The 144,179-nt window shown below is 39.1% G+C and overlaps 1 protein-coding gene, 1 long non-coding RNA gene and 1 pseudogene across 11 annotated transcripts; 2 read left to right on the forward strand and 1 right to left on the reverse strand.

Annotated features, from left to right (window-relative positions):
- Positions 1 to 54,116: 54,116 nt before the first annotated feature.
- LOC136318484 (interferon-induced very large GTPase 1-like) lies at positions 54,117 to 97,326 on the reverse strand. 10 transcript variants are annotated; one of them, XM_066250841.1, is made up of 5 exons: positions 97,176 to 97,326; positions 96,000 to 96,051; positions 86,998 to 87,147; positions 82,228 to 82,363; positions 54,117 to 63,728 (listed from the first exon to the last, which is right to left on the reverse strand). In XM_066250841.1, exons 4-5 carry the CDS (start codon positions 82,325 to 82,327, stop codon positions 56,425 to 56,427), a joined length of 7,404 nt encoding a protein of 2,467 aa, XP_066106938.1. In that variant the 5' UTR covers positions 82,328 to 82,363; positions 86,998 to 87,147; positions 96,000 to 96,051; positions 97,176 to 97,326; the 3' UTR covers positions 54,117 to 56,424. The 10 variants fall into 10 exon arrangements, with proteins under 10 accessions (XP_066106938.1, XP_066106942.1, XP_066106939.1 ...); XM_066250845.1 differs by lacking the exon at positions 86,998 to 87,147 and having other exon boundaries at positions 82,241 to 82,363; XM_066250842.1 differs by lacking the exon at positions 86,998 to 87,147.
- Positions 85,577 to 86,520, forward strand: LOC136323980 (transcription factor BTF3 pseudogene; annotated as a pseudogene).
- Positions 97,327 to 98,649: 1,323 nt separating the features above from the next.
- LOC136318488 (uncharacterized) lies at positions 98,650 to 118,652 on the forward strand. The gene is made up of 6 exons (XR_010728078.1): positions 98,650 to 98,775; positions 100,036 to 100,147; positions 100,381 to 100,602; positions 101,537 to 101,906; positions 117,328 to 117,497; positions 118,447 to 118,652. It is a non-coding gene; the product is annotated as an uncharacterized lncRNA (long non-coding RNA).
- Positions 118,653 to 144,179: the final 25,527 nt, after the last annotated feature.

Below are 144,179 nucleotides of genomic sequence, written 5' to 3' on the forward strand. Positions count from 1 at the left end.
TCCTCCTCACTTCTTGTTTTCAGCTGTGTCTTGTTGTGCTGATTGGAGCTGCAGAGATGTCTGGAGATCTGTGATCTGGAAGCAATTCAGTCTTCTGTTTTGTGGAAGGATCAGTCCCTCCCCCAGCTATGGCCACCTCCAGCATGGATGAGTCAGCTTTTTAGGTTGTCTCCTGCATTCCTTTCCCCCTCACAGACTGTCCCTCTCTCTCTCCTTTCCACGTGGGAGATAAGCTAGGTACTTTCAACACACCTCACTCCCTGGTCACCAGGCAAGTGGATGAGAGCAGTATTTTCTGCTCTTTTTCTGGAATGAGAGCTTCTCTGGGCTCTCAGCCTCACCCCGCCCCCTTCATTTCTGTAAGCATGGGAGATTCAGGCGCTCTCTACCAGGTTTGTTGTGGCTTCTTCTTTGCTCCTTGGTTTTTGAGAGCTGTTCTTGTAGTCCAGAGTTGGTTTTTCACGCTGATTTTTCCTAAATTGATTTGTATTCCAGTTTGGTGGTGAGAGCTGGGCATCTGTGCATCTGCTTACTCTGCTGCCATCTTTGGTTCCCCGAAGATGAGCATCTTTTCATATATTTGTTGGCCATTTGTATTTCTTCCTGGGAGAAGTACATGTCCTCTTCCCATTTTTTTATTGGATTGTTTGTTTATTGTTGAGTTGTATGAGTTCTTTGTATATTTTGGATATTAGGCCCTTATCTGAGCTGTTTGAAAATATTATTTCCCATTTAGTTGGCTGTCTATTTTGTTGTCAGTTTCTCTTGCTGAGCACAAACTTCTTAGTCTGATGTAGTCTCATTCATTTATTTTTGCCTTCACTTCTGTTGCCTTTGGAGTCAAATTCATAAAATGCTCTTTAAAATCCAGGTCCATGAGTTTAGAACTTATGTCTTCTTCTATGTACTTTATTGTTTCAGGTCTTATATTTAGGTCTTTGATCCATTTTGAATTAATTTTAGTACAAGAGGACAAACTGTAGTCGAGTTTCATTCTTTTGCATGTGGCTTTCTAGTTTTCGCAGCATCATTTGTTGAAGAGGCTTTCTTTTCTTCATTGTGTGTTGTTGGCCCCTTTATCAAAAATTATTTGACCATACATATGTGGTTTTATTTCTGGACTTTCTATTCTGTCCCATTAGTCTGAATGTGTATTTTTCTGCCAATACCATGCTGTTTTGATTGTCGTGGCTCTATAATATAGTTTGAAGTCAGGTATTTAAAGCCCTCAGCTTCATTCTTTATCTTTAGGATTGCGTTGGCTATTCGGGGTTTTTATAGTTCCATATAAATCTGATGATTTTTTGTTTCATTTCTTTAAAAAATGTCATTGGAATTTTGATGGAAATTGCATTAAATTAGTATATTGCTTTGGGTAATATGGCCATCTTGATTATATTTATTTTTTCTATCCAAGAGCAAGGAATATTCTTGCATCTCACTTTATCTTTTTCGATTTCCCTTAACAATGCTTTGTAGTTTTCATTATATAAGTCCTCTACATTTTTTGTTATGTTTATTCCTAGGTATTTTATTTTTTTTGTTGCAATCGTGAAGGGGATTGTTTTTTTGAGTTCGTTCTCAAATGTTTCATTGTTGGCATATAGAAAGGCTATGGACTTTTGTATGTTAATTTTGTATCCTGCGACCTTATTGTATTGGCTTATTGTTTCTAGTACTCTTTTTATAGATTCTTTGGGGTTTTCTATGTATAGGATCATATCATCTGCAAAAAGTGATACCTTTACTTCTTTTCTGATATGGATGCCTTTTATTTCTTTCTCTTGTCTGATTGCTCCGGCCAGAACTGCTAGCACCACGTTAAATAAGAGTGAAGAGAGTGGACAACCCTGTCTTTTTCATGATTTAAGGGGGAAAGCCTTCAGTTTAGTGCCATTTAATATGATGTTAGCTGATGGTTTATCATATACGGCCTTTATCATGTTGAGATATTTTCCTTCTATACTGATTTTGTTGAGAGTCTTTTTTTTTTTAATTCGATAGGACTGCTGCCATTTTTTAAAATTTACTTTTCAATTATAGTTTCCATACAATATCATATCAGTGTACAACACAGTGGTGACCCTTATGAAGTGCTAACCCAAAAAAGTCTAGAACCCACCTCACAACATATATAGTTATTACAATATTATTGACTATATTCTCTATGTTGTACTTTATATCCCCATGACTATTTTTTTTAATAATTTTATTTTTTTAATGGGGTGACATCAATAAATCAGGATACATATATTCAAAGATAACAAGTCCAGGTTATCTTGTCGTTCAATTATGTTGCATACCCACCACCCAAAGTCAGATTGTCCTCTGTCACCTTCTATCTTGTTTTCTTTGTGCCCCTCCCCACCCCCTTTCCCTCTCCCATTCCCCCCTCCCCCCCGTAACCACCACACTCTTATCAATGTCTCTTAGTTTCACTATTATGTCCCACCTACGTATAGAATAATACAGTTCCTGTTTTTTTCTGATTTACTTATTTTGCTTCGTATCATGTTATCAAGATCCCACCATTTTGCTGTAAATGTTCTGATGTCATCATTTCTTATGGCTGCGTAGTATTCCATAGTGTATATGTGCCACATCTTCTTTATCCAGTCATCTATTGATGGGCTTTTTGGTTGTTTCCATGTCCTGGCCACTGTGAACAATGCTGCAATAAACATGGGGCTGCATGTGTCTTTACGTATCAATGTTTCTGAGTTTTGGGGTTATATACCCAATAGAGGGATTGCTGGGTCATAAGGTAGTTCTATTTTCAGTTTTTTGAGGAACCACCATACTTTCTTCCATAATGGTTGTACTACTTTACATTCCCACCAACAGTGTATGAGGGTTCCTTTTTCTCCACAGCCTCTCCAACATTTGCTATTACCTGACTTGCTAATAACAGCTAATTGAACAGGTGTGAGGTGTTATCTCATTGCCGTTTTGATTTACATTTCTGTTGAGAGTCTTAAACATAAAATTGTATTGTATTTTATCGAATGCCTTTTCTGCATCTATTGATAAGAGTATGTGGTTTTTGTTCTTTGTTTTGTTGATATGGTGTATTATGTTAACCGTTTTATGTATGTTGACCCATCCTTGAGATTATGGTATGAATCCCACTTGATCATGATGTATTATTTTTTTAATATGTTGTTGTATTCGATTTGCTAGTATTTTGTTTAGTATTTTAGCATCTGTATTCATTAGAGATATTGGTCTGTAGTTTTCTTTTTTTGTGCTGTTCTTACCCGGTTTCAGTATGAGGGTTATGTTGGCCTCATAAAATGTGTTTGGAAGTATTGCTTCTTCTTCAATTTTTTGGAAGACTTTGAGTAGAATAAGAACCAAGTCTTCTTTGAATGTTTGATAGAATTTGCTAGTATAACCGTCTGGCCCTGGACTTTTATTTTTGGCGAGTTTTTTAATAATTTTTTCTATTTTTTGCCTACTAATTGGTCTGTTTAGGCTTTCTGCTTCTTCTTGACTCAGTCTAGGAAGGTTGTATTGTTCTAGGAATTTACCCATTTCTTCTAGATTGTTGAATTTAGTGGCATAAAGTTTTTGATAGTATTCTTCAATAATTCTTTGTATATCTATGATGTCCATGGTGATTTTTCCTCTTTCATTTTGTATTTTGTTTATATGAGTACTTTCTCTTTTTTCCTTGGTAGGTCTTGCCAAGGTTTTGTCAATATTGTTCATCTTTTCAAAGAACCAGCTTTTTGTTCTATTAATTTTTTCTATAGTTTTTCTGTTCTCTAATTCATTTATTTCTGCTCTGATTTTTATTATCTCCTTTCTTCGGCTGGTTTTGGGTTGTCTTTGTTCTTCTTTTTACAGTTTCTTAAGGTGTGAAGTTAAGTGGTTCACTTGGGCTCTCTCCTGTTTGTTCATCTAGGCCTGAAGTGATATGAACTTCCCTCTTATCACTCCTTTTGCTGCATCCCATAGATTCTGATATGTCATATTGTCATTTTCATTTATCTGTATAAATCTTTTGATCTCTCCTTTTATTTCTTCTTTGACTCATTCATTTTTTAAAAGTTTTTTAGTTTCCACATTTTTGTGGTTTTTTTCCCCTCTTTTTTGCAGTTGAATTCTAGTTTCAAGGCTTTATGATCAGAAAACATGCTTGGTACAACTTCAATTTTTCTGAATTTGCTGATGTTGTTTTTGTGGCCCAACATATGGTCAATTCTTGAGAATGATCCACGTACACTGGAGAAAAATGTATACTCAATCACTTTGGGATGAAATGTCTTGTAGATGTCTATCATATCCAGGTGTTCTAGTGTTTTGTTTAAGGCCAATATATCTTTATTGGTTCTCTGTTTGGATGCCCGATCTAGAGCCATCAGCGGTGTATTGAGGTCTCCAAATATGATTGTATTTTTGTCAGTTTTTATTTTAAGGTCAATAAGTAGTGGTCTTATATATTTTGGGGGGTATGAGTATTGCTACGCCTGCTTTTTTTGGATGTTATTTGCTTGGCGTATTGTTTTCCAGCCTTTCACTTTGAATTTGTTTTTATCCTTGTTGCTTAGATTAGTTTCTTGTAAGCAGCATACAGTTGGATTTTGTTTTTTAATCCATTCTGCTACTCTGTGCCTTTTTATTGGTGAGTTTAATCCATTTACATTTAGTGAAATTATTGACACTTGTGAGTTCCCTATTGCCATTTTATACATTGCTTTCTGTTAGTTTTGTGTCTTGTTTGATTCTTCTTTTTTGTTTTTCTATCTTTTGTTTTTGTTTGGTTGTATTCCATACATCTTTCCTCTGTTGCTATCTTTTTTATTTTATTTAAAAAAATTTTTAATTTATTTTATGGGGTGACTTCAATAAATTAGGGTACATATATTTAAAGGAAACATGTCTAGGTTATCTTGTCATTCAATTATGTTGCATACCCATCGCCGAAATTCAGATTGTCCTCTGTCAGCTTCTATCTAGTTTATTTTGTGCCCCTTTCCCTTTCCTCCCCCTGCTTTTCCCCTCCACCCCACCCCCCCGTAACCACCACACTCTTGTCCATGTCTCTTAGTCTTGTTTTTATGTCCCACCCATGTGTGGAATCCTGCAGTTTTTGTTTTTTTTTTTGATTTACTTATTTCACTCCATATAATGTTGTCAAGATCCCACCATTTTGTTGTAAGTGATCCGATGTCTTCATTTCTTATGCTTGAGTAGTATACCATGGTGTATATATAACACATCTTCTTTATCCAGTCTTCTATTTTTTTACAGTGATTAAAGCCTTTAAACAAACTCTTAGCCAATACAGCAAGAATCCATAAAGGAGTAGTGTTCTTAACTTGTTCACTAAGTCCAAGTTGGCCCCAACACCATGCCAAATCCCTGATAAATGCAACCCAATCCCAGTTCAGTCTGTTAGGAGCTGTCTCAAGGAGCAGGAATCCAGGAAAAGTCCACATCCAGGGAATGCTCGCATGGCACTGAAATTGTCACAATTCTATAATTTGCAGCTCACGTCCAACTCCTAATAACCGCTGCTTCTAGCTGGTAATGATTCAGGTAGATTGGAAAAGCCATCTGCAGCATGTGTGGAGATGGAGCTTCTGTTCTCCTCTGCCTGGAGAGATGAGACCAGGTTGCTTTTCCCTGGAGTTCTGCGACTCTGGCTTGGTAAAGAGAACCTTGGGATACACTAAGTTCCCACCATGCAAGTCTCTCCGAGCTGCCGTTCACTCTGGGGAGCTGGGCAGCCCTCTCCGCGTTTCTCTGCTTTTCCTACCAGTCTCGGTGTGGCTTCTTCAGTGTTCCTTGGTTGAAGAGTCCTCTTAGTTTAGTCCACAGTTCTCTTGCTTCTGTTGGTATCTTTTTTAAATCATGTTTCTGTGGTGGTTTTTTCAATGGTGGTTACCATTAAGTAATGAAACGGGTTTCTACCCAGTTCATTGTAGTGCACTATCTTGTGAGTACTTTTGCACTCCATCGTCCTTTGCTACTGTTAATCTCTGTCCTCCCCCCCCTTTTTTTTGTTGTCACAGTTGATATTTGGTTTTATTGTGTTCTTCTTGGAGCTTTTACTTCTGGTTTTGTTTTGTTCTTTTTATCTTGTTGGAAAACCCCCTTTAGTAATTCCTGGAGTGGGGGTTTTCTGATGATAAATTCCCTCATCTTTTCTGTATCTGTGAATGTTTTTATTTCTCCTTCATATTTGAAGGATAGCTTTGATGGGTATAGTATTTGTGGCTGAAAGTTCCTCTCTTTCAGGGCTTTAAATATTGGGGTCCACTCTCTTCTAGCTTGTAGAGTTTCTGCTGAGAAATCTGATGATAATCTAATGGGCCTTCCTTTATATGTTGTATTCTTCTTTTCCCTGGCTGCCTTGAGAATTTTTTCTTTGTCATTGGTTTGTGCCAGTTTCATTATGATATGCCTTGGAGTAGATTTGTTGGGGTTAAGAAAACTTGGAGTTCTGTTTGCTTCTTGAATTTGAGGCTTTAGTTCTTTCCACAGGCTTGGGAAGTTCTCATCTATTATTTGTTTGAGTATGTTCTCCATTCCATTTTCTCTCTCTTCTCCCTCTGATATACCTATTATTCTTATGTTATTCTTTTTGATGGAGTCAGACAATTCCTGTAGGGTTTTCTCATTTTTTTTAAATTTTTGAGTTTCTTCTTCTCTCTGTTGTGTCTCAAGTTGCTTGTCTTCTATTTCACTAATCCTACCTTCTATCTGACCTGTTCTATTAGCTAAGCTTGTTACCTCGTTTTTCAGCTCATGAATTGAGTTTTTCATCTCTGTTTGATTTGTTTTTATAGTTTCAAATTCCTTGGTAATATATTCTTTGTGTTCATTGAGTTGTTTTCTGAGCTCTCTAAATTGCCTTTCTGTGTTTTCTTGTATATCTCTGAGTATTTTTAGGATTTCTATTTTAAATTCTCTGTCATTTAGCTCCAAGGTTTCCAATATATTAAATATTTCTCCATAGATTTTTCCTCATCTATCTGTGCTACCTCTCTGTCTTTTGTATCCATGATATTTGATTTTCTTTTCCTTAATGGCATCCGAGGGTGGTTTTTTTGATAGTATTAATGAGAATTTATAAAGAATAAGAAGTTAAAAAAATAAAAATAAAAATAAAAAAGAATAAAAAAATTATTATTCCTGCCCCCCTTTTTTTCCCTCTTCTCTCCTCCACCTTCCTTCTTGAGAAAATCTTGTGGTGAACTCTGAATTATATTGTACTAAATAGAACAAAAACTACCTATAATGGAGGGCCTGAGTTGGGGAGAAGTGATAAAGGGGCAAAAAAGTGGGTATGGCCCACAAAATGCAAAAAAGGAAAAAATTTGGGTCAAGGATAAACTGATTTGCTTTTAGGTGATGGTTGACTAAGAGATATGATGAGAGGAATAAGACAGAAACAGGAAAAAGGGGAAAAAATTAAAAAATTACTATTGTATTTAGTGGAGCAAGAACTAGATAAAATGGAGAGCCACGGTTGGGAGCACTGCTAGTGAGTTAAAAAAGCGAAATAAAAAACCCCAAGTGCCACAAAGAAAAATTTGAGTCCCAGATAAAATAATTTGTTCATGATTGAGGATTGAATGAGAGGAAAATTAAAAGGAGAAAAGAAGAAGCTAATATAGAGGAAGAAAAAAAAAAGAAAAAGGAAAACTCAAAAAGAAGAAAAAAGAATAAAAGGAGAGAGAGAGAGAGAGAGGGTTAAGGGTTTTGGAGTGCAACCCTCATAGAGAGAAAGGAAGAAGAAAGAAAAGATAATGGGAGATGTAACACTTATGGGTAGTGTAGTTCAAGGAGAGGAGAGAGTAAGACTGACAGGGAATTAAACGACCAAATTGGAAAAGGAAGAAAAAATCAAGACAAGAAGATAAGAGAAACAAATGAACAAGTATAATAAAATGGAATAGGTTATAAAGTCTGTGGATTATTCTTGATTTTGAGAGGTTATCTTCTTGCTTTTTCTTTTCTCTCCCTCTTCCCGGTCAGTGACTCTGTACCTCGGGTTCTGCCCCTGTGGCATGCTTAGGTAGAGGTTTTCAGTTGATAAGTCTCTATGGTGATGTCATATATTGAGCTTCAGTCTTGTTGACAGTCGAAGCTCATTAGCATTTGCAGGCTCCGCCAATGAGAGAGTCCATGTTCCTGGAGCCTGTCTCCTAGTCTTTCCTTTCTGAATTAGTAGCCTAATGATCCAGCTATGGGGTTGCTGCTGCCTCTGCCTGGAAAGTAAGAGGCTCAAAGAGCTGGCAAATTCCCACTCTATTCCCACTCAGCACAGGGCTCTGGGTAAGGCTCAATCAGTCAGAGCCCCTAGCATAATCAGGCGGGCTTTTGGCCCACACAAAGAACTCTGACTCTGCCCCTCTGTCCGGGAACAGGGGCGCCCACTCCTGGGGGAATGTCTCACCCACTATCTGTGCTTGCTGACCAGGATATCCAGCCAGCTGCCTCTCATTCCCGGTGAGGTGCCCCACCCACACAGAAATGTTTGAGCATAGGGAATTTCGCTCCCACTCACTCCTGTGCGCTTCTTTTTGGGGCACAGGGGCGACCTCAAAACTTTGTTTTCAGCCCACAGAAAGGCCTCTGACTCTGCCCCTTTGTCCAATAACATGGGCGACCACTCCCGGGGGGAACTCTCAGCCACTCTCCTCTCTTGCTGACCAGGATATCAGGCCAGCCACCTCTCTCTATGAGTGAGGTGCCCCGCCCGCATGGAAAAATTGGAGTGTAAGGAATTTCGCTCCCCCTCCCTCCTCATTTTCTGCTTTTTGGGATGCAGGGGTGACCCCAAGACTCCGGTTTTGGCCCACACAAAGGCCTCTGACTCTGCCCCTCTATCCGGAACATGGGTGCCACTCCCGGGGCTCTATGAGGAATCTCTCACCCACTATCTGCGTTCGCCGACCAGGAGATTGGGGCGGATGGCTGTCCCAAGTGGCTTTCTTTGTCTGGATTTGGCGCGAGCGTTAGCTTGTGTTGACTGGGTTGCCACAAGCACAGTTTTTTCTCAGCTTGAATGTCCGTGCCACAGCCTGGTTCGGACGTTTGTGCCAAAGTTTGGTTCTATTCACACTCTATGCCCGCCTTAGTTCATATACTCTCAGTTCCCAGTGAAAGCAGCCCTTACTTAGGTTAGTGAGGAAAGCGGAGTGTTTCTTCCTCCTTATTTCCTTTGGGGTTGATTATATATTTAGAAAATTTTTCGCTTGATCATACCTTCACGTTTAGTGTGGAACTTCTGGAGGCTCCAAGGATAGATTTTTGTCTCTGGTTGAAGATCTTGTTGAAAATTTGGGGAAATTAATCGGTATCACTCCTTATGGCACCATTTCTCTGAAGTCACTTTTTCTTACTCTTTTTTAATGTTCATCTGCACAACAATGTATTCTAAGTACCTGTGGTAATTTTCATTATGGAACCATGTGAAGATCTCTCTCTGTAGACAGCCCAGAGGGCTTCCCCGCAGGCCAGCCAGCAGGAGACCAGACCAGGATCGGGGGTGGGGATGGGGTGATCCAGGCGATGGCGGCCGAACCTGAGGTGGCGAGACTGAAGAGTATGAGGAGATTGAGGCGACTAAGGCAGCTGTAGCAGTTCCTCGCGCTCCAGCCAAAACACTGTGCGCTGAGTCAGCTTTTCATGTCATCACCTGTATTCCTCTCCCCGTCACCATCCGTCTCTCTCTCTCTCCTTTCTTTTTGGAAAACAAGCAGGCCCTTTCAACACACCTTGTTCCCTGGTTGCCAGGAAAGTGGCTGTGAGCAGTTTTTACTGCTCTTTTCCTTGGAGTGAGAACCCAGCCTCATCGCTCCCCCCCCCCGTTCCTGTAAGCAAGGGAGATTCAGGCACTCCCTATCAGGTTTGTGTGGCTTCTTCTTTGCTCCTTGGTTTTTGAAAGCTGTTCTTGTAGTCCAGATTTGGTTTTTCATGCTCATTGTTCATAAATTAGTTTATAATCCAGTTTGGTGGTCTGAGTTGGGAGTCTGTGCATCTGCCTACTCCGCTGCCATCTTCTGACCAAAAAATTCTTCATCTCTTTTTAAAGTTCCCATATCCTTGGTGAGGTATTCATTTTGTTCATTAATTTGTTTTCTGCGCTCATTAAGTTGCCTATTGGTGTCTGCTTGCAACTTGTTGAGTATTTTCAGAACTTCAATTTTGAATTCTCTGTCATTTAACTCCAAGGCTTCCATGAAGTTGAGATTTTTTTCTGAAGATTTTTAATTTTTTCTAAGCTATGTCTCTGTCTTATATAGCAATGGTATTCAATTTCTTCTTCTTTGACATCATTTGAGAGTGGTATTGTTACTAACCCTGACAAAAAGAACCAACTAAAAATAATAAAAAATTAAAATTCAATATACAATAAAAATATAAAAATTTAAAAATTATGACTAGAAAAGCCACAGAACAAAATATCAAAAGCAAACAAAAAATTAAACATAAAACACTATAAAATAAGAATGAAAAATATAATATAATATAAAATATAATATAATATAAAATTTAAATATGATGAAATTCAGAAGAGAAAAAGAGAAAAAAGGATTCAGAAGGAAAAAGGAGAAAAAAGAAAAAAATAAATTTAGATTTTGAGAGGTTTCTTCCAGTATATGTCTCTCTATTACAACTTTTAGCTCTGTGAAGTTTCTGTGCTGTCCACTGCTGAGATGTTGCTGTCTCATGATGTAGGTATGTTGAGAGAGATTTACAACTTCAGCTTTGTGACTTTATGACACTAGCAATGGTGATCTCAGGCGACCAGGAAGAACTTCTTATGTCTCACCAAACCTGGGCACCAAATATGGAGCACCTTTGTTTTTCAGGGAAAAGAGTGACTCTGGAGAGCTAGCTGTGTGTTTGTCTTTGCCATTCTATATACACAAGATGAGGAAGGCAGCATCTGGGAGGCTGGGGGGCCATACTTTAGCTTTCTTTGTCTCTGCCAAGTGTGGGCTGCAGGCACACCACAGGAACATTGTCCATGACCAAACACTGTGGCTTCTTTGGTTTATCTGCCCCTCTTCCCCACTATCTCACTTTTTCTCCTGGAAGGAGACCTAGTCTTTTTGAGTTTCCCTCTCCATACCCCTCAGACAAAATCCAGAGAGCCCAAACTTCCCTGCTCCCTGTAGTCCAACAGAGAAAAAACAAAAACAACCCAGTCACTCCAGGTTCATTTCCTCTCCTCTCCAAAGTCCACTGCAAATGCCTTTAACTTCCATCTCCCTTTTCATCCCATTCCACCTTTAATCCATTTAGTGCATGGATCTTTCAGGCATGCCTGAAAACCTAACTGGGGTTTCTTCACTGGGTTATAGTTGTTAAATGTGTCAAAATATCAAGGGGAGAAATCAGGAATATCTCTCACACTACCATTACTCTGAAATTATTGTATTAAAGCAAAGGATATAGTAAGAGACAAAGAATGTCACTACATATTGGTAAAGGGAACAAACGAACATGAGTTTATAACTATTGTAAACATTTATGTGCCTAATATAGAATCACCAAAATACATAAAACAGACGTTGTTAGACAGAAAGGGAGAGGTCAACATTAATACAGACATAGTAAGAAATGTTAACACACCATTAACATCAATGGATAGGTCCTCTAGACAGAAAATTAAAAAGGAAATAGAGGTCTTCGATGACAAACCAAATCAGCTGGATTTAATAGATATATATTTTTTTTCTTTTGCATTTTTCAGAAGTTGGAAACGGGGAGGCAGTCTCACAGACTCACGCATGTGCCCGACCAGGATCCACCTGGCATGCCCACCAGGCGGCGATGCTCTGCCCATCTGGGGCATTGCTCTGTTGCGACCAGAGCCATTCTAGTGCCTGAGGCAGAGGCCATGGAGCCATCCTCGGCGCCCGGGCCAACTTTTGCTCCAGTGGCACCTTGGCTGTGGGAGGGGAAGAGAGAGACAGAGATGAAGGAGAGGGGGAGGGGTGGAGAAGCAGATGGGTGCTTCTCCTGTGTGCCCTGGCTGGGAATTGAACCCGGGACTCCTGCACACCAGGCATACACTCTGCCATTGAGCCAACCGGCCAGGGCTTAATTGATATCTTGAGAGCATTTTACCTCAGAGCAGCAGAATATACATTCTTTTCAAGGGCACGTGGTGCATTTTTTTGGATAGACCACATGTTAGGACACAAAACAAGTCTCAATAAATTTAAGAAAACTGAAATCATATCAAGAAATCTTCTCTGACAACAATGATATAAAACTAGAAATCAACTACAATAAAAAAAATAAAATCACTAATACACTTGGAGGTTAAATAGAATATTATTATACAACAAATAAATTAATAATGAGATAAAAAAGAAATCAGATATATCCTTTAAAAATTAAAATGAAAACACAACAACCAAAAATCTATGGGACACAGTAAAAGCAGTTCTGAGAGGCAAGTTTATATAGCATTACAACTACATCAATGAGCAAGGAAAATCTCAAATAGACAATCAAACCCTACACCTCAAAAAAGTAGAAAAAGAACAGTGAAGCCCAGAAGAAGTGGAAGGAAAATATAATAAAGATCACAGCATGAATAAATGACATAGAGACTTAAAAAACAATACATACGTTAAGGAAACCAAAAACTGATTCTTGGAAAAGATAAACAGGAATGAAAATCCTTTAACCAGACTCATCAAGAATAAGACTCAAATAAATAAGATTAGAAATGAAAAAGGATAATTAACAATTGACATCACAGAAATATAAAGAATTTTAAGAAAACACTTAGAATGACTATATGCCAACATATTGGACAACCTGGGTGAAAAGGATATATTTCTAGAAAAATACAGTCTTCCCAAACTACATCTGGAAGAATAAAAAAAACTGTAACATATAGATTACAAGCAATAAAATTGAAGCTGTAGTAAAAAAAATTGACAGCAAACAATGGTTTTGGACGGGATAGCTTCACAAGCAAATTTTACCAAAATTTCAAAGAGGAAATAACACCGATTTTTCTCAATCTGTTCCAAAAAATTCAAGAGAAGGAGAGACTTCCAAGCTCATTTTACAAGACAAGCATTATTCTCCTTTTATCATTAGGTAAGGACTATAAAAAGATAGAGAACTATAGACCAATACCCTTTATGAACATAGATGCTAAAATTCTCAACAAAATATTAGTAAGTTGGATCCAAAATACATTTAAAAGATCATACACCATGATCAAGTGGGATTATTTCAGGGGTGCAGTGCTGGTACATTTTCACAAATAAAAAAACAATATATGAAATAAAAAGGATAAAAATTACATGGTCATATGTGTAAATAGATACAGAAAAAAAGCATGTGATAAAATTCAGCACCCATTTAAGACCAAAACTCTCAGCAAAATGAGAATACAGGGAACACTCCTTAACATAATAAAGGTCATCTATGAGAAACTTACATCCAAGATCATACCAAATGGGCAAAAACTAAAAGCAATCCCCTAAAATCAGGAACAAGATGGGTGTTTGTTTTCATCACTCTTTTTCAACATAGTACTTGAAATCTGAGCCATAGCAGACAAAATGAAGAAATAAAAGGATCCAATTTGGAAATAAAGAAGTAAAACTGTCATTATTTGCTAATGATATGATACTGTACATAGAAAACCCTTAAGCCTCCACCAAAAAACTACTACATCTGATAAAGAAATTTGGCAAATTAGCAGCATATAAAAATTATACTAAACAATTAATGGCATTTCTATACACCAATCATGAATTATTTGAAAGAGAAATCAGGGAAAGAACCTCATTTTATTATTGCAACAACAACAAAATAAAGTATCTAAGCATAAAATTAACCAAAGAGGTAAAAGACTTGTATTTGTAAAGTATAAGATATTGAAAAAAGAAATTGAGGAAGATACAAATAAGTGATAGCATATATCATGTTTATGAATAGGAAAAATTAACATCACTAAAATATCCATACTACCCAAATCAATCTATAGATTCTACACAATTCCTATGAAAATACCAATGATTCACAGATTTATTTATTTATTTATTTATTTATTTATTTATTTATTTATTTATTGTGGAAGAGACAGAGTCAGAGAGAGGGACAGATAGGGACAGACAGACAGAAAGGGAGAGAGATGAGAAACATCAATTCTTCGTTGTGGTTTCTTAGTTGTACATTGATTTCTCATATATGCCTTGACTGGGGGGGGCTAGAGTAGACTGAGTGACCCCTTGTTTGAGCCAGCATCTTGGGCTCAAGCAGGTGAGCCTTGTCAAACCTGATGAGCTCATGCTCAAGCTGGTGACTTCGGGGTCTCAAACCTGAGTCCTTTACATCCCAGTTCGATGCTATTTACTGTGCCACCACCTGGTCAGGCTTACTTCACAGGTTTAGACCAAATATTCCAAAAATTTATATGAAACCTAAATTGAACCCAAATAGCCTCAGCAATGTTGAAAATCCTGAAAATAAAAAACAAGGTGGGAGGTATCACACTTTCTGATATCAAGTTATACTACAAGGCTATTGTAATCAAAACAGCCTGGTATTGACCTACAAACTGTTATACAGATTAATGGAACATAATAGAGAACCCAGAAATAAACCCAGGTCTTTATAGTCAATTAATATTTGACAAAGTAGGCAAGAGTATATAGTAGGCAAGAGTATATAGTAGGCAAGAGTAAAGACAGTCTCTTTAAAAAATATTGTTGAAAAAATTGGACAGGTATATACAAAAAAATGAAACTATCATCAACTGACACCATATACAAAAATAAACTCAAAATAAATAAAATAAGCAAATAAGTTTTGAAACCATACAAATTCTTTAAGAAAACATAAGCAGTAGAATTTCAGACACCTCTTATAGCAATATTTTTTTTCAATATATCTCTTTGGACAAGTGAAATAAAGGAAAAGATAAACAAATAGGACTACATTTAAACTGAAAAGTTTTCCACAGCAAAATAAATCATCAATAAAATGAAAAGACAACCTACTGTGTGGAAGAACATATTTAGTGATACATCACATAAGAGGTTAATAACAAATATTTATAAAGAACTTATAAAACTTAACACCAGGAAGACAATCTAATTAAAAAATGGGCAAAGGACCTAAAACGGACACTTCTCCAAGAAGGATATACAGATGACCAGTAAGCATATAAAAATGTCACTAATCATCAGAGAGATGCAAATTAAAACCACAATCAGATATGACCTCATACCTGCAAAAATGGGTACCATCAACAAATAAACAAGTGCTGGTGAGGATATGGAAAAAGAGAACCCTCATGTACTTTTGATGGAAATGCAGACTCATGCAGCCACTGTAAAAAACAGTATAGGGTTTTCTCAAAAAATTAAAAATGAATCTGTCTTTTGACCCAGCTATTTCACTTCTAGGAATCTATTTTAAGAATCCCAAAACACTAATTCTAAAGAAGATATGCACCCTGAAACTCATTGCAGCATTATTTACAACACCCAAGATCTGGAAACAACCCAGATGTTCATCCGTGAATGAGTGAATAAAACCTGATGTAAATTTACACAATGGAATACTACATGGTCATACAAAAGGAGGGAATTTTACATTATGCAACAGCATGGATGGACCTGGAGGTTATTATGCTAAGTGAAATAAGCCAGTCAGAGAAAGACACATACCACATGATTTCACTTATATGAGATGTCTGAAATTCTACTGCTTCTGTTTTCTTAAAGAATTTGTATGGTTTCACAACTTGTATTTGCTTATTTTATTTATTTTGAGTTTATTTTTGTGTATGGTGTCAGTTGATGATTGTTTCATTTTTTTTGTATATACCTGTCCAATTTTTTCAACAATATTTTTTAAAGAGACTGTCTTTACTCTTGCCTACTATATACTCTTACCTACTTTGTCAAATATTAATTGACCATAAAGACCTGGGTTTATGTCTGGGTTCTCTATTATGTTCTATTAATCTGTATAACAGTTTGTAGGTCAATACCAGGCTGTTTTGATTACAATGGCCTTGTAGTATAGCTTGATATCAGGAGTGAATTGAGGGACAAAATAGGATCAGAGGCATGGACATACAAACAGATAGACAGCTCTCAGAAGGAAGGAGGAAGAGAAGCCTGAATTAAAGAAGGTGAAGAAATTAGGGGAAAAGTGACAAACACATAACACATAGATACAAACAATAGAGTGGCAATAGCCATAGAGAGAAATGGGGGATAGAGGTAGGTGGAGGAGGGCAAATAGAGGGGGGATTGGAGTGGAAAAACGTTTACTCAAATCAGGGTCATTTGATGTGGGGTATAGATGGTGTTATACTGAGTTTTACACTTGAAAAATGTATCATTTGGCAAATCATGTCACCCATATAAATTAACAAGAAAATTTAAATAATGTAAAATAAATAGGAAGAGCTTGGCTCTGTGATAACATCACTGAGTCACTGTACTTCTTAGCCTAGTACCATATCTACCGAAAGAGATTTTGTTAAGAAACATTGCTTAAGCACATTTTAGTTGTCTATTCTCATGTTTGTGACTGAAAACCTCCTAAGTGATAGATGAGGTAAACTTAATTGTCATTGTTTCCTGTAGTAATTTAAAAATCATGCCACAAAAATAAAGTTTTATATGGGTATATTAAAATTTATGCAACAAGTCAGCACTTTTCCATTAGTCTATCATTTTAGAAGTAAGATTTTATTATAGAAATAATGCTTAAAAATTTTAAAATAGTTTTATTTAGACAATTAATTTTAACAGAGTGACATTGGTCAACTTTACTAGAGCACATAGATTTTGAGGAAACATCTCCAGATCATTTTGACATTCGATTATGTTGTATACCCATCACCCAAAGTCAAATCATCCTCCATCACCCTTCATTTGGTTTTCTTTATGCTCCTCTCATCCCACCACCACTCCCTTTCCTCTTGTCCCCTCCCCCCCATAACCACTGCACTCTTATTTATGTCCATGAGTCTCAATTTTGTGTCCCACCTATGTATGGAATCATTCAGTTCTTAATTTTTTATGATTTACTTATTTCACTCATTATAATGTTATCAAGATCCCACCATTTTGTTGTAAATGATCCGATGTCATCATTTCTTATGGCTGAGTAGTATTCCATAGTGTACATGTGCCACATCTTCTTTATCCAGTCTTCTATAGAAGGGCTTTTTGGTTGTTTCCATGTCTTGACCACTGTGAACAATGCTGCGATGAACATGGGGCTGCATGTGTCTTTCCGTACCAATGTTTTTGAGTTGGGGTATATACCCAGTAGTGGGATTGCTGAGTCATATGGTAGTTCTATTTTTAATTCTTTGAGGAACCATTATACTTTCTTCCATAATGGTTGTACTAGTTTATATTCTCACCAACAGTGAATGAGGGTTCCTTTTTCTCCGTAGCCTCTCCAACACATGTTGTTACCTGTCTTGTTGATAATAGCTCAACAGGAGTGAGATGGTATCTCATTGTAGTTTTGATTTTCATTTTTATAATAGCTAGTGAAGATGAGCATTTTTTTTTATTTATCTATTGGCCATTTGTATTTTTTCTTGGGAGAAGTGTCTGTTCATGTCCTCTTCCCATTTTTTTTTATTGGATTGTTTGCTTACTTTTTGCTGAGTTTTGTGAGTTTTTTTTATATATTTTAAATATTAGCCCTTTATGTGAGCTGTTGTTCAAAAATATCATCTCCCACTTAGTTGGCTGTCTGTTTGTTTTGTTGTCAGTTTCTTTTGCTGTGCAAAAGCTTCTTAGTCTGATATAGTCCCATGCATTTATCTTTGCCTTTACCTCCCTTGCCCTTGGAATCAAATTTATAAAATGTTCTCTATGGCCAAGGTCCATGAGTTTAGTACCTATGTTTTCTTCTATGTAATTTATTGTTTTAGATTTTATATTTAGGTCTTTGATCCATTTAGAATTAATTTTTTTACAAGGAGACAAACCATACTTGAATTTCATTCAATTGCATGTGGCTTTTCAGTTTTCCTAGAACCATTTATTGAAGAACCATTTTTTCTCCATTGTGCATTTTTGGCTCCTTTATTAAAGATGGTTTGACCATATAAGTGTGGTTTTATTTCTGGGCTCTCTATTCTGTTTCATTGGTCTGAGTGTCTCTTTTTCTGCCAATACCATGTTGTTTTGATTATTGTGGCTTTGTAGTATAATTTGAAGTTAGGTGTTGTAATGCCCCCAGCTTCATTTTTGCCCCTTAGGATTGCTTTGGCTATTTGGGTTTTTTATGGTTCCATATAAACCTGATGATCTTTTGTTCCATTTCTTTAAAAAGTGACATTGGAATTTTGATTGGAATTGCATTAAATTTGTATATTGCTTTGGGTAATATAACCATTTTAACTATATTTATTCTTTCTGTCCAAGAACAAGGAATATTTTTCCATTTCATTGTGTCTTTTTCAATTTCCTTTAACAATGCTTCATTATATAGGTCCTTTACATCCTTTGGTATGTTAATTCCTAAATATTTTATTTTCTTGTTGGAACTGTAAAAGGGATTATTATTTTTTGAGTTCATTTTCTGAAGTTTCATTGTTAGCATATAAGAAAGCAGTTGACTTCTGTATGTTAATTTTGTATTCTGCAACCTTACTGTACTGGTTTATTGTTTTTAATAGTCATTCTGTGGAGTCTTTGTGGTTTTTTATATGCAGGATCATATCTGCAAAAAGTGAAAACTTTATTTCTTTTTCCCCCAATATGAATGCCTTTTATTTCTTTCTTTTGTCTGATTGCTCTGTCTAGAACTTCTAGCATGGTGTTGAATAGGAGTGGAGAGAGTGGGCAGCCTTGTCTTGTTCCTGATTTTAGAGGAAAACTTTTCAGGTTTTAGCCATTTAATATGATCTTAGCTGATGGTTTGTCATAAATGGCCTTTATTATGTTGAGATATTTTTCTTCCATACCCATTTTGTTGAGTGTTTTAAACATAGAATAATGTTGTATTTTATCAAAGCCTTTTCTGCATCTATTGATTGGATCATATGGTGTTTGGTTTTTGTTTTGTTGATATGGTGTATTACATTAATTGTTTTATGTATGTTGAACCATCTTTGTGACTCTAGGATAAATCCCACTTGATCATGGTGAATTATTTTTTTTAATTTTTTTAATTTTTTAAAATAAATTTTTATTAATGTTAATGAGGTGACATCAATAAATCAGGGTACATATATTCAGAGAAAACATGTTCAGGTTATCTTGTCATTCAATTATGTTGCATACACATCACCCAAAGTCAGATTGTCCTCCATCACCCTCTATCTAGTTTTCTTTGTGCCTCTCCCCCTCCTTCTTCCCCTTTCTGTTCTTTCCTCCTGCACCCCCCTCCCCCCTCCCCCCGGTAACCACCACACTCTTGTCCATGTCTTTTAGTCCCGTTTTTATGTCCCACCAATATATGAAATCATGTAGTTCTTGATTTTTTCTGATTTACTTATTTCACTCCGTATAATGTTATCAAGATCCCACCATTTTGTTGTAAATGATCCGATGTCATCATTTCTTATGGCTGAGTAGTATTCCATAGTGTACATGTGCCACATCTTCTTTATCCAGTCTTCGATAGAAGGGCTTTTTGGTTGTTTCCATGTCTTGGCCACTGTGAACAATGCTGCAATGAACATGGGGCTACATGTGTCTTTATATATCAATGTTTTTGAGTTTTTGGGGTATATACCCAGTAGAGGGATTGCTGGGTCATAAGGTAGTTCTGTTTTCAGTTTTTTGAGGAACCACTATACTTTCTTCAATAATGGTTGTACTACTTTACTGTCCCACTGACAGTGAATGAGGGTTCCTTTTTCTCCACAGCCTCTCCAGCATTTGCTATTACCTGTCTTGTTGATAATAGCTAATCTAACAAGTGTGAGGTGGTATCTCATTGTAGTTTTGATTTGCATTTCTCTAATAGCTAAAGAAGATGAGCATCTTTTCATATATCTGTTGGCCATTTGTATTTCTTCCTGGGAGTAGTGTCTGTTCATGTCCTCTTCCCATTTATTCATTGGATTGTTTGTTTGTTTGTTGTTGAGTTCTTTGTAAATTTTGGATATTAGGCCCTTATCTGAGCTGTTGTTTGAAAATATCATTTCCCACTTAGTTGGCTGTCTGTTTATTTTGTTGTCAGTTTCTCTTGTTGAGCAAAAACTTCTTAGTCTGATGTAGTCCCATTCATTTATCTTTGCCTTCACTTCTCTTGCCTTTGGGGTTAAATTCATAAAATGCTCTTTAAAATCCAGGTCCATGAGTTTAGTACCTATGTCTTCTTCTATGTACTTTATTGTTTCTGGTCTTATATTTAGGTCTTTGATTTATTTTGAATTAATTTTAGTACAAGGGGACAAGCTGTAGTCGAGTTTCATTCTTTTGCATGTGGCTTTCCAGTTTTCCCAGCACCATTTGTTGAAGAGGCTTTATTTTCTCCATTGTGTGTTGTTGGCCCCTTTATCAAAAATTACTTGATCATATATATGTGGTTTTATTTCTGGACTTTCTATTCTGTTCCATTGGTCTGAGTGTCTATTTTTCTGCCAATACCATGCTGTTTTGATTGTTGTGGCCCTGTGAAGTCAGGTATTGTAATGCCCCCAGCTTCATTCTTTTTCCTTAGGATTGCTTTGGCTATTCAGGGGTTTTTATAGTTCCATATAAATCTGATGATTTTTTGTTCCATTTCTTTAAAGAATGTCATAAGAATTTTGATGGGAATTGCATTAAATTTATAAATTGCTTTGGGTAATATGGCTATTTTGATTATATTTATTCTTCCTATTCACAAACAAGGAATATTTTTCCATCTCATTGTGTCTTTTTCAATTTCACTTAACAATACTTTGTAGTTTTCATTATATAGGTTCTTTATATTCTTTGTTATGTTTATTCCTAGGTATTTTATTTTTTTTGTTGCAATCGTGAAGGGGATTATTTTTTTGAGTTTGTTTTCTAATATTTCATTGTTGGCATATAGAAAGGCTATGGACTTTTGTATGTTAATTTTGTATCCTGCGACCTTATTGTATTGGTTTATTGTTTCTAGTAATCTTTTTGTGGAGTCTTTGGGGTTTTCGATGTATAGGATCATATCATCTGCAAAAAGTGATACCTTTACTTTTTCTTTTCCGATATGGATGCCTTTTATTTCTTTTTTTTTTTCATCTGATTGCTCTGGCCAGAGCTTCTAGCACCACATTAAATAAGAGTGGAGAGAGTGGACAACCCTGTCTTTTTCCTGATTTAAGGTGGAAAGTCCTCAGTTTTATGCCATTTAATATGATGTTAGCTGATGGTTTATCATATATGGCCTTTATCATGTTGAGATGTTTTTCTTCTATACCCATTTTGTTGAGTGTCTTAAACATAAAGTTGTGTTATATTTTATCGAATGCCTTTTCTGCATCTATTGATAAGATCATGTGGTTTTTGTTCTTTGTTTTCTTGATATGGTGTATTCGGTTTGCTAGAATTTGTTTTAGGATTTTGCATCTGTATTCATTAGAGATATTGGTTTGTAGTTTTCTTTTTTTGTGTTGTCCTTCCAGGTTTTGGTATGAGTGTTATGTTGGCCTCATAAAATGTGTTTGGAAGTATTGCTTCTTCTTCCATTTTATGGAATACTTTGAGTATGATAGGAACCATATCTTATTTAAATGTTTGATGGAATTCACTGGCCCTGAACTTTTAGTTTTTCGGAGGTTTTTGATAGTTGTTTTAATTTCCTTTCTGCTTATGGGTCTGCTTAGGCTTTGTACTTTTTCATAATTCAGTCTAGGAAGATTATATTGTTTTAGGAATTTATCCATTTTCTGTAGATCAGCGGTTGGGAAACTTTTGGCTGTGAGAGCCATGAACACCACATATTTTAAAATGTAATTCCATGATAGCCATACAATGACCCGGGTAACTTATGCATTATCCAATAAAAATTTGGTGTTGTCCTGGAGGACAGCTGTGATTGGCTCCAGCTACCTGCAATTATGAACATGAGTAGTAGGAAATGAATGGACTGTAATACATGAGAATGTTTTATATTTTTATCATTATTATTATTTTTTTATTAAAGATTTGTCTGTGAGCCAGATGCAGCCATCAAAAGAGCCCATCTGGCTCGCAAGCCATAGGTTCCTGACCCCTGCTCTAGATTGTTAAATTTGGTGACATATAGTTTTTCATAGCAGTCTACAATAATCCTTTGTGTGTGTGTGTGTGTGTGTGTGTGTGTGTGTGTGTGTGTGTATAAAATCTGTGGTTATTTCTCCTCTTTCATTTTGGATTTTTTTATATGAGTCCTTTCTCTTTTTTCTTTAGTGAATCTTGCCAGGGGTTTGTCAATTTTATTGATCTTTTCAAAGAACCAGCTCCTTGTTATATTGATTCTTTCTATAGTTTTTCTGTTCTTTATTTATTTCTACTCTAACTTTTGTTATTTTCTTTCTTCTGCTGCTTTTGGGTTGCCTTTGTTCTCCCCTTTCTAGTTCCTTAAGATGTGATGTTAATTTGTTTACTTGGTTTCTCTCTTGTTTGTTCCTATAAGCCTGTAGTGATATGAACTTCCCTCTTATTACTGCTTTTGCTGCATCCCAGAGATTCTAATATGTCGTGTTGTCATTTTCATTTGTCTGTATATATCTTTTGATCTCTGCTTTTCTTTTGTCTTTGTCCCAGTGGTTTTTTAGAAGTCTGTTGTTTAATTTCCCCATTTTTGTGGGTTTGTTTACTTCTTTTTTGAAGTTGAATTCTGGTTTCAAAGCATTTTGGTCAGAAAATATGCTTGGTATAATTTTAATCCTTCTGAATTTGTTGATGTTAGTTTTGAAATGTCCTGTAGATATCTATCATATTTAAGTGTTCTAGTGTTTCATTTAAGGCCAATATTTTTTTATTAGTTTTCTGTTTGAATGAATGATCTAGAACTGACAGTGTTGTATTGAGGTCTCTAAATATGATTGTATATTTGTTGGTTTTTATTTTTAGATCATTTAGTAGATGTCTTATAACTTTGGTGCTCCTTAGTTTGGTGCATATATATTAAGAAGTGTTATGTCTTTTTGATTCAATGTCCCTTTTATCATTTTGAAATGACTATCTTTGTCTCTGATTACCTTTGTTGTCTTGTAGTCAACATTGTTAGATATGAGTATGGCTACACCTGCATTTTTTTGGATATCATTTGCTTGGAGAATCATTTCTCAGTCTTTCACTTTGAGTCTGTATTTATCCCTGTAGCTTAGATGTGTTTCTTGAAGGCAGCATACAGTTGGGTTTTCTTTTTTGATCCACTCTGCTACTGTGTGTCTTTTTATTTGTGAGTTCAATCCATTTACGTTTACTTTAACTATTGACACTTGATAGTTTCTTTTTGTCATTTTATATAATGCTTTCTAATAGCTGTATTTCTTGTTTGGTTCTTCTCTTTTGTTTTTCTGTCATTTTTTTTGTTTGGTTGTATTCCATACTTCTTTTCTCTGTTTCTTCTTTTTTTAAGCCAGATGTTTTAGTAGTGGTATTTTCAGAGGTGGTTACCATTAAGTAATTAAAAGAATATATATCATATTTATTGTAGTCCATTATCTCATGAGTACTTCTGCACTCTATCCTCTTTTGTTACTGCTAATTTTTGTCTTCTCTCCTTTTTTGTTTTTGTTGTTACAGATTATTTTTGTTTTTATTGTGCTCTTGTTGGAGCTATTACTTGTGATTTTATTTTGTTTTTTCTTTGTATCTGGTTGGATAACCCCCTTTAGTATGTCCTGAAGTGGGGGTTTTCTGCTGATAAATTTCCACATATTCTCTATATCTGTGAATGTTTTTTTTTTTTTGTATTTTTCTGAAGCTGGAAACGGGGAGAGACAGACAGACTCTCGCATGTGCCCGACGAGGATCCACCCGGCATGCCCACCAGGGGCGATGCTCTGCCCACCAGGGGACGATGCTCTGCCCCTCTGGGGTGTCGCTCTGCCACGACCAGAGCCACTCTAGTGCCTGGGGCAGAGGCCAAGAAGCCATCCCCAGCGCCCGGGCCATCTTTGCTCCAATGGAGCCTCAGCTGCGGGAGGGGAAGAGAGAGACAGAGAGGAAGGAGGGGGGCGTGGAGAAGCAAATGGGCACCTCTCCTATGTGCCCTGGCCAGGAATCGAACCCGGCTCCCCTGCACGCCAGACCGATGCTCTACTGCTGAGCCAACTGGCCAGGGCCTATATCTGTGAATGTTTTTATTTCCCCTTCATTTTTGAAGGAAAGCTTTGATGGATATAGTATTCTTGGCTGGAAGTTCCTCTCTTTTAGTACTTTAATATTGGGGTCCTCTCTCTTTTGGCTTGCAGAGTTTTTGCTGAGAAATCTGATGATAACCTAATGAGCCTTCCTTTATATGTTGTAGTCTTTTTCCCTGGATGCCTTGAGGATTTTTTCTTTGTCATTGATTTGTGATATTTTTATTACACTGTCTTAGAGTAGGTCTCTTTGGGTTAAGGTAACTCAGTGTTCTGTTTGCTTCTTGGATTCAAGGCTCTAATTCTTTCCACAGGATTGGGCAATTCTCAATGATTATTTGTTTGAATATGTTCTCCATTCCATTTTCTCTCTCCTCTTCTTCTGATATACCCATTATTTCTATATTGCTCTTTCTGATGGAGTCAGACAATTCTTGTAGGGTTTTCTCATTTTTTTAAAATTCATGAGTCTGTCTCTTCTTCTATCTGTAGTATCTCTAGTTGCTTGTCTTCTAAGTCCCTAATTATCTGTTCTATGTGACCTGTTCTATTAGCTAAGCTTGTCACCTCATTTTTCAGTTCATGTAATTGAGTTTCTCTTCTCTGTTTGGTTCCTTTTTATACTTTCAATTTCCTTGATGGAATATTCTTTTTCATTAAATTGTTTTTTGAACTCACTAAATTGGCTTTTAGAGATTTCTTGTATTTCACTGAGTACTTTTAGAAGTTCAGTTTTGAATTCCCTGTCATTTAATTCCAAGGTTTCCACGTAACTGAAATTTTTTTAAAGAGATTTTTCATCATCTATCTGAGCTATGTCTCTGTCTTTTGTATCCATGATATTTGATTTCTTTTTCCTTAATGGCATTTAAAAGTAGTATTGTTAATAACACTAATAAGAGATAAAGAAAGTAAAATAAAATTTGAAAAAATACAGTGAGAAAATGAAAATTTTATACTGTTAAGTGAAACAAAAACTACCAGAACAAGGAGCAGGAACTGAGGAAAGATGAGAAAATAGAGAAAAAATGAAGTAAAAACAAGCAAAATGCCACAAAGAAAAATATGAATCCAAAATATAATAATTTGATGATAAATGACTATCAGATGAGAGCAAAAAATAAAAGAAAAAAAAGAAGAAAAAAGAGAAAGGAGAAGAAATGAGAAGGGAGAATAGAGAGAAAGAAAGGAGAAATAACAAAATACAAAACAAAGAGAAAGAAAAAGAAAAAAATAGAAGAAAAGGTTTCTTAAATGAAACCCTCACAAGAAACAAGAATGAAAAATGTAACTATGGATAATGTAGTTCAAAAGGAAGATAGTAAAAAAAAAGAAAGAAGATGAAGGAAAGGAGTAAAAATGACAAAAATCATTAAAAAATGTAATTTTTTTTGGTTTTCAGAGGTCGTTTTATTTGTTGTTTTTTTTTTTGGTTGGTGGCACTGTACTACAAGTTTTGCCTCTGTGGGACTCTTAGGCAGAGTTCTGCTGGTGTGTCACTATGGCAATGATGTATGCTGGGTCTCAGTCCCGTTGGCAGGCAGGGCTTGTTAGGGCTTTGCAATATTATAGCTCTAGCGATGGCAGTCTCAGTTTTCCAGGTACCTCTCTGCACATCCCTTCCATTGGAGCTGGCATCCTGGAGACTTAGCTGTGAGATCCACCTCAGCTACTGTCCTTGCAGCAATGGAATCTATGCACAGCCAAGTCCCCCCTCCAGCACTGCCCAAAGCACAGTTCTGAGGAAGGCAGTGGAACTAGAGCCACCAGTGTGAGCAGGCAGGGCAGGGCACAGACCAAGGGCCAAGTTCCTTTCTGTTATACACAGGCAAAATTCTATTCATCGGCGGGCAATTTGGCATGCCTCAGCACACCGTGGTTTTAATCTCCAAGGGCTTTTCTTGCTTGCACTGCTTGGTAGCCTGTGACAGGCCATGTGTGTGTCCAGCTCCCATGACTCTAGCAATGCATACAGATGGTTGCAGCTGCTGTTCAGGCACCCAGCACGGGCATTCTCAGGCCAAGGGTCTTGGCCCGTGCATGAACCAGGGACTAGAGATCGTGGAGCTGGGAATGCCCAAAGACGCTGGTGCCCACACAGGTGCCCAGCACCTAAATCTCAGGCTAAGCACCCTGGTACCTGCATGCATCCTGTGCTGGGGATCATAGAGCCTGGAGTGCCTGAAGATGCTGGTGCTCACGCAGGTGCCCAACATAGTTAATCTTGGGTTAAGCACCTCATACTGTGCGCCTGCCCGCTCGCTCCGTGCTGGTGATGCTAGGTCCATGATGCTGAACCTTTTTATAAAAACCGCCCACTTTTGCAGTGCTGGTCAACCTGGTCCCTCCTGCCCACTAGTGAGTGTTCCAGCTTTCATGGTGGGCGGTAGCGGAGCAACCAAACAGTGCCACAATTGGCCCACCATAAAAGCTGGAATGTCCACTAGTGGGCGGGAGGGACCAGGTTGACCAGCACTACAAAAGTGGGTGGTGTTTATAAAAAGGTTTGCCATCATAGTTATCTAGGTGGAGCTGCTAGAGCTGTGCTGGTGATTGTGGAGCTGTGAATGCGCAAAGATGCTGGTGCCGGCCCACATGAGTACCCTGTGCTGGTAATTTTAGGTGGATCCCGCTGCCCTTGTGTGTGCACAGTGTCCGAGATCTCAGGCAGAACCCATGTGTTCTTTCCTTTTTTTGGGCACCCACCTAACTCATCTCCATCCCCACTAGATCAGTCTCTCCTCTTCAGCTGGCTCCAAACAAAAGTGCCCCTACCTCAGATCAGTGTGGAAAGCGAAATGCCCATCCTCCATCTTATATATTCAGCCACCTTTTCACCCAATCATACCTTTGTCTGGTGTGTGTAAATTTTAGGTGCTCCTAAGTTTTTTTTTTCTCTGTGTTTAGTTGTTAAGTTTTTTTGAAATTTCAAGGGGAGAGATTGGGAGTGTCTCTCACACCATTTCTCTGACGTTCCTGATGCTTAAAATTTTTAACTTTTTTTAATACCTGTCTTGTATATTTGGAACCTAGACACTTTGATAGTTACTTTTTTAATAAAAGTGAAATGTACATGGACTTGTATGCTTTCCATTATCTACATGAAAATATTCTCAAAATAAATACTGCAATGATATAGAGGTTTAGGAGAGAGTGAAGGTAAACTTGTAACTCTACAATTGACTACACAGTCACAGCCCTATAGGATTATGGCTTAAATATTTTGACTATGTTTAAAAATAAGAATTAGTGCAGTTAATGAAGAAATTATGTGTTTTAATGGACATGTTTGCTGAAATAACAAATCTAAAATGACTAAAAATTGTATTTTTTTCTTAGCTCAGTCATAAAATCTTTTTACTCCCCAGTGTACTGTTTGAGTAAAAGTATGTTGTTGGCCAACAGATTCTTCAATAAAAGAAAAGATTAAAGAAAATTACTATTTTGAGAGAAGGCAGGGAAATGGTATGTTTCATATGTTTTCCCCAAGTCCAAAGGAAGAGCATACCAAAATTTAAGAGGGTCAAGTTTTATTTTCACCTTGTTATTGTCAGTTCAGGCTACAGTAACAAAAAACCATAGACTGGGTGTCTTTTTTTTAAGTGAGAGAGAGAGAGAAAGAGAGAGAGACAGACAGACAGCAACAGACAGACAAGAAGGGAGAGAGATGAGAAGCATCAACTCATAATTGTGGTACTTTAGTTGTTCATTGATTGCTTTCTCATATGTACCTTGATTGGAGATGCTCCAGGTGAGCCAGTGACCCCTTGCTTAAGCCAATGACCATGGTCATGTCTATGATCCCATGCTCAAGCTGGTGATGAGCTCATGCTCAAGCCGATGACCTCAGGGTTTCGAATCTGGGTCTTCAGAATTTCAGGTCAATGCTCTATCCACTGCACCACATCATGGACTGGCAAAGGACTTGGTGTCTTAAAAAGCAGAAATTTATTTTTCACAGTTCTGAGGCATCTAAGGACAAATTTCTGGTTGATTTTTTTTTCCTAGTGAGGGCTCTCTATCTGGCCACATTATTGCTGTTTGCCATCTTTTTCCCTTCATTCATACATATGGAAAGAAAGAAATCTCTCTAATGTTTCTTTTATAAGGGTACCGATCTTCTTACAAGGACTCTGTCCTCATGAACTCATCTTACCCTAATTATCTCTCATGCCTCCCCTCTCTAAATAAAACTGGAAGTTAGGGCTTAAACACATGAATTTGTAGGGTGTACAAACATTTAGTTTATAACACACTACATTTCCTAGAATTTTTTATATCTATATTCTCTCTCTTAGAGACCTGCTTCAAAATTTCTCAGTGTATATTGATGTTGTACTAGACTCAATCACCTTCTAAGCTCTATTCCTAAAGACTTTGTGATCCCCCCCCCCTTTCGCATTGTATTTGGGATCTCTTGTTTAACCTAATGTGGAAATCCTCTAAATGTACTCATGTGGTGATTTCCAAATCTTGTGTTTTTATGTTCCCCATTTTCAGTGACCCTTGAGAGGACTGCTAGGTTTAAGTTCAGGGCTCCTTTAAATCAAGAGCCCCTTTAAACCTCAAATTCCCCTCACCCAACCTTCCACTAGGGCAACTTCTTCATTAAGCAACTCCCCCCACCCTGGAAAGGTTCTGAAAAATGTCCTTGGGACAAGGCCATCATGAAGGACCTGAGGTTTGTGAAAGGGATAGAGCAGGGGTCCCCAAACTATGGCCCGCAGGCCACATGCGGCCCCCTGAGGCCATTTATCCGGCCCCCGCTGCACTTCCGGAAGGGGCACCTCTTTCATTGGTGGTCAATGAAAGGAGCACATTGACCATCTCATTAGCCAAAAGCAGGCCCATAGTTCCCATTGAAATACTGGTCAGTTTCTTGATTTAAATTTACTTGTTTTTTATTTTAAATATTGTATTTGTTCCCGTTTTGTTTTTTTACTTTAAAATAAGATATGTGCAGTGTGCATAGGGATTTGTTCATAGTTTTTTTTATAGTCTGGCCCTCCAACGGTCTGAGGGACAGTGAACTGGCCCCCTGTGTAAAAAGTTTGGGGACCCCTGGGATAGAGACTGTAACCAAGGCCACAAACCAGGATATGTTAATCTGGGCATGTCCAGGTGAACCAAACTCTATGCCAAAAAATGCTTGCATGAACACCTATATCAAACACCCCCTTCCTGCAGCTCTGGGTTGATGCCATTAGGGTCTCAGCCCCTCTGTTTTACAGATGCCTAAATAAAATTTTTGTAAAACTCATCAGACCTGTGCATCCCTCCTTTGGCTTGCCTAAGAAGGACCATTTCACAGACCATGTGAATCTTACCTTTACTAACCTTACACCTCTGATGCTTCAAATCCTGTGAATTACACTTGGGCCCAGTGTCTCCTATTCTTGATAATCATGAGATTCTCATCCCTACTGACTCCATTTTGTCTTACTTCACTGGTCCTGAGGGCTCCCCCCTTGGTGATGCCAATTTAATGACATTAAATTACCCATAATCTTGTTCCCATCTTCATTTATTTGTTTTTATTATTATTTATTTATTTATGTATTTTTCTGAAGTTGGAAATGGGGAGGCAGTCAGACAGACTCCCGCATGCACCCAACCGGGATCCACCTGGCATGCCCACCAGGGGAAGATGCTCTGCCCATCTGGGGCATTGCTCTATTGCAACCAGAGCCATTCTAGTGCCTGAGGCAGAGACCATGGAGCTATCCTCAGCACCCAGGCCAACTTTGCTCCAATGGAACCTTGGCTACAGGAGGGGAAGAGAAAGACAGAGAGGAAGGAGAAGGGGAGGGGTGAAGAATCAGATGGGCGCTTCTCCTGTGTGCCCTGGCCAGAAATCGAACCCGGGACTCCTGCATACCAGGCCGATGCTCCACCACTGAGCCAACTGGCCAGGGCCCCTTGTTCCCATCTTTATGGCAGCTTTACTCTCTTTAATACTTTCACCGAAAATCCCATTCCTACATAGTTATTATCTCTCTATCCCAATTAACTTCTTGCCAGTTTTTTTTCTGTATTGAAGATTTAGTTTTTAACAATATATCTTTGAGACATTTTCTTTATTTATTCATTTTTTTTTTAGAGAGGAGAGGGAGAGACAGAGAGAAAGAGAGAGAGGAGAGACAGAGAGAGAGAAGTGGGGGAGGAGCTGGAAGCATCAACTCCCATATGTGCCTTGACCAGGCAAGCCCAGGGTTTCGAACCGGCGACCTCAGCATTTCCAGGTCGATGCTTTATCCACTGCGCCACCACAGATCTGGCTCGAGACATTTTCTATATTTACATGAAGTTTTTTCTTTTTTTAAACAACAGCATAGCTTTTACTGTGGGGAAGTACAATTATTTATTTTTCTAGTCTGAAAATTATGGATAGTTTCTTTTTAATCTTTATTTGCACATGAGTGTTTTTTAAGTAAATTTTTAATTAATTGTGTAAACATAGATTCAAGTGTCCCACTCAATATAACACTCCAACAACATGCCTTCTATTACATCACCTTTGCCCCCTTCTGTTGACACCCTCCCCCTCTTTTCTCTGGGATTTGCTGTCCTATTATCTGTATGTATGTGTTATATATATATAATTTTACTAATCCCTTCACTGTGTCTGATCCTGTCCCCTCATTCCCCTTCCTTCTGACAGCTGTCTCTCTGCTCATACTGACCTCATCTCTGCCTCTATTTCATTTCTCAGTTCACCATGTTCATTAGATTCCACATATAAGTGAGATCATCTGATATTTGTCTCTTTCTGCTTGGTTTATTTCACTTCCATAATAATCTCCAGGCCCATCCATGGCATTGCAAAAGGTAATATTTCCTTCTTTTTAACAGCCACATAGATTTCTATTGTGTATGTGTACCATGGCTTTTTATCCATTCATCCACTGATGGACACTTGGGCTGTTTCCAAATCTTAGCTATTGTAAACATGCTGCAATAAACATGGCGGTGCATATCTTCTTTTGAATCAGTGTTTTAGAATTCTTAGGATATATTCCTAAAAGTGGGATAGATGGGTCAAAAGGCAGTTCTGTTATTAATTTCTTGAGGCTGCACCAGTCTGCATTCCCACCAGCAGTGCAGGAGGGTTCCCTTTTCTCCACACCCTCACCAGCACTTGTTTTGTGTTGATTTGTTAATGAGAGCCATTTCTACAGGTATGAGGTGCTATTTCATTGTGGTTTTAATTTACATTTTTCTGATGATTAGTAGACATTGAACATGTTTTTATATGCCTTTTGGTCATCTGTATGTCCTCTTTGGAGAAGGGTCGATTCAGTTCCTTTGCCCATATTTGAATTGGATTGTTTATCTTCCTGGTGTTGAGTTTTAGAAGTTTTTTTTATAAATTTTGGTTATTAACCCCTTATCAGGTGTATTGGCAAATATGTTTTCCCATTGTGTGAGTTGTCTTTTTATTTATTTATTTATTATTATTATTATTATTTGTATTTTTCTGAAGCTGGAAACGGGGAGAGACAGTCAGACAGACTCCCGCATGCGCCCGACCGGGATCCACCCGGCACGCCCACCAGGGGCAACGCTCTGCCCACCAGGGGGCGATGCTCTGCCCCTCCGGGGCGTTCGTCGCTCTGCCGCTCTGCCGTGACCAGAGCCACTCTAGCGCCTGGGGCAGAGGCCAAGGAGCCATCCCCAGCGCCCGGGCCATCTTTGCTCCAATGGAGCCTTGGCTGTGGGAGGGGAAGAGAGAGACAGAGAGGAAGGAGGGGGGGGGTGGAGAAGCAAATGGGCGCTTCTCCTATGTGCCCTGGCCGGGAATCAAACCCGGGTCCCCCACACGCCAGGCCGACGCTCTACCGCTGAGCCAACAGGCCAGGGCCTGTCTTTTTATTTTATTAATGGTTTCTATTGCTGTGCAAAAGCTGTTTAGTTTGATATAGTCTTATTTGTTTATTTTGTCCTTTATTTTATTTGCCCATGGAGATATATCAGCAAAAATATTGCTAGGAGAGATATCAAAGAGTTTACTGTCTATGTTTTCTTCCAAGATTTTTATGGTTTCATGATTTACATTTAAGTTGTTTATCCATCTTGAGTTTGTTTTTATGAATGGTGTAAGTTGGTGGTCTAGTTTCATTTTTCACACGTACCTGTCTAATTTTCCCAACACAATTTATTAAAGAGACAGTTTGTACTCTATTGTATACTCTTGCCTCCTTTGTCAAATATCAATTGACCATAAAGGTGTGGGTTTATTTCTGGGTTCTCTGTTCTGTGTCATTGGTCTGTCTGCCTGTTCTTATGGCAATAGTAAACTGTTTTGATTACAATGGGCTTGTAGTATAACTTAATATCAGAAAGTATAATATCTCAACTTTGTTCTTCATTTTCAAGAGTGCTTAGGTTAGTCAGGTTCTTTTTTGGTTCCATATAAATTTTTGGAATATCTGGCCTGGATTTGTGAAATATGCCATTAGTATTTTATTAGGAATAGCAATTTTATAAATTGCTTTGAATAGTATAGACATTTTAATGATGATAATTTTTCTTATCCATTAATACAGTATATGCTTCCACTTGTTTGTATCTTTCTTGATTTCTTTTTTCAATGTCATAATCTTCTGAGTACAAGTCTTTTACTTCCTTGGTTAAATTTATTCCTAGAAACTTTATTTTTTTGTTATTGCAGTAGTGAAGGGAATTGCTTTTATGATTTCTCTTTCTGACAGTTTAGTGTTGGTTTATAAAATTGCCACTAATTTCTAAATATTAATTTTATATCCAGCTACCTTGCCAAATTTATTTATCAGGTCTATTATTATTTTGACTGAGACTGTAGGATTTTCTATGTACAGTATCTTGTCATCAGCAAATAATGACAGTTTTACACCTTTTTTTCCAATTTGGATGTCATTTATTTCTTCTTGTCTGATTGCTGTGGCTAGGAATTCCAGAACTATGTTGAATAAGAGTGGTGAAAGGGGGCACTCCTGTCTTGTTCCTGATCTTAAGGGGATTGCTTTTAATTTTTGCCCATTGAGTATGATGTTGGCTGTGGGTTTGTCATAAATGGCCTTTATTATGTTGAAGTATATTCTCTGTATTTTCACTTTGCTAAGAGTTTGATCATAAAAGGGTGCTGGATTTTATCCAATGCTTTTTCTATACCTATTGATATAATCATGTAATTTTTATCTTTCATTTTATTTATGTTATAAATCACATTTATTAATTTGCAAATATTGTACCACCTTTGCCTCCCCAGAATAAATCCCACTTGATCATGATGTATGATTTTTTAAATGTATTGCTGGATCTGGTTTGCTAATATTTTGTTGAGAACTTTAGCATCTATATTCATCAGGGATATTAACTTGTAGTTTTCTTTCTTTGTAGTGTCTTTGCCTGGTTTTCGAATAAGAATAATGCTTGCCTCATAAAATGAGCTTGGAAGTCTTTTCTCCTCTTGAATTTTTTGGTATAGCTTGAAAAGGATAGGTGTTAGTTCTTTAAATGTTTGGTAAAATTCACCTATGAAGCCATCCAGTCCAGGACTTTTGTTTGCTGGATTTTTTTTTTTTGATAACTCTTTCAATTTCATCTGTTGTAATCAGTCTGTTTAGGTTCTCTGACTTTTCCTGGTTGAGTTTTGGAAGATTGTATGTTCCTAAGAATTTATCCATTTCACCTAGGTTGTCCAATTTATTGGCATATGGATCTTCATTGTATTTTCTTACAATCCTTTGTATTTCTGTGGTGTCAGTTTCATTGATCTTTGGTATTGTTTTTGTATTGTTTTGCAAAGCCTCTATGCCACTTATTTCTGCTCTAATCTTTCATTTTTTTTCTTCCTTCTATGTTCTCTGGGCTTTATTCGTTGTTCTTTTACTAGTTCTTTTAGGTGCAGGATTAGGTTGTTTATTTGAGCTTTTTCTTGCTTCCTATGGTATGCCTGTAATGTTATGAACTTCCCCTCTCAGGACTGCTTTCTCTGTGTCCCATTTTATGAGTTGTCGTATGTTCTTTTTTATTTGTTTCAAGAAAAATTTTGGTTTCTTCCTTGAGCTCATTGTTAACCCATTTGTTATTTAATAACATGCTATTTAGCCTACAAGTATTTGAGTATGTTTTAATTCTTTTTATTGTTGATTTCTAGTATAATGCCATTGTGATCAAAGAAGATGCTTGAAATGATTTCAATATCCTTAAATTTATTGAGACTTGTTTTGTGTCCTAACATGTGGTCTATTTTAGGAAATGCATCATGAGCATTGAAAACAATGTATCATGTATATTTTGCTGCTTTGAGATGAAATGTTCTGAAGACATCAATTAAATCTAGTTTATCTACTATGTCAGTTAAGGCTACTGCTTCTTTGTTAATTCTCAGTCTAGATCTACTCATTAATGTTAGTGGGGTATTAAAATTCCCTACTATTATAGTATTGCTGTCAATCTCACTCTTTATGTCCATCAAAATCTGCTTTATATGTTTAGGTGCTTCTATACTAGGTGCATAAATATTTACAATGGTTACATCCTCCTGTTGGATTGCTCCCTTTATCATTATGTAGTGACCTTCTTTATCCCTTACTATAGCCTTTGTTTTAAAGGCTATTTTGTCAGATATAAGTATTGCTTTCTCAGGTTTTTTTTTTCTTTGTTTCCATTTGCATGAAATACTCTTTTCCACCCCTTCACTTTCAGTCTATATGTATGTTTTGTTCTGAAGTGGATCTTTTGTAGACAGTGTATATATGGGTCCTGTTTTCTTATCCATGCAGCTAGCTTGTGATTGTTATTTTTAGATTTTATTTATTCAGTTTTGACAGTAAGAAGAGGGAGAGAAAGAGAGAGAGAGAGAGAGAAGGGGCGGAGCAAGAAGCATGAAATTTCATATGTGCCTTGACTAGGCAAGCCCAGGGATTCAAACAGGCAACCTCAGAACTCCAGGTCAATGCTTTATCCACTGTGGTAGAGAAGGCCAGGCCTCCTCTATGTTTTTTGATTGGGGCATTTAATCCATTTATATTAAGGTTATTATTGATATGTACTTATTTATTGCCATTTTATTCTTTAAAGCTACAATCCTCTTTCTCTTGAAATCTTTTTTCCTTTGCTCTTTTTATAGCAGGCTAATTAACATTTCTTACAGTACTGGTTTGGTTGTAATGAATTCCTTGAGTCTTTTTTTTTTTCTTTGTGGTCTGGAGAACTTTTTGTTTCTCCTTAATTTTAAATGATAGCCTTGCTGGATAAATTAATCTTGGTTGTACATTCTTGTTTTGCATGACTTTGAATATTTCTTGCCAATCTCTTCTTGCCTGAAGTGTTTCGGTTAGGAAGTTAGATGTCCTCCTATGGGGGCTCCTCTGTGGGTAATAAACTACTTTTCTCTTGCAGCTTTTAATATTATTTCTTTGTCTCTTTTATTTGGCATTTTAATTATAATGTTTTTTGATGTAGGCCTCCTTGGGTTTATCTTTAATGGAACTCTCTGTGCTTATTGAACTTGTGTGACTTTTTCCTTCATCAGTTAGGAAAATTTTTAGGTATGATCTTTCAAAAAAACTTCACTATTTCTTGTTCATTTTTTTCTTTTTCAGGAACATCTATGGTGTGGTTGCTTTTTCTCTTCATGTTGCAGAGGTGTCTTAGAGAAGTAGTCCCCAATCTTTTTTGGGCAACGGACCAGTTTAATGTAAGAAAATATTTTCACGGACTGGCCGTTAGGGTGGGTGGATAAATGCACAAAATAAAATTATACATCTGGCATAAAAACTGTAGTATTTTTAAATATAATTGTTGAACTTACAAGACAAGCATCAAGGGTGAGTCTTAGACGGATGTAACAGAGGGAATCTGGTCATTTTTTAAAAATAAAACATCATTCAGACTTATTTATAAATAAAATGAAAATAATGTAAGTTATTTATTCTTTCTCTGCAGACCGGTACCAAATGGACCATGGACCGCTCCCGGTCTGTGGTCTGGGGTTTGGGGACCACTGTCTTAGAGTTTCTTCAGTCTTTTTGAGCCTCTTTTCCTTTTGCTGCTCTGCTTCTTTGCTTACATTTACCTGACCCTTTAAATTGTTGACGCGATCCTCTGCTTCATCTAGCCTGCTGTTGAGTCCTGCTAATGTCATCTTCATTTCTGATATTGTACTTATTATTTGTGACTAGTTTATTTTTATGATTTCAATGTTCTTTTTTTTAATAATTTTATTTTTTTAATGGGGTGACATCAATAAATCAGGATACATATATTCAAAGATAACAAGTCCAGGTTATCTTGTCTTTCAATTATGTTGCATACCCATCACCCAAAGTCAGATTGTCCTCTGTCATCTTCTATCTAGTTTTCTTTGTGCCCCCCCTCCCCCTTTCCATCTCCCTTTTCCCCCTCCCCCCGTAACCACCACACTCTTATCAATGTCTCTTAGTTTCACTTTTATGTCCCACCTATGTATGGAATAATGCAGTTCCTGTTTTTTCTGATTTACTTATTTCACTTTGTATAATGTTATTAAGATCCCACCATTTTGCTGTAAATGATCTGATGTCATCTTTTCTTATGGCTGAGTAGTATTCCATAGTGTATATGTGCCACATCTTTATCCAGTCATCTATTGACGGGCTTTTTGGTTCTTTCCATATCCTGGCCACTGTGAACAATGCTGCAATGAACATGGGGCTGCATGTGTCTTTACGTATCAATGTTTCTGAGTTTTTGGGGTATATACCCAGTAGAGGGATTGCTGGGTCATAAGGTAGTTCTATTTTCAGTTTTTTGAGGAACCACCATACTTTCTTCCATAATGGTTGTACTACTTTACATTCCCACCAACAGTGGATGAGGGTTCCTTTTTCTCCACAGCCTCTCTAACATTTGCTATTACCTGTCTTGTTAATAATAGCTAATCTAACAGGTGTGAGGTGGTATCTCATTGCAGTTTTGATTTGCATTTCTCTAATAGCTAAAGAAGATGAGCATCTTTTCATATATCTGTTGGCCATTTGTACTTCTTCCTGGGAGAAGTGTCTGTTCATTTCCTCTTCCCATTTTTTTATTGGATTGTTTGTTTGTTTGTTGTTGAGTTTTATGAGTTCTTTGAATATTTTGAATATTAGGCCCTTATCTGAGCTGTTGTTTGAAAATATCATTTCCCATTTAGTTGGCTTTCTGTTTATTTTGTTATCAGTTTCTCTTGCTGAGCAAAAACTTTTTAGTCTGATGTAGTTCCATTCATTTATCTTTGTCTTCACTTCTCTTGCCTTTGGAGTCAAATTCATAAAATGCTTTTTAAAACCCAGGTCCATGAGTTTAGTACCTATGTCTTCTTCTATGTACTTTATTGTTTCCGGTCTTATATTTAGGTCTTTGATCCATTTTGAGTTAATTTTAGTACAGAGGGACAAACTGTAGTCCAGTTTCATTGTTTTGCATGTGGCTTTCCAGTTTTCCCAGCACCATTTATTGAAGAGGCTTTCTTTTCTCCATCGTGTGTGGTTGGCGCCTTTATCAAAAATTATTTGACTATATATATGTGGTTTTATTTCTGGACTTTTTATTCTGTTCCATTGGTCTGAGTGTCTACTTTTCTGCCAATACCATGCTGTTTTGATTGTCGTGGCCCTATAATAGAGTTTGAAGTCAGGTATTGTAATGCCCCCAGCTTCATTCTTTTTCTTTACGATTGCTTTGGCTATTCAGGGTTTTTTATAGATCCATATAAATCTGATGATTTTTTGCTCTATTTCTTTAAAAAATGTCATTGGAATTTTGATGGGAATTGCATTAAATTTGTTTATTGCTTTGGGTAATATGGCCATCTTGATTATATTTATTCTTCCTAACCAAGAACAAGGAATATTCTTCCATCTCATTATATCTTTTTCGATTTTTCTTAACAATGGTTTATAGTTTTCATTATATAAGTCCTTTACATTCTTTGTTATGTTTATTCCTAAGTATTTTATTTTTTTTGTTGCAATCGTGAAGGGGATTATTCTTTTGAGTTCCTTCTCAGTTGTTTCATTGTTGGCATATAGAAAGGCTATTGACTTCTGTATGTTAATTTTGTTTCCTTCGACCTTACTGTATTGGCTTATTGTTTCTAATAGTCTTTTTGTGGATTCTTTGGGGTTTTCTATGTATAGGATCATATCATCTGCAAAAAGTGATACCTTTACCTCTTCTTTTCCGATATGGATGCCTTTTATTTCTTTGTCTTGTCTGATTGCTCTGGCTAGAACCTCTAGTACCACATCAAATAAGAGTGGAGAGAGTGGACAACCCTGTCTTGTTCCTGATTTAAGGGGGAAAGCCTTCAGTTTAGTGCCATTTAATATGATGTTAGCTGATGGTTTATCATATATGGCCTTTATCATGTTGAGATATTTTCCTTCTATACACATTTTGTTGAGAGTCTTAAACATAAAATTGTGTTGTATTTTATCAAAAGCCTTTTCTGCGTCTATTGATGAGATCATGTGGTTTTTGTTCTTTGTTTTGTTGATATGGTGTATTACGTTAACCGTTTTACGTATGTTGAACCATCGTTGAGATTCTGGGATGAATCCCACTTGATCATGATGTATTATTTTTTTAATATGTTGTATTCGATTTGCTAGTATTTTGTTTAGTATTTTAGCATCTGTATTCATTAGAGATATTGGTCTGTAGTTTTCTTTTTTTGTGCCATCCTTGCCTGGTTTTGGCATGAGGGTTATGTTGGCCTCATAAAATGTGTTTGGAAGTATTGCTTCTTCTTCAATTTTTTGGAAGACTTTGAGTAGAATAGGAACCAAGTCTTCTTTGAATGTTTGATAAAATTTGCTGGTATAGCCGTCAGGGCCTGGACTTTTATTTTTGGGGAGGTTTTTAATGGTTTTTTCTATTTCTTCTCTACTGATAGGTCTGTTTAGGCTTTCTGCTTCTTCTTGACTCAGTCTAGGAAGGTTGTATTGTTCTAGGAATTTATCCATTTCTTCTAGATTGTTGAATTTAGTGGCATAAAGTTTTTCATAGTATTCTACAATAATTCTTTGTATAACTACGGTGTCTGTGGTGATTTCTCCTTCATTTTGGATTTTGTTTATATGAGTTCTTTCTCTTTTTTCCTTGGTAAGTTTTGCCAAGGGTTTGTCAATTTTGTTGATCTTTTCAAAGAACCAGCTTTTTGTTCTATTAATTTTTTCTATAGTTTTTCTGTTCTCTATTTCATTTATTTCTGCTCTGATTTTTATTATCTCCTTTCTTCGGCTGGTTTTGGGTTTTCTTTGTTCTTCTTTTTGTAGTTCCTTAAGGTGGGAAGTTAAGTGGTTCACTTGGGCTCCCTCTTGTTTGTTCATATATGCCTGAAGTGATATCAACTTCCCTCTTATCACTGCTTTTGCTGCATCCCATAGATTCTGATATGTTGTATTGTCATTTTCATTAGTCTGTATATATCTTTTGATCTCTGCACTTATTTCTTCTTTGACCCATTCATTTTTTAAAAGTATGTTGTTTAGTTTCCACATTTTTGTGGGATTTTTTTCCTCTTTTTTTGCAGTTGAATTCTAATTTCAAGGGTTTATGATCAGAAAATATGCTTGGTACAACTTCGATTTTTCTGAATGTGCTGATGTTGTTTTTGTGGCCCAACATATGGACAATTCTTGAGAATGATCTATGTACACTGGAGAAAAATGTATACTCAGTCACTTTGGGATGAAATGTCCTGTAGATGTCTATCATATCAAGGTGCTCTAGTGTTTTGTTTAAGGACACTATATCTTTGTTGATTCTCTGTTTGGATGACCGATCTAGAGCCGTCAGCAGTGTATTGAGGTCTCCAAGTATGATTGTATTTTTGTCAGTTTTTGTTTTAAGGTCAATAAGTAGCTGTCTTATATATTTTGGTGCTCCTTGGTTTGGTGCATGTATATTAAGAATTTTTATGTCTTCTTGATTCAGTGTCCGCTTAGCCATTATGAAATGGCCATTTTTGTCTCTGAGTACTTTTGTTGTCTTGTAGTCAGCATTATCAGATATGAGTATTGCTACGCCTGCTTTTTTTTTGGATGTTATTTGCTTGGAGTATTGTTTTCCAGCCTTTCACTTTGAATTTGTTTTTATCCTTGTTACTTAGATGAGTTTCCTGTAGGCAGAATACAGTTGGATTTTCTTTTTTAATCCATTCTGCTACTCTGTGCCTTTTTATTAGTGAGTTTAATCCATTTACATTTAGTGTAATTATTGACACTTGTGAGTTCCCTATTGCCATTTTATATCTTGCTTTCTGTTAGTTTTGTGTCTTGTTTGATCCTTCTCTTTTGTTTTTCCATCTTTTGTTTTTATTTGGTTGTATTCCATACATCTTTCCTCTGTTGCTATCTTTTTTATCTCATGTGCTTCTGTGGTGGTTTTTTCAATGGTGGTTACCTTTGAGTAATGAAAAGGGTCCCTACCCTGTTCATTGTAGCGAACTATTTTGTGAGTACTTTTGCACTCCATTGTCCTTTGCTACTGTTAATCTCCATCCTCTCCCCCCATTTCTTTTTGTTGTTGTCACAGTTTAAATTTGGTTTTATTGTGTTCTTCTTGGAGCTTTTACTTGTGGCTTTATTTTTTTTTGTTCTTTGTATCTGATTGGAGAACCCCCTTTAGTAATTCCTGGAGTGGGGGTTTTCTGATGATAAATTCCCTCATCTTTTCTGTATCTGTGAATGTTTTTATTTCTCCTTCATATTTGAAGGATAGCTTTGATGGATATAGTATTCATGGCTGAAAGTTCCTCTCTTCCAGGACTTTAAATATTGGGATCCACTCTCTTCTAGCTTGTAGAGTTTCTGCTGAGAAATCTGATGATAGTCTAATGGGCCTTCCTTTATATGTTGTATTCTTCTTTTTTCTGGCTGCCTTGAGAATTTTTTCTTTGCCGTTGGTTTGTGCCAATTTCATTATGATGTGCCTTGGAGTAGGTTTGTTGGGGTTAAGAAAACTCGGAGTTCTGTTTGCTTTTTGAATTTGAAGCTTTAGTTCTTTCCACAGGCTTGGGAAGTTCTCATCTATTATTTGTTTGAGTATGTTCTCCATTCCATTTTCTCTCTCTTCTCCCTCTGATATACCTATTATTCTTATGTTATTCTTTCTGATGGAGTCAGATAATTCTTGTAGGGCTATCTCATTTTTTAAAATATTTTGAGTCTCTTCTTCTCTCTGTTGTGCCTCAAGTTGCTTGTCTTCTATTTCACTAATCCTCTCTTCTATCTGACCTGTTCTATTAGCCAAGCTTGTTACCTCGTTTTTCAGCTCGTGAATTGAGTTTTTCATCTCTGTTTGATTTGTTTTTATAGTTTCAATTTCCTTGGACATATATTCTTTGTGTTCATTGAGTTGTTTTCTGAGCTCCCTAAATTGCCTTTCTGTGTTTTCTTGTATATCTCTGAGTATTTTTAGGATTTCTATCTTGAATTCTCTGTCATTTAACTCCAAGGTTTCCAATATATTAAATTTTTTCTCCATAGATTTTTCCTCATCTATCTGTGTTACCTCTCTTTCTTTTGTATCCATGATATTCGATTTTCATTTCCTTAATGGCATCTGAGGGTGGTTTTGTTGATAGTATTAATGAGATTTAATGAAGGATAAAAAGTTAAAAAAAATAAAAAATCGAAAAAAATTTTGTTTTTTAACAAAATTAATAATGAAATAAAGAAAAATAAAATAAAATAAAAATTAAAAAAAAGGAAATTATTCTCTCCCTCCTTTTTTCCTCTCCTCTCCTCTCCACTCTTTCTTGAGAAAATCTTGTGGTGAACTGTGAATTATATTGTATTAAATAGAACAAACAATGCCTGTAATGGAGGACCTGAATTGGGGAAAAGTAATAAAGCGGCAAAATAAATAAATAAATAAATAAATATAAAGGGGGGGATGGACCCACAGAAAGCAAATAAGGAAAAAATTTGGATTAAGAATAAAATGATTTGCATTTAGGTGTTGGTTGACTAAGAGTTATGATGAGAGGAATAAGAGGGAAACAGGAAAATGGGGGGACAAATTAAAAAATTACTATTGTATTTAGTGGAACAAGAGCTTGATAAAATGGAGAGCCAGGGATGGGAGCACTGCTAGTGAGTTAAAAAGGTGAAGTAAAAACCCCCCAAAATGCCACAAACATAAGTTTGAGTACCAGATAAGATAATTTGTTCATTATTGAGGTTTGAATGAGAGGAGACGTAAAGGAGAAAGGAAGAAACTAATATAGAGGGAGAAAGGAAAGAGAGAGAGAGAGAGAAAAAAAGATGGAACCATTAAAAGCAGAAAAAAGAAAAAAGAGGAGAGAGAGAGAGAGAGAGAGCGAGAGAGTTAAGGGGTTTGGAGTACAACCCTCATAGAGAGAAAGGAAGAGGAAAGAAAAGATAATGGGGAGTGACGTCACGGAAATGGCGCCGTGAGCAGCGCGTCCGACAGCTCTCCCCTAAATTACAACAAATTTATCAACTAGAAACAGAAAAATTTATCCTCGGAGCATTCCGGAGTTCCACACAAACTGATAGCGAAAGGACTGTTATCACTTGAATCTGAGAGACGAGGGTGTGGAGGAATCTACCACAGGGACGTTCTTTCAAACCGCAAGGAAGTGCGCCTGTGGTGAGTCAGCCCATATACTTGGGAACCGCGAGCCGCTGCCGCGAGCCACCACCGCGAGCCGCCACCGAGAGCCCCCGCGAGCCGCCGCCACGAGCGGCCTCGAGCCGCCACCACGAGCCCCCGCGAGCCGCCGCAGCGAGCCGCCGCGAGCAGCCGTGCGCGCGCCCGGTCCGGTTGAGCACCGCTGACGTTCCCAGCGGCCCGCACACTGCGAGTGGGGGTCGCTGGCCACCGGTGCCCGGAGCGCCCCATTCGCGCGCGTGCCTTGGGCATTCCACGTGCCCAGGGCGCCCTGCTGGCCCGCACACTCAGGGGGCTCCATTATCCTGCGCCTGGTGCGGTCCAGCCGCCAGCGGCGGGGCGAGCGAGAGAGGCTTGGGAGATTCTCTCCATGGGCGGGGCACCTCACCCAGCAATTCAAGCTAACAATCAAGCATTGGGGGAGGGGCGCGCGCAGGCAGCCTAAAATACCTTTGGAAGCACAGCTGCGACCCAATCACTGAAATTAGCTTAACCCATGAAATCTGCGCACCCTCGGTTCTAATTGATAAGATCTCTCTCAGTTCAGCGATCCAAGACAAGAGGCGTGATATTTTTTAGTGCCTCTCGCTAAAGGGGCGGGGGCAACTTCTGATTGATAGAGCCTCCATATTCAGGGATAAACGCTAACAAGAAGGACTTGGCAGATAATAAGGTCTATACTACACTAGTCGTAAGCAGAGACTAGTGCCTCTTCTTCCCTGCAAAAACAGGCTACAAAGTGTGGAAAGCCTGGGTTGAGAGGTCCAACTAAGTGATAGGCGCTGAACAGTCACCTTGACAACCATTGACTCCCACCCCCGCCTGATTACACTGGAGACCCTGACTGTCAGAGCCTTTCCCAAAGCCTTGCACTGAGTGGGGATAGAGTGGGGATTTCCCAGCTCTTTGAGCCTCTTACTCCCCAGGCAGAAGCAGTTGCAGCCTTATAGCTGGATCACCAGGCTGCTAATTCAGAAAGGGGGGACTAGGAGAGAGAATCCAGGAAAGCAAACTCTCTCATCGTTGGACCCTGCAAACGCCAACAAGCCTTTACTTCCAGCAAGACTAAAGCCAATTATATGACATTGCCATAGAATCCCATCAACTGCAAATCCCTACCTAAGAGTGACACAGGGGCAGAGCCTGGGGTACAGAGTCACCGACCAGGAAGAGGGAGAGAAAAGAAAAAGGAAGAAGTTAACCTCTCAAAATCAAGAAAAACCCACAGACTTTACAACTTGATCCACTAATTTTTTTTTGTTGTTGTTGTTGTTTGTTTCTTCTATCTTTTTGCCTTTATTTCCTCCACCTCGGTCCTTCTATTCTCTGCCCATCTTATGCTTCCCCTTTCTTGAACTACACTACCCATGAGTGAAATAGAAGACAAACAACTTGAGGCACAACAGAGAGAAGAAGAAAGAGACTCAAAAATAATAAAAACCGAGAAAGCCCTACAGGAATTGTCTGACTCCATCAGAAAGAATAACATAAGAATAATAGGTATATCAGAGGGAGAGGAGAAAGAAAATGGAATGGAGAATATACTCAAACAAATAATAAACGAGAACTTCCCAAGCCTGTGGAAGGAACTAAAGCCTCAAATTCAAGAAGCAAACAGAACACCGAGTTTTCTTAACCCCAACAAACCCACTCCAAGGCACATCATAATAAAGATGACACAAACCAATGACAAAGAAAAAATTCTCAAGGCAGCCAGGGAAAAGAAGAGTACAACATATAAAGGAAGGCCTATTAGATTATCATCAGATTTCTCAGCAGAAACTCTACAAGCTAGAAGAGAGTGGACCCCAATATTTAAAGCCCTGAAAGAGAGGAACTTTCAGCCAAGAATACTATACCCATCAAAGCTATCCTTCAAGTATGAAGGAGATATAAAAACATTCACAAATACAGAAAAGATGAGAGAATTTATCAACAGAAAGCCCCCACTCCAGGAAATACTAAAGGGGGTTTTCCAACCAGATTCAAAGAACAAAAGAAAACAACACCACAAGTAACAGCTCCACCAAGAACACAATAAAACCAAACTTAAACTGTGACAACAAAGGAAAAAAAGGTGGGAGAGGATGGAGATTAACAGTAGCAAAGGATGATGAAGTGCAGAAATACTTATAAGATAGGGTACTACAATGAATATGGTAGGTACCCTTTTCATTACTTAATGGTAACCACCCTTAAAAAAACCACCACAAAAACACTTGACTTGAAAAAGGTAGCAACAGAGGAAAGAAGTATGGAACACAAACAAACAAAAACAAATGATAGAAAAACAAAAGAGAAGAATCAAACTAGATACAAAACTAACAGAAAGCAATTTATAAAATGGCAGTAGGGAACCCACAAGTGTCAATAATTACACTAAATGTAAATGGATTAAACTTACCAATAAAAAGACACAGAGTAGCAGAATGGATTAAAAAAGAAAATCCAAATATATGCTGCCTACAAGAAACACATCTAAGCAACAAGGATAAAAACAAATTCAAAGTGAAAGGCTGGAAAACAATACTCCTAGCAAACAACACCCAAAAAAAAGCAGGTGTAGCAATACTCATATCTAATAATGCTGACTACAATACAGAAAAAGTACTCAGAGACAAAAATGGTCATTTCATAATGATTAAGGGGAAGTTGAATCAAGAAGACATAACAATCCTTAATATATATGCACCAAACCAAGGAGCACCAAAATATATAAGACAGCTACTTATTGACCTTAAAACAAAAACTAACAAAAATACAATCATACTTGGAGACCTCAATACACCGCTGACGGCTCTAGATCGGTCATCCAAACAGAGAATCAATAAAGATATAGTGGCCTTAAACGAAATACTAGAACACCTGGATATGATAGACATCTACAGGACACTTCATCCCAAAGCAACAGAGTATACATTTTTCTCTAGTGTACATGGAACATTCTCAAGAATTGACCATATGTTGGGCCACAAAGACAATATCAGCAAATTTAGAAAAATTGAAATTGTACCAAGCATATTTTCTGATCATAAAGCCTTGAAACTAGAATTCAACTGCAAAAAAGAGGAGGAAAACCCCACAAAAATGTGGAAACTAAACAACATACTTCTAAAAAATGAATGGGTCAAAGAAGAAATAAGCGCAGAAATCAAAAGATATATACAGACAAATGAAAATGAAAATACGACATATCAGAATCTCTGGGATGCAGCAAAAGCAGTAATAAGAGGAAAGTTCATATCACTTCAGGCCTATATGAACAAACAAGAGAGAGCCGAAGTAAACCACTTAACTTCACACCTTAAGGAACTAGAAAAAGAAGAACAAAGACAACCCAAAACCAGCCGAAGAAAGGAGATAATAAAAATCAGAGCAGAAATAAATGAAATAGAGAACAGAAAAACTATAGAAAAAATCAATAAAACAAGGAGCTGGTTCTTTGAAAAGATCAACAAAATTGACAAACCCTTGGCAAGACTCACCAAGGAAAAAAGACACAGGACTCAAATAAATAAAATCCAAAATGAAAGAGGAGAGATCACCACAGACATCATAGAAATACAAAGAATTATTGTAGAATACTATGAAAAATTATATGCCACCAAATACAACAATCTAGAAGAAATGGATAAATTCCTAGGACAATACAACCTTCCTAGACTGAGTCATGAAGAAGCAGAAAGCCTAAACAGACCAATCAGCAGGGAGGAAATAGAAAAAACTATTAAAAATCTCCCCAAAAATAAAAGTCCAGGCCCAGACGGTTATACTAGTGAATTCTATCAAACATTCAAAGAAGACTTGGTTCCTATTCTACTCAAAGTCTTCCAAAAAATTGAAGAAGAAGCAATACTTCCAAACACATTTTATGAGGCCAACATAACCCTCATACCAAAACCTGGCAGGGATGGCACAAAGAAAGAAAACTACAGACCAATATCTCTAATGAATACAGATGCTAAAATACTAAACAAAATACTGGCAAACCGAATACAACAACATATTAAAAAAATAATACATCATGATCAAGTGGGATTCATCCCAGAATCTCAAGGATGGTTCAACATACGCAAAACGGTTAACGTAATACACCATATCAACAAAACAAAGAACAAAAACCACATGATCTTATCAATAGACGCAGAAAAGGCTTTTGATAAAATACAACACAATTTTATGTTTAAGACTCTCAACAAAATGGGTATAGAAGGAAAATATCTCAACATGATAAAGGCCATATATGATAAACCATCAGCCAACATCCTATTAAACGGCCTAAAACTGAGGACTTTCTACCTTAAATCAAGAACAAGACAGGGTTGTCCACTCTCTCCACTCTTATTCAACGTGGTGCTAGAAGTTCTGGCCAGAGCAATCAGACAAGACAAAGAAATAAAAAGCATCCATATTGGAAAAGAAGAAGTAAAGCTATCACTTTTTGCTGATGATATGATCCTATACATCGAAAACCTGAAGGACTCCACAAAAAGATTATTAGAAACAATAAACCAATACAGTAAGGTCGCAGGATACAAAATTAACATACAAAAGTCCATAGCCTTTCTATATGCCAACAATGAAATATTAGAAAACAAACTCAAAAAAATAATCCCCTTCACGATTGCAACAAAAAAAATAAAATACCTAGGAATAAACATAACAAAGAACGTAAAGGACCTATATAATGAAAATTACTAAGCATTGTTAAGGGAAATTGAAAAAGATACAATGAGATGGAAAAATATTCCTTGTTCTTGGATAGGAAGAATAAATATAATCAAAATGGCCATATTACCCAAAGCAATATACAAATTTAATGCAATTCCCATCAAAATCCCTATGAGATTTTTTAAAGAAATGGAACAAAAAATCATCAGAATTATATGGAACTATAAAAACCCCTGAATAGCCAAAACAATCCTAAGGAAAAAGAATGAAGCTGGGGGCATTACAATACCTGACTTTAAACTATATTATAGGGCCACGATAATCAAAACAGCATGGTATTGGCAGAAAAATAGACACTCAGACCAATGGAACAGAATAGAAAGCCCAGAAATAAAACCACATATATATGGTCAAATAATCTTTGATAAAGGGGCCAACAACACACAATGGAGAAAAGAAAGCCTCTTCAACAAATGGTGTTGGGAAAACTGGAAAGCCACATGCAAAAGAATGAAACTCGACTACAGCCTGTGCCCGTGTACTAAAATTAATTCAAAATGGATCAAAGACCTAAATATAAGACCTGAAACAATAAAGTACATAGAAGAAGACATAGGTACTAAAATCATGGACCTGGGTTTTAAAGAACATTTTATGAACTTGACTCCAATGGCAAGAGAAGTGAAGGCAAAGATAAATGAATGGGACTACATCAGAATTAAAAGTTTTTGCTCAGCAAGAGAAACTGATATCAAAATAAACAGACAGCCAACTATATGGGAACTGATATTTTCAAACAACAGCTCAGATAAGGGCCTAATATCCAAAATTTACAAAGAACTCATAAAACTCAACAACAAACAAACAAACAATCCAATAAAAAAATGGGAAGAGGACATGAACAGACACTTCTCCCAGGAAGAGATACAAATGGCCAACAGATATATGAAAAGATGCTCAGCTTCATTAGTTATTAGAGAAATGCAAATCAAAACTACAATGAGATACCACCTCACTCCTGTTAGATTAGCTATTATCAACAAGACGGGTAATAGCAAATGTTGGAGAGGCTGTGGAGAAAAAGGAACCCTCATTCACTGTTGGTGGGACTGTAAAGTAGTACAACCATTATGGAGGAAAGTATGGTGGTTCCTCAAAAAACTGCAAATAGAACTACCTTATGACCCAGCAATCCCTCTACTGGGTATATACCCCCAAACCTCAGAAACATTGATACGTGAAGACACATGTAGCCCCATGTTCATTGCAGCACTGTTCACAGTGGCCAAGACATGGAAACAACCAAAAAGCCCTTCAATAGAAGACTGGATAAAGAAGATGTGGCACATATACACTATGGAATACTACTCAGCCATAAGAAATGATGACATCAGATCATTTACAGCAAAATGGTGGGATCTTGATAACATTATAAGGAGTGAAATAAGTAAATCAGAAAAAAACAAGAACTACATGATTCCATACATTGGTGGAACATAAAAATGAGACTAAGAGACATGGACAAGAGTGTGGTGGTTACCAAGGGTGGGGGGGGAGGGAGGACATGGGAGGGAGGGAGGGAGAGAGTTAGGGGGAGGGGGAGGGGCACAGAGAACTAGATAGAGGGTGACGGAGGACAATCTGACTTTGGGTGAGGGGTTTGCAACATAATTTGATGACAAAATAACCTAGACATGTTTTCTTTGAATATATGTACCCTGATTTATTAATGTCATCCCATTACCATTAATAAAAATTTATTAAAAAAAAAAAAAGTAAAAAAAAAGAAAAGAAAAGATAATGGGAGATGTAACACTTAATGAGTAGTGTAGTTCAAGGAGAGGAGAGAGTAAGACTGGTGAGAGTTAAACAACCAAATTGGAGGAGGAAAAAAAAATTCAAGGATGAAGATAAGAGAAACAAATGAACAAATATAATAAAATGGGATAGGTTATAAAGTCTGCAGATTATTCTTGCTTTTGAGAGGTTATCTTCTTGCTTTTTTTTTCTCTCCCTCTTCCAGGTCGGTGACTCTGTACCCCGGGTTCTGCCCCTTTGGCACGCTCAGGTAGAGGTTTGCAGTTGATAAGTCTCTATGGCGATGTCATGTATTGTGCTTTAGTCACGTTGGCAGTCGAGGCTCATTAGCATTTATAGGCTCCGACAGTGAGAGAGTCCGTGTTCCTGGAGCCTCTCTCCTAGTCTTTCCTTCCTCAATTAGTAGCCTGATAATCCAGCTATGGGGTTGCTGCTGCCTCTGCCTGGATAGTAAGAGGCTTAAAGAGCTGGCCACTCCCCACTCAATTCCCACTCAGCACAGGGCTCTGGGTAAGGCTCAGTCAGTCAGAGCTGTTAGCATAATCAGCCGGGGCTTCCGCACACTCAAAGACCTCTGGCTCTGCCACTCTGTCCGGTAACACGGGCGGGCACCCACTCCCAGGGCGCTTGGAGGAAACTCTCGCTCACTATCTGCGTGCGCAGACTAGGATGTCAGGCCACAAGACTCGCCCTCTGAGTGAAAGCCTCCGCCCGCACTGAAAAGTTCCAGCGTTGGAATTGGCTCTCACTCCGTCCCCGTGTGCAGCTTTTTCAAGGCGCTGGGGTGGCCTGAGATTCCCCTTTCGGCCCACTCAAAGGCCCCTGACTCTGCCCCTTTGTGGGATAACATGGGCTCCCAATCCTGAGGTGCTGGGAGGAGTCTCTTGCCCACTCTCTGTGCGCACCGACTAAGATATCAGGTCAGCCGCCTCACCCTCTGAGTGAAACCCCTCCCGCATGGACAAGTTCCAGCATTGGAATTAGTTCTCGCTCCCTTCCCGTGCGCAGCTCCCTCAGGGTGCTGGGGCAACCCGAGATTGCGCTTTTGGCCCACACAAAGGCCCCTGACTCTGCCTTTCTGTGGGATAACATGGGCGGGCACTGCCGAGGCACTCGGAGGAATCTCTCGCTCACTATCTGCATGTGCAGACCAGGATATCAGACCAGTGGCCTCACCCTCTGAGTGAAACCCCTCCTGCACAGAAAAGTTCCAGCGTTGGAATTAGTTCTCTCTCCCTCCCTGTACGTGGCTCCCCCAGGGCGCTGGGGCGGCCTGGAGATTCCACTTTCAGCTCACACAAATGCCTCTGACTCTGCCTCTCTGTGGGACAACACGGGCGCCCACTCCTGGGGCTTTGGAAGGAATCTCTCGCCCACTATCTGCGTGTGCCGACCAGGAGATCGGGTAAAATGGCTGCACCGCTTGTCTTTCTTTGTCTGTGTTTGGCGCGAGTGTTAGCTGTATTGCCTGGGTTGTCACAGGAACAGTTTTTCCTCGGCTTGGATCTCCGTGCCACAGCCTGGTTTGGCTGTTTGTGCCGTGGCCTGGATCTATTCACCCCCTTTGCCCGCCTTAGTTTCTATATTCTCAGTTTCCAGTGAAAGCCGCCCTGTTTAGGTTAGTGAGGAAGGTGGAGCATTTCTTACTCCCTATTTCCTTCAGGGTTTGGTTGTATATTTAGCCAATTTTTCGCTCGATCATACCTTCGGGTGTATTGCGAAACATCTGGAGGCTCCAAGGATAGGTTTTTCTGTTTCTGGTTGAAGATCTTGTTGAGTTTTGGGGGAGATTTATCGGTATCACATCCTACCCCGCCATTACTCTGATGTCATCTCCCCTCAATGTTCTTTTTGATGCTTACTAGCTCTTTCAGTTTTCATTGTGATCATCCATTGTTGCTCTAAGATATATGAGAATCCTAATAACCATTATTTTAAACTCTGCATTGGGTAGTTTGGTTACTTCCATTTCATTTAGTTTTTTTTTCTGGGGATTTCTTTTGTTGATTCATTTGGGTCTTGTTCCTTTGTTTGCCCATTTTGTCTTTGTATTGGATAGCTCTGCTCTTACTTTGAAATTTCTTGTGGTGTTCTTTATGAGGAAGATAGGCTCAGTGGTATTGACCTCCAGCTACCTGAATTCCTTGGTCTAGGAATGCTTCTTGAGGGTAGTATTTACCCTCTTGTTGTATCTGAGTATTGAATGCAGTTAGTCTTTTCATGGGTACATTTATTTCTTCAGGCTGGCTGGCTCTAAGAGTCAACCTTTGATCACATGTATTAAACACTGCGTGGTGTCTGTCCCGTTGGGTGTATTTATTTTCTGCAGTATCTTGTGCCTGTTGGAATTCTCCTTTGGGCATGCTGCTTATGCAGCTAGGTGAGTCTAGCTTTGATACTTTCTGCCACCCACTACTGGTTGTGCTGGTTCTGGGTCTCCTTGGGTTGGTGTCAGTCATTGTTTGTAATATGCTATGGATTATCTGTCTGGAGCTACTGCTCTCTTTGCTGTTTGTGTCTGCATTTTCTGTGCCAGAGGTGTGTGGGATGTGCCAACCTTTATATAAGAATCAGCTTCCTTTTGCTTAGAAATGACAATAGCTTTGTAAAAGCCCAAGCTCTGTAAGATTTGCCCCCACTTTTCAGCTGCTTCACCTCTTCTCATAGCTGCATGGTCTTCATCGAGCATCTTTTGTAGAAAGACTATAGTGTGGCCTGAAATTGGCCTGACCCCACGAAGTCCTCTACAGGTTGCAAGCTTGGTGGGTTAGGGAAGCTGAGGTTGAGAATACAATGATAGTGGGACCTCCTAGTTCATGGATCTCTTGGTCAGGAGCTCAGTTTGGGGAAAGTGGCCCCTACTCCACAGCCTAATCCCTCAGACATTGCTGGATACTCAAATTCTATTTCTCCCTAGCAAGGTGAGAAACTGGTTAAGATTGGGAGGGGCTGTCAGTTCATTCTGCAGAAGTTCTTCCAGCTGCTGAGACCCTAGTCTCAGGGAGAAAGACTGAAGACACTTCCTCTGGGGTTGAGTGTGCCTCCCTCAAAAAGTGGCTAAGCCCCTCAACCAGACCCAACAATAGGCTCACGGAAACCATACTTTGAATTTCCATGCTCCAGGCCTTTCTCCTTCTCCTGTGGAACCTAGCCTAGTGGGGCAAGACATCCAAAACCTGGACCAGCTTATTGTGGAGCTCTACCTTGTTCAGTGCATGTGAACTGCTGTGTTGCTGGTGATCACAGAAAACAGAACTTGCCTCAGCTGGGCCAAATGTCTGATAATCCCTCCCTTAGGACATACCACTAGCGTGGGTCGTTAGGTCCTGAACCAATGCTCTCTGCAGCTGGCCTCTGGATGTGTCATCCCTGGGCCTGCCTGGAGGGAATATGGTACAGACCAGTGGGGGACACTACCCGTGACTGGCCCTGAGCAATCTTCTTGGAGCTACAAGCAATCCAGTTTGTGGCTGCCTCTGCTGGACCTCGGTACACATGGAAATACCAAGCCAGGCACTGAGGCTGGCTTTTACTCACACTGGACCTGGGAAAAGGTCAGCAAAATGCCAAGGTTCCCTGAGACTGACCATCTGCAGCCTTTTTCTGCTGGCTGCTTGTTGGGCTGGGCCTCTGAAAAATCCTCTGGCAGAGTCTAACTCTGGGGAGATTCAGGGATTAGGAAGGAGGGTGGGTGTGTCTTCTGCCCTTGGCTCAGTGTGTCTGTCCAGTTTTTTTTCCACAGAGCTCAGTATGGTATGGCCCCCTGTAGTCTGGTGGGTGTGGCCTGAGACCCAGAGGTGTGGTCTGCCCACAGTCCAGACAGTTTCTACTGAATCTTCTGTGATGCAGAAGCACTCATCATAGACTCAAAAGAGTACAGGATAAATCTCTGAACTCAATACCAGAAAACTGAGTCACTGATGTGCCACTCTGCTACCTGGCTTAATTCTCAGAATGACAAAGTCTCCAAAGGGTGGGACAGGAGAAATTCCTAATGGTGAGGCAGTTGCTCGCTAGGCTGATGCCTCATGAAGGGGACTGCTCCGCCCAAGAAAGATGGTGACTGTGGTATTGGAGAATGACTTAGCACAGGGGTTTTGGTGGCTGTTGGCCATGGTCTTTCCCCCTGGGCTGCCAACTTCACACTCTTCCCATGTAACTCTTGTCCTCTCAGTCTTCCCCCAGCAGAACCTCAGGTAAGTGGCTGTGAACAAGATTTTCAGTGTGGATCCATACAGATGGAGCCTGTGACTCTGAGAGCTCTCATCTCTTTCTCACAGACAGAAACCTCGACTTTTTTCACTGTCAAATGCTGTGTGGGTGCCTCTTCTAGACTCTAGGGCTCTAGGCTGGGGTGCCAAGCTTGGGACTTAGGACCCTACCCTCTCAGGATGAACCTCCCTGTGGTGAGAGCCCCTCAAGGACCCTCCACCACAGCTTGCTCCTGGCAGCGGGGCAGACCTTTTTATGTCTCCATCCTTCCTACCAGTCTTGAAGTGGCTTCTTCTGTGATCCTTGGCTATAGACTCTTCATTTAGTCCTAAATTGGTTGGTTTTTCAAGATGATTGTTTTTAAACTTGTAATCTAATTTGGTCCTGGGAGGCAGTAGTTAGAATGTCTGCCTACTCCACAGCCATCTTAAAAAACTTGCGAGTTTCTTTTTTTTTACTACTTGAGCACAGCCTTTGAATTTAATAACCACACTGCTTAGATGACTGAGAAATTTATCAAAGGTTTTTTTATTTATGCACAACAATTTGGGATTGAAAATCAAAGTTATAATACAGAAATTATTCAGCAAACATTAACTGACCATTGCAGTTTTCAAATATGTAGTAATGTGAGCATCAGGCACCATGCTATGCAGGTGTTCTTTTTTTTTCTCACCATTTCAACATGCTGATATTTAAAGGTCTTTCCCACTCTCAATTTTCCAGAGAACAAAAGGGAAACTATAATGTTTTAGAACACCTGCTGGCTTTATAAGTTTTTCCCCCCAGGAATTCTTCTGGACACAAGGCTCATTTGACCTCGAACTGATAACATGCTTTAAGGCTAAAAAGATAGCAGAGTCAGCACTTTTATCTCACAACTCTGATATTCCATGGTTTAAACTGCTGTTCCCTGGATTGTGTACTCACTGACTGGAGTGGTAGTGAGTGTGCCTGTAAATGAAAGTCAGTGGATGCTTACATCCAACATGAAGAAATTTTCTTTGTAGCAAAACTCCTATAACTCATCACCTTTAAGAATCTAGCGTAAATTTTAGTTTCATAAGGTGTAGATTTGCAGAATCGTGATTTCTTCCCTATCTTCACTCTTCATTAGCTTCAGTGGGTTTTTCATTTTATTCTGATCAAAAGCCTATGGCTAAATAGCATGAAAAGTCTCAATGTTGCCTACTTTAAAGATAAGCATTTCCTTACAGTTTAATACATAAGTTTCTTATTAAACTATCAGAACCAAAAAACTACATATTCTTTAATATTTTATTTTGAAAAGAATAGTTTTAAAAATCACCAGTGGTGTAATCAAATCTGATCTTGTTTACAGCCTGGATTAAAATGTCCCTTTTTACCTCCTCATGTATCTTGTTCCAAAAACCAATCCTTCTTAGACTTGTAGAAATACCAGGTTTTGAACACCTAAGCATTTGTGTGTGTGTGTGTGTATGTGTGTGACAGACAGAGTCAGAGAGTGGGACAGATAGGGATAGGCAGACAGAAATGGAAGGGAGAGAGATGAGAAGCATCAATTTTTCATTGTGGAACCTTAGTTGTTCATTGATTCATTTCTCATATGTGCCTTGACCATGGGCCTTCAGCAGACCGAGTGACCCCTTGCTCGAGCCAGTGACCTTGGGCTCAAGCTGGTGAGCCTTGCTCAAACCAGATGAGCCTGCGCTCAAACTGGCGACCTCAGGGTCTCCAACCTGGGTTCTCTGCACCCCAGTCCGATGCTCTATCCACTGCGCCACCGCCTGGTCAGGCTGAACACCTAAGCTTTTTTTTTTATTATTTTAATTATTCATTTTAAAGAGGAGAGAGAGAGAGAGAGAGAGAGAGAGAGAGAGAAAGAAAGAGAGAAGGGGGGGTAGGAGCAGGAAGCATCAACTCCCATATGTGCTTTGACCAGACAAGTGCAGGGTTTCAAACTGGTGAGCTCAGCGTTCCAGGTTGATGCTTTATCCACTGTGCCACTACAGGTCAGGCAGAGCACCTAAGCTTTTATGAACCCCCTTTTTTAAAAAGCATGCACAGGGAACTGTGAAGATTCCAAGGTTGATAAAGGCAATGGTTCAGTGAGAAAAGATTATTTAATTTTTATTTTCTTTATTTGCTTGATAATGTTTTCTGAGTTGATTCAGTCTATAACCTGTCAAGTCTGTGTTAGTCTTACTTAGAACAGAATATGTTTAAATATTGCTATGTTTGGGAATCATTTTGCTATGAATATTTCTCCATCTCAGTGTTAGTAACATTTTTGTTACAATTTCAGAGGTGAGAAAATACACTTAAAAAAAAAGCAATTTGTAGCTGTCAATCAAGAACCATACAATGGTTTGAAATATCCATACAGCTAATTTATAAAAATTTGTAGCAGTCTGGAATGATTTTGACTTCCCTATATGAAAATGACTTTCTCTCTGATTTAATATAACATTATATAGTTTAAAATAAAAAGCTTTCTGAATAACTTAAAATATAAAGTAGATAAATGGATATTATTGATTTTTATAATGTTCATATGTTTTAGTAATTTGTTTTTTTTTACAATTTTATATAGAAAATAAAATTGAACAGGGTGACATTGATCAGTAATTTGTTTTTCAAAAAGAAAAACATGAGACAAAGAAAATAAAGATCTTTTACAATAAATCTTCAACTCTTGAAATGTTAATTGATTAATTCCTAAATATTTTATTTGAATAAATGTAAATAATGGAAGTTGTCATTGTGAGGAGGAAGTATTCTAGGATGTTCAGGTATTGTGAGTTTTGTTCAGATTCTAGTGCTCTTGTGATCATTGAGTATTACTGGTTTTTCAAGTCATCAAGCACATCTTGCTTTGTGATTTTGGTCCAAGCATGTGGGATTTCAGCTCTATTTCTAAAGTATTTATGATATTTTTCTTCTAGGTTTGATCTGAAGTGACAGATAAACCATTTCCAGTATGGCTGGGAGGATGAGTCTGGGGTGATGCTCCATGTGGCATATTTTCCTCCTGCCAGTCGATATTTCTTATATGGGAATTTGAGGTCATCATCCAAAATAAAATAATCCTTACTTGCTACAGAAGTAGTACAGCAGTCAATGGAAAACTCTTTTGTTTTATGCCAATACCGTCCATTGACAGCTTTAGAACGATGGAAAGGAACACTATGGTCTCCATCATGTGTAGGGATTGTGTTTGTACAAATTGCTCCACAGAAAGGACACTGTTCCCAGCAGCCACAGAGGTGTTGAGAGAGCATTTTCTGGATTTCAGAAACCATTTTTTCTGCAGGGATTTTAGCACACTCCTCTTCTACTGTGTCCATTGAGCGATTCAAAGCTTCACTCATGGCTTCTTTGAGAAAATCAATATCTTTTATTTCCTGGTGTTCAATGTTTATCAGGTTTTTCCGTGGAAAGATAAACTTACTGCCCAGTTGATCACAGAACAAATCCAACCATGCAGACACAGTGTTGCTTTCATCTTTAGCTATTGCTGTGGATTCATGAATAGCTGAGAGGATGGTGTTCTTGATGTCATCTAAGTTTATTTTTAAAAATTTCTTTATTTTTTTACTTCCTTGTTTATAAAAATATATTATAATACGGTCTTGAATGTAATTCTTAAAAAATGATTCTGGATTGTGAAAGTATTCCCAGTAATCATCAAAATTTTCTTTTTCTGCCAGAGAGATAAGAATGTGTTTCTCCAGGTTAGTCCTGTTTCCACTGAATTCAGGGCAGGTAGCTCGTATCTCCCCAGCAATTTTAAGGACCATTTCTTCCCATGTGGTGGTACAGACAGCAGGAGTGAGTTTGTTCCACAGAAAATCAACAAATGTAGTGATTGAGGTTGCTCCTTGACAAGAGATCTTAAAACTCATGAAGAAATCACCTTTTTTGTTTTCCAGATAGTTTACAGGATCATTTGCTTTTTTGAATGCCTCATGCATTTCTTTAAACCTTTTTGATGCTTTTTGGAATAAATACAAAGATAAGTCAATTTTATATTTACTTGTTAATCTGTATCTATCTTTAGTGAGTGCAGATTTCATTTCATCTTCTATTATTTTCAGGATTTCGTAGAAATAATTTCGATTGTAATCATATTGTTTTGTTTCAATGTTTTCAATATATTCAGAAAATTTTGAAACAATGTTGGAAGTGGTCCCCCTTATGGATTCTTCATCAGATATTTCTCTATGCCTTGAAAGTATGTGATATTTTTTGATCATTTTGACATGTTCATCAAAATTGATTTCAAACTCTTCCCCATAATTTTTATTTAGCATGTTCACCACATCATTCTCACTTTTAAAATATTCCAAAAGAGTTCCTTCAGAATCCACATCAATTTTAGGCTCTGTGACTGAAGAGAGAGTTGAGGACATGTTATCAACCCATGTTTTCCAAACTTCATTGAATTTCTGACATAGCTCTGTCTCACTCAATTCCTTGCCCTTTACAGTTAAAGCCAAGTCATGGCTTTTTTTCAATAATTCATTTTCATAAACTGACTTTTTGTTATCCAGTATTTCTTGATTCTTTTTATAACTAATATGTCCCTCAGCTTTATTTTTGCTCTCAAAAATAAGTGCCTCTTTAAGGTATATTAGCTTATTTTCAAAATTTGCTTTCCACTGAATCAGCATTTCACTATCTGGATCTTCATTAAAATATTTTTCAAGTTCTTGCTTGATGGCTTCATATTTTTCTGTAACTGTAACCTCATATATGCTCATGTTGAGTGTCTGGATTTTTTTATTCTCAATCTGGTAGATCAGCTGGTTATGCAAGTTTAGCACATGACTCCTCAGCTGCCAGGTCCACTTGTTATACATGGTTTCTAATTTGCTCATTGCCATGACCTCTCGGGTATTTCTGAAACTGAAAATAAAGTTCTCATTCACCAGGGCTCTCCACAAATCTTGAACTCGTAATTTTACATCTGATATCTTCATGATGCTTCCCCTAGATTCATGTTGGGCAGTCATAAAAATTCTAGATTTTAGTTCCTGAACATTGTGGCTGTAGTCAGGATTGGGAGGGGCCATTGGGGGATTGCCATCCCAGAGGTGAGCAAAGTAGTAGACATGAGTATTGACATCAAACTTAATGACATCACTGAAGCGGGTTACATCTGAGCACTGTTCTTGCTCAGCTGCTGCTGCTGCCATTTCATCTAGTCTCTGCTCTAACCGCATCCGTCCTTCCATAGTTTGTTCTTTAGCTGCGACTTCCCCCACGTTCTGATGGACAAAAAGGCAACTTGGGGAGATTTTTACTTGTTTCATTCTCATAAAGGCTTGGACAACTATTTGTAGAATGTCTTGCATTTCTGATGGATTTTCCCCAAAAATATTGACTAGAGTCAAGTTTCCAAGTCCAATAACAAAGGTTGCCAACTCATTGTCACCATTCTTGGATTCGTTGCTAAGTTCTGGGGCCCGAAGTCCTTCTGTGTCCACAACAAGGACAAATTCAAAGCCAAGTTCCTCTGTGAATGTCTCCTCCACCTTCAGGAGCTGCATGTAGGCCCCCCGGGTACACCTGCCAGCACTGACAGTGAACTGCAGCCCAAACAGTGCATTCAGCAAGGTGGACTTTCCTGAGCTCTGTAGGCCAAGGACAGAGAGAACAAACAGCCGTTTGTTTCCAAGTTTCTCAGAGAGCTTGTCAAAAAGAGCTGCCACCCACTTTAGAGGCACATATGAAACATTTCCATCCATCAACTCAATGGGAACACCAGATATCAGCAGATCTGCAGCAATCATGGGGAGGGACTGTAAAAGGTCCCTCCCCATATCTTTTGTGGAGGAAGCTTCTTCCAGAGCTTCATAGATCTGGCCCACTTCTCTAAGAAGTTGATCAATTCCCAAGGTACAGTCATTAATCTGTAGGGAGATAGCTTCTATATCTTTTTGCCAAACTGTCAGGTTGTTGCTATTTGGTGCCTTTTTCTTTTCTGTTTGGGTCAGTGACCACAAAGAGTTTTTCTTTTCATTCAGTTTTTCTAAGTGTCCTGCAGTCAGGTTGTCCAAAAACACACTCAGCCATTGCAAAAAGTAGAGTTTTGTTTTCATTTCTGAATTGTTTTGGAGAATTTCAAGGACAGGTTGAATTAAATCATTGAGAGGGAAGGCTGTGGCTAACTGTTGACTCCGTATTCTTTGTTTTTCTGTCTCAATCTCACTCTTGTGTTGTTCAATGCTCCGATTCCCCTTTTCTCTCAGGTGATAAAGTTCTTTGTCCTTTTTACACCAAAGATGCCACAGGTCTCCCTGAAGGGGTAGTAAGTTTTTCTTCACCTGAGATATATTCATTTTTTTCAGTAGGTCCATTAGGACCTCTGCCTTTTCTTTGGCCTCCTGGCATTCTCTCTGGTCTTCGTCAATGAGGAATCCTTGCTTGCGAGCAATCAAGGCACATTTCTCTAAGCTGAGAGAAGTGTCTGAGAGCTCTAGCAAATGTTTGATCATAGTAGCAAGCTCTTCTGTTAATTCTGCCTCATTTCTGTTCTTGATTCCAATTCTCACTTTTTTGCCGAAATTACTAGCCATGCATTTTTCTTTGTTTTCAAGCAAACAGATCAAAGGTCTTGGTGACTGACTTAGGTCATAGAGAATCTTTCGATTTTCTTTATTGTCATCAGTAGTGGACATAAGAACCACAAAGACAGAAGAGACCTCCTGCAGAAAGGAGAGTTGTTTCTTATGTTCTTTTGCATCTCCATGGAGATTGGTAAAGGTCAGGCAGTTGTCAAATCTGTCTTCCTCTCTTCCCCCAGGACAGAACCAGCAGACTTCCACCACACCCCTCATCAAGCGACAGTCTTTCGTGCTATTTCTGCAATGTCGGTGGAAAAAAACATCATGTTTATGCTTACTGAGAAGACAGTTCATAATCTGAGATTTGGAAGCCGAGAAGCCATTTCCAACTCTAATAAAAGACACAATGGGGGCAGAGACACGACACATCTGCTTATTCTTGTAATTAATTTTCTCCTCTGTTGGTGATTTCCTGGTTTCTTGCCAGCTTCTTCTAATTTGACTGAGTGACAAAAAAGAGAATTCAATTTGAGGATTGCAGGGATTAGGTATGAGAAGGGGGAGGGCAAACTGACAAAGGGAAAGCTTGGTCAAAATATATTGTCTGGCAAAATCATCTGCACAGTGAAGAATTGCCATCTGAATATCCATAGGGTGGATATGGGGCCTAGGATTAGTGGCTGGAGGAGTAGTAGTGGGAGTATCCCTGTCTTCAAACATGTCTTCGTATGGATTAAAGTCCTCATTTTCTTGATTCAAGGCCCTTGGATAGTCTTGATTCTGTGTGTTTTTATCACATCTAAAGACCAGGTATCTCATTCCATAATCCAGCATCAGTAGCTTCTGCAGAAAATAGAATGGAAGCTCCTGTTCAGAGCTGGGTTGGGTGTTGTACACAGAAATCTTGTAGATCAGATGGAAGTCAGTTCTGCTCATTTGTTTTGGGTAGTAATTTTCTAGGCCTAGACGCTGGAGTAATTCTAGGAAGCCTCCATCTTCCATGACTTCCCATTCGCTATTTTCATTATCATTTGTTTCATGGGGTTGTTTCTTTTCATTGAAATTACTTTGTAAATTTTTGCTCATCTCACTTATTTGCGGTGAAGAGCTGGTAGCTTCATATTTACCATCAATGAGCAATCTCAGGTCTTTCTCTAGGTTTTTCCAGTCATGATCTGCTTCAAGTTTGGTAAGGATATGTACAACTTCTTTTGACAAAGATTGGCCCATGTGTTGTCTTATGAATGCCAAGCGTTGAGTTTTCTCCTCTGGAGAAAGAGCTGTGACTCCAATGGTAGCAGTAAGACCCATGAGAACCAAGAATGCCTGAGCCCTGTAAGTGCAAATATTTTTGAGCTCTCGGTATTTATCTTGGGCAGTTTCCATTTCACTCAATAAGAAGTCTAACTCCTTATACTCCAGGAGATGCTGAAACTTACTCTTATCTACGTGATATCCTGCACCAGCTGCAATGAAACTTAGCAAGAGCTCTGTGTCTGTCTGCTGTGTTTCTCGGAGGTATTTCAAAAAGCAGTGAAGAGACAGGCTGACCTCATAAGTAGCTTTTCTCTGAGCTTCCTCTACTGTTTCTGCAGACTCAGATTTGGCCTTCACTTCCATGAGGTCATTCTGAGCTTCCTGTAAGATTTTAGTTAATTCTGAAAATCGGGAGATGTTGATGTGCTCTTTTTCTGACTCTGGTTGGAAGATCCACTGCATGATGGAATGAGTTTCGGGAAAGTCCTTCACTCTGTAGATGTGAGGATCCAAAAGGATTCGCAACTGAGTTTTAATAATTTTAGTTTTATAAATGAAAGATGTTTTGCAAAAGTTGAAAGTTTTTACCAGAAAATTCTGCAGACCCTTATCCATGAGGCATATGTTAGCCCAAGTGTCATAACATTCTATTTTTTGACTTGACATTTGCATGAAATTTATCAGTTTGTTAAGTTGTTCTTCAGGATTAGTTACCTCCCAGGATTTCACATCCTCTAGGAAAACCTTAGCCTCTTTCCCAACACTCAGTAATTCTTCTCCATCCTGGATCTGGGCAGTGAGGCCAGTCAGAGCACTGTAGCTGTCTTTCATTAAGTTAGCTACCTGAAGAGGATCCTTAAAATCACTTCTGTGGCTGGAGAGGATGATGTCCCAAATGGGCACCAACTGAAGGCCTCGGTCAATGACACACCAGGTTTGATTTATGGCAACTAGGCCAGCTTTCCACTGGGAAAAACCATTTGCTTCTGGTGGGCCCCCTGTTTGGGACACACATAAGTTGACTTGGATTTGGAAATTTTGGAAAACTGTGCTTTGAGGGACTATTCTTGAATGAGAATCTGATACAGCCATACCTTCAGAAACTTTCACTCCCAAGCCAGGGTAGCTACTGTTTACAAATCTGTTCAGGGCTTCTCTTGTCTGCTGTTTTACTTCTGCCAGCTGCTCATTTTGAAAACCCTCTGAAATGGCTTTCCACCAGTAAATTCCTCCCAGGTGCACTGGGCCCTGGCTAGCATGAGATCCAAACCTGTGGAAGAAAGCTTCAGTCCTGTGCCTTAGTAAGGAAAGTCTGTATGGGCCTTCAAGCTGACCCAGAATGTTTTCAATGCCTTTCAATTCCTGGAGAGCAGCCTTGGAGAACTGGAGCTGATCGATGGAAAAGTAGCAGGAGGCAAGTGGGACATAGCTAAACTGGGTAGAGCAGAAATAAGAGTGCTCAGAACATGGTTGTTGGGTTGCCTTGCATTCTGGATGTTTGCTGTCATCCATATCATCTTCCAAGCTACACCCCCAACCTTTGCCCTTGCCTGAGGCAGTTACACTGAAGCCCAGTTTTTCCATTGTCTGGGTGAACATGGCTTCTGCTTGAGAAGATGTAAATTCCTTTTTATCCATCCGTGTGCCCTGCTCAGGGCCAAAGAGTAAGAACTTCTTGGGGACACTGAGTAGTAGTTCTCTCCTTTCTAGAAGGCTTCTGTGGTAGCTGGTTTTGTAAATTCCCTGCAGGGCCAGCCCTCCAGATGCCCATCTCACCAGATCTGTGTCTGGGAGGTTTTGCCTGTGAGACAGTGTGCTCTCCAAGGGATTGTGTTGTCTCTGCATGTTTTCCACAACTCTTAGGGATTTTTCAGCGAGTGGCCAGTACTTTTTGGGAGTCCTCATTGCCTGCTTCAGCTCTGCCTCTTCCTCCCTCACTGCCTTTTCTTGTTGTTGCTCCCCTTCTGATTTGAAGTCGTTTAGCTCTTGCAGTGGATGCTCTACCTTTTTCTGCTTTTCCTGTATCATTTCCATCTGAGATTCCTGTAACTCTGAAAGGCTATTTGACTGTGACAAGTTAAGTAGCTTCTCTAGGGCCCCTTTCTCCCAGGAATGCTGTGACTGGGATTTCAGTTCCTGGAGGTCCTTTCTGTCTAGGTGTTGCAAGGTCTGGGCACCGGTCACATCCAGGTGTTCCAGCAGCTTCGGCAACCAGTACTCAACTGCCAGTCCTACTTCTCTCAGCATTTCTTGGAGATCTTGCTTCCTTTTGCTTCTGAGCAGGGGCTCATCATTGGTGGACTCTGCTCTGTCCATAGCTGTGAAAAGTAAAGACACTAGTTATATTATATCATGACATTAGGAAGTCTTAGCCACATGGCCAAAATAATGAGTCTACTAAAGATGCAAATCTTTAAGGCTTTTTTATTTCCTCTTTTCATTCTTTCAACAAAGCCTTTTCATTAACATTTTAAAATTTGTGTGTGTGTGTAGGTGTGTGTGTGTGCATGTGTAAGACATCTTTGTGTGGTATCTCAATGTGTGAACTGCTTTTTTTAGTTGCCATGTGAGTTGAAACTTAATAGCCTGGCTTTTGGCAATTTCTGTAACAGAATCAATTGTATGTAGAGCATTAAGTGAAGTGTTGCATTTTAAAACTATGCAAGAGTTGAATAGGTTGATGTTTATCTTAAAAACTACAGTGGCACCACCAATTATTATTCCTCAATTAGTTTCTGTCAAACGTGTATTGAATGATTTCATCCTGTCTCTGTTAACCCTTATTAGTCTCTTTCATAGTTATTTACTATTCTGTCCTTTAAAGTGCACTGTCTATATTTCTTCTTTTACCTTTTTATTTTGAAATTTAATTTAATGGGTTGACATTCATCAATAAAGTACATAGGTTTTAAATGAACATCTATATACTATTTGAAGTCTTCACTGAGTCCTGTGTACATCACTCAAAGTCAAAACTTTTCCCATCAACATATATTTATCCCTCTTTACTCCCCATCCCTCCCACTCCCCCAGGTAATCGTTTCACTTTTATCCATGTCCATGAGTCTCAGTTTTATATCCCACCTTTGTGTAAAATCATATAGTTCTTAGCTTATCCTGATTTACTTATTTCACTTAGCATAATGTTCCCAAGGTCCATCCATGTTGTCAAAAATGGCAACGTCATCATTTCTTATGAATGAGTAGTATTTCACATATATATGTACCTCATCTTCTTTATCCAATCCTCCTCTATTGAGGGACACTTTGGTTATTTCCATGTTTTGGCCACTGTGAATAATGCTGTGATTAACATGAGGGTCCATGAGGTTTTGCATACCAATATTTTTGAGTTTGGGGGTAGATACCCAGTAAAGGGATTGCTGGGTCATATGGTAATTATATTCTTAATTTTTTTGAGGTACTACCATACTGTTTTCCATAACAGTTGTACTAATTTGCATTCCACCAGCTGTGAATGAAGGTTTCTCTTTCTCCACAGCCTCTTCAACACTTGTTATTATCTGTCTTGTTGATAACAGTCAACCTAACAGCTGTGAAGTGGTATCTCATTATAGTTTTGATTTGCATTTTTCAAATAGCTAGCATCTTTTCATATATCGGTTGGCTATTTTTGTGTCTTGGGAGAAGTCTCTGTTCAAGTCCTCACCCCATTTTTTAAATAGATTGTTTTCTTATTAGTTATTTAGCTTTGTGCATTCTTTATATATTTTGGATATTAACTCATCATCAGTGCTGTTGTTTGTGAATATCAACTTTTTTTTGGTGGACTGTCTTTTTGTTTTATTGTCAGTTTATTTTTTTATTTTTTATTTTATTATTATTATTTTTTGAAGCTGGAAATGGGGAGAGACAGTCAGAGAGACTCCCGCATGCGCCCAACGGGGATCCACCTGGCACGCCCACCAGGGGTGAAGCTCTGCCCATCAGGGGGCGATGCTCTGCCCCTCCGGGGCGTCGCTTTGCCGTGACCAGAGCCACTCTAGCGCCTGGGGCAGAGGCCAAGGAGCCATCCCCAGCGCCCGGGCCATCTTTGCTCCAATGGAGCCTTGGCTGCAGGAGGGGAAGAGAGAGACAGAGAGGAAGGAGCGGGGGGTGGGGGTGTGTGGAGAAGCAAATGGGTGCTTCTCCTATGTGCCCTGGCCGGAATCGAACCCGGGTCCCCCGACACCAGGCTGACGCTCTACCGCTGAGCCAACTGGCCAGGGCCTGTCAGTTTATTTTTTAGACAATTAAATTTATCAGGGTGACATTGGTCAACCAGAGCACATAGATTTACAGAAAACATCTCCACACCATTTGGACAGCCGATTATGCTGTATACCCATCACCCAAAATCAAATCCTCTTCCGTCACCCTATATTTGTTTCTCTTTATGTCCCACCCTTTCCCCCACTGCCCACCATTACCTCCATCCCCTGCCCCGGTAACCACTGCACTCTATGTCCATGTGTCTCAATTTTGTGTCCTACCTATGTGTGGAAATATACAGTTCTTTTTCTGATTTACTTATTTCACTCAATATAATGTTATCAAGGTCCATACATGTTGTTGTAAATGATCCGATGTCATCATTTCTTTTTCTTTTTCTTTTTTTTCAGAGACAGAGAGTCAGAGAGAGGGATAGATAGGGACAGACAGACAGGAACGGAGAGAGATGAGAAGAATCAATCATCAGTTTTTCATTGCGACACCTTAGTTGTTCATTGATTGCTTTCTCATATGTGCCTTGACCATGGGGCTTCAGCAGACCGAGTAACTCCTTGCTCGAGCCAGCGACTTTGGGTCCAAGCTGGTGAGCTTTGCTCAAACCAGATGAGCCTGTGCTCAAGCTGGTGACCTTGGAGTCTCAAACCTGGGTCCTCTGCATCCCAGTCCAATACTCTATCCACTGCGCCACAGCCTGGTTAGGCCGATGTCATAATTTCTTATGGCTGAGTAGTATTCCATAGTATATATGTACCACATCTTCTTTATCCAATCCTCTATTGAAGGGCATTTTGGCAGTTTCCATGTCTTGGCCACTGTGAACAATGCTGCTGAGAATATGGGGGTGCATGTGTCTTTACATACCAAAGTTTTCAAGTTTTGCAGGTAAATACCCAGTAGTGGGATTGCTGGGTCATATGGTAGTTCTAGTCTTAATTTTTTGAGGCACCACCATACGTTCTTCCATAATGGTTGTACTAATTTACATTCCCACTAACAGTGAATGAAGTTTCCTTTTTCTCCACAGTCTCCAAAACTTGTTATTACCTGTCTTGTTGATAATAGCTCATCTAACAGGTATGAGGTGGTATCTCACTGAAGTTTTGATTTTTATTTCTCTAATAGTGAGTGAAGATGAGCATCTTTTCATATATCTATTGGCCATGTGTATTTCTCCTTGGGAGAAGTATTTGTTCATGTCCTCTTCCCATTTTTTAATTGGATAGTTTGCTTGTTTGTTGCTGAGTTTTGTGAGTTCTTTATATATTTTGGATTAACCCCTTATCTGAACTGTTTTTTGAAAATATCTTCTCCCATTTAGTTGGATGCCATTTTTGTTGTTGTCAGTTTCTTTTGCTGTGCAGAAGCTTCTTAGTTTGATGTACTCCCATTCATTTATATTTACTTCCCTTACCTTTAGGGTCAAATTCATAAAATGTTCTCTGTGGCCAAGGTCCATGAGTTTAATACCTATGTATTCTTCTATGTAATTTATTGTTTCATATTTTATATATAGGTCTTTGATCTGTTTTGAATTAATTTTGGTACAAGGAGAGAAATTGTAATCAAGTTTTATTAATTTGCATGTGGTTTATCCAATTTTTGCAGCACCATTTTTGAAGAGGCTTTCTTTTCTCTATTGTGTGTTATTGGCTCCTTTATCAAAGATGATTTTACTATATATGTATGATTTTATTTCTGGGTTTTCTATTCTGTTCCATTGGTTTGTGTGTTTATTTTTCTGCCAGTACCATGCTGTTTTGATTATGGTGTCTTTGTAGTATAATTTTAAGTCAGGAATTGTAATGCCTCCAGCTTTGTTCCCCCCCCCCCTTAGGATTACTTTGGTTATTTGCAGTTTTTTATGGTTCCATACAAACCTGATGATTTTTTGTTTCATTTCTTTAAAAAATGACATTGAAATTTTGATAAAAATTGCATTAAATTTGTATATTGCTTCAGGTAATATAGCAATTTTAACTATATTTTTTCTTCCTATCCAAGAACAAGAAATATTTTCCCATTTCGTTGTGTCCTTTTCAATATCCTTTAACAATGCTTTGTAGTTTTCAATCCTTTACATTTTTTGTTATATTTATTCATAGGTAATTTTTTTGTTGTTGCAACTATAAAAGGGATTATTTTTTTGAGTTCATTATTTGAAGTTTAATCATTGGCATATAAGAAAGCAAAAGACTTCTGTATATTAATTTTGTATCCTGTGACCTAACTGTATCAGTATATTGTTTCTAATACTCTTTCTGTGGAGTCTTTGGAATTTTCTATATACAGGATCATATCATCTGCAAAAAGTGAAACCTTTACTTTTTCCCCAATATGAATGACTTTTATTAATATCTCTTGTCTGATTTTTCTGGCTAGAACTTTCAGCACCTTGTTGAATAGGAGTGGAGAGAGTGGGCAGCCTTGTCTTGTTCCTGATATTAGAGGAAAAGTTTTCAGTTTTTTACCATTTAGTATGATGTTAGTTGATGGTTTATCACAAATGTCTTTTACTGTGTTGAGATATTTTCCTTCTAAGCCCATTTTGTTGAGTGTTTTAAACATAAAAGAATGCTGTATTTTATTGAATGCCTTTTCTGCCCATTTTGTTGAGTGTTTTAAACATAAAAGAATGTTGTGTTTTATCGAATGCCTTTTCTGCATCTACTGATAGAATCATATATTTCTTGTTCTTGTTGATATGGTGTATTATGTTAATTGTTTTACGTAGGTTGAACCATCCTTGTGATTCTGGGTTGAATCCCACTTGATCATGATGAATTATTCTTTTAGTATGTTGTATTCGATTTGCTAGAATTTTGTTTAGGATTCTGCATCTGTGTTCATTAGAGATATTGGTCTGTAGTTCTCTTTTTTTGTGTTGTCCTTGCCGGGTTTTGATATGCGAGTTATGTTGGCCTCATAAAATGTGTTTGGAAGTATTGGTTCCTCTTCAGTTTTTTGAAAGACTTTGAGAAGAATTCAAATCTTCTTTGAATGTTTGTTAGAATTCAGTAGTATAGCCATCTGCTTCTGGACATTTATTTTTGGTGAGGTTCTTGATAGTTGTTTCTATTTCCTCCTTGCTTATGAGTCTATTTAAGCTTTCTATTTTGTGATTCACTCTAGGAAGATTTTATTGTTCTAGGAATATATCCATTTTTTCTAGATTGTTAAATTTGGTGACATATAGTTTTTCATAGTATTATACAATAATCTTTTGTATATCTAAGGTGTGTCCGTAAAGTCATGGTGCACTTTTGACCAGCCACAGGAAAGCAACAAAAGATGATAGAAATGTAAAATCTGCACCAAATAAAAGGAAAACTCTCCCAGTTTTATACCTATTCAGTGCAGTTCGATGTGGGCTCATGCACAGATTTTTTTAGGGCTCCTTAGGTAGCTATCCCCTATAGCCTGTACAGACTCGTCACTGACTGATGGCCTACCAGAATGGGGTTTCTCCACCAAACTGCCGGTTTCCTTCAACTGATTATCCCACTGAGTAATGTTATTCCTATGTGGTGGCGCTTCATTATAAACGCGCCGATATTCACGTTGCACTTTGGTCACGGATTCGAATTTAGTGAGCCACAGAACACACTGAACTTTCCTCTGTACTGTCCACATCTCGGCTGGCATGGCTGTGGGCTACTCCACTGTATACATGGTGTTACGTCATCAGCTGCGCATGGGCACATGCTACCACATCATCCTACAGAAACTGGGAGAAACATCGTACAGAAACATATGGTCAATTCTTGAGAATGTTCCATGTACACTGGAGAAAAATGTATCCTCTGATGTTTTGGGATGAAATGTCCTGTAAATGTTCATTATGTCCATTTGTTCTAGTGTTTCATTGAAGGCCACTATTTCTTTATTGATTTTCTATTTGGATGAACAATCAATGGTGTATTGAGGTCTCCAAGTATAATTTTTATTTGTTGGTTTGTATTTTTAGATCAGTTACTAGATGTGTTATATAATAGTTTGGTGCTCCCTGGTTTGGTGCATATATATTAAGAAGTATTATGTCTTTTTGATACAGTGTCCCCTTTTTCATTATAAAATGTCCACCTTTGTCTTGTGTCAACATTGTCAGATATGAGCATGGCTACACCTGCTTTTCTTTGGAGATTATTTACTTGGAGAATAATTTTCCAACTTCTCATTTTGAATTTGTTTTTATCCTTGTTGCTTAGATGTGTTTCTTGAAGGTAGCATACAGTTGGGTTTTACTTCTTGATCCAATCTGCTACTCTGTGCTTCTTTATTGGTGAGTTCAATCCATTTACATTTAATGTAATTATTGACACTTGAGGGTTTCCTACTGCCATTTTATGTACTGCTTTCTGATAGCCCTATGTCTTCTTTGGTTCTTCTCATTTGTTTTTCTGTCATTTGTTTTTCTTTAGTGCTATTTCATACTTCTATCCTCTGTGTCTTCTCTTTTTGATGCTATGTGTTTCAGTAGTGGCATTTTCAGGGGTGATTACCATTAGGTTCTTAGAAGAAAAATTATCAAATTTATTAGAGTCCATTATCTTATGTGTGCTTCTGCACTCCATCCTCCTTTGCCACTGCTGATCTTTATCCTCTCTCCTTTTATGTTATTGTTGTCACAGTTTATCTTTGGTTTTATTGTGGTCTTGTTAAAACTTTTACTTGTAGTTTTGTTTTGTTCTTTGTATCTGGACAGATAACCCCCTTTAGTATTTCCTGTAGTAGGGGTTTTCTGGTGATAAATTCCCTCAGCTTTGTATGTCTGTAAATGTTTTCATTTCCCCTTCATATTTGAATGATAGCTTTGATGGATATGGTATTCTTGGCTGGTAGTTTCTTCTTTCAGTACTTTAAATGTTGGGGTCCACTCTCTTCTGGCTTACAGAGTTTCTGCTGAGAAATCTGATGATAGCCTAATGGACCTTCCTTTATATTTATATTATTCTTCTCCCTAGCTGCCCTGAGGATTTTTTCTTTGTTATGGATTTATGATAATTTCATTACAGTGTGCCTTGGAGTAGGTTTGTTGGGGTTGAGGTAAGTCGGTGTTCTGTTTGCTTCTAGGTTTTGAGGCTCTAATTCTTTTATAAGCTTGGGAAGATTTCGATTATTGTTTGAATATGGTCTTAATTCCCTTTTTTTGTCTTCTTCTTCTAATACACCCATTATTCTTTTTTTAATTTTTCAGTTTTTATTTTATTTATTCATTTCAGAGACGAGAGACAAAGAGAGAGAGAGAGAGAGAGAGAGAGAGAGAAAGAGAAAGAGAAGCTGGCAAGGAGCAGGAAGCATCAACTCCCATATGTGCCTAGACCAGGCAAGCCCAGGTTTCAAACTGGTGACCTCAGAATTCCATGTTGACACTGTATCCACTGCACTACTATAGATCAGGCCCCATTATTCTTATATTGCTCTTTCTGATGTATTCAGACAATTCTTGAAGGGCTTTCTCATTTTTTAAAAATTCATGAATCTCTTTCTTTCTCTCTCTGTAGTATCTCTAGTTGCCTATCTTCTGTGTCACTGATTCTCTCCTCTATCTAATAAGTTTAGATAGCTAAACTTATTACCTCATTTTTATTAGCTTGTTCTATTAGCTAAACTTGTTACCTCATTTTTCAGTTCATGTATTGAGTTTTTCATCTCTGTTTGGTTCTATTTCATAGTTTCAATTTCCTTGGTGAAGTACTCTTTTTGTTCATTAAGTTGGTTTTTGAGTTCACTAAATTACCTTTCAGTGTTTTCTTGTATCTTATTGAGTATTTTTAGAACTAAAATTTTGAATTCTCTGTCATTAAGCTTCAAGGTTTCCATGTAATTGAGATTTTTTTCTGGAGATTTTTCATCATCTATCTGAGCTATGTCTCTGTCTTGTATATCTATATTTGATTTCTTTTTTTATGGCATTTGAGAGTGGTATTGTTAATAACACTAACAAGAGATAACTAAAACAATAAAATGAAAATAAAAAGTGAAAAATGCAGTGAAAAAATGAAAATTCTATAAATAATGATAAGTAGAACAAAAACTACAGATATCAAAAAGCTGAAAGTGAGAAATGATAAAAAATAAACAGAGAATAAATGAAGTAAAAAACATGCAAAACACCACAAAAAGAAGTATAAGTCCAAAATATTATAATTTGATGAAAAATGACTTTCAGGTGAGAGGAAAAATAAAGAGAGAAATGAAAGAAAGGAAGATAGAAGGGGAAGAAAAGGGAAGAGAGAAAAAAAGAAGAGAAAATGTCAGAAATGAAACCTTTGCAAAAATCGAGAATAAAAAATATAACTAAGAATAATGAAGTTCACATGAGAAAAAGAGAAAGATAAAATGGAAAGAAGAAAAAGTGGGAAAAGTAGAAAAAGAAAAGAGAAAAATAGTTTTTTTCCAGTTTGAGAGATTATTTATTGTTTTTCTAGTAGGAGATGCTATACTATAAGATTTGGCTCTGCAAGATTCTTGGGCAGAGTTTTGCTGAGGCATTGATATCGTAATGATGTAGGCAGGGCCACAGTTGCATTGGTAGGAGGACTTGTTGTTAGGACTTTGCAATTTTATGGCTCTAGCAATGGCTGACTAGGGGTCCTCTGGTGCTCCCCCGACACTTCCCAATAGAGCAGGAGATCAAGTGCCCAGGCACCCCCACCTCTCACAGGAGAGAGCAGCCTGGAGACCCAGCTGAGAGTGGTCCACCCCTGCCACTGTTTTCACAGCAAGGGAGAGCAATACAGGTCAGGAGGCTGGGATGACACAGCCTGGTCCCTCCTCTGATACCACTCTAAGCACTCAAAGCACAGCCCTGGGTAAGGCAGGGGCCATGCCCTGCAAGCCAGTGTGTGAGCTTCAGGAGCAAGTGGAGCGCAGATCGGAGATCAAGTGCATCTCTGCACCACACAGGCTAAATTCCACCGGGTGAGCGGGTGCCAGCTTTGGGAGCAGGTGGGGCACAGATCACAGATCAAGAGTGTCTCCATGCTACACAGGCCAAACTCTGCTGGACACGTGGGCAGGACAAGCACACCTCAGCACCTGTGGGCTGATGTCCATGGGCTTTTCACGTGCAGTTCTTGGGAGTGCAACAGGTTTTGTGGGCACTCAGCACTTGAAATCTCTAACGGGTGCGGTAGGCACTTAGAAATGACCCTGCTTTGGTCTTGTTTGCTGGCCTTATCCCAGCTCCTTTTCCTCAGACCCTCCTCTTTTTCCAACTCCAAGACAAAACCCGTGCTAACAGTGCTTCCTTCCCTTAGTTCCTTGAAGAAAGAGAAAAACTCAATCCTCTGACTTTTTTCTTCCACGAGTGATATTGTCTTTGGCCCGCCTTCTCACGCAATCACCTTTGTCTATCTGGTGTGTGTATATTTCAGGTTTATCTGGGTTTTTTCTCTGCATATAATTGTAGCAGTTGTTGAAATTTTAAGGGGAGAGATTGGGAGTATCTCTCATGCCTGCCATTTCTCTGATGTAACTTTTCTACTATTGTTGTCAGTTTCTTTTGCTGTAAAATGTACTTCTTTATATTCCATTATGGTGACATAAATTCTCTTCCTATTGGTACCTATTTTAAAACAACTATTTGGACACCTTTCCTTAAACAAAAGTGCCTCTGTGGGAATTGTGAGATATAGCACCTATATCAAGGTGCACAGGAGGAAACTTTTCCACCTGTGTATCTGGTTATGGATAGAAGACCTCAGTATGGGCTATGGAAGCAGCAGAGAAAATGAAACTGCCTCAACTGAGAGAGTGCTGACATGAACATATAGCCACAAAAATGAAGGAATTTGCAGAATTATACTTTTTAAAGAAGAGATTCTAGCATAAATGATCTGCTGGTGGCCATTTCTCCAGTGGAGAAAAGTAAAAGTGGTGAGTGAGTGCCTGGTTACTCCAGTTGATGAGACATGGCTAGAGAAACACATTGATTTCCAGCAGCACCCAGAGTACTGCAGTTGTATCTCCATGACCAGAGGAAGAAAAAGATGGAAAAGAGGCTGCTAAAAGTATCAGTGAGGAGTGACATCAGAGAAATGGCAGTGTGAGGGATATGCCCGATCTGTCCCCTTGAAATTTCAACAAATTCAACAACTAAACACAGAGAAAAAAATATCTCAGGATCACCTGAAATATATACACACAAGACAAAGGTATGATTGGGTGAAAAGGTGGCTGAATATATAATCCACTCTGAAGGAAATAAGATGGAGAATAGGGTATTTTGCTTTCCTCACTGATCTGAGGTAGGGCCACTTTTGTTTGGAGCCAACTGAAGCGGAGAGACTGAGATAGAAGAGAAGGAGCTGAGTTAGGGTAGGTGCTCAAACAAAAGAAAGAACACACAGGATCTGCCTGAGATTACGGAGGCTGAGTGTGCACATGAGCAGTGGGCTCCACCTAAAATTATCAGTGCAAGGTGCCTGTGTGGGCCAGTGCCAGCATCTTTGTGCATTCCTGGCTCCACGATCACCGGTGGCGTGTGAGTGGCTCCACCTAACATCACTGGCACTGGGCGTGTGAGTAGAGTGCTGAGCCCGAGATTATCAGCACCAGGCACCTGCATGAGCCATTGCCAGTGTCTTTGAGCATTCTCAGCACCACAATCACCAGTGCAGTACAGGCGCACAGGCCAAAATCCTTAGCCTGAGACTACCTGCGCTGGGTGCCTCTGTGGGCTGATGGAAGCATCTATGTGCATTCCTGGCTCTGACTGAGATCATAGGTACTGAGTGCCTGAGTGAGTGGGTGCAGGCATCTGTGTGCATTGAGCATTGCTGCAATCCTGGGAGCTGGACACACACATGGCCTACTGTGGGCTACCAAACAACTCACAAAGGAGAAGCTTGTGGAGATTAGACACCCGGCATGCTGAGGCATGCTAGATCTGCCTGTAGGCCCATAGAAATTTGTTTGTATGTAGCAGAAAGGCCCTTGATCTGCGATCTGCACCCTGGCCTGACTGCGCTCGCTGGTGGCTTTCATTGCTGCTACCTTGCCAAGAACTGTGCTTTGAGCAGTACTGGAAAAAGGAACTGGCTATGCATAGATTCTTCTGCTTTGTAGACAGTGGCTGAGGCGGATCACACAGCTAAGTCTCCAGGCTGCTAGTTCTGGTGGGAGGGACGTGGTCAGAGGCACCTGGAAAACAGAGACTACCATTGCTATAGCCATAAAATTGCAAAGCCCTAAAAGCCTCACCTACCAATGGGACTGAGGCCCAGCCTCCATCATTGCGAGAGTGACACACCAGCATACCTCTGTCCAAAAGCCCTCTCAGAAGCAAAGCTTATATTAAAGCATTACTTGCTCAAAAAAAAAAAAAAAAAAGAAAAAAGAAGTTACCTCTCAAAACCAGGAAAAAATTATACTTTTTGTCATTTTTTCCTTTTTTCTTTCTTCTTTTTTTCTTTTCCTTTTGAAAAGAAAGTTATCCATAGTTATTACATTTTTCATTCTTGTTTTCTGTGAGGGTTTCATTTCAGAAAACTTTACTTCTTTTTGGTTGTTGTTCCTTTTTTTCTTTTTCTTCTCTCTTCCTGTTTCTTCCCCTTTCTCTTTTTTCTTTTATTTTCTCTCATTTGATCATCATTTATCATCAAATTATTATATATTGGACTCATATTTTTCTTTGTGTGTTTTGCTTGTTTACTTCATTTTTCCCCTTTTGTCATTTTCCTCAGTTTCTGCTTTTAGTTTTCTGTAGTTTTTGTTCTACTTATCATTATAGAATTTTCATTTTTTCAATTTTTTATTTTAATTATCTCTTATCAGTGTTATTAACAATACCAGTCTCAAATGCCATTAAGGAAAAAGAAATCAAATATCATGGATACAAAAGACAGAGACATAGCTCAGATAGATGATGAAAAATTTCTAGAAAAAATTTTACTTACTTGGAAACCTTGGAGTTAAATGACAGAGAATTCAAAATTGAAGTCCTAAAAATATTCAATTAAATAGAAGAAAGATCTGAAAGGCAATTTAGAGAGCTCAAAAAACAATTTAATGAACAAAAAGAATACTTCACCAAGGAAATTCAAACTATAAAAGGGAACAAAACAGAAATAAAAAACTCAATATATGAGCTAAAATATGAGGTAACAAGCTTAGCTAATAGAACAGACCATATATAGAGAGAATTATTGACATTGAAGACAGGCAACTAGAGATACTACAGAGAGAAGAAGAAAGAGACTCATGATTTAAAAAAATGAGAAAGCCCTACAAGAATTGTCTGACTCCATCAGAAAGAGCAACATAAAAATAATGGGTATATCAGAGAGAAAAGAGAGATAAAAAGGAATGGAGAACATATTCAAACAAATAATCAATGAGAACTTTCTAAGCCCGTGGAAAGAATTAGAGCCTTGAATCCTAGAAGCAAACAGAACACCGACTTACCTCAACCCCAACAGACCTACTCCAAGGCACACTGTAATGAAATTATCATAAATCTATGAAAAAGAAGGAATTCTCAAGGCAGCTAGGGAAAAGAAGAATATAACATATAAAGGAAGGTCCATTAGGCTATCATCAGATTTCTCAGCAGAAACTCTGTAAGCCAGAAAAGAGTTGACCCCAATATTTAAAGTACTGAAAGAAGAAACTAAAGAAACTACCAGCCAAGAATACCATATCCATCAAAGCTATCATTCAAATATGAAGGGGAAATGAAAACATTTACAGACATACAATGCTGAGGGAATTTATCACCAGAAAACCCCTACTGCAGGAAATACTAAAGGGGGTTATCTGTCCAGATACAAAGAACAAAACAAAACTACAAGTAAAAGTTTTAACAAGACCACAATAAAACCAAAGATAAACTGTGACAACAATAACATAAAAGGGAAGAGGATAAAGATCAGCAGTGGCAAAGGAGGATGGAGTGCAGAAGCACACATAAGATAATGAACTCTAAGGCCCTGGCCGGTGGTAGAGTGTTGGCCTGGCATGCAGTAGTCCCGGGTTCGATTCCTGGCCAGGGAACACAAGAGAAGCACCCATCTGCTTCTCCACCCCTCCCCCTCTCCTTCCTCTCTGTCTCTCTCTTCCCCTCCCGCAGCCAAGACTCCATTGGAGCAAAGTTGGCCCGGGCGCTGAGGATGGATCTGTGGCCTCTGCCTCAGGCACTAGAATGGCTCTGGTTGCAACAGAGCAATGCCCCAGATGGGCAGAGCATTTCCCCCTGGTGGGAATGCCGGGTGGATCCGGTCAGGCACAAGCCAGAGTTTGTCTGACTGCCTCTCCATTTCTAACTTCAGAAAATTACAAAAAAAAAGAAAAAAAAAAGATAATGGACTCTAATAAATTTGATAATTTTTCTTCTAATAACCTAATGGTAACCACCCCTGAAAATGCCACTACTGAAACACACAGCATCAAAAAAGAAGACACAGAGGATAGAAGTATGAAATACCACTAAACAAAAACAAATGACAGGAAAACAAATTAGAAGAACCAAAGAAGACACAGGGCTATCAGAAAGCAGTATATAAAATGGCAGTAGGAAAACCTCAAGTGTTAATAATTACATTAAATGTAAATGGACTGTCTCCAATTAAAAGACACAGAGTAGCAGAGTAGATTATAAAAGGAAAACTTAACTGTATGCTGCCTTCAAGAAACACATCTAAGCTACAAGGATAAAAATAGATTCAAAATGAGAGGTTGGAAATTGATTCCCCAAGCAAATAATATCCCCATATCCCCAGAAATGCAGGTGTAGCCATACTCATATCTAATAATGCTGACTATAAGACAACAAATGTAATCAGAGACAAAGATGGTCATTTCATAATGTAAAAGTGACATTGAATCAAGAAGACATAACACTTCTCAATATATATGAACCAAACCAAAAGCACCAAAGTATATGACATCTACTAACCCAGTGGTAGTCAACCTGGTCCCTACAGCCCACTAGTGAGCATTCCAGCTTTCATGGTGGGCAGTAGCAGAGCAACCAAAGTATAAATAAAAAGATAGATTTAACGATAGTAAGTTGTTTTATAAAGATTTATTCTGCCAAACTTAGCAAAAATCTGACATAAAGTACTTGGTAAGTAATTATTATTATATGCTTTAAGTTGCTGTAACTGCTTTATAAATTTTATAAAGTAAAGTTAGTTCCCTACTTTATAAATCATCATTACTGTGGAATCAGTGGGCAGTTAGAAAATTTTACTATTAGCAGAGATACAAAAGTGGGCGGTAGGTATAAAAAGGTTGACTACCCATGTACTAACTGATCTAAAAATAAAAACTGACAAAAATACGATCATACTTGGAGACCTCACTATACCACTGATGGCTCTAGATCGTTAATCAAAACAGAAAATCAATAAAGAAATATTGGCCTGAAATGAAACAGTAGAAAAATTGGATATGATAGACATCTACAGGACATTTCATTCCAAAATGTCAGAGGATACATTTTTCTCCAGTGTACATGGAACATTCTCAAGAATTGATCATATGTTGGAAACACAAAACTAACATCAACAAATTCAGAAAGATTGAAATTATACCAATCATATTGTCTGACCATAATTCTTTGAAACTAAAATTGAATTTCAAAAAAGAAGTAAACAAATCTACAAAAATGTGAAATTAAACAACATTCTTCTAAAAAATGAATGGATCAAAGAAGGAATGAAAGCAGAGATTAAAATATATATACAGACAAATGAAAATGACAGCATGGCATATCAGAATCTCTGGGATGCAGCAAAAGCAGTAATAAGAGGGAAGTTCATCTCACTACAGGCTTATAGGAACAAACAGGAGAGAGCCCAAGTAAAGAACCTAACATCACATCTTAAGAAACTAGGAAAGGAAGAACAAAGGCAATGCAAACCCAGCAGAAGAAAGGAAATAATAAAAATCAGAGCAGAAATAAATGAAATAGGGAACAGAAAAACTATAGAAAAAATCAATAAAACAGGAGCTGGTTCTTTGAAAGATCTACAAAACTGACAAATCCTTGGCAAGACTCACTATGGAAAAAAGAGAAAGAACTCATATAAGCAAAATCCAAAATGAAAGAGGAGAAATCACTAAAGATACCATAGATATACAAAGAATTATTGTAGAATACTATGAATACTATATGCCACCAAATCTAACAATGTAGAAGAAATGGATAAATTTATAGAACAACACAATCTTCCTGGACTAAATCATGAAGAAGTAGAAAGCCCAAACAGACCCATAAGCAGAGAGGAATTAGAAACACCTATCAAAAACCTCCCCCTGAAAAAAATCCAGGGCCAGATAGCTGTACTAGTGAATTCTATCAAACATTTAAAGGAGAATTTGGTTCTTATCTTACTCAAAGTCTTCCAAAAAATTGAAGAAAAACTAATACTTTCAAACATATTTTATGAGGCCAACATAACACTCATACCAAAACCTGGCAAGGACAACTCAAAAATAAAAAGAAAACTACAGACCAATATCTCTATTGAATACAATTGGAGAAATCCTAAACAAAATTCTAGCAAATCAAATACAACAACACATTAAAAATATAATTCACCAGGATCAAAGGGGGACTCATCCCAGAATCACAAGGATGGTTTAACATATGTAAAACGATTATCATAATACACCATATCAACAAAACAAAGATATGATCTTATCAATAGATGCAGAAAAGGCATTCAACAAAATACAACATCATTATATGTTTAAAGCACTCAATGAAATGGATATCAAAGGATATCTGAAACATAATAATGCCATTTATTACAAACCATCAGCTAAGATCATATTAAATGACAAAAATGTGAAAATGTTTCCTCTAAAATCAGGAACCAGAGAAGGCTGTCCACTCTCACCACTCCTATTCAATGTAGTGCTGGAAGTTCTAGCAAGAGCAATCAGACAAGAGAAAGAAATAAAAGGCGTTCATATTGGGAAAGAAGAAGTAAACGTTTCACTTTTTGCAGATGATATGATCCTGTATATAGAACACCCCAAAACTCCACAGAAAGGCTATTAGAAACAGTAAACCAATACAGTAAGGTTGCAGGATACAAAATTAATATACAGAAAAGTCTATTGCTTTCTTATATGCCAACAATGAAATTTCAAAAAATGAACTAAAAAAATAATTCCTCTTATGGTCACAACAAAAAAAAATATCTAAGAATAAACTTAACAAAGAGGCCCTGGTCAGTTGGCTCAGTGGTAGAGCGTCGACCTGGCATGCGGAAGTCCCGGGTTCAATTCCTGGCCAGGGCACACAGGAGAGGCACCCATCTGCTTCACCACCCCTCCCCCTCTCCTTCCTCTCTGTCTCTCTCTTCCTCTCCCGCACTCGAGGCTCCATTGGAGTAAAAGATGGCCTGGTGCTGGGGATGGCTCCTTGGCCTCTGCCCCAGGCGTTAGAGTGGTTCTGGTCGCAACAGAGCAACGCCCCGGAGGGGCAGAGCATCGCCCCCTGGTGGGCATGCCGGGTGGATCCCGGTCAGGCGCATGCGGGAGTCTGTTGACTGCCTTTCCAGCTTCAGAAAAATACAAAAAAAACCCAAAACTTAACAAAGAATGTAAAGGACCTATATAATTAAAACTACAAAGCATTGTTAAAGGAAATTGAAAAAGACACAATGAAATGGAAAAAATATTTCTTGTTCTTATTAGTAAGAATAAATATAGTTAAAATGACCATATTACACAAAGCAATATACAAATTTAATGCAATTCCCATCAAAATTTCAATGTCATTTTCTAAAGAAGTGGACAAAAATCATGAGGTTTATATGGACCAATTAAAAACCCCAAATAGCCAAAGTAATCTTAAGGAAAACAACATGAAGCTGGGGGCATTACAATACCTTACTTCAAATTATACTACAGAGCCACGATAATCAAAACACCTTGGTATTGGCAGAAAAATAGACACTTAGACCACTGGAATAGAATAGAGAGCCCAGAAATAAAACCACATATATATGGTCAAATCATCTTTGATAAAGGGGCCAAAAACACACACAATGGAGAAAAGAAAGCCTCTTTAATAAATGGTGCTGGGAAAACTGGAAAGCCATGTGCAAAAGAATGAATCTCGACTACAGTTTCTCTCCTTGTACCAAAATTAATTCAAAATGTATCAAAGACCTAAATATAAGATCTGAAACAATAAATTACATAGAAGAAAGCATAGGTGCTAAACTCTTGGACCTGGTTCATAGAGAACATTTTAGGAATTTGACTTCAAAGGCAAGAGAAGTAAAGGCAAAGAGAAAAGAAAGGGACTACATTTGACTAAGAAGCTTTTGCACAACAAAAGAAACTGACAACAAAACAAACAGACAGCCAACTGAATGGGAGATGATATTTTCAAACAACAGCTCAGATAAGGGCCTAATATCCAAAATATACAAAGAACTCACAAAACTGAACAACAAACAAGCAAACAATCCAATAAAAAAAAAATGGAAAGAGGACATGAACAGACACTTCTCCCAAAAAGAAATACAAATGGCCAACAGATATATGAAAAGATGCTCATCTTCACTAGCTATTAGAGAAATGCAAATCAAAACTACAATGAGATACCACCTCATACCTGATACAATAGATTAGCTTATATTAACAAGATAGGTAATGACAAGTGTTAGAAAGGCTGTGGAAAAAGAGGAACCCTCATTTATTGTTGGTGGGAATGTAAAATAGTACAACCATTATGGAAGAAAGTATGGTGGTGCCTCAAAAAATTAAGAATAGAACTATTATATGACTCAGCAATTTTTCTTCTGGGTATATTCTCCTAAAACTTAAGAACATTGGTACGTAAAGACACAGACAACCTCATTTTCATCGCAGCCTTGTTCATGGTGGCCAAGACATGGAAACAACCTAAAAGCCCTTCAACAGAAGATTGGATAAAGAAGATATGGTACATTGGTACATACATACTATGAAATACTACTCAGCCATAAGATATGTTGACATTGGATCATTTATGACAACATAGATGGACCTTGATAACATTATACTGAGTGAAATAAATAAATAAATAAATAAATAAATAAATAAATACATAAATAAATAAAAAACTTAGAACTGTATTATTCCATACATAGGTGGGACACAAAATTGAGACTCATGGACATAGATAAGAGTGCAGTGGTTACCAGGGTTAGGGGAAGGGAGGAGAGGGAGGCGGTGGTGACAGGGGTGGGGCATAAAGAAAACCAAATAAAAGATGATGGAGGACGATTTGATTTTGGGTGATGGGTATACATAAAGTGACAGTTGTCCTCCTTTAGGGAGGACAGTTCTTCTTTTGTAAGTTCCATCTCCCTCAAAAGGTGTCCTCCTACATGTCCTTGTAAAGCCAGTAGCCACAGCCATCATCAGAAAAGCCTGGCCAGTGCATGTTCGCATTAGATTTGAACAGACGGTAATGTAACAATGGAGCCAAGAACTGGTGGGCCATTAGCTTTAATCCTAGTTTGCACCTGGTGGGCAAGAAATACACACAGTGGGAAAACACTTCCCTTTCCATTCAGGGCTCCCAAAACCACTGACTTATCCAAGTTTTCCTAGGATCAAAAGTTTCTACCTTACCAGCCTTATTCACCTCTGTTTCCCATCTCCTTCTCTCTGCACAAATTGGCTTCTCTCTCAGCACTCCAGCATCCTGGCTGCTTCTCCTGGCCTCCTCCATGTGGCCTTTCTCTGCTCTCCTACAGCATGGGTCCTCCTACAACATAGGAACAATGGGATCTCTCTTCCTTTTAAAACCTTTTGGCACAAAAGCCCTCTTCCAACACATATTAACGTAATCATGCCCCTCCCAAGCAAGAAGGGCAACCAATACCATCACCTGGGCGATGGGCTTCCATGTGGGCAGTACCATCTTTTTTTTTTTTTTCTGAAGCTGGAAACGGGGAGAGACAGTCAGACAGACTCCCGCATGCGCCCGACCGGGATCCACCCAGCACGCCCATCAGGGGCGATGCTCTGCCCACCAGGGGGCGATGCTCTGCCCCTCTGGGGTGTCGCTCTGCCGTGACCAGAGCCACTCTAGCGCCTGGGGCAGAGGCCAAGGACCCATCCCCAGCGCCCGGGCCATCCTTTGCTCCAATGGAGCCTCGCTGCGGGAGGGGAAGAGAGAGACAGAAAGGAAGGAGGGGGGGGGGGTGGAGAAGCAGATGGGCGCCTCTCCTGTGTGCCCTGGCCGGGAATCCAACCCAGGTCCCCCGCATGCCAGGCTGACGCTCTACCGCTGAGCCAACTGGCCAGGGCCAGCAGTACCATCTTTAACAAAGAGTGCATAATATATTTTATCTGCCCAACAGTCCTCCTTTTTGATATTAGAAGAATAATCTGTAAATGTATGTATTCAATCAATGCAGTCGATCCTTTGCATGTGATGTGACATATTTGTATCTAAATGAGTACTTTTTTCTTATAATTATTATTAAAAATTAATAGGCATGTAAGCATAATTAAAATATAAAATATTAGAAATGTTTTTATTATGCATTTATCATATTATAGTATATTATTGTTGCAATGAATAAAATGTTTTTTTATTTATGATATTGTTTTCTTCAATTTATTTTTGTCCTCCTTTTCATTGTATAAAAGTTGGTCACCTTAGTATACAAGATAATCAAATGTCAAAATGATCTGGAGATGTTTTATTTAAATCTATGTGTTCTGGTTGACCCATGTCACCCTGTTAAAATTAATTGTCTAAATAAAAGTATAAAATTAAAAAATATATATCAGTGAGGTGAGGTACTTGATGATTTTGCTTGGGAGTTCAGCTGGAAGCCTCCTTTGCCATATTGCTTGGAGAGAACCTTACCTGTAAATCTCCTACTGGATCTGCAGATCCCAAAAAAGCTAAATCCCCCCTACTTTCTGACAAACTTCTTTTATGCACTGCTAAGTTAAACATTGTGAGCTAGTCCAGACAATGTAGTACTATCAGAAAAACACATCTTAATCTGTGTGCATGGGGAAAACCATACACTTTAGCTGTAATGCCTTCTTCTTAAAGCGAAAAGTTTCCAGTAGCCAACTGCATGAAAAGAACAAAAATTTGAATAAACAGGATTCAATAAGGAGTAGAGGAAGAGAAGCATGCTGTTAGTTTATTTAAAGTAACAATAGCTGTGAACTTCCTAAATTTAGGGAGAGAATTTGGACATTCAAGCTAACAAAGCTGATAGATCACCTTATTATCTCAATGCAAAAATGCTTCTCCAAGATGCATTATAATGAAACTGAGAAATCAAAGCTAAAGAAAGAATTCTAAAAGCAGACAGGGCAAAAAAGATTGTAACCTACAAAAGATCCCCTTCAACTATCTCAGCAGAAACTGATAGGAAAGAGTGGAATGAGTTATTCAATTTTGATAGAAAAATAATTTCCAGCCAAGAATACTCCAGCAAAGTTATCTTTCAGATATGAAGGAGAAATAAAGACTTTCCTAAACAAACAAAAGCTAAGTGACTTCATCACCACCACACCTACTTTGCAAGAAATGATGAAAATAGTTCTTTAAGCTAAAATGAAAATATGTCAGTCAACATGAAATTATACAGTGCACTGCTAAAGGTCAATATTTAAGAAAATCCAATTTTGTAATAGGATGGTTTGTTAACTACCTAACTATGGTATAAAGGTTAAAATAAAACAATATTAAAAATAACTATAGCTACTATAATAGCTAATAATTATATAATATATAAAGAGGTATATTATGATATTAAAATATGAAAAGGGGAGTATAAGGGTGGATTTTGTGGGTGATAAAATTAAGTTGCTATGAACTTAAAATGGACTGTTTTATTTATATGTTTAGTGTAGTTCTCCTGATAATAACAAAGGAGAAACCTATAGCAGATTCATAAAATATAAAGAGAAAAGAGAGCATACCAACATAGAATATCACCAATTTATAAAGGTAGGCAGAAACAGACAGGAAAAAAATAATAAAAAACAAAGAAAAAAATAAGATGTCAGTACTAAGTCCTTAAATATCAGTAATTACTCTAAATGTAAATAAATTAAAATCAATCAAAAGTCACAGAATAGCTAGATGGGGTAATAACACAGGACATAATTATATGATACCTACAAGAGATTCACTTAAACTTTAAAAAGACAGATAAGTTCAAAGTAAAGAGATGAACGAGTATAGATCATGCAAGTAGAAACCAAAAATGGGGAAGCTGTATTTATATCAGACAAAATACACTTTAAGTCAAGAAATGGTAACAAAGTCTAAATAAGTTAATATGTAATAATAAAGGGGTCAATTTATCAAGAAGATAATTATATATGCATTCAAGACCAGAATAGCAAACATTAACAGATTTAAAGGGAGAAGACAACAAAACAGTAATATTAGGACTTTAATTTGTTACTTTAGATCATACAGATAAAAAACAATAAAAATATTGAATTTGAAACATACATTTGATCAAATGGACTGAACAAGCATTTATGAAACATTACATGCACCAGTAAAATAATACACATTCCTCTGAAGAGTACATGAAACATTCTCCAGGATATATGATATGCTAGGCACAAAACAAATAACAAATTTAAAGGAATTGAAATTTTATCAAGTATCTTTTTAAACCATAATAGTACAAAACTAGAAATCAACAAGTTGGAAAATCTACAAATATGTGAAAATTAACACACTCCTGAAACCAATGGGTCAAGGAGAAATAATTTTATTTTTTTAAATCTCAGAGCAAATGAAAATGGAAACACAATATACTAAAACAATGGAATGCTGAGCATCACTTCCAGCCTTCCTCTAGCCGCCATCTTTGCTCCTGTGTGTTGCTTATTCTCAGCTGTTCTGCACAACCCCCTGAATGCCAACCGTAGTTTCCCATGTTGGCATGGGTTCCCTTGCCTCTCCCACAAGACGAAATAAACTATTATGAACTAGGAGACACTCACCAAACTGCAGGTGCAAGTGTGTGTTGGTGGGGAAGGAACTACATACAGAAAAAGAAGGTGGTTAAATGATTAAAAAGCAACACAAACTAAAACAAAGAAAACCAAAACAAAAAACTTCAGTTCTCTTTAAATATGTCAGGGGTAAACAATATATCTGGTATTAAAAAGGTGAATATGTTCACAAGCAAGGAACAGTTATTCACTTATAATAACCATAAAGTTCAGGCATCTCTGGCAGTGAACCTTTCACCGATACAGGCCATACTGAGACAAAGGAGCTGAAATAAATGCCACCCAGCACTTTATTTTTTTTATTTTTTTTATTTTATTTTTCTGAAGCTGGAAACGGGGAGAGACAGTCAGACAGATTCCCGCATGCGCCCGACCGGGATCCACCCGGCACGCCCACCAGGGGCGACGCTCTGCCCACCAGGGGGCGATGCTCTGCCCCTGGTGAGGGGGTCACTCTGCGGCGACCAGAGCCACTCTAGCACCTGGGGCAGAGGCCAAGGAGCCATCCCCAGCGCCCGGGCCATCTTTGCTCCAATGGAGCCTTGGCTGCAGGAGGGGAAGAGAGAGACAGAGAGGAAGGAGGGGGTGGGGGTGGAGAAGCGAATGAGCGCTTCTCCTATGTGCTCTGGCCGGGAATCGAACCAGGGTCCCCCGCACGCCAGCTGACGCTCTACCGCTGAGCCAACCGGCTAGGGCCCCACCCAGCACTTTAAATGAGCTTGATGCAGACAGTATGACCAGTTTAAGGAAACTGGCTGAAGCTCTGCCTAAACAATCTGTGTATGCAAAAACATCACTTGATTCCAGAGAGTATGATGATGATGAAGTTCTGGTCTTTTGAAGAATTTTGATGAGGCTTCCAAGAATGAAACAAACAAATTTGAGTCAACTTTTGATGAAGATAAAGCTTGAACAAGTTTCTGGAAGCTACTATTTTAGATTATGACTGCTTTTTCAAATTTTGTTCATGGATCTAATAAATCAAAATCTCTAATATTTTTACACATAAGCCTCTTGGACACTGCAGCTCTTTTCATATATTGCTTATACATAAATCATTCTTTGCAACTAATTAAGCTGAGGAATCCTGGGCATAAAGTTTAAAACAGAGGTTAATAAGTTCTTTCCTTAATAAAGAAAATAAAACTGAGATATTTAAAAAGTAGTTCTTTGAGGGAAGTTTATTATAGTGATAAATATATCCATTAAGGATATACAAAAATCTCAAACGATGAAACTTTATGCCTCAAGCAACTAGAAAAAGAAGAACAAACTAAGCCCAAAGTTAGTGTAAAGAAGAAAATAAAGATCAGATGGAGCTAAATCAAACAGTGAGAAAAACAATGAAACAATTAGCTAACTTTTTAAAAGAAACAAAATTGGCCTGACCTGTGGTGGCGCAGTGGATAAAGTGTCGACCTGGAACGCTGAGGTCGCCGGTTCAAAACCCTGGGCTTGCCCAGTCAAGGCACATATGGGAGTTGATGCTTGCTGCTCCTCCCCCTTCTCTCTCTGTCTCTGTCTCTCTGTCTCTCTTCTCTAAAATGAATAAATAAATAAAAATAATTCAAAAAAATAAAAAAGAAATAAAAATATAGCTGTAGAACTACACGAGTTATTAAAAAAAAGAAACAAAATTGACAAGCCTTTTGCTGGACTAAGAAAAAAGAGAGAAGATTCCAATAGATAAAAATCATAACTGAAAAAGGAAACATTAATACCTCAAAGAATCACAAGAGACTACAATAAAAATTATATGGCAATAATTACATAACCTACAAGAAATGTTTATATTCTTAGAAACATACAACCCACCAAGACTGAATAATGAATAAATAAATAGCATAAACAGAAATATAATGAGGAAGAAGATTGAATTGATAAATGAAACCCTGTAAACAGAGAACACACTAGGACCAATGGCTACATTGGAAAATTCTACCAAACACTTAAATAATTAACACCAATCTTTTTTCAAACTCTTTAAAAAAATTAAAGAAGAAAGAACGCATTAAATCTAATTTTACAAGGTCAGCATTGCCACAAAATCAAAGCCAAATATGTATACAACAAAAAGGAAAAAACTATATACCAATATTCCTGAGTGAATATAGATGGAAAAATTCTCAACAAAATATTAACAAATTAATTTCAAGAATACATTAAAGGGGCTATAAACCTTGACCAAGTAGTATTTATTCCTGAAATGCAGGGATTTTTTTTAACACATACAAAATCCATAATTGTAAACAAATACTTCTAGTCAGGATGCAGAGTATATAAACTCTGGGCTTGCTTCTTCCCATGACCACATGTAGTTCAAAATTAGAACTAAATTATAGAACAGTTATCATTGAGAACCACCTGAAGACTAGCTGAACAGGAGTTCTATAACTGAAGATATAAAAAAGAAGCCATGTTGAGACTGGTTGCAGGGGCAAGATGTGGAAAGTGTAGGTTTCATACACATGGTGTGGCACTTAAGAATCAAAAGACATATCTAGGTTGCAGAGGTCTCCTGAGGAGTAAGGGGTCCCAGCACCACACCTGGATCCCTAACCCATGGAATCAGTGCTGGGAAGAGGAATGCTCATGAAATCTGGCTTTGAAAACCAGTAAGGATTGTGTCCCAGAGAGAAAAAGTGCTGCAGGAAACAGAGGTGCTGCAGGTCTTAAATGGACCATGAATAGACTCACTCATCCACAAACCCACTTGTTCTAATCTCCAGCACAGGGGCAGCATCTTCAAAAGTACCATGAATATACAGAAAGCAACTAAGTTGACCAACTTTTTGCCTAGGACTATAAGGTCATGGGTCAGGGTCACTATCTCAGGAGATGGAAGTGCTGGTGGGCACCACTGTTCCTTTGTTGAACTTTTTCCCCACCCAGCTATCCCAGAGCTGGTGGTTGCCAAATCTAAGCTCTCCTGGCGATTCCTTGAGATCTTGCTACACTCAACTCACCTGCTTGCTCACCCAAGCCTCCTTTGCAGCTGCTCTACACAAGTCACCTGCCTTGGCTTGCACTGCAGTCTTCCCCCAAATGTCTCAAAGATCCACAAATGCCAAGCAAGCAGTGGCCAGTCTTGGAGTGCCTTGTCACTCTTTATAAGAGATCCAAAAATGGAGACTGGTCTCAACTTGCTAGGTAATTCCCACAAGGTGACCTAAAGTCTGTCATAAGCAACAGCCAGTCTTGGCCTGGAAGAACAGGAAACTGGCCTCAGGTCACATCATGGTGCCCACCAAAGGGCCCCAGGCCTCACATAAGTGAGAGTTGGTCTCAGACTGTAGCTCACCTTCGTGCAAGAACTTCTAAGCCAAGTACAAGTGACAACTAATCACAAATCACTTTTTAGCACTTATCCAAAGGCCTGAAGTGGTGGCTGATTTTGACCTACAATGGAACAATCCTAACAGATTCCAGAAGCAGTGGACCCACCAACCAACTTCAGACCACACCAGGGTGCAATCCAACCTTCTCCAGAAGTTATATGACATAATTGTGGACTCTACTGGCACAAGAACCTTGCTAATGCAACTCCCACACTATGGGTCTTTGCATTTCATCATTAAATAATTCATGCCAATTCCTTCTGGCCTATAGAGTTTCTATTGAGAAATCAGCTGTCTTTTGAAAGCTCCTTGCAGTAACTAACTGCTTTTCTCTTGCTACTTTTAAGATTCTCTGCTTGTTTTTAACCTTTGGCATATTAATTATAATGGGTTTCAGTGTGGTCCTCTTGATTCATCTTGTTTGGGACTCTCTGAACTTCCTGGATTTGTATGTTTATTGCCATTTCCATATTTAAAAAATTTTGAGTCATATTTCTTCAAACAAGTTCTTGATTCCTTGCTCTTTCTCTTTTATTTCTGGTACTTATATAATGAGAATGTTGGTATACTTGATATTGCACCAGACGTCCTGACATGAATACCTCATCAAGGAGATTGAAATTGTAAAGACAGAGATGAAGAACTAAATATAAGAATTGAAAATTGAGGTAGCAAGTTTAGCTAATAGAACAAGCCTGATAGAAGAGAGAATCAGTGACATTAGAGAAAGGCAACTAGAGGTGCTACAGAGAGAAGAGGAGACTCACAAATTTAAAAAAAACTGTGAGAGCTCTATAAGAATTGTCTGACTCCATCAGAAAGAGCAATATAAGAATAATGGGTATATCAGAAGAAGAAGAGATGATGAATGGAATAGAGAGCCTATTCAAACAATTAATGAGAACTTCCCAAACCTATGGAAAGAGTTAGATCCTCAAATCCAAGAAGCAAACAGAATGCCTAGTTACCTCAACCCAAACAGGCCTTTTCCAAGTCACTTGTAATTAAAAGGTCAAAAATCAATGATAAAGAATCCTCAAGAAAGTTAGGGGAAAAAAAGAACTTAATATATAAAGGAAAGCCCATCAGGTTATCATCAGACTTCTCACCTAAAACTGTTTAAGCTAGAGGAGAGTGGACCAACATATTCAAAGTACTAAAAGAGAGGTATTACCAGCCAAGAATACTATATCCATCAAAGTTATCCTTCAATTATGAAGGAGAAATAAAACTTTTACAGACATACAGAAGCTGAGGTAATTTATCACCAGAAAACCCCCAATACAAGAAATATTCAAGGGGGTTATTTGACCAGATACAAAGAACAAAACAAACCAAAACTACAAGTAAAAGCTCCAACAAGGTCATAATAAAAAACAAGCATAGGCCCTGGCCGGTTGGCTCAGCGGTAGAGCGTTGGACTGGCGTGCGGGGGGACCCGGGTTCGATTCCCGGCCAGGGCACATAGGAGAAGTGCCCATTTGCTTCTCCACCCCCTCCCTCCTTCCTCTCTGTCTCTCTCTTCCCCTCCCGCAGCAGAGGCTCCATTGGAGCAAAGATGGCCCGGGCGCTGGGGATGGCTCCTTGGCTTCTGCCCCAGGCTCTAGAGTGGCTCTGGTCGCGGCAGAGCGACGCCCCGGAGGGGCAGAGCATCGCCCCCTGGTGGGCAGAGCTTCGCCCCTGGTGGGCGTGCCGGGTGGATCCTGGTCGGGCGCATGCGGGAGTCTGTCTGACTGTCTCTCCCTGTTTCCAGCTTAAAAGAATAAAAAAGAAAAAAAAAAAAAAAACAAGCATAGGCCTGACCTGTGGTGGCGCAGTGGGATAAAGCGTCAACCTGGAACACTGGGGTCGCCTGTTCGAAACCTTGGGCTTGCCTGGTCAAGGCACATATGGGAGTTGATGCTTCCTGCTCCTCCCCCTTCTCTCTCTCTCTGTCTCTCTCTCTCACTCCTCTCTCTCTAAAAAATCAATAAATAAAATATATTTTTTAAAAAACAAGCATAATCTGTGAAAACAATAACATAAAAGGAGAAAGAATAAATATCTGCAATAGCAAAGGAGGATGGACTGCAGAAGGACTCATAAGAGAAAGGACTCTTATACATAAGAACATTTTAATCTTAATAACCTAATGGTAACCACCCATGAAAAAGCCACCACTAAAACACATAGCTTAAAAAGGAAGAAGCAGGGGGGAAAAGTTTGGAATATCACCAAACAAAAACAACTGACAGGAACAAAAAAGAGAAGAATCAAACAAGACACAGACCCCAGAATACAAAACATAAAATGGCTATAGGAAATCATCAAGTGTCAATAAGTACCCTAAATGTAAATGAACTGAACTCACCAATAAAGAGGCACAGAGTACCAGATTGGATCAAAAAGCAAAACCCAACTATATGCTGTCTTCAAGAAATACATCTAAGCTTCAAGGATAAAAGTAGATTCAGAGTGAAAGGTTGAAAAACTATTCTCCAAGCAAATAATATCCAAAGAAAAGCAGAACCTGCTGTTTCCCTCGCTGGAAAGAAACAGAATTGGAGTATCCAACAGTGGTGTACAATGAGGCTATGAAGTAGGGGCTACTTTCCTCATACTTAGTTCCTGACCAAGAGACCCCCAAAGTAGCGTGTGCTACTAACATTATCTGAATCTTAGCTGTCCTAACACACTAAGCTTTCAATGTGTGAAGGGGTTGGGGTGGTGAGTCCAGCCTGTGCTCCCTCCATAGTCTTTGTACATAAGACTCTGAGGAAAGACTAGGCAGCTGCATGAGGAGGTGGAGCAGCTGAAAAGTGGAGGCAAATATTAAGGAACTTGAGCTCTTTTATAGAGGTTCTGTCAGCTTAAACAGGAGGAAGCTGATCCTTATCTATAAGTTGGCCACTTTCACAAACACCCAGGTATAGAAAATGCAGATACAAACAGTGAACAAAGTAGTAGCTCTAGACAGGTAGCACATGGTGGATTACAAACAGTATCTGACTTCAACCCATTCTTTAATTCCACCCAAGAGAACTCAGAACCAACACAACCAGTAGTGGGTAGCAGATCACACCAATGCTATACTCAACTAGCCCTAGCCACACAAGTGGTATGTCCAAGTAAGGTGTCCAGTAGGCACCAGACCATTAGAACCCAACATCCTAAAGGGGGTTAACTCAACCCACAATATTCAAGACTCACAAAAAACAGGAGGTTAAATAGAGCCCTCAGGAAATATTCCTAGAGCAAGGAGCTTGACTGGCTTGGATGTTACCACTGAGCCCACCTTCCTCATAAAGACATCACAACAAATTAGGGAGTCAGAGCAGATATACCTATTACACAGACAAAATGGGTTGGCAAAGAAATATTGCCAATGAATGAACAAGAGAAATTCCCAGAAAAAGAATCAAATTAAATGGAAATAACCAGATGTCCAGATGCAGAGGTCAAAATAATAGTTATTAAGATGCTAAAGGATCTTAGAGAAAGAATGAATGATCACAATGAGAGCATTAAACAAAGAAAAAGTAAGTATTTAAAAAGACATTGAAATGGTAAAAAAGGACAGTCAAAAATGGAAAATACAATGTCTGAATAGAAGCCTGCACCAGAAGGAATCAACAGCAGGTTGGATGAAATGGAAGACTGAACCTGCCATTTAGGGGACAAGATAAACACAAGCATAGAAGCAGAGCAGCAAAAAGAAAAGAGGATCAAAAAGCCTAAGGAAACTAAGAGACCTCTTGACAACATGAAGAGAAACAACACCTACATCATAGGCATTCATGAAGAAGAAGAGAATGAACAAGGGATAGAGAACTTGTTTGTAGAATTCAAAGCTGAAAACTTCCCTAAATTGTTAAAAGTAAAAGTCACACAAGTTCAGGAAGCACAGAGAATCCAACTAAAGGTGAACCCAAGAGGCCCACACCAAGACACATCATAATTAAAATACCAAAGATAAGAGAGAAAGAAAAAAATCCTAAAAGCAGCAAGAGAAAAGCAGTTAATCAAGTAATTAATCACCAACAAAGGAGCCCTCGTAAGGCTGTCATGTCACTTCTCAACAGAAACACTTCTGGCCAGAAGGAATTGGCAAGAAATATTCAAAATCATGCAAAACAAGAACCTAAAACCGAGACTACTTTATTTATCAAAGCTATCATTTAAAATTGAAAGAAAAATAAAAAGCTTCTCAGACAAAATAATAATTAATAAGAATAAGAATAAATAAAAAACTTAAGGAATTCATTACTATCAAATCAAGATATTTTAAAGAAATTTTAAAGAACTGCTATTAAAAGAGGAAAGAATAAAAGAAATCAAGAGAAAGAGGATTATAGGTTTAAAAATAAAATGGCAATAAATAAGTACATATTAATAATTACCTTAAATATAAATGGATTAAATGCTCCAATCAAAAGACATAGCACAGCAACATGGATAAAAAAACATGACCCATATATATGTTGTCTGTAAGAGACCCATCTCAGAACAAAAGGTACTCCTAGAAGGGATGGAAAAAAGTATTCCATGCAAATGGAAATTTGAAAAAAGCTGTGGTAGCAAAACTTAGTATCTGGTAAAATAGACTTTAAAACAAAGGCTATATAGTAAAGGACAAATAAGGACACTATATAATGATAAAGGGGGCAATCAATCAAGAGGATATAACCTTGTAAATATTTATGCACCTAATATAGGAACACCTTATATATAAGCAGATTTTGATGGACATAAAGGGAGAGATTGATCACAATACAGTAAGAGTAGGGGTTTTAACACCCTGCTAACATCAATGGATAAATCCTCCAGACAAAAAATCAACAAAGAAACAGTGGCCTTAAATGACACACTAGATCAACTGGATTTAATTGATATCTTTAGAACATTTTACGCCAAAGGAGCAGAATATACATATTTTTAAATTGCTCATGGACATTTTCTAGGAAAGACCACATGTTAAGACACAAAACAAGTCTCAATAAATTTAAGAAGATTAAAACTGTATCAAGCATCTTCCACAATGATTACATTCTAGTCTCTGATCATAATAGCATGAGACTAGAAATCAACATGGAGGCTAAATAGCACTTTATGAAATAACAGTGAGTTCAAGGAAGAAATAAAAATGTTCTTGGAACAAATGAGAATGAAGATACAACAAGCCAAAATCGATGGGATCCAGAAAACGCAGTCTTGAAAAGGATGTTTAAAGCATTACAGATAAACCGTAAAAAGCAAGAGAAAGCTCAAGTAAACAACCTAACCTAAAAGAACTGGAAAAATAACAACAGACTAAGTTCAGAGGAAGTCAGATGAAGAAAAAAATAAAATTAAAGCTAAAATAAATGACACACAGACTAAAAAAACAAAACAAGGTAATACAAAAAACCAATAAAACCAAGAGCTGGTTTTTTGAAAATGGAAACAAGGTTGATGAACCTATAATCAGATTCAGCAAGAAAAAACAGAGCAGATTCAAATAAATAAAATTAGAAATGAAAGAGGGGAAGTAACAACTGACATCACAGAAATACAAAGGATTGGAAGAAAAGATAATAAAAACTGTATGCCAAAAAATTGGGCAACCTGTGTGAAATGGATAAATTCATGAAAAGAAAGAATTAACATCATTAAAATGACCATATGACCCAAAGCAATCTATGAATTTCAATGCAATTGTTATTAAAAATACCAATGGCATACTTTAAAGATCTAGAACAAATATTTAAACAATGTATATGGGACCAAAGAAGAACCTGACTAGCCTCCGCATTCCTGAAAATGAAGAAGAAAATGTGAGGTATCATGCTTTCTGATATCAAGCTATACTACAAGGTTATTTTAATCAAAACAGCCTGGTACTGGCCTAAAAACAGGCATACTGATCAATGGAACAGAACAGAGAACCCCAAAATAAACCTATGTCTTTATGGTTAATATTTGACAAAGGAAGCAAGAGTATATCATGGAGTAAAGACAGTCTCTTTAATAAATGCTGTTGGGAAAGCTGAACAGTTACTTGCAAAAAATAAAACTAGACCACCAAGTTACACCATTCACAAAAATAAACTCAGAATAGATAAAAGACTTAAATATAAGGTTCAAAACCATAAAAATCTTGGAAAAAAACAATATTTTTGCTGATATATCTCCTTGGGTAAGTGAAATAAAGGACAAAGTAAACAAATAGGACTACATCAAATTAAAAAACTTTTGCACAGCAAAAGACACCATTAAGAAAACAAAAAGACAACCCACTTTATGAAAGAACATATTTTCCAATACATCTGATAAAGGATTTATAACCAAAATTTATGGAATTTATAAATCCCAGCATCAGGAAGGTAAACAGTCCAATTTTAAAATGAGTAAAGTACCTGAATAGACACTGCTCCAAAGAGAATATACAGATGGCCAATAGGCATATGAAAAAATGTTAATTGTCACTAATCATTAGATAAATGCATATTAAAACCACAATGAAATACCACCTCACACCTGCCAGGACGGCTCTTATTAACAAATCAACAAACAAGTGGTGTCAGAGGCGTGAACCATCCTGCACTGCTTGTGGGATAGCAGACTCATGCAGCCACTGTGAAAACAGTATGCACCTCCGTGTTCATCGCAGCATTGTTCAGTGGCCAAGACATGGAAACAAAGTGTCCTTTGATAGGGAATTGGATAAAGAAGATATGGTATATATATACAATTGAAATACTACTCAACCATAAGAAATGATGACATAGTGCCATTTATGACAGCATGGATGGACCTTGAGAACAGTGTCCTGAGTGAAATAAATAAATCAGAAAAAGCTAAATAGTGTATGATTTCACACATATGTGTATATAAAACTGAGACTGATGGGCCTAGATAAGAGTGCAGTGGCTACCACAGGGAGAGGGATATGGGGGAGAGGGAGAGGGAGGGGGAGAAGAGAGGTGGTTGGGGGAAGGGTATATGGAGGCACAAATATAAGGTGACAAAATTATTTGACTTTGGGTGATGGATATACAACATAATTAAATGTTCAAATGATGTAAAGATGTTTACCTGAAATCTATGTACTCTTGTTGATCAATGTCACTCTGTTAAATTTAATTTTCTAAGGAAAAAAAAGAAAATAACAAAAATAAATAAATAAATTTTCTCTCTTTTTCCTTTGCTTCAAAAAAGATGAGCTGAACTGTTTGACTCTACTGGTCAATCAAAACAAAGTGCTTATAACCAAACCTTATTTAAACTTTTCTGCTTTCTCCAGGCCCCTTATCTTTGACTCATCCTCTTTCTTATTCAACAAATACCACTTGTCCCCTAAACACCATTAAAAATCATGCCCAAGAATCAGCGTATCTCAGGGAAAAACATTACCTGATTATCTCACTCCTTCCATACCCTAGTCTCTCTAACAGAACCTATAGACGCTTCCTTATATAAGAAAATTCCTTTCTTCCTGGCTTTTGACATGCCCGTAGCTGTATGGTTAGATTGTTTTTCCTATTGCAACAGCCTCCTTTCCTTTACTGCAAGAATCCTTTCAAATAAAGTCTCTTTTTTTTTTTTTTTTCATCTTTCTGAAGCTGGAAACAGGGAGAGACAGTCAGACAGACTCCCGCATGCGCCTGACCGGGATCCACCCGGCACGCCCACCATGGGGCGACGCTCTGCCCACCAGGGGGCGATGCTCTGCCCATCCTGGGCGTCACCATGTTGCCACCAGAGCCACTCTAGCGCCTGAGGCAGAGGCCACAGAGCCATCCCCTGCGCCCGGGCCATCTTTGCTCCAATGGAGCCTCGGCTGCGGGAGGGGAAGAGAGAGACAGAGAGGAAAGCGCGGCGGAGGGGTGGAGAAGCAAATGTGCGCTTCTCCTGTGTGCCCTGGCCGGGAATCGAACCCGGGTCCTCCGCACGCTAGGCCGACGCTCTACCGCTGAGCCAACCAGCCAGGGCAAATAAAGTCTCTTTTAACCTGTCTAGATTTATTTTTATTTGATAGTAAATATTGCCAAATTGTTTAATTGTCTATTCACATAGTTGACGCACTTTCACCAGGTTTGGAGGTGTTTTTTGAAGCGATGACGCCAGATTCAGTAGTGTTCTTAGCATGTCTTAATCTGCTTGTATCTCTGACTGTTCTCTCTGACCATTTCCATAAATTTCTGTTTCTAGTTTAGTCTTTGAGTCTGTCTTTGAATATCTTTTGGATTTCCCTACTTCCTCTTCACTTACCTGTCTCCTTGAGGCCAAACTCGTGTCTTCAAGATTGCTTCAGAGAGACCTGCATGTAGAGTAGCTTCCTTCCCAGATGCTGGTAGGCTGGCTGCTAGCTCATATCTGCAGCCGCCAGACTTAAGCTCTGCTGAATTAACCACTAAGTGAAAAGTGAAAAACTGGCTTCACTTTTGGTTTTGTTTCTTTAAAAAATCCACCTGTTTCTGAGAAAAACTTTAGGTTTCAGTTCTTATACTTGGATCAGTTCCAGGAAATGGTTGTTTTTGACAGAAATGTTTGTTAAATGATTCATGAATGTTTTTGTAAGCTTATATACCTTATGAAAGTCAATGCCCAATACTGATAAGACTTTGGTTTCATTTCTTATTCTCAGCTCAGTTCCCAAAAATGTTTGTTTGTGACAAGAATGTTTGTTAAGCAATTCATGAATGTTTTTTGTAAGCTGTTGTACTTAGGCTTTCCTGCCAGTTTCTTAATTTATGTTTGTATGACCAGTAGTCGCGGCTGTTGTGCCCATTCATGTGCAGGTTCTCATTGGATTCAGGCAGACAGTAAAGAAACAGTGAAGCCAAAAAATGGTGGGCCATTCCTTTATTAAAGTTTTGCACTGGTCAACGAGCATACACACAGGGAAAACACTTCCCTTTCATTCAGGGCTCCCAAAGCCCTGTCACATTTTTTCGGTTCCACAACCAGGAGAATCTTCTCCAGTTTCTCCTAGAATCAAAGGCCTCACCAGTCTCAGCAGAGCTCACAAAAGCCCCTCACCCATCTGGACACCTTCTCTTTCTGCACACACTGACTTCTTCCTCAGCCTTCCACATTCTCTCTGCTCTCACTCTGCAAACATGGCTTTTTCCTGCCTTTTCTTCTGCTCTCTCTTTTCTAAACTTTTTGTCACAAAAACCTCTCCTCCAGCAAACATAAGCAAAACAATTGCCCTTCCCAAGCAGGAAGGTAATCTGCAATTTCACAGACCACATATACCTGACACTGGGCGGCCCACAATGCAAACTATGAAAATCATATTTTACAAACTTATTTGACCAAAAAGGTTCCATTTGAAAAACTCAAGCCTGATGCTGAATAAACTGAGGGAAATGGAGTTCACCCAGACCTCCTTATAGATACCACAGAGAGCCAGGGACAGGGGGCCAGCCAGGGCTGGGAGGAGGTAAGGCCAGAGAGGTACTTGGTGTGAAAGGGAGCTTGACAGTAAGGGAGTGCTTAAATTTTGCACTCTAACTGCCCCACTTGCCTCACCCTACTTCCACCCCTAATCCCAGTGTTGGTCAAATAAGTTTCTAAATATGATTTTTTTGTTTGAATCACTTATAGTTTGCATTGGGAGCTGGGCAGCGCCAAGTAAATGTGGTCTGTGAAATTGCAAATTACCTTCTTGCTTGGGAAGGGCTATTGCTCTGCTAATGTTTGCTGGAGGAGGGATTTTCATGCCAGAAGGTTTAGAAAAGAGCAGAGAAGAAGGAGAAGAGGCAGAGAGAAGCCATGTTTGCAGAGTGAGAGAAGACAGTGCAGAGTGCTGAAGGAGAAGCCATGTTGGCAGGGAAAGAGACGGTGTGCAGATGGGGGACCAGAGGTGAGGGGCTTTTGTGAGCTCTGCTGAGACTGGTGGGGCCTTTGATTCTAGGAGAAACTGAAGAAGATTCTCCTGGTTGTGGAACTGGAGAATGTGTCAGGGCTTTGGGAGGTCTGAGTGAGTGAAAGGGAAGTGTTTTCCCTGTCTGTTTGCTCATTAGCCAGTGTGAGACTTTTTTAAAAAAATTTTAATTTATTGTGTTTACATAGATTCTAGTGTCGCCTGAATGCTTCCCCCCCCTCGTATTCCCCTCAACATCTCCTTTGCCCCCCTCCCCATAGTGCCCTCTCCCCTTCCCCTCAGGTTTATCCCATCGTATTGTGATAGGGGCCTAGTGTTGTGTATGGAACCTCAGTATTGTGTATAGAGAGTTGGATATAAAGAGGAACTTTAAACTTGCTTTTAGTAGCTGCTTAGAGTGGAAAATCCCTAATAGTCTGTACAAGGAAGTTAAGCATTGACCAGAGCTTGCCTGTGGCAGTAGCTTAGAGTAGAAAATTTTGACAAGCCCAACTAATTAGATATCCTGACTTAAATCTTGCCTACAGAAGCAGGATGTAGTTTAATGCTTTTAGCCTTGCAGAACTTACAGGAAGAACTGTAATCAGCTTAAGAACAAAGAATGCTTTCTACTAAAATGTCGAGAATGGTGGTGCATATATATTGTAATAGCTATGACTTTGTGGTTTATCCCCTTATAATACTGCTCTCTCCCTAGGCTTGGGGCTGTTAAGTGTTTCTCAGCTAGCAGTTGTTGGCCAGCTAATAAAGGATTGCTAATTTTTTTTAAAGGCACAGAGAGAGAGAGTCAGAGAGAGGGATAGATAGGGACAGACAGGAATGGAGAGAGATGAGAAGCATCAATCATCAGTTTTTCATTGCGACACCTGAGTTGTTCATTGATTGCTTTCTCATATGTGCCTTGACCGTGGGCCTTCAGCAGACCGAGTAACCCCTTGCTCGAGCCAGCAACCTTGGGCTCAAGCTGGTGAGCTTTTTGCTCAAGCCAGATGAGCCTTCACTCAAGCTGGCGACCTCAGGTTCTCGAACCTGGGTCCTCTGCATCCCAGTCCGACGCTCTATGCACTGCGCCACTGCCTGGTCAGGCCTAAAGGCTTGTTAAATTTATAATCAACTTGGGCTCTAATTAATAATTACTCACATTTGGTCCATAACATTTGGAGGTTCCACCGAGATTATGCCAGGCCTTCCTGACATTTGGGTGGGAGCCCAGCGAGACCCCCGCTATCCCACTCCTAGGGGGAGATCTCTGAGAAGATGTTCCTCAGCCCCAGAAGACAAAGTAGCAGAAGGTTCCCATCTCAAAGTTATGCAGTTCGACTCCTGGAGCCATTTGAATCTGTACTTACCGGTAAGATTTGTTTTGGTTTGTGGGGCACCCCATTGGGAGTTTTTGGAAGGTTGGACACAGCATTACTTCTGAGACTTGATCCTGGACCACGACGGTGGCTGGTGATCTTTGGATTGGTCTGGTTCCACTTGTTCTGTGTTCTAGTATTGTCTTTTGTCTGCTTGTAGTTTCATTTGTGTTTGATCATCCAGTAATGGGTTAGTCATCATCGTGTTCGTCTTGTTCCCTGTCAGAGTATTTTAAACTTTAGGCACTGAGTTGAAACACCTGGACCGGGTGGCCTCTCCGGAGAGTTGTCTGATTTCATTGGATCTCTAAGAGAGGCGCCCCCTGAGATGTTCCAGGGCTTCAGTATTCCTGTGGGTCTCTGACAGCTTCTCGGCAGACACCTCTGAGCCCTAAAAATCTCACAATTCAGCAGAGAAATTGGGGACTTCAAATTCTGACCTCCGGAGGTAAGTCAGGCCAGTCTTTTGTTTTGCTGAATTCTAGCTTTCTGTCTGTTCTGAAGTTTCTCTCTGTTCATCAGAGTAATCTCTCGTTATATTTTCTGGTTCAAGCCACCTTTCTCAGACTTGCTAGGTCTCTTTTCTTGGATCCAAGACCTCTAGTTTCAGGGCTCTCTGTCTGACCTTTCCCCAGAGGAAATTGCCTTTTCTGTTAGCTCCTATCTCTCGTCTTGTGTGAGACACTTAGCCTTAAAGAGATGATTTCAATTGGAAATTTCTGGCTTAAAACCAGAGGGCAAAAGTGAAGGGAAATTTGTAAACAAGCCCACAAATTATAAAACTAGAAAAATTCATAGAAATTGTTGGAATCCATAGGATTACAAAAGACCAGAGTAACAGGCTTTATTGAAAGGAAGAAAGGAACCCTGCCAGGCACTTCTCCGGGGAGAAGGGCACCAGTTACATATTAGGGGCGAATTTTATAGGGTTTGGGAGAGCTTGAGGGGGTACTGAGTCAAAAGTTCTGGTATGTTCCCTTTATGGTTTTATGATTTTAGCTTTTTTGAATGCTCCTTCTTGGGGGGTTGATTAGCTTTCTGGAACTTTTCTGCCTCAGGGGCGATTGTCCAGTAAGTAAGGGTGAGGTCAGGCAGCCAGGTGGAACAACAAAAGGGCAGTTGGAGTTTCTGGTAAATTCATGTATCTATCAGAAATATTATATTGTTTAAAGCTAAAAACTAACTAAAGACCTAAGAGAATGCTGGAGGAAGTATAGACTAGAAACTAGTTTCAGATATCTACCTACTGCCCCAAAGAAGTTTTACCCATTTGCCTATTCTAATGTTAGGCCAGCATTTGTATCCAAAGTCTCACAGCTAGTAGGAAAGGAACCCAACCAATATTAATTAGAAACTAATTTGAAGTTACATTGTGCCCACAGGGCCCAGAGGTTCAGGGCAAGTAGAACGCATGAATTAAATCATAAAGGAAATGTAACCACTCCTTCCTTAAGTACTTGCAAGGTCTGCAAATTACTCAGCAGACTGTTCAAAAGACTGTCCAAGAGGCGCTTCCAGCAATGCCAGGAAATATGATATATCCCTTCCAGCCTGGGGACTCAGTCTGGGTAAAGAAGTACACCACCCAAAGACTGACTTCTATGTGAATGGATTCACACACTGTGACTCTGACCACTTCCACTACTGCCAAGGTAGAAGGCATACCCACCTGGGTTCATCACAGCTGGTTGAAGTCTGCAGTCCCAGCAGAGACACCCTCATGGACAACAGAGACTGACCCTGCCAACCCTTGTAAGTTGACCTTGAGAAGGACAGCATGCCCTGCTCCAGCCACAAACTGGAAGCTGGCTGGTCTACACATAGCTAATACCTGAAGAAACTCATTGAGGACCTCCTTTTAACTAGACTTTGGGGAGGGAGGAAAACTGAGGTCAAAGGAAAGCCAGAACAAGTTGTCTTAAGGTTTGGTACATGTACTGCTATGAGTCATACAAAAGAGAGAATATAAGTCTCTTTGCTATAAGGGAAGCTACAAGGTAAATAAAAAATATGTATGTGCTCATACTTAACCTATAAATGCTAGCTACTTAGAAGAAGGACACCTCCAAAAGAAAGTATACTTTAAAGAAAAATTGCTTATTGCCAGCTTGGTGGTCACTGAAGGTTGGGATTTTTTTTAAATTAAGAGTTCTGACTAGAAAGGAGTTGTATGGTTTTGATAATAAAAGGTATAAGGTATAGAAATACTTTTGAAAGAAAAAGAAAAAAAGTAAGTTGTTATGAAAGTTATTTCTGAATAGATAAGAAAGTTCATGAACGTTGAGGGTTTATGTAAGTTGCAAAAGGTTTGTGCAGGTTGTAGGAGGTTTGTAAAGAAAAAACAAAACAAACAAAACCAGGTTTAGAGAACAGAATAAGATGCCTCAAGTTTATTTGTATAGAGGAAATAGTTTTACAAAATATAAAAGGTTTAGATCTACTGTTCCTCCAACAGGGTGGTCTATATTCAGCCCTAAGAGAGACTTGTTATTTTTATGCTATAACTCTAGAATTATTAAGGAAAGTTTATCTTTGGTCATGAAAAATATAGAAAAGAGAAAAAAGAATTTGAACAGTCAGAAAACTGGTTTTCAAAGAATGTTTAATTAGTCACCCTAGCTAACAATACTATTGTCTGTGGTGATGTTTGTTCAAGAAAAGGTAAATTTTATTAAATTAATAACAATCAGAGGGCAATATACAATTATCTAAGACAATAGCAATGAAACTGAATCAAGGATTTGATTTAAAATGTAGTAAAACCAGTGGGAAATGTGATAGGGGACAGGGGTTGTGTATGGGACTTCAGTATTGAGAGTTGGTCATAAAGAGGAACTTTCAACTTGCTTTTAGTAGCTGCTTAGAGTGGAAAATCCCCAATAGTCTGTACAAGGAAGTTAAGCATTGACCAGAGCTTGCCTGTGGCAGTAGCTTAGAGTAGAAAATTTTGACAAGCCCAACTAGTTAGATATCTTGACTTAAATCTTGCCTACAGAAGCAGTATGTAGTTTTATGCTTTTAGCTTTGCAGAACTTACAGGAAGAACTGTAATCAGCTTTAGAACACAGAATGCTTTCTACTGAAATGTCGAGAATGTTGGTGCATATATATTCTAATAGCTATGACTTTGTGATTTATCCGCTTAAATATTGCTCTCTCCCTAGGCTTGGGGCTGTTAGGTGTTTCTCAGCTAGCAGTAGTTGGCTGGCTAATACTTGTTAAATTTATAATTAATTTGGGCTTCGATCAATAATTACTCATGTTTGGTCCATAACACTATCATACCTTTTTTCTCTGTCCTCTTTTCCTCTGGTCCCTTTGATCTCACCTCTGTCTCAATTCTGTTCCTCAGTTCACATTGTTCATTAGATTCCTCAAATGAGTGAGGTCATATGATATTTTTTTTTCTGCCTGGCTTATTTCAGTTAACATAATAGTTTCCAGGTCCATTCATGTTGTTGCAAAAGGTAAGATTTCCTTCTTTTTCATGGCCCCATAGTATTCCATTGTATATATGTACAGCAGGTTTTTAATCCACCTGTCTATTGACAGACACTGGGGCTGTTTCCAGATCTTTGCTATTATGAACAATGCTGCCATAAACATGGGGGTGCATTTCTCCTTTTAAATCAGTGATATGATGTTCTTGGGATATATTTCTAAAAGTGAGATGGCTGGGTCAAAAGGCCATTTTTAATTTTTTGAGGAATATCCATTCTGTTTTCCACAGTGGCTGCACCAGTCTGCATTCCCACCAGCAGTGCAGGAGGGTTCCCTTTTCTCCACACCCTTGCTAGCATTTTTTCTGTGTTGCTTTGTTGATGAGTGCCATTCTGACTGGTGTAAGGTGATATCTCATTGAGGTTTTAATTGGTGTTTCTCTAATGATTAGTGATGTTGAGCATTTTTTCTTCTGCCTATTGGCCATCTATTTGTATGTCCTCTTTGGAGAAGGGTCTATTCATTTCTTTTGCCCATTTTTAATTGAACTGTTTATCTTCCTGGTGTTGAGTTTTACAAGTTCTTTATAAATTTTGGTTATTAACTCCTTATCAGACATATTGTCGAATATGTTCTCCCATTGTGTGATTTGTATTTTTATTCTGTTCTTATTGTCTTTAGCTGTGCAAAAGACTTTTAGTTTGATATAGTCCCATTTGTTTATCCTGTCTTTTTTTCCACCTGCCCATGGAGACAAATCAGCAAATATATTGCTGCCAATTGCGCCGTTTTGTTGCTCTGCTATTGCCCACCATGAAAGCTGGAAAGCCCACTAGTGGGTGGTCCCTACCAGGTTGACTAGCACTGCAAAAGTGGGCGTTTTTATAAAAAGGTTGACCATCAAGGATCTAGTGTGTCCTTTAAGTCTGTTTTTTTGTTAATTTTCTTTCTTGAGGATCTATCTAGTAATGTTAGTGGGGTATTGAAATCCCCTACTATTATAGTATTGCTATTGATCTCACCCTTTATATCCATCAAACTCTGCTTTATATATTTAAGTGCTCCTATATTAGGTGCATAGATATGTATAACAGTTATATCTTCCTGTTGGATTGCTCCCTTTATCATTATGTAGTGACCTTCTTTATCCCTTACTATATAGCCTTTGTTTTAAAGTCTATTTTGTCACATGTAAGTATTGCTACCCAAACTTTTTTTTTCATTTCCATTTGCATGAAATATTTTTTTCCAACCTTTTCAGTCTATGTGTATCTTTTGTTTTGAGGTGTGTCTCTTGTAGACAGCATATGTATAGGTCCTGTTTTATTATCCACACAGCTACCCTATGTCTTTTGATTGGAGCATTTAATACATTTACATTTAAGGTTATTATTGATATGTAGTTGTTTATTGCCATTGTATTCTTTAAAGCTACATTCCTCTTTTACTATATTCTTTTAACCCTTTGTTCTGTTTATAACAGGCTCTTTAACATTTTTTGCAGCATTGGTTTGGTTGTAATGAAGTCCTTGAGTTTTGTTTTTGTCTTTTTTTGGTCTGGGGAGCTTTTTATTTCTCCTTCAATTTTAAATGACAACCTTGCTGGATAAAGAAGTCTTGGTTGTAGGCTTTTGTTCTGCATTACTTTAAATATTTCTTGCCATTCCCTTCTGGCCTCAAGTGTTTCTATTGAAAAGTCAGATGTCATCCTTATGGGGGCTCCTCTGTAGGTAATAGACTGCTTTTCTCTTACAGCTTTTATTATTCTTTCTTTATCTCTTAGCTTTGTTATTTTAATTATGATGTGTCTTGGTGTAGATTTTTTGGGTTTCTTTTTAATGAAATTCTCTGTGCTTCTTGAACTTGTGTGAGTTTTTCCTGTATCAATTTATGGAAGTTGGCCCCGGCCGGTTGGCTCAGCGGTAGAGCGTCGGCCAGGCGTGTGGGGGACCCGTGTTCAATTCCCGGCCAGGGCACATAGGAGAAGTGCCCATTTGCTTCTCCACCCCCACCCCCTCCTTCCTCTCTGTCTCTCTCTTCCCCTCCCGCAGCCAAGGCTCCATTGGAGCAAAGATGGCCTGGGCGCTGGGGATGGCTCCTTGGCCTCTGCCCCAGGCACTAGAGTGGCTCTGGTCACGGCAGAGTGATGCCCCGAAGGGGCAGAGCATCGCCCCTTGTGGGCGTGCTGGGTGGATCCCGGTCGGGCGTATGCGGGAGTCTGTCTGATTGTCTCTCCCTGTTTCCAGCTTCAGAAAAATACAAAAAAAAAAATTTATGGAAGTTTTTAGCTATGATTTTTTTGAATAAGGTCTCTATCCCTTGTTCTTTCTCTTCTTCAGGAACCCCATATGATGCAGATGTTATTTCTCTTCATGTTGACATAGAGCTCTCTTAAAGTTTCTTTAGACTTTTTGAGCCTCTTTTCTTTTTGCTGCTGTGCTTCTGTGCCTTTGTTTATCTTGTCCTCTAACTCGCTGATTTGTTACTTAGCTTCATTCATCCTGCTTTTAATTCCTTCCATTGAGGTTTTTATTTCTGATATTGTATTTGTCATTTCTGACTGATTCTTTTTTTAGTATTTCAATGTCCTTTTTTATACGTGCTATCTCTTTATTTAGGTGCTCATTATGTTTATCTATTGTTGTTCTAAGATCTTTGAGCATCCTAACAATCATTATTTTAAACTCTGCTTCTGGTAATTTGGTTATATTCAACTCATTTAAGTCCTTCTCTGGGGATTTCTCTTGATTCATTTGTGTTGCATTTCTCTGCCTTCTCATTTTGTCTGTGTATAAGAAGGATGTGGCCACAGGAGTCCAATGGGTGTGGCCTCGGTTTTTCTTAGGTTTGGTCTGTCTTCAAGCCCACCATCCCCTCAGCTGCTGCCTCAGGCATTTGGGTCTGGGCATTGCATGTGCTGGCCTTCTGTGCTGTGGCAGTCACTATGGTTTCCGCCTCTCCTCTGCAGACAGGGCTAAGTTTATCTGCTGGTGCTACAAGCCCCAGCCAGTCTCGGCCTTTGCCTCACCACTGTGGGTGTGGCTGTTCTTGTGAGCCACGTGGGGGCTGCAAGCCTCAGCACGTGGGCATGTCTGTGCACCTATGCTCAACTGTGATTTTTTGTGGGTTCCCTGGATTTTGCCCTGCCCTCACAAGCAAGGCTGCATTCACTTGCTGGGCCATAAACTTTGGCTCTACAGGTGGGGCTGCACACCCACACTCAGCTGCGGGTCTCTGCGGATTCCCAGGGTTTAGCTTTTCCTCTGTTGGCTGGACTGCAGGCGAGACCTCTTTTGCTCACCTGGCCCACAGTCGGGTCAACCACTTTCGTGCACTCATTCTGCCTTCATGGCCGCCCTCAGCCTCCACCCACACTGGGCAAGACTGAGGTCACGCCGGGCCTCAGTCATGGTTGGCCTGGCTTCTGCCTCCACCGACGGGACCATGCTTCCATGTCCCACCACCGCCACCCTCTGGTGAACCCTCAGCAGTGTGGATGGGGCAATGCAGCTCAGACCTTAGCACTCAATACTGTATCCCTGATGGATCCCTTCTTCTAATTGACTCTACTCTTAGTGCCACAGGAGAGTTTCCATTTGGCTGGTGTCCTGCTTCCCTTTGCTGGTATTGCTGGTTCCAGGGGAAATATTGACTTTAGATTTGGGGAGTGACTCAGCCCAGGGGTTAGGGTGGCTGTTTCTTAAAGTGTTTCTCCCTGTGCCTCATAGATTGCACTCTCTTCCTGCTACTCCAGTCCTCTCATCTCTCCCTGTCCCCCAGAGTCCCAGGTAAGTGGTTGTGGAAGAGGTTTTCTGTGAGGCCCCTTTAAGACAAATCCTGGGTCTGAAAAATCTATCTCTCACAAACAGTATCCTGGCTTGTTATGCAGCTAAATACTGTCTGTATGCCTCTTCTAGGCTTTGGGGCTGCAGGTTGCAGCTTTGTTCCTGGGGCCCAGGACCCTCCCCTCTCTGCTAAACTCACTTCCTGGCACACGAGTCCCTCCAGGCTGCCGTTTGCTCCTGGGAGTTGGCCAGCCCTCTCCATGTTTCTGCTTTTCCTACCAGTCTCAGTGTGGCTTCTTCAGTGATCCTTGGTTAAAGAGTCCTCTTTGTTTAGTCCAAAGTTGGTTTTTCCAGATGATGGTTCTTAAAATTAAGTTGTAATCCACTTTGGTTCTGGGAGGTAGAAGTTGGTACGTCCACCTACTCCATTGCCATCTTGCTGCCTCCAGTGCGAGACTTTAATAAAGGAATGGCCCACCACTTTTTGATTCCACTATTTCTTTACTCTCCACTGGATTTCAATGCAAACCTGCATGTGCATGGTTGCATCAGCTGTGACTACTGGCCCTACATGCAGCTTTGACTGAAAGTCATATGTGGTGATCCATCCTTAATCCATTGATTAGAAAGAGAAGGGGAGCTGATATCACTCTCTGTCCTGCCTGGCATTCTCTCAAGATCCTCTTCCTTCAGCTGCCTTTTCTGAATCTGGAGTGAGATACTTGACAACTAGAAAGAGAGGGATAAGAGGAAGAAAAATCAGATAACTCAGGTATATTAGTAATAATACAGTTTTCTTTTCTTTCAACACTAGATGTTTGGGTGTTTTTTCTTCACTAAGCAATTCTCAAACACTAATAGGGTGACCTATAATATATGTGAGCCATACAATTCATCCTGACACTATCTACTCAGATATAATGTCAGATTCTACAGATTAAGGGTTCAATCCCACATTCAGATACCAAGCCCAAGCAACAGGTCCTGTGGATACACACAAGTTCTGTCTAAAAAGCGGAAGTTTCCACAAACCCCTTCTCAGGTTCTATTAATTATGTAGAACATTTCACAGAACTGAAAAAAAACCACTTGTGTTTACCAGTTTATTATAGTATATTATAAAGGATGCTGATGAAGAGATACATAGGGTAGGGTCTAGGAATGTCTTGAGTGCAAGAGCTTCTGTTCCCATAAGTTGACGTGGATCATCCTCTCAATGTAAGATTGTATTCACCAACATAAAAGCTCTCTAAAACCCATGCTATAGAGGTTTATGGAGGCTTTCTTATGCATGATATACTATGGGTGCCATTTATAACCCCTCTTGACTCTTAGTAGATGGGGTGGGTGTGGAGGTGGGGCTGAAAATACCATGCTTCCATTTTTGTGTGTGTGTGTGTGTGTTAGCCCCAAACCCATTCAGGAGCCCACCTATGGTCACTTTATTAGATAAAAAGATGCTCGTAGTAATCTTTTAACTTAGGAATTTTTAGAAGAGTTTGAGAAGCCCTGTGTCAGGAACTGAGATGAAGACCAAATATATACATACATTATATATATATATATATATATATATATATATATATATATTACATTAGAATATCAAATCAGGGAAACACAAAGAGGCATTAGATTCTGCTATTCGTGGACTTTTCTTTCTTCTCAGGGAAGTTCCCAGCTGTAAACAGTAGGGCATTGTTTGCCAGAGAAGATAGAAAGGAGGGACATGCTCCTTTTCCCTTGAGAAAGCAGGTTTTTACCCCTGTTTCGATATGTGACCATAACTCCAAACTACTCACTTCAGAAGTCATGAATTTCTCAGCATATTATTAGGTGGCATTATTCTTGTAGGTGACAGGGATATGAGAATTCAGACTGATGTGTTCTGTTAAGAAAGCTATTGTCATTGGTCTCCTTAAAGTTATGTATTTACATGGAAAGTGGACTCAGAGTTCTTTCTCACTACTTTCTAATTGTGTGATCTTGGGTTACTCTTTAATTTAATCTCTTAATCTTTTATTTTGCTACTTTTCATTGTATTGATCAAATGAGATAGTCTTGGTGCCTGGAGTAAAGGCTCTAAAAATAAATTCTTTCCACCTCTTCTTCCCATTCATGCCCTGCTTAAAGGACCCTCTAGTGCAACTCTATCTTAGCCTTGTTTGAGGATGTTGGAAGCTGTTATCTGGAACAGAAAATTGAGTTCAAGGAAGCTTCCATCACCAACCTAAGGGGAAGAACCTCCTGTATTTTTGTAGAGATTATTACTTACAAGTGATGGTACTGAGCACTCTAGGACCCAGTATAAATTTTACCAGTGGGAATCAAGAAGCATAAATGTAAAGAATTTATAGTAGATAGGGATATTGAATGGCCCCCATTTCAGAGAATCCTGAGGATTATTTAGCATGGCTAGGTAGAGTACAGAGTAATCAAGTCAGAAGTGTAATTCAGAGGAGTGGGCACCAAGGAAATGATAGAAATGGGTTAGGGAATAGCTACCAGCAATGTGGAAGTAATTAAGTACTTTGCTGGAACAGAAGGGGGTACACATACATTCTGGTACCACTGGTGAACATTGAGAGCACTAAAAAGTTTACTAATTACTAAAAGCAAATCCTGTTGTTTGTACAATCAAAGCATATCCTGAATTAGGCCAGTTTTGACTGTATAAGGTACTAACCTGTAGGAATATGCTATGAAAATATGCAGAGTTAGAATAACAATTAGTAACAGTGAGGCATGCTACAGTAAAAGGCCTGAGTGGATGAGAGTCTAGGGGCCTCTCTGATCCTATACTGGAAACTGTGTGCTGGAAACAGCAAAACTGCAGGATAAGATTTAGCAACAAAGAAAATGTTTAGGCTCTCAGAACAGAAATTAGGAATCAGTGTGTTCTTTGTTATTTAATTCACGTTCTGAAAACTTCTGTCTGCTTCCTTGAGTTATTTGTACTGGCTAATAAATATCTGAGTAAGGCTGGGGACAGGGCTGCAGTCCTTTGGTCTGCCGACCAGGGCTGTTTCCTCCTCTCAGCCCCTTGGAGCATGTCATCTAGCATCTGGATAGTCATTGTCATCTTGTCAAGTTGTGCCCCATGTGAGGAACAGGAACCAAATGACAGTTTTGCTACTTAGAGTAATCATTTTGACCACAACACTAAACACCATGCTAATTGAAGCCACTGCATCCATCTCTTTCCTGGATTGTTGCAATAGTCTTCTAATTCCCCTGTTTTGTCATTTCTATTGTACTCTATGTCTTTCCTTTGCTAAGAAATCTCCAAGAGATCCCCCAAACCACTCTTAGCAAAAGTAAAAATCCTTACAATGTCCCACAGGCTTCATGTCCACATCAACTTCATCCCTGACCACTTCTTCCCTTCCTATTCTGAGACAGCCATACTGGCTTCCTTGATGGTCCTCAGCCACCCCAGGCATACTCCCACCATGTGTATGCTCACTTTGTCCAGAATTCTGCTCCAACTTCACTCTACCTGGAAACGTCTTCCCTGAGGATCCTGTATTGAGTAGCAATTCTCTGTGCCTAGCACTTACTATTCTCTTTGTTATATGTTTTTCTTCTTAGCATCTGCCACTATTTAGCATAGTACTTTCTTCATTGTTTATTTATAGTCTCTTTCCACTAAAATATCAGTTTTATGAAACAAAAGACTATTTGTTTTCTTTTTTTTCTTCTTTTATTTTATTTTATTTTTTATTTTCAGAGTATGTTTATTAAAGTTAGGACAGTGAAACAAAGGAGGGTCTTAAAATAGAAGAGGCAAAGTCATAGCAATGTTGCATCCACCGGGTACAAAAACAAACTTCGGAGACTTTCAGGAGTTAAGATGTTACTTTATTGGCCAGTTTAACCTGCACAGGGGCGAACTCCCAAGATGTCCGGAGACACCATGCTCACAAGGAGCTGCAAATGGAAGCCGTGCCTGGCGCTTACAGCCAGGTCCTTATATATCCTAAGTGAGCAAGCATATTACAGAAGCAAATGTGGCAGTTTAGCTATTGGCTAGGGAGGTCACACGCAGCATAGCAACAGGGGCCGGTTTTAGCTTAGTGGCGAATTTCAAACATAAACTTCTCATAGAGGTTTCTGACCTTCTTTGTTCTCTGCCTCACAGGGGCCATATCAGTACTCCCTGTTCCTTTAATAGTTACACTCTTTGGCAGCCCCAGTATATCAGTACTCCCTGAATCTAACATTCCCTCATCTCTTTTGGGCATAAATCGAATCCTTGATTCTTTATCAGTGGGGAGAATGGTATAAGGCTGGGGCTTATGAGAATTTTCTACTTTAGCTGTAGCTATAAGTTAATTGGGTCAAGGGTTCTCCCTAGTATGTGCTGGCACGCTGATAGTGTGCCCTTAGTACTACAAGTTTTATGGACTAATTTCTCTTTTGTACATACTGCATGAGGCAGTTGATAATATATGGACTAATGGTGGCCCCCCTACTAAAAGCAAAACGAGGGGTCCAGTAAGAGCAGTAAGTAACATAGTGAGCTAAGGGGATGAAGAGAATAAATTCTTACACTAATTTCTTTCTGCCTTGTAGTTTCTTCTCTGTACTAACTTCTTACAACTTACACAAACCTTCTGCAACTTACACAAACTTTCTGCAACTTACACAAACCTTCAACTTTTATGCACTTTCATACATAACTAGCTTTCACAACAACCTACTTTTTCCTTTTCCTTTCAAAAGTACCTCTACACCTCACACCTTCTATTATCAAAACTATACAATTCCTTTCTAGTCAGAACTCTTGATTTAAAAATCTTTAACCTTTAGTGACAATTAAGTTGACTTTCTTTTTATCCTAGTTTCCCTTTTCCTAAAGCCTGATTAAAAGAGTCCTTAGTTAGGTCCTCTAGTCATTAGCCATGCATGGACCAGTTAAATTCTGGTTTGTGGCTGAAGCAGGGCATGCTGTCCTTCTCAGGGTCAGCTTACAAGGGTTGGCGGGGTCAGTCTTCGCTGTCCACAAAGGTGTCTCTGCTGGGACTGCAAGCTTCAGCCGGCTGCAGTGGACCCAGGCGGGTATGCCTTCTTCCTTGGCAGTAGTGGGGGTGGTCAGGATCATGGTGTGTGGACCCGTCTATGTGGGAGTCAGTCCTTGGGTGGTGTACTGCTAGAAGTGCCTCTTGGACAGTCTTTGAACAGTTTGCTGAGTAACCTGTAAAACCTTCTTATGTCCCTCTTTCCACAGCACAGACGTGTCTCTTGATGGGGCCGGGAAGCCTGGCAGGCTTCAGTTCAATGACCTTTCTTTCTACTCTGGAGCAGGGCCTGCAAGGACTTGAGGAAATTATGATTAGAAATCTCTAGTTCCCCTCTGGTCAATCGAGGTACAAGGGGTACAGATTGCCCAAATAAGATTTCATAAGGGGTCTATTTATTGAGATAGGGGGTACATCTGGTTCTAAAAAGGGCGAAAGGGAGGAGCTCAACATAGTTTTCACTGGTCTCCCCTCTCAGCTTAATTATAGTTTCCTTCAGAATCCTGTTCCTTCTTTCTACCTGTGCTGAACTTTGGGGCCTATAAATGCAATGCAATTTCTAATTAATACCTAACTTAGTGGCTAATTCTTGAGATATCCTGAATATGAATGCAGGTCTATTGTCTGATCCTAGGGCTAGGGGAATGCTATATCTAGATATTATTTCCCTTAATAAGACTTTGCAGACTGTGGAAGCAGCCTCTCCTTGCGTGGGGAATGCTTCCACCCATCCTGAGAAGGTGTCTAATAATACTAATAGATACTTATAACCTGACTTCCCAGGGGTCATCTCTGTGAAATCTATTTCCTACAGTTCTCCTGGAGCTTTCCCCCGATACCTCACAAAGGGGGTAGCTTCTTATTTTGCGCATTTACTCTGCACCTCGAGACAATGGAGTGGACAATATCCCTGATGTTGGGCCCTACATAATACTTCCTGATAAGTTGTTCTAGCTTGTTTTGTCTTAGATGGGTACTAGTATGAATACCTCCTACTATTTCTCTTACTATTCCCTGGGGTAAATAGAGCCGGGTGTCAGGAAGCTCTATCTATCCCTGCTAATTTTTCTTTCCTTTCAACTGCATCCCTTCCTGCTCTTCTTCTGGGGAATATCTAGGATCCGGAGGTAGCATTGGCTTAGGCAGCAATGGCAGAAGGCTTTCTTGTGGCCCAGTGGCTGCCTCTCTTGCAGCTGAGTCTGCTAGGTTGTTACCCTTTACAATAGGCGAGTCCCCTCTCTGGTGTCCTTTGCAGTGGATGATGGCAACTTTGGTAGGTAGCCAAATGGCGTTTAGGAGGGCAAGAATTTCATTGCGATTTTTAATCTTTCCCCCCTGTTGTCAGTAAGCCTCTCTCCTTGTATATGGCTCCGTGGACATGGGCAGTGGTGAATGCATACCAGCTGTCAGTATAGATGTTGGCAACTTTTCCCTCTGTAAGGCTCGGGTTAGTCCTATTAGCTCCGCCCTTTGTGCAGATGTTCCTGCGGGCAGTGCTTTCTGCCACAGGACCTTATTTTCTGTGGTCACTGCTGACCCTGCATGTTACTATCCATCCTTAATAAAACTGCTCCCGTCAGTAAAGAAGGTCAGGTCTGCCTTCCCATATGTTTGATCCCTTAAGTCCGGGTGGGAGCCAGTCACTGTGTCAAGGATTTGTTTGCAACTGTGGACCAAAGTGGAGTCGCTGGGTTCAGGGCAGCAGTTTTGAGGAACTGAACAGATGGAGGGTTCAGCAGCTGAGCCTGATACTGCATTAGCTGCACATTAGATAGCCACCTGTTAGGAGGTGCTCACAGCACTTGCTCTACATAGTGTTCGCTAATGACTTTGATGTCCTGCCCTAAAGTCAATTTACTAGCCTCCTTGACTAGTATGGAGGTGGCAGCAAGTACCCTCAGACATGTTGGCCATCCCGAGGCTACAGGATTAAGTTTCTTGGACAGATAGGCGACAGGCCTCTTCTACAGCCCAAGTTCCTGGCTCAGTACTCCTAAGGCTACCCCTCCCTTTTCTGCTATAAATAGCTGAAAGGGTTTGGCCAGATCTGGCAGGGCCAAAGCCGGGGCAGCCGCCAGGGCCTCTTTCAGCGCTTGGAACGCTTGCTTCTTCTTATCTGTCCATGTGAACTGCTCTTCCTTACCCCTGGTCAGTTCGTGCAGGGGTTCAGCTACTTCTGCAAAGCCTAATATCCACAGTCGGCAGCATCCTACTGCACCTAGGACTTCTCGTACCTGTCTCTTGTTAGTAGGCTCCGGGATCTGCAAGACCGTCTGAGTTCGCTGGCTGGACAATGTCCTTTGCCCTCCCTGTAAGTTATACACCAAATAACTTACAGTTTGTGTCACAATCTGGGCCTTCTTGGTGGAGACTCAATACCCCATTCGTCCGAGATCTTGTAGCAGGTCCGAGGTGGCTTCCTCACACTCTCCTTCGTCCTTGGCAGCTATGAGGATGTCATCCACATACTGGAGCAGTACGATCGACGGATGGGAGAAGCGGAAAGCCTGCAGATCTTTGCTGAGGGCTTCATTAAAAATGGTGGAGGAATTCTTAAACCCTTGTGGTAGTCTGGTCCAAGTGAATTGCCCCACCAGTCTATTATCTGGGTCATTCCATTCAAAGGCAAAGATCCCTTGAGGTGCCAGGGGAATACAAAAGAAGGCATCCTTCAAATCTAGGACATAATAATAGGTATGGGTTGGGGGCAATGAGCTCAGTAAGGTATACGGATTGGGCACCGTGGGATGAATAGTCTCTACCTGTGCATTCACTTCCCGCAAGTCCTAGACCGGACGATAGTCTTGGCTCCCCGGTTTCTGGACGGGAAGCAGCGGGGTGTTCCAGGCTGATTGGCACCTTCGAAGGATGGCTGCCTCCAGCAGGCGTTGCAAGTGCCGGGTGATTCCCTGTCTAGCTCGGGCTGGGACCGGGTACTGCCTGATCCTAACTGGTCTAGCAGTGCTAAGCAGTTGTACCAGGACAGGCGGTTGGTGAGCAGCCAAACGTGGGGGGTTGGTTTCCGCCCAAACCTCAGGTACCTGGACACGCAGGGCATCTGGAACCCCTTCCTCAGCCTCCTTACCTTCTAGGACAGGGGCAAGTAAGTGTTCTTCAGACGGTGGGACAGTTACTTCCATGCTGACCTCTGCCTCTTTGTTCCCCATAGGGCTTTCCTCCCGTCGGAAGGTTATGGTGGCCTGAAGTTTCTGTAATAAGTCCCTTCCAAGCAGTGGGTAAGGGCAATCTGGAATGACTAGGAAAGAGTGGGTGATGGTGCCTCGGCCTAAGTCAGTAATTCTTGCGGTGGCCCATGGGTAGGCTTCTGCTTTTCCCGTTGCCCCTATTATCTTAGTAGTTGTCTTCTGCATCTGGCCCTGTGGTTTCTTTAGGACTGAGTAGGTGGCTCCCATGTCGACTAGGAAGTCGACTAGGTTTTCCTTCGACTGTTAAGGTGATCATGGGCTCCTGGGAGCTGGCAGGAATGGAGCCCTGGCCCAGTCAGTTTAAGGTTTGGAGCAAGACCTCTGGGTCCTGTCTTGGCCCTTGGCTGTCGGCCTTCAACCTTGGACACTCTCTTTTCCAGTGCCCTTTCTCCTTATAATAGGCACATTGATCTTTTGCTATTTGCCGTCCCTGTCCCTTTTGCTGTCTCCCTTTCCCTTTGGGAGGAGGTTTCTGGGCAGTGGCAGCAATCAGAATTTTGGCAACTTCCTTCGCCCTGCCAACCTCCGGATCATCCCTATTGACATACACCTTCTGGGCTATCTCTAATAGCTTGCTTCTATTCTCTCCCTCAAACCCCTCAATGTTCTGAAGCTTTTTCCTAATATCTGAAGTGGTCTGAGTCACAAAGGCTATATTTACTAGTCTCCTGTTCTCTTCTGCCTCAGGATCTAGAGGGGTATATATTCTATAAGCCTCTATGAGTCTCTCTAGAAAGGCTGCTGGGGATTCCTCTCTTCCCTGGATGACTTCACTTACTTTGCTAAAGTTGGTTGGCTTTCCAGCTGCTGCCTTGAGCCCCCTCAACAGAGCCCGGCAATACTGGAGGAGCGCGTCCCTTCCCCCAGCGGTATTAGGGTCCCAGGTAGGAGGTTGAGATGGGAGAACATCTTCTATTTCCCTTCTTCCCTCCCAAGTTTCACTTTCTCTCCTAATACCGCCTTAGCAGCTTCTCTCATTATTCTATCCCTTTCTTCAGAAGTGAAGAGAGTTTGTAAAATCTGCTGACAATCATCCCATGTGGGCTAAAAATGGTCCTAAAAATGGTCTCAAGGAGAGATATTAGTCCCTGAGGTTTCTCGGAAAATGGGGGATTCTGATGTTTCCAATTGTATAAATCACTAGTGGAAAAAGGCACATAGATGAGGCGAGGAGGTGCCCTTAGGCCAGCATCTGGTGCCGGCAGCGCCTCCCGGAGAGGCAAAATGGCTGCGCCTCCTGGAGGAGGAGGCAAAATGGCTGTATCTACCCACACATCCATATACAGGTATTGGTCTGGGTGGGGAGCCCTATAGACCGTGGCTCTGACAGCAAACAAAGTTGGAAGGTCAGAAGTGCTCTCTGTGGGCCATCCTACATTAAATGCAGGCCATTCCAGCTGGCTCAAGGTCCGGAGGAAACCTGGACTCGGCTGCGGACTTCCGTACCCCTGAGCCCTCTTCTGGAAATCAGAAAAATTCTTCAACAGGTACTCGAGCGGGGATCCTGGCACAGACTCCTGTTGTCCCATCCTAGATGACTCAGGAATAATGAGAAAGGGTAGGATATAGGCAACACTATTAACACAAGGAACACACTTGTCTCTCTCACACTCAACTCAGTCATTTGAGCTCAGAAAAAACGCAGTGCAGTGCAGCGCAAAAACGGATTCCTAATGTGACCGGTCACTCCTAAAGTTAACAAATCCAAATATCCAAATTTCAGAGAGTGGCGTCCCACTTCTGAAAGCCCTGGGTAGGTTACCGGCAACGTCCCACCTACTACCTCAGGATTGTGTGCTCCGGAGCCCAAAAGCTAAACCAAATGAGGATCCTCCGTGAATACTTACTCAGCTCGAGCTGTCCTTCCGGTCTCCGACCAAGGGAGAATCCAGGGTGAGCCCCCAAAATGTTGCATCCACCGGGTACAAGAACAAACGTTGGAGACTTTCAGGAGTTAAGATGTTACTTTATTGGCCAGTTTAACCTGCACAGGGGCGAACTCCCAAGATGTCCGGAGACACCGTGCTCACAAGGAGCTGCAAATGGAAGCCGCACCTGGCGCTTACAGCCAGGTCCTTATATATCCTAAGTGAGCAAGCATAATACAGAAACAAATGTGGCAGTTTAGCTATTGGCTAGCAACGAATGAGCCTAGGCAGAGCTGCCATGGCCCTTTGAAAAGTCGAGGGAAGAGTCGAGCCTACGTGGGGCTGCCCTGGCCCTTTAGAAAGAGAGTCACAGAGGCAGAACTGAGCCAGCTGGTCTGTGTGGATTCAGGAAACAAGTTACGGAGGCAAAAGGAGGGTTCTTGAAGATAAGGTCAGGAGGTTAGTCAAGTTGCCATGGCCCTATTTGTTTTCTTAAAACTGTTTGATCCCAAACTTTTAGAATAGTAGCTAGAATGTATTTGGGGCTCAATAAATATTTTTAAATAATTCAATAAACATATAAAATAGAAATATTTTTATTATTTAACCCAAATTGAATAATATTAGATATACTTGTTTGTAATTTTTTTACATAATATTTTTACATCTTTCTATAAAGACATACTAGGAATTACCTCATTTTTTCTTAATTCCTGTATTAAATTTTATCCAAGAGATAGACCACGTTTCTTCTTGATAACTTCAAGTATTGGACATTTAAATGGCTTTCAATTTTTTTTTACATGCACTTCTATTATGATTAATTTTCCATGATTATCTTATATATGCTTATACATTTACTTAGGATAATTCTTAGAAGTGAAACTGTGAGATAATGTCCTTTAATAAGATTTTTTGAAAGGGGTTGCCAGTCATGATGGCCAGTAGGTAATGCAGTATTCCCATCTTTCCAGAACTACAGGAAAATAACAACTGAACTACAGAACAACTGTCATTAAGAACCACCAGTGGTGGCGCAGTGGGTAAAGCATCGATCTGGAACGCTGAAGTCGTCGGTTCAAAACCCTGGGCTTGCAGGGTCAAGGCACATATGGGAGTTGATGCTTCCTGCTCCGCCATCCCCCTTTTCTTTCTCTCTTTCTCTCTCTCTATCACTCTCTCTCCTCTCTAAAAATTAATAAAAAAATTAAAAAAAAAAAAGAACCACCTGAAATCTAGTTAACAGATGTTCTACAATTAAGGATATAAAGAAAAGCCACAACCAGACTGGTAAAAGGGATGGGGACATGGACTGGGCTGGTCCCAAACCCATATGTGGTAGATAAAAATAGGAAGTAATATCACTGCTGTGGCAGTACCCTCTAAGAAGCAAGGGGACCCAGCCCCACATCAGGCTTTCCATCCCAGTGTTCCAGTGCCAGGAAGAGATGTCTCCATAACTTCTGCATGTAAAAACCAGCAGGGAGTGTAGCTGAGTGAGACAAAAGGCTTCTGGGGTCCCAGGCTTTTTTCTTAAAGTGCTCACACACAAACTTACTCAGACTCACTTGCTCTCAGCTCCAGCAATGGGGCAGCAGCTTTAAAGGTTAAAGGTGCCAGGGACATACAGAGAGAAACCGGATTGTATGGTATTAAGGCTCAAGAGCTGCAGGGGCAGATTTCTCTCCAAAACAAGTTCTGGTAGAAACTATTGCTTCTTTTCTCAGCTCCTCCCCCCCAACCAACAGGCAGGAGACATATCTGAGACTCCATCAACTTAACAATGATAGTTTGCCCCACCCTGGTGACTCTTTGAGATCCTGCCCCAGCCAACTTGCAGGTTCACCCAAGTGGTTTCCAGTAGCTTTTCCATACCAATGCCCTTTTTTTGGTTCATGCTTTAGACATTCTTAAAACAAACATTTGGCCTTAGCATGCCCCGTATCTTCCACTAGGCATCTCACGCCCAGCACTAGTAGCAGCCAAACTTGGTTTGCAGCTTTGCTTCTCCTGGGCATCTCTGAGCTTGCACAAGCAGCAGCCATCTGCAGATTGCTCTGTAGTTCATGCCAGGTTGCCCTGGGCAGAACACAGGTGGCAACTGATGGTGGCAACTGACTTTGGCATGCACCTCCCAGGAGGCCTGAGCACGAGCACACCCAGTGGACAGCTTCAGACCACATCAATGCACTACCCAAATACTTCCAAAAGGGACATAATCACGGGGTATACTCAGGGAGCAACAGAACCTCTCTAAAGTATGGTAAGTCCTGTTCTGTGGGGTGGTTGCTGCCATTCAATCCTTGAAGCTGATCAGCATGGGGATAAATTCTTCCCATTGACAAGCCAACAGCAATTGAGGCTCAACTTTAAAAGCAGGGTATACACAGCCCACATTGGGACATTGGGGGAGTTACACACCTGCAGTGCCCAGCTTAGAAGCTATGTCACCAGAGCTTAAAGGACATTTACCACATAATGCCACTCTCTCTATCAAGCTCAGGAGATGTAGTAGCACCATCTAACACATAATAACAGACACAGAGGGGCTGATAAAATGAGAAGACAAAGAAATATGTGCCAAATGAAAGAACAGAACAAAATTTCTGGAAAACAACTAAGCGATATGAAGAGAAGTGATCTACCAGATGCAGAATTCAAAACCCGGATTCTAAGGATGCTACATGAACTTCAGGGAAGAGCAGAGGAATCTGGTGAGAACTTCAGCACATAAATAGGAGACATTAAGAATGAAACTAGAAGACAGTAAAAAGTACCAGTTAGAAATGAAGACTGCATTAACCAAAATAAAGAATACATTACAGGGAATCAACAGTGGAGTAGATGAAGCAGAGGATCAAATCAGAAATTTGGAACATGAGGTAGAAAATACACAATCAGAACAGCAAAAAAATATATATTTTTGAAAATCTAAAAAATTAAGGACTGTACAAAGAGCTTCTGGGACAATTTCAAGTGTACCAACATTCATTTCATGGGGGTGCCAGAAAAAGAAGAGAAAGGCATTGAAAACCTATTTTAAAAAACAACGGATGACGTAAGAGTAATGGCGGGGTAGGAAGCGATACCAATAAATCTCCCCCAAAACTCAACAAGATCTTCAACCAGAAACAGAAAAACCTATACTTGGAGCTTCCAGATGCTTCGCAATACACCCAAAGGTATGATTGAGTGAAAAATTGGCTAAATATATAACCAAACCCTGAAGGAAATAGGGAGTAAGAAATGCTCCTCCTTCCTCACTAACCTAAACAGGGCGGCTTTCTCTGGTAACTGTGAATATAGAAACTGAGGCGGGCAAAGGGGGTGAATAGATCCAGGCCGCCGCAGCACAAACGGCCGAACCAGGCTGTGGCACAGAGATCCAAGCCGAGGAAAATCTGATCCTGTGGCAACCCGGGCAATACAAGCTAACACTCGCGCCAAACCCAAACAAAGAAAGAAAAGCAGAGCGGCCATTTTACCCGGTCTCCTGGTCGGTGCGCAGTTAGTGGGTGAGAATTTCTTCCTGGGAAAGCCACGCACGGGAGGGAGTGAGAACTAATTCCAACGGTGGAGATTTTCCGTGCTGGAGGGTGTTTCACTCAGAGGGAACCACGGCCGGCCTCATATCCTGGTGTGTGCACGCAGATAAGGAGTGAGCAATTCCTTTGAGTGCCTCGGCAGTGCACGCCCGTGTTATCGCACAGAGGGGCAGAGTCAGGGGCCTTTGTGTGGGCCAAAGCGGAATCTCGAGCCGCCCCAGCACCTTGCAAAAGCCGCGCACGGGGACGGAGCGAGACTCAATTCCAACGGTGGAGATTGTCCGTGCTGGAGGGTATTTCACTCAGAGGGAACCGCGGCCGGCCTCATATCCTGGTTTGCGCGCGCAGATAAGGAGTGAGCGATTCCTCCGAGTGCCTTGGCAGTGCGCGCCCCTGTTATCGCACAGAGGGGCAGAGTCAGGGGCCTTTGTGTGGGCCAAAGCGGAATCTCGAGCCGCCCCAGCGCCTTGCAAAAGCCGCGCACGGGGACAGAGTGAGACTCAATTCCAACGCTACAACTTTTCCCTGCGGTTGGGGGTTTCACTCAGAGCGTGAGACTGCTGGCCGGATATCCTGGTCGCAGACAGTGAGTGAGAGTTTCCTCCAAGTGCCCCGGAAGTGGGCGCCCGCTTGTGTTACCGGACAGAGTGGCAGAGCCAGAGGTCTTTGAGTGGGCAGAAAGCCCGCCTGATTATGCTAGCAGCTCTGACTGACTGAGCCTTACCCAGAGCCCTGTGCTGAGTGGAAATAGAGTGGGGAGTTGCCAGCTCTTTGAGCCTCTTACTATCCAGGCAGAGGCAGCAGCAACTCCATAGCTGGATTATCAGGCTACTAATTAAGGAAGGAAAGACTAGGAGAAAGGCTCCAGGAACACGGACTCTCTCACTGTCGGAGCCTATAAATGCTATTGAGCTTCGACTGCCAACGAGACTAAAGCACAATACATGACATTGCCATAGAGACTTATCAACTGCAAACCTCTACCTGAGCGTGCCAAAGGGGCAGAACCCGGGGTACGGAGTCACCGACCAGGAAGAGGGAGAGAAAAGAAAAAACAAGAAGATAACCTCTCAAAATCAAGAATAATCTGCAGACTTTATAACCTATCCCATTTTATTATATTTGTTCATTTGTTTCTCTTATCTTCATTCTTGATACTTTTTTTTCCTCCTCCAATTTGGCCGATTAACTCTCTACCGGTCTTACTCTATCCTCTCCTTGAACTACACTACCCATAAGTGTTACATCTCCCATTATCTTTTCTCTTCTCTTCCTTTCTCTCTATGAGGGTTGCACTCCAAAACCCTTAACTCTCTCTCTCTCTCTCCTTTCTTTTTTCTTCTTTTAGTGGTTACCTCTTTTTTTCTCTCTCTTTCTTTTCTCCCTCTATATTAGTTTCTTCCTTTCTCCTTTACATCTCCTCTCATTCAAACCTCAATAACAAACAAATTATCTTATCTGGGACTCAAACCTATGTTTGTGGCATTTTGGGGGGTTTTTACTTCACCTTTTTAACTCACTAGCAGTGCTCTCATCCCTGGCTCTCCATATTATCTAGTTCTTGTTCCACTAAATACAATAGTAATTTTTTAATTTGTCCCCCCATTTTTCCGTTTTCCTCTTATTCCTCTCATCATAACTCTTAGACAACCAACACCTAAAAGCAAATCATTTCATTCTTGACCCAAATTTTTTCCTTATTTGCTTTTTGTGGGTCCATACGCTCTTTTTTTTTCTTTTTTCTTTCCTTTTTTGTTTTTTTTCTTTTCTTTTTTTTTTTTTTTGCCCCTTTATTACTTTTCCCCAATTCAGGCCCTCCATCACAGGCATTGTTTGTTATAATTCACAGTCCACCACAAGATTTTCTCAAAAAAGAGGGGAGAGGAGAGGAGAGGAAAAAAGGAGGGGGGGAATAATTTCCTTTTTTTTAATTTTTATTTTATTTTTCTTTATTTCATTATTAATTTTTTTAAAAAAAACAACTCTTTTCGATTTTTTATTTTTTTATTGTTATTTTTTTAACTTTTTATTCTTTATTAAATCTCATTAATACTATCAACAAAACCACCCTCAGATGCCATTAAGGAAATGAAAATCGAATATCATGGATACAAAAGAAAGAGAGGTAACACAGCTAGATGAGGAAAAATCTATGGAGAAAAAATTTAATATATTGGAAACCTTGCAGCTAAATGACAGAGAATTCAAGATAGAAATACTAAAAATCCTCCGAGATATACAAGAAAACACAGAAAGGCAATTTAGGGAGCTCAGAAAACAACTCAATGAACACAAAGAATATATGTCCAAGGAAATTGAAACTATAAAAACAAATCAAACAGAGATGAAAAACTCAATTCACGAGCTGAAAAACGAAATAACAAGCTTAGCTAATAGAACAGGTCAGATAGAAGAGAGGATTAGTGAAATAGAAGACAAGCAACTTGAGGCACAACAGAGAGAAGAAGAAAGAGACTCAAAAATTTAAAAAAATGAGATAGCCCTACAAGAATTATCTGACTCCATCAAAAAGAATAACATAAGAATAATAGGTATATCAGAGGGAGAAGAGAGAGAAAATGGAATGGAGAACATACTCAAACAAATAATAGATGAGAACCTCCCAAGCCTGTGGAAAGAACTAAAGCCTCAAGTTCAAGAAGCAAACAGAACTCCGAGTTTTCTTAACCCCAACAAACCTACTCCAAGGCATATCATAATGAAATTGACACAAACAAACAGCAAAGAAAAAATTCTCAAGGCAGCCAGGGAAAAGAAGAATACAACATATAAAGGAAGGCCCATTAGATTATCATCAGATTTCTCAGCAGAAACTACAAGCTAGAAGAGAGTGGACCCCAATATTTAAAGTCCTGAAAGAGAGGAACTTTCAGCCACGAATACTATACCCATCAAAGCTATCCTTCAAATACAAAGGAGAAATAAAAACATTCACAGATACAGAAAAGATGAGGGAATTTATCATCAGAAAACCCCCACTCCAGGAATTACTAAAGGGGGTTCTCCAATCAGATACAAAGAACAAAAAAAAAACAGAGCCACAAGTAAAAGCTCCAAGAAGAACACAATAAAACCAAATTTAAACTGTGACAACAACAAAAAGAAAGAGGGGGAGAAGATGGAGATAAACAGTAGCAAAGGACGATGGAGTGCAAAAGTACTCACAAAATAGTTCACTACAATGAACAGGGTAGGGACCCTTTTCATTACTCAAAGGTAACCACCATTGAAAAAACCACCACAGAAGCACATGAGATAAAAAAGATAGCAACAGAGGAAAGATGTATGGAATACAACCAAATAAAAACAAAAGATAGAAAAACGAAAGAGAAGGATCAAACAAGACACAAAACTAACAGAAAGCAAGATATAAAATGGCAATAGGGAACTCACAAGTATCAGTAATGACACTAAATGTAAACGGATTAAACTCACCAATAAAAAGGCACAGAGTAGCAGAATGGATTAAAAAACAAAATCCAACTGTATGCTGCCTACAGGAAACTCATCTAAGTAACAAGGATAAAAACAAATTCAAAGTGAAAGGCTGGAAAACAATACTCCAAGCAAATAACATCCAAAAAAAAGCAGGTGTAGCAATACTCATATCGGATAATGCTGACTACAAGACAGGAAAAGTACTCAGAGACAAAAATGGCCATTTCATAATGGCTAAGGGGACACTGAATCAAGAAGACATAACAATTCTTAATATATATGCACCAAACCAAGGAGCACCAAAATATATAAGACAGCTACTTATTGATCTTAAAACAAAAACTGACAAAAATACAATCATACTTGGAGACCTCAATACACCGCTGACGGCTCTAGATCGGTCATCCAAACAGAGAATCAACAAAGACATAGTGGCCTTAAACAAAACACTAGAGCACCTGGATATGATAGACATCTACAGGACATTTCATCCCAAAGTGACTGAGTATACATTTTTCTCCAGTGTACATGGATCATTCTCAAGAATTGACCATATGTTGGGCCACAAAAACAACATTAGCAAATTCAGAAAAATTGAAGTTCTACCAAGCATATTTTCTGATCATAAAGCCTTGAAACTAGAATTCAACTGCAAAAAACAGGAAAAAAATCCCATAAAAATGTGGAAACTAAACAACATACTTTTAAAAAATGAATGGGTCAAAGAAGAAATAAGTGCAGAGATCAAAAGATATATACAGACTAATGAAAATGACAATACGACATATCAGAATCTATGGGATGCAGCAAAAGCAGTGATAAGAGGGAAGTTCATATCGCTTCAGGCATATATGAACAAACAAGAGAGAGCCCAAGTGAACCACTTAACTTCTCACCTTAAGGAACTAGAAAAAGAAGAACAAAGACAACCCAAAACCAGCCGAAGAAAGGAGATAATAAAAATCAGAGCAGAAATAAATGAATTAGAGAACAGAAAAACTATAGAAAAAATTAATAGAACAAGGAGCTGGTTCTTTGAAAAGATCAACAAAATTGACAAACCCTTGGCAAGACTTACCAAGGAAAAAAGAGAAAGAACTCATATAAACAAAATCCAAAATGAAAGAGGAGAAATCACCACGGACACCGTAGATATACAAAGAATTATTGTAGAATACTATGAAAAACTTTATGCCACTAAATTCAACAACCTAGAAGAAATGGATAAATTCCTAGAAAAATACAACCTTCCTAGACTGAGTCAAGAAGAAGCAGAAAGCCTAAACAGACCTATCAGTAGAGAAGAAATAGAAAAAACCATTAAAAACCTCCCCAAAAATAAAAGTCCAGGCCCTGACGGCTATACCAGCGAATTTTATCAAACATTCAAAGAAGACTTGGTTCCTATTCTACTCAAAGTCTTCCAAAAAATTGAAGAAGAAGCAATACTTCCAAACACATTTTATGAGGCCAACATAACCCTCATACCAAAACCAGGCAAGGATGGCACAAAAAAAGAAAACTACAGACCAATATCTCTAATGAATACAGATGCTAAAATACTAAACAAAATACTAGCAAATCGAATACAACAACATATTAAAAAAATAATACATCATGATCAAGTGGGATTCATCCCAGAATCTCAAGGATGGTTCAACATACATAAAACGGTTAATGTAATACACCATATCAACAAAACAAAGAACAAAAACCACATGATCTTATCAATAGATGCAGAAAAGGCTTTCGATAAAATACAACACAATTTTATGTTTAAGACTCTCAACAAAATGGGTATAGAAGGAAAATATCTCAACATGATAAAGGCCATATATGATAAACCATCAGCTAACATCATATTAAATGGCACTAAACTGAAGGCTTTCCCCCTTAAATCAGGAACGACAGGGTTGTCCACTCTCTCCACTCTTATTTAATGTGGTACTAGAGGTTCTAGCCAGAGCAATCAGACAAGACAAAGAAATAAAAGGCATCCATATCGGAAAAGAAGAAGTAAAGGTATCACTTTTTGCAGATGATATTATCCTATACATCGAAAACCCCAAAGAATCCACAAAAAGACTACTAGAAACAATAAGCCAATACAGTAAGGTCGCAGGATACAAAATTAACATACAGAAGTCAATAGCCTTTCTATATGCCAACAATGAAACAACTGAGAAGGAACTCAAAAGAATAATCCCCTTCACGATTGCAACAAAAAAAATAAAATACTTAGGAATAAACATAACAAAGAATGTAAAGGACTTATATAATGAAAACTATAAACCATTGTTAAGGGAAATTGAAAAAGATATAATGAGATGGAAGAATATACCTTGTTCTTGGCTAGGAAGAATAAATATAATCAAGATGGCTATATTACCCAAAGCAATATACAAATTTAATGCAATTCCCATCAAAATTCCAATGACGTTTTTTAAAGAAATAGAGCAAAAAATCATCAGATTTCTATGGAACTATAAAAAACCCCGAATAGCCAAAGCAATCCTAAAGAAAAAGAATGAAGCTGGGGGCATAACAATACCTGACTTCAAACTCTATTATAGGGCCACGACAATCAAAACAGCATGGTATTGGCAGAAAATAGACACTCAGACCAATGGAACAGAATAGAAAGTCCAGAAATAAAACCACATATATATAGTCAAATAATTTTTGATAAAGGGGCCAACAACACACAATGGAGAAAAGAAAGCCTCTTCAATAAATGGTGCTGGGAAAACTGGAAAGCCACATGCAAAAGAATGAAACTGGACTACAGTCTCTCCCCCTGTACAAAAATTAACTCAAAATGGATCAAAGATCTAAACATAAGACCTGAAACAATTAAGTACATAGAAGAAGACATAGGTACTCAACTCATGGACCTGGGTTTTAAAGAGCATTTTATGAATTTGACTCCAATGGCAAGAGAAGTGAAGGCAAAAATTAATGAATGGGACTACATCAGACTAAGAAGTTTTTGCTCAGCAAGAGAAACTGATAACAAAATAAACAGAAAGCCAACTAAATGGGAAATGATATTTTCAAACAACAGCTCAGATAAAGGCTTAATATCCAAAATATACAAAGAACTCATAAAACTCAACAACAAACAAACAAACAATCCAATAAAAAAATGGGAAGAGGATATGAATAGACACTTCTCCCAGGAAGAAATACAAATGACCAACAGATATATGAAAAGATGCTCATCTTCTTTAGCTATTAGAGAAATGCAAATCAAAGCGGCAATGAGATACCACCTTACACCTGTTCGATTAGCTGTTATTAGCAAGTCAGGTAATAGCAAATGTTGGAGAGGCTGTGGAGAAAAAGGAACCCTCATCCACTGTTGGTGGGAATGTAAAGTAGTACAACCATTATGGAAGAAAGTATGGTGGTTCCTCAAAAAACTGAAAATAGAACTACCTTATGACCCAGCAATTCCTCTACTGGGTATATATCCCCAAAACTCAGAAACATTGATACGTAAAGACACATGCAGCCCCATGTTTATTGCAGCATTGTTCACAGTGGCCAGGACATGGAAACAACCAAAAAGCCCATCAATAGATGACTGGATAAAGAAGATGCGGCACATATACACTATGGAATACTACTCAGCCATAAGAAATGATGACATCGGAACATTTACAGCAAAATGGTGGGATCTTGATAACATGATATGAAGCGAAATAAGTAAATCAGAAAAAAACAGGAACTGTATTATTCCATACGTAGGTGGGACATAATAGTGAAACTAAGAGACATTGATAAGAGTGTGGTGGTTACGGGGGGGAGGGGGGAATGGGGGAGGGAAAGGGGGAGGGGCACAGAGAGAACAAGATAGAGGGTGACGGAGGACAATCTGACTTTGGGTGGTGGGTATGCAACATAATTGAATGACAAGATAACCTGGACTTGTTATCTTTGAATATATGTATCCTGATTTATTGATGTCACCCCATTAAAAAAATAAAATTATAAAAAAAAAAAATTAAAAAAAAAATTTAATAAAAAATTAATAATACAGCTTAAAGTTAAAATTAGTGCTGGAAAAACTAAAATTTAACCAGTAAAAATTTCTAATTTGTAGTGTAATGGAACATGGTCTAAATAAGATGAATTTTCATTATTTTTAAGGAAGTTAATAATTATTTTTTAATGTTGACAAATAATAACAGAAGTATAGTACAGGATTTAAAGTTGTAATATTCAACTCAGTGTGACTAATATAATAAACTTTTAACAATGATTACAATAGCAAAGTAAAAATAGCTGCATGGGGTAAAATAAATTTTCTATATTTCAAAAAAAAAAAAAATAACGGCATAAAACTTTCCTAACACAGTGAAAACAATAAACAAATTGGTACAGCCACTGTGGAAAGCAGCATGGAGGTACCTCAAAATTTAAAAAGGAAACCAGCAATTTCATTTCTGGGAATTTACATGAAGAGTCTCCAAACACTAATTTGAAAGAATATATGCACCCCTTTGTTCACTGCAGCATTTTTATATTAGTCCAGATTTGGAAGCAGCCCAAGTGCCCATCAGTAGATTAGAGGATAAAAAAGTGGCAGTACACTTACACAATAGAATACTACTCAACCCTGAAAAAAGTAGGAAATCTTACCTTTGCAACAGCATGGATGGAACTGGAGAGCATTATGCTAAGTGAAATAAGCCAGTCAGAGAAAGACAAGTACCATATGCTTTCACTTATATATGGAATCTAATAAATAATATGAATGAATAAGCAAAATAGAGACAGACTCATAGATAGAGGGTTGACAGATGTTGGGAGAGGCAGACTGGTTTAGGGGGATGAAGGGGTTGAGCAAAAAGGACAAAAAATACAACTGCTAGACATGACAGCAGTGTGGGGATTGCTGAGGGAAGGACAGAGGAAGGTGTAGAAAAAATAAATGGTTATGGACAAAGACTTGACTTGGGGTGGGGGGAAGCACCTAATATGGTATATGGAGATGTGTTTTAAAATTGTGCACTGAAACCTGTATAACTAAGTTAAAGAATGTCAACTCAATAAAATCAATTTAAAAATAAAAACAAACAAGTAGAACAGAAACAGACTAATAGATACAGAAAACAATTTGATGGTTGTCAGATGGGAGAGTTGTTTGGAGGATGGGTAAAAATAGTGAAGGGATTAAGAAGTACAAATTGGTAGTTACAGAACAGTCACGAGGATGTAAAGTACCGCATAGGGAATGTAGCCTATAATATTGGAAAAATTCTATTTGCTGTCAGATGCGTGCAAGACTTATCAGAATGATCACTTAGTAAGTTATGTAATGTTGAATCACTGGATTGTACACCTGTAACTGGTATAATTTTGTATGACAACTGTACTTACAAAAATTTTTTTAAAGTAAAATAAATTAAACTAAAGGCTTTGGCCAGCTGGCTCAGTGGTAGAGAGTCGGCCCAGCATGTGGAAGTCCTAGGTTCAACTCCCAGTCAGGGCACACAGGAGAAGTGACCATCTGCTTCTCCCCTTCTTCTCTCTCTCTCTCTCTTTCCCTCCCACAGCCAGGGCTCAAGCAGTTTGAATGAGTTGGCCCCTGGTGCTGAGGATGGCTCCATGTCCTCTGCCTCAGGTACTAAAAGGGCTCAGTTGCAAGTAATGGAGCAATGCCCCAGATGGGCTAGCCAGATGGATCTTGATTGGGGCACATGCTGTAGTCTGTCTCTGCCTCCCTGCCTCTCACATAATAATAATAAAAAAATTAAACTAGAAAAAAAATACTTTTGATATGCATTCTGTAATAGCCCTCCTGTTTACCAACACTGTAAACCTTTCAAATTCTATATATGCTGCCTAATATTGACACTTACTTGTTTTTATCTTTAACTTTTTACTGTTTCATTTTACATTTATTTGCTTAAAATGACATTTATATTTATTTACTTATATTATGAATTGTAGCTATTTGTATATGCATTTTAGTATTCTAGGCATTTCGCCTGGTCAATTTTAGCACACTGGATAAGAGTGAAGACTTGGGATGCTCTGTCCACTGCACCACCACTAGTCGCTAATCTACTCCTACTTTCCTAAATATTACCTGACTTTGGTCTTACTATAAGTGCTATTACACTGAAAGATGATAAATTAATGAAAATATTGTTGGCTTCTATTGGATTGTTTACATTTGGATTTTTATTTTATGTAAAGTATCTATGGTAATGATCTAACAAATATTTATTTGAATAATGTATCATTCTTTTCCCCAACCACATATGTTGAACAATTATCCTCTCTGTAGGTAATTGACATGCTACCTGTATCTTGTATTGAATTTTTGGTTATGAATTTTTTATTTATTCCTTTGATTTTTTTTATTTCTGGCCTAATAGTATATAATTTAAATTGCTACTGCTCCATAAATAAATGTAATATTGCATAAAATGTGAGCAATTTTCTAATTATTATTGTATCTTTTTTTTAAGAGAGAGAGAGAGACAGACAGACAAAAACAGAGGGACAGGTAGGGACAGACAGAGAGGAAGGGAGAGATAAGAATCATCAATTCTTCATTGCAGCACCTTAGTTGTTCACTGATTGCTTTCTAATATGTGCCTTAAGGGGGGGAGGGATGCTACAGAAGAGTGAATGACCCCTTGCTCAAGTCAGGGACCTTGGCCTCAAGTCAGCGACCATGGGGTCCTGTCTATGATCCCATGCTGAAGCCAGTGACCCCATGCTCAAGCTGGATGAGCCCGTGCTCAAGCTAGTGACCTCAGGGTTTTGAACCTGGGTCCTCTGCATCCCAGACTGATACTCATCTACTGGGACACTGCCTGGTCAGGCTTGATTATTGATTTTTACATTGTTATTTCATGGGAATTCTTATGAAACTATTATTTCAAGTGATCTCTATAATTATTTTATCCAATTCTCCTATGACTTCTGAATGTAGTGTTTAGTATCTCCTCTAGACAAAAATTCATTTGAAGGAAACTACTTTTTCTTTCATTCACTCTTTAATTTCACATCATCTTTTATTTATTATTTTTTAATTTATATTTTTAATTTATTGTGTTGACATGGTTTCAAGTGTCCCACTTAATATATTACTCTCTACACACCCCATCATGCCCTCCACATCATGCAAAGTCTCTTTTTACACCTGTTTCACCCATTTGCCCCCATTGCCCTACCTCCAGCCCTGCCTCCCCTCTGGCTATTCCTACCCTGTTGTCTGTGTCTATGTGTTGTGTATATATAACTTGGCTAATCTCTTAAGCTTCTTTAATTCCATCCCATCATTCCCCTTCCCTCTGACAGCTGTTCATCTATTCCCTTGACCCTGCCTCTGATTCTATTTTGTTCCTCAGTTTATTGTTTTCACTAGATTCTACATATAAGTGAGATCATATGGTATTTGTCTTTCTCTGTCTAGCTTATTTCACTTATCATAACAATCTCCAGGTCAATTTACGCCATTATGAAAGGGTCGATTTACTTCTATTTCACAGCCATGTAGTATTCCATTGTGTATATGTACCATCGCTTTTTTATCCACTTGTCCACTGATGGGTACTCGGGCTGCTTCCAGATCTTGGCTATTGTAAACAGTACTGCAATAAAAAAAGAAGTGCATTGCAAGTGAGATGCTGTTGAATTGTCTATGGTGCAGATGCTGGAGTAGATTGCAGAAGTACAATGTAGTAAAAATTATGGGCATTTGAACCTGGATAATGTGGCTTGCTGAGTGGCATGATTACTGTTGTATTAGTGTTTTGAATTAGTGTTTTTGGATTCTTAGGACTTATTCCTAGAAGTGGGATTACTGGGTCATAAAGTAGTTTCATTTTTAATATTTTGAGGGAACACCATACTGTTTCACAGTGGCTTAATGAGTGCATTCCCACCAGAAGTGCAGGATGATTCTCTTTTCTCCAAATCTTGGTCAGCACTTGTTTGTTGATTTGTTAATAAATCCATTCTGGCAGGTGTTAGGTGATATCTCATTATGGTTTTAATATGAATTTATCTAATGTTTAGTGATGATGAATATTTTTTCATATGCCTATTGACTATCTGTATGTCCTCTTTGGAGAAGTGTCTACTCAGGTACTTTGCTTATTTTAAAATTGGATTGTTTACCTTCCTGATGTTGAGATTTACAAGTTCTTTATAAATTTTGGTTATTAATTTTTTATCAGATATATTGGTAAATATGTTCTCTCATAAAGTGGGTTGTCCTTTTGTTTTTTTAATGGCGTCTTTTCCTGTGCAAAAGTTTTTTAATTTGATATAGTCCCATTTGTTAATTTTGTCCTTTATTTCACTTGCCCAAGGAGATATATCAGCAAAAATATTGCTGAATGTTCTTCCCCTCTGTTAGTTTTGCAGACTCATCCTGCTCTCCCCAGTCATGAACTACTGTAGCTCACTGTGGCCTGGTTCTAAAGCCTCATTCATTCTGTAAATTATTGTTGTCTGTGGGAGGTGGGAGGAAAGAAAGAAAGGGGTGAAGGGGAAAGGATGGAGAAGCAAATGGTCACTTCTCCTGTGTGCCCTGACCAGGAACTGAACCCAGAACATCCATACACCCAGCTGATGCTTTATCATTGAACCAACTGGTCAGAGTCTGAATTGATCTTGAAGACAAAATATTGACTGAAAAAATTTCAGTAATATAAATATATGGCTTGTTGAATAAAATAAACACCTATGTAACTCCAAACAAATTATAAAATAGAATATGTTCAGGAACCCAGAAACCTCCAAACTTTCTTACAGATCATAATTGCCCTTCCCTAATGGTAGCCAAATTTCCAACAATAATGTGCATCACCCCTATTTTTATTCTAGTTCTACCAACATTTCGGTGTCCTTCTTTCCCAAGGAGAGTAGTGTAGTGTATCAGAAAGCACACATGTTTGAGTCTTTAAAGGTTATGTCTTAAGGAATAAATCTGTGAGGGCTGGCCAACATTAAGCTCACAATCAGTTCTACTCACAGGATTTAAGAAGCATTCAAAAGGATAAGAGCATTGCAGAGCTAGAAGATATTTTGGAGTTAGTTTGGCTTCTTGGCATCTCACTTAGGCTTCTTATGTGGAATGTGTCCAAGTTGGCAAGAATGATTGGTGGTCAATGCCAGGCAAGAAATTAGGACAGTTTAAAGTGTACCCAATAAAAGACGTACAAGGTTATTTATGGCACTCAGCAACCTTTGGTCCCAGCCACGGCCTTAAATCACTTCCTAATAGAGGAACAACAGTAATCGTGCCACTCAGCAAGCCACATTATCCAGGTTCAAATGCCCATAATTTTTACTACATTGTACTTCTGCAATCTACTCCAGCATCTGCACCATAGACAATTCAACAACATCCCACTTGCAATTGCGTTGTAGGTCCTAAGAATTTAATTTTCATTTTATGTCTTATTTATGTCTAAGTTTTTGGGGAAAATTGGCTATTATTTCTCTCTGCCTGAAAGGACTAACTCTGGACTTGTGCTGTGCAACTCACCAGGGGTTGGATGATGATAAATTTGGGGTGGTTTTAGAATTGGGAACCATCTAAATCCTAGAGTCCAATAACCAGATAGCTTTTCCTCAAGGATATGTCTTCAAAATGTTTTTCCGTTAGTTTTTTCTTCATCCTCTCAGGCTTGGCATCTGGAAAAAGAAGCAATATAAGGGAATACTGTATATATGCTTTCTCTGGAGGAATAAGTAAAGGTCATGTTTGTGGAAACAAACTTTCACTTCCCTGAAAGTTATTTTCTCTGTTTTTCCCTTATCATTATGTGGTCATTCATTTCATATCAGCATCCTGTTTGTCTCTGGCCCTTCAGGTCCAGAATGGGAAGATAATTGATTAATTTCAATACTTTCTCTAGGGTCCTCCAGCTTCTATCTTCCTAATTTTCTCTTTAAAAGACTCTTCCAGACACAGGAAGGGGGCAATAAGAGTATAGAATTCTCTTTTCTAAAGACTTCAGTAAATTATTTTGTCAAAATTGACTATATAAATTTCAGTCTATTTCTGGACTTGATCTTACTGTAAGACATTGCAAAGAGAAAGAATATCTAGGTAAATAAAGAGATACAATATGTTAATGAATTAGAAGACTCAATGTTTAATTGAACTATAGATTCAATTACCTATCAGTTGAATGAAATCTCAGCTGAAATTCTAAAAGATTTTTTTGAAAAAATTGGGAAGAAATTTTAAAATTCATATGGAGGATGGATTCCAAGATGGTAATGGAGTAGGCAGAAGTTCAATTGCCAACTCCCAGGACCAAACTGAAGTTATAACTAATATAACTAATATAACTTAGGACTAATTGAAAAGAACCTATAACGAAGGAGTGACAGAGGAAGCCACATCAAGACTGGTAGAAAGGGTGGAAATGTGAAACTGGCTGCCCCCGCTTCCAGGAGTGAGAAGTAGCTGAGGGTCTGGAGGGGCATATCAGCTGTGGGGATATTTGCCCTGAGAGATGATGGTATTAAGCCCCAGGCTAGGATTCCCAGGCTAGAGCACCAGGAACTAAAAGAGGTACACACAGAGCATTTGGCAGTAAAAAGAGGCAAAGTTTCTGTCTGCGAGAAAGAGACATGAGATTTCAGAGACACAGGCAACCTCTTTGAGGGCTAATGCAGATAATCTCATTCACAGCCACTTTCCCAGGCTCTGGTGCAGGAAAGGATGAGCAGACTAGAGCTGCGTGAGGAAAGTGTAAAGCTGGTGGCCTCGGGAAGAAACATGGTGGGGGATGGCCATCAGAGCCCTTGTGCTGAATCATTCTCATGTACCGCAGTTGCCATCTTTCATGGGTGGAGCAATCCTTTCCACCACATACTAGTTTTCTAGTGGACACACCTTAGTGAGGTCTTTGAAACAATTCAGGACAGACTAACACCTGGGGTGGGGTTACCCCCCCACACACACACACACCTTTCCTATCCCCTGCATTAACCCCTGTCTCTAGATTCTACCAGAGAATTTTTTAGTGGCTAAGCCCACAGACAGTGGTAGCAGGAGGGAACTCTCAGGGAACCTTGGACCTTTTGCTGACTTGACCCCAGGCCCAGTGCTGGTAAAAGGCTGCGTAGGGGCCTGGCCTGTGTTGGCACAATGGATAAAGCATTTACCTGGGATGCTTAGTTTACTAGTTCAAAACCCTGGGCTTGCCCCATCAAGGCACATATGAGAAGCAACTGTGAAGCAACTATGAAGCAACTCCTACCTGCTTCTCCCTTTCTCTCCTTTCTCTAAAGTAAAAAATAAAATCTTAAAGCATGCCTAGATATGTAGCTTAGTCCTTCCATGTGTACCTGAGCCCAGCAGAGGCAGCCACAAACTGTGGTTTGCTAATAGCTCCAAAATGGTTGCTGATGGCTAGTCAAGGTCAGTGTCTCACACTGGTCTGCACCAGATTCCCTCCTAAGAGGCCCAGAACCAACACATCCACTGGCCAGCTATAGTTTACAGCAGAGCAGGACACAACTAGCCTTTCTAGCAGCATGTCCAAAGAGAGAGATTGTCAGGCATCAAACCCAGCTGAAGCAAATTTCATTTTCTGTGGTCAACACCTGCGTAACAGCTCACATGCATTGGATGAGGTATAGCTCCCCAGTCAGCCAGCCAAAGTCCTGGATATTCTACCCCACTGGGGTAGGTTCCACAGGGGAAAGGGAGAGATGCTTAGAGTACAGACATTCGATGTGTGAGTTCCTCAGAGCCTATTGTTGGAAGTAGTCAAGGGGCTTAGCCATTTCTGTGGGGGTCAAAATCAGTCTCAGTGGAAGACTCTCTCAATCTTCCTCTCTGTGACTAGCAGCTCCGCAGGTGAGAGAACTCCTTTAGAGGAGATGGTTGGCCCCAATCTGAACCTGCTGCTTCCCTCACTGGAAAGAAACAGAATTGGAATATTCAACAGTGGTTGCATGATTAGGCTCTGGAGTAGCGGCCATCTTCCCTCTACTGAGTTCCTGACCAAGAGACCCCTGAAATAGAGGGTCCTACTAATGTCATCCTGACCTTAGCTGCCCAAACCCACTAAGCTTGCAATCTGTGAAGGGGTTGGTGTGGTGAGGCACACTCTATAATCATTCTACAGAAGACCCTGTAAGAAAACCAGGCAGCTGCAAGAGGAAGTGGAACAACTGGAAAGTGGAGGAAAATCTTAAAGGAACTTGAGTCCTTTTACAGAGCTGCTGTCAACTCATCCAGCTTGAGTGTGGGCTCACCAGCGTGAGCGTGAGGTTGCTGGCTTGAGCGTGGGATCATAGACATGACCTCATGGTCTCTGGCTTGAGCCCAATGGTCACTGGTTTGAAGCCCAAGGTTTCTGGCTTGAGCCCAAGGTCACAGGTTTGAGCAAGGGGTCACTCACTCTGCTGTAGGCCCCCACCACATCAAGGCACATATGAGAAATCAATTAATGAACAACTAAGGTGCCACAACAAAGAATTGATGTTTCTCACCTCTCTTCCTCCTGTCTGTGTGTTCCTATCTGTCCCTCTATCTGTCTCTCTCTCTCTGTTTCTGTCACACATACATATAAATGAATCTATGGGAGAACGTATTCACTGATTTTCTGATAAGTGGTTAACAAAAAAAATTTATAAAAAACTTCTAAAACTCAATACAGGAAGACAAACAATCCAATTTAAAAATGGTCCAAAGACCTGAATAGACACTTCTCTAATAATGACATATAGATGGCCAATAGGCATATGAAAAAATGCTCATCCTTATTTGTATATACATAACACATGGTTACAGTCAACAGGGTCATCATTCCCAGATGGAAAGAGGGTATGTAGGTAGATGGGGGGTACAAAAGGGGTGAAATGGGAATGGAAAGAGACTTTGCATGGGTGATAGGGGGCACAATGTGGGGGTAGAGGGTGTTATTTGAATGGGACATTTGAAACCATGTCAACAGAATAAATTAAAAATTCAAATAAAAAAACCCTGAAGACTAAACTACCAGTAGATTACAAATGCTTATTAATCTATGACCATCAGAGAATGCTTGATTAATGCAACTAAAGTATAGGGACTTGTATAACTAATAAAATTCTCATGCATAACTTGGACCAAAATGACTGAAGACAACTTTCAAAATAAATTATTGGCCCTGGCAAGTTTGCTCAGTAGATAGAGCATCACTCTGGCGTGCCAACATCCTGGTTTCAATCTCCAGTTGATACTCTATCCACTGTGCCACCAGTGGTCAGGCGTTAGTCTAAAAGTCAATTAATTTAATTCCTGTAATTGTCTTTCTTTTTCAAGTTATTTTGGCTATTCTAAGTTTTTTGGCTCCTCTATGAATTTTAGTTTTATTTATTTTTCACTTTTTCAGAATCTTTATTTATTTGTTTAAGTGTAAGAGAGAGATAGAGTGACAGATAGGAATAGACAGAAAAGGAGAGAGATGAGAAGTGTCAATTCTTTGTTGCAGCATGTTAGTTGTTCATTGATTGCTTTCTTATATGTGTCTGACCAGGGGGTCTACAGCAGAGCAACTGACCCCTTGCTCAAGCCAGTAACCTTGGCCTCAAGCCAGCAACCATGGGGTCATATCTATGATCCCATCCTCAAGCCAGCAACCTTGGGGTTTTGAACCTGGGTCTTCATCATCCCAGGCCAACACTCTATCCACTGCACCACTGCCTGGTCAGGCTTTATTTTTTTTTATTAAAAATTTATTTTTTATTTTTTTTTATTTTTTTTATTTTTCTGAGATTAGAAACGGGGAGGCAGTCAAACAGACTCTAGCATGCGCCTGACCGGGATCCACCCGGCATGCCCACCCTGGGGACGATGCTCTGCCCATCTGGGGCATTGCTCTGCCGCAATCAGAGCCATTCTAGCACCTGAGGCAGAGGCCACAGAGCCATCCTCAGCACCCGGGCAAACTTTGCTCCAATGGAGCCTTGGCTGCAAGAGGGGAAGAGAGAGACAGAGAGGAAGGAGGGGGGAGAGGTGGAGAAGCAGATGGGCGCTTCTCCTGTGTGCCCTGGCTGGGAATCGAACCCGGACTCCCACACGCCAGGCCAATGCTCTACCACTGAGCCAACTGGCCAGGGCTAAAAAAATTTTTTTATTCACCTTCTTTCATCCAGCTCCCCCTCCCACCATGCCAATGACAGCTGTCAGTCTGTTCTGTGTGTCTATGCCTCTGTTCCTATTTTATTTAGCAGTTTATTTTGTTTATTAAATTCCACATATAACTGAGATAATATGGTATGTGTCTTCTCTGACTGGCTTTTTCACTGAGCATAATAATCTCCAGTTTCATCCATGCTGTTGCAAAAGCTAAGATTTCTTTCCTTTTTATGGACAAATAGTATTTCATTGTGTAAATACACTACAGCTTTTTAAGTCCCTCCTCCACTGAGGGACACTTGGACTATTTCCAGATCTTGGCTATTTTAAGTAACACTGCAGTAACATAGGTATGCACATATTCTTTCAAATTAGTGTTTCATGATTCTTTAGATACTTCCCAGTAGTGGGATTGCTGGGTCAAAAGGCAGATTCATTTAAAAATTTTTGAGGAATCTCCATACTGTTTTCCACAGTGGCTGCACAAGTCTGCACTCCCACCTGCAGTGCATGAGAGTTTCCTTTTCTCTGCATCCTCGCCAGTAATTGCTGTTTGTTGATTGTAGCCTTTCCAGCAGGTGGGATATGATATCTCACTGTGGGTTTAATTTACATTTCTCTGATTATTAGTGACATTAGGCATTTTTTCAAATGCTTATTGGCCATCCGTATATCTTCTTTAGAGAAGTGTCTATTCAAGCGTTTTGCCCATTATTAAAATTGGATTGTGTTGTTTTTTATTCCTTTTTATTGTCTAAATGCTCTGTTAACATATCAAATATTCAATACAATATTGAATGGAAGTAGCAAGAATGGACATCCTGGTCCTGCTCCTGATTTTAGAGAGAACGCATGCAATCTTTTAATATTATGTACAATGCTTACAGTGGGCTTCATCATATGTGCCTTTTATTATGTTGAGAAATTCCCTTTATTCCTAGTTCATTGAGTGTTTTTATGATGAAAAGGTGTGAGATTTTGTCAAATTACTTTTGTGTGTCTACTGAGATAAACATGTGCCTTTGTTTTTTATTCTAGTGATATGCTATGATGTATTAGAGTACTTGACATTTGAATTTTAAACAAAGTAGTATTCCTACAATAACCCATAAGGTCATAGTGTATAATTTTTTTTAATGTTTTTGGATACAGTTTGTTAGTATATTGTTGAATAATTTTGCATCTACACTGCTCACAAAAATCAGGGGATATTTATAGCTCTATATTCATTTTGAAATATCTTCTATATATGCAATATTTTACATGCATAAGTAATAAGTAATGTTAGTCTGTATTTTTTCTTTTTTGTGTGATTTTTTTCTGGTTTTAGTATTCAAGTAGCTGTTTTTAATTCATAGACTTGTTTATCAGCTAGATCAAATAAATGACTATTATCTATTTGTTGCAGGCATTGAATCCTATGTCTGAAATGACTATCACACACGAAAGTGACATTCAGCAGAATTTTATTGAAATTCGGTACACAGTGGAGTTGATAAAAAGACTCTGGTTGAATTAAAATAAAACTAAGTCAAACTGAAGTTAATTTAAAACTTTATACATAGGTGGGACATAAAAATGAGACTCAGAGACATGGACAAGAGTGTGGTGGTTATGGGGTGGGGAAAGGAAGGAGAGGGAGGGGGTAGGGGGAGGGGAAGGGGAAGGGCACAAAGAAAACCAGATAGAAGATGACAGAAGACAATTTGACTTTGGGTGATTGGTATGCAACATAATCAAATGACAAAATAACCTGGAGATGTTTTCTCTGAACATATGTACCCTGATTTATCAATGTCACCCCATTAAAATTAATTAAAAAAAATAAAAATATTTACAAACTGCTTACAAAAATTAGGTAATATTTTCAAAATGAATATGAAGCAACAAAATGGCCTCTAATTTTTGTGAGCAGTATATATCAGTTGACATTTTTAAGATAATAAATATTAATAAATGCAAGCCACATATAAGAAAAACTTTAAAAAACAAGTGAATCCACAAAATTATTAAACTTTTCATGCAACATCACCTCTATACAATTTATAAATAATATATATAGCAACAAATTTTTGGTATATTGATAATTTCATCAAATTGGATTTTAGTGATCAAAAGCAAATGTTTTTAAAGTTGATAAATTTTGAAAGTTTGGTGAATTGAACTTTAGGTAGCTTGATCATTGGGTGTATTGTTTTCAGTAAATAGATTTTCAACAAATTGCCTAGGTTTTGGATGCAAATAAGGGTCAGGAGAGAACAAATTGAGAAGTCTATGCCTATAGTCACTCACTCCTTTTCTTTTTAGAGAAGTAGGAAGTGAAGTGCTGATAGTAAGAGGTGAAGATCCAGAGTTTAAGAAAAGTTATCAGGAGTCAAAGATGACAGGATTGAACAATCCAGGCTTATTAAATTGTGTTCAGTGTCCAGCATGGTTCATTTTAATTCCAATGATTGTGTGATATTTTTTGTTTCTAAAAACAGTCACTGATGAAAGAACAGGAGTTGAGAAATCAGATGATTATTAATGGGTGGGAGAGAAAGACATGATGTTGAATAACAGCTACTATGAGAAATGGATGAAGTTTGTTGGACCATGACATCCAGGCTGGGCTGAAAGGAAGAACAGCCTGGTACCACAAGAAGAAAAGAGAGAGTTCAAAGGACTGGAGTTACAAGAAGTTGAAAGTTTGGTATGTGTGCAAGGGGATGGGATAGCCAGAGGCAAGAAGTTGGCTTTACAGGGTGAGATTCTGGAAGGTAAAATTTCAGGGGTAAAGTTCTGGTGGTGAAAGGGTCAAAGGTCTGGTAAACAGAGTGGGCTGCAGGGATGTGTTTCAGGAGGAGAGAACAAAGAAGATATATGGGTCCAGAGTCCTGAATGAGACATCTACCTTGATAGGATAAGTGCATAAATGGGATGGTAGGGTATCTTGAGATAGTGAACAAGACTCTGGGCTCTAGCCTTCACTAAATGTGTAAATGAGGAAAAGTTGTTTTTCTCCACCTCCATCACCAATCAGTGAAACATGAATTGCCCAGCTTGTTATAAAAAAGAGGGGAATCTTTTTTATAACAAGACCAGGTGGTGGCGCAGTGGATAGAGCGTCGGACTGGGATGCGGAAGGACACAGGTTCGAGACCCCGAGGTCGCCAGCTTGAGCGCAGGCTCATCTGGCTTGAGCAAAGAGCTCACCAGCTTAGACCCAAGGTCGCTGGCTCCAGCAGGGGGTTACTCGGTCTGCTGAAGGCCCTCGGTCAAGGCACATGTGAGAAAGCAATCAATGAACAACTAAAGTCGCAACACGCAATGAGAAACTGATGATTGATGCTTCTCATCTCTCTCCATTCCTGTCTGTCTGTCCCTGTCTATCTCTGCCTCTGTAAAAAAAAAAAAAAAAAAGAGGGGAATTGGTTCTCAGATTTCCAACACTCTTCCAGAGAAGCTGTCATCCTTCCTGTACTTGCTTTTACCTCTGCTAGCCCCATGTTGGCTTCTCAGTTGTGATTTATTTAAATATTTATTTATTTGTTTGTTTATTTATTTATTTTGAGAGTGAGAGAGAGACATAGACATGGACAGACAGACAGAAAGGGAAAGAGATGAGAAGCATGGATTCTTTGGTGTGGCACTTTAGTTATTCATTGATTACTTTCTCATATGTGCCTTGATGGGGGGCTCTGGAAGAGCCAGTGATCCCTTGCTAAAGCCAGCATCCTTGGGTTCAAGCCAGCTACCATGGGCTTTAAGCCAGTGACCATGGGTCATATCTATGATCTCACATTCAAGCTAGTGACCCTGAGCTCAAGCTGGCAACCATAGGATTTTGAAGCTGGGTCCTCAGCAGTGGTGGGATTTAGCTGGTTCACAGCCATTTAACAGAACCGATACCTAATGTTTTGTTTAGTTTGGTGAACTGGTTGTTAAAATGGCACTTGTAATCAGGGTTCTCTATAAGGTGGGCGTCTAGGCAGTTGCCCAATATGGAAATCACAAAATAACATTCCATACTCTTAACATTCATCTGTGCAACAGCATATTCTAAGCACCTGTAATTATGTTCACTTTATCCATAGGTAGAATAATTGCATGTGAGGATGCCAATCATGAAGCAATATGGAGATATCTTAAATAGCAATTTTATTGTTTTATGTCAGCTATTAATATTTTTATTAATATTTTAAAATTCATATAACCCAGTTTTCTGTACCTCTTTTATTGTTCTTGCTTATGTATTAAATTGTGTTTTATTTATTTAGAGAGCAAGAGAGAAACATAGACATGGACAGACAGACAGAAAGGGAGAGAGATGAGAAGCATTGATTCTCATCATTATATAGAAAGGTATATAAACTGCCTTTCTATATAATGATTTTTTATACTTAAAATGGTCAGTAGGGGAACTTGTTGTTAAACTATTTGAATCCCACCACTGGTCCTCAGTGTCCTAGTTCAACACTCCAGCCACTGCGCCACTGCCTGGTCAGGCTCTCAGTTGTGTTTTAAACTAAAGATATTTTGTCTGTCATGCTAGCCCATCCATGTAGGTCTCTGGCTGAATTTAGTGATTTATTTTGTAACTATTACTGACTGTTTTCTCTTCAAAGGAAAACAGGCTTGAGCTGCAAACTTGCCAATTTACTTTCCGTGGGTTAGACCATCAGGTGGTCTAGGCCTTAGCAGCTAGGACCAAGACCATCAGGAGAAGGTGTTACAACTAATGTCAAATCCCACCCTTATATAGGTGGAGAAGCCATGGAAGCCCCAGTGGGGAATGAGAAAGCAATCCTCCTTCCTCCTTTGCCTTTACACTATAATTTTGGACTTTTCTCTTAAACAGTAGTGTTTCTCTGCATGCCTGAGTACTGGCAGAAGTACTCATTATACAAGTATGGTCTGTTCACACTGCTATAATAAAATAAATATTACAGACTGGGTAGCTTAGAAACAACAAGAAGAAACTATTTCTCATGGTTCAGAAGGGTGAGAAGTACAAGAACAAGATGCCAGCATGGTTAAGTGCTAATAAGGGCCATTTTTTAAATAGCTGGTATCTTCTCATAGTGTCGCCAAGTGGTAGATGGGGCAACGGATCTCTGTGAAGTTTCTTTTATAAGAACATTAATCCTGTTAATGAGGACTTCATCTAAAGCCTCTTTACCTAACACTATCAGGTTATGCATTCGAATTTCAACATATGGATTTGGGGGGGGGACACAAACATTGAGACCATAACTAGAATGAATACATTAGTTTTCAAAATTCATTCTTTCCCTTTGTTTTCCTCTCAGTGCGATGTGTATCTCTGCCCTGTCTGCTGTTTTCATTGTCACCTAAACTTTTCAGTTTCTTTATGATTTCTGCTTTTGCCCCTTTCAAGAGACTGCTCTGTCAGAGGTCAGTGGCAAACATACCAATTTCCAAGTCCAGTAGCCAAAATACTCATTAAACGACTACTCTGGAGCCTGGCCAATATTAGGGTCTGAGAATAAAATATCATCTTGTTTGTGACCCCAAGATTCACAATCTACTGAGGGAGATAGACACATATAGGCATTTTTTACATCATCCCATGAATTCTGAGACA

Source organism: Saccopteryx bilineata, chromosome 1 (assembly GCF_036850765.1).
Source record: "Saccopteryx bilineata isolate mSacBil1 chromosome 1, mSacBil1_pri_phased_curated, whole genome shotgun sequence".
NCBI lineage: Eukaryota > Metazoa > Chordata > Mammalia > Chiroptera > Emballonuridae > Saccopteryx > Saccopteryx bilineata.

Excerpts from the sequence above, each read along its gene's own strand:
- LOC136318484 (XM_066250840.1), bottom strand. The coding sequence starts at position 95,368 with ATGCCTATTGGCCATCTGTATATTCTCTTTGGAGCAGTGTCTATTCAG. Across the intron at positions 82,364-86,997 it reads TATCCACTGCGCCACCACAG|GAGGACCCATGCTGTAGGAG; the intron begins GTCAGGCCAATT and ends CCTATGTTGTAG. Across the intron at positions 63,729-82,227 it reads AACAGAGGTGAATAAGGCTG|CTATGGACAGAGCAGAGTCC; the intron begins GTAAGGTAGAAA and ends TACTTTTCACAG.